A 102,937-nucleotide genomic window follows, 5' to 3' on the forward strand; every position below is an offset into this window, starting at 1 on the left:
AGCTTCGGGAAGGGCAGACAACCCACAGATTTACATATATGGATTTTCACAAAAGAGCAGATTTGTTCAGATTTAGGTTTCAACCAATTTCATGAAAGCAGACACAGGAGATGCAAACTGCTTTTGTGGATACCGTTCTAGGGGTGGAAGCAGCTCTCAAGGTGTGTTTAGGTGTGCATGCTTTGGCGTCCCTGTTCTTTTGCAGATATTAGGGGAAGGGAGGGTATGGTCTTTGGTCCTTCTGGTCACTTGGTTTCTGGGACTCTGAGCTCAGACTTCTTGCCCACTTGTCTCCTTCCTAGGCTTCTCTTCTGCCCTGGAAGTGATGCCTGCAGGGCTCCTTCCTTCCTGGTCCAGAGTTCCTCTCCCATCTCCTCTTAAGGCCAGATCTTTTTCCTGGTCCATATCATCCCTGTCTCTCAGACCCTGGGTCCAAAACTGAGCTCATCTTCCTCACGGAGTGTGCACTTAACACTCTCACCTTCACCAGCCAGCCAGGCCACCACACCCCTGGCTCTCACTTGCCTTTTGTGTCTCACACAAGCTCCTTGAAGGCCTGGGACTTGGTTTTGCTCACTCCTGCAGCACTAGTGCTAAAACAGTGCCTACTGTACTGCAGGTATTAGGAAATATTTGTGGGATGCCTGGGTAGGGGCTGTGAGTGTTCTGAAGTGTTCATTAGCAAGTACCCACATCCGTTTCTACGTTTCAGCCTCATCTTGCCAATTACACTTTTGTATTCTTCCCTCTCTTTGAGCAATCACTCATCCCCAGCAATACTTGCTAATAAAATAAGACAATTACTTTTCACATTGAAGTCTTCAGAAGTAGTAAGGAGCAGACGCTGAACCCAGTTTTTCACATTCTTAAATAATTTCCCACGATTCAATCAGCAGAAAAGGAACAGAAAGTCAGAATTGGATATAGAATTCAGATTCTTTTTCTTTCAAGGACGCGTTTTATACAATTTTCAACATTTATACTTTCAAACAAAATGAGCAAAAAATACACTGAGTGCTAAAAAAATCAAAACAGAAGTAATACAATTTTAATTTCAATATTTTAAAATACAGAAATTGGAAAGAATACTAAATACAACTTTAAACAAGTCACTTGTCCTCCCCTATAATAATCAATGTAAGCTACTTAAAGACTTACAAATTTAAAGTAAAACAGAAACAAAATAAATACTGTACACTTTCCCTGCCTGCAGGCAAAAGATGGGAAATACTGTTATGAATCAGCAAAGAAATGCTCTTCAAGCTTCAGCACCCCACCTCCCAGCCACACCCCACGCCATTGTCACACAGTGGGCTTCCGGACTGAAAGGACACACGTCACACACATCGACTGCCTATACAAACAAGACAAGACGCTATTCCACAGACACCCCAAACAAGAAGAACAGTCCCCTCGGACCGTAGGCATAAAAACCAGTAAGAAAAGTCAGTCAGGCTAGCAAAACGTTACTACAAAACTAGTAAATACCAGAGCCAACAACTGTCCCCTCTCCAAAGTTCACAGATTTGAAACCTCTAAAACCAATACTACCCTCCCCATCACCCCCCAAAAAAACTTGCTGAAGCACTGGCAAAGTTAGACATTTCACAGTAAATGTGAAAGTTCATATTATATAATCTCTTAAAATGAACCTTTTCACCCTCTTTCCACAGCATGAAACTGTTATGGCTTAATTTATATTAAAAGTAGAAAAGTCTTTTCTGAAGGAAATACCATCTGCGAAGATGCACTTCCTGATCAGTGCTATTTCATACCTAACAACTGTATGACTTGCTTTTGCAGTCAGAAGCTGTTTTTGGAAAAATTGAGGTTATAGCTTTTGATTCAGTCTAACCATAAACTGTAAGGCCCTTAGTTTGGTTTAGGTTTCTTTTGCAAGATAAAATAACCTTGGGATTCACTTAGCAAGTTACACCTCGGGTCCCTGACTATAATGTGGAAGTTATACGTAGCTTTGTAAAAATAAAAGGTTACTTATGAATCTTAAAAGGAAGAAATGGTTCTAGCTAAGGAATTAACTCCTCATTATATTTTACATTTAATGCTGGTAAGTTTTACCAACCAAAATACACCAAAGAAATATGAGAGTATGTCTGGGTTATTTTATGCCTGCAAAGTATTATATATTCCAGCACTTATGATCATTGTTTTGGTGAAAAAATCTTGAAGGAAAACAGCTGACATTTTGAAAAGGAAGTGGCCAAAATAAAACTGGTTGGAGACAAGTTTTACCTTTATAATTAAGCTCCATTTATGACTACTTTCTGAAAGAAAGAGAGGTGAATTCAGAGTGTCACAGGTCTTGCATAGGTAAACTACTTGGAGGTCAAGGGCTACGTGGTAGCCAGGGTTTATTAGTGAAATAGTGCAGAGCAGATAAACTTGGAAGAATCACTGAATACAGTTTCGAAAAGGTTTTAACAACAAAATGTAATGTTATACTTGTTAAGACAAAGTCTTAAGACACTAGAAGGGGCACCAGGGTGAGGGGGAGAATCTAAGGATATTGCAAAAGAGTATTATTTTCTCATCTCAATTAAAATGAGGAAAAAATACTATAGAAGAATAAAATCACAGTCACAACAAGCTCATTGCTTTGGAAATAGACATTTGCTTCCTAATGACATTAATTTTGAAAATTTATGTTAAGGATATCAAATATTTGACTTTACAGCATGAAAAAGAGGGAAGGGCTTCTAGGAAGGCTACAGTATTAAGATTACATTACGTTCAACAGCAACAGAATGAGAAAATTAATTCTTCCCCTTTCTTTCCACCTGGTTTCAAGGAAGCACATGAACATCATCTCATAGGGCAAGCCGAAAACTGGGGGCTGTTTCAGGAAGCAAACTATCAGAGGCCCCAGATCCACTGTGTCTCCCCACGCAAATCACTGCCCACTCTGGGTTACCTGTGTCTCGTTTATTTACCAGCAACACTCTGTCTAGGCTAAAGATCTGATGCTCAAGCTTCCCAAGACTGCTTTAGAGGAAGGTCTAGGACACCAGGAGAAGACTGGTGAGCTCCAGCTTCTCTTTATGTGGCGACCAATTAACTTAGTATTTAATGAGAAAAATGAATTTTTGATAATTACACCTAGCAGTAGCATACTGGGTCGCATGATTATTCCAATCAACTCTATAGTCTTACTGCTGCAGAGAGCATCTTTCGAAAAAGGCAGAAAGAATCTTGTCTGTTGAAGACGTCTGGTGGCGTCTCCTTTCCTACACTGGTTTCTTTCTACCAAGCAAGCTGTTGGTACCCAACCCAGAGCTGTCTTTGTGCATTCTCACCTTTCTAACCACCTCATTCTCCCCACAAGTTCCCTGGGGAGTTGCTAAGTCATTTTAATTCCATGACTTCCTTCACCTTTATCTAGTACCTGAAGAGTATGCTGAATCTGTGGGGATGGTACTTTCCTAATTCTTCAAGAAAAACCTAAAGCCATCTTTCAGCTAAATCATCTTAACGTACTTGAGGATACACATTCTCACCCTCTTATCCATAAACAACTTCATTTTTCTTCCACTTCAAGCACGAAATCTGATTTTAATCCAGCACCTTGTTGGGGATTCCTCGGATTTTTAAAGTAGCATGCCCTGGGCATATATTTGATATAAAATAAACATCATGAATAGTATTAGTTTTCATTTAAAAATATATATAAAGGTGCAGTAATTGCCAGTTTTAACTTAATGATAAGTTCTCTGTATGTATGAAGTATTAAGAGATTTTCTTGATTATCATAATAAACATTTTAATCCAAATTTACAAATGAGAAAACTAAGAGTCAGAAAGAGTTAAGTGACTTATTCAAGGTTACACAGCTGATACCTAAATGGCAGAACTTCAACAAAAGCCCAGGTCTTCTGCTTCCTTGCATGCTACACCAAGTCCCTGTATGACCATATTAATTACCAAGTTGAAGCATTTCTTAAATTGTGAAATTACTTTCACTTCTACAGTGGCATATCTCAGTTGAAACTAAAAAAGTCAGGATGTTTTTTAATGAATAGGTCCTCTTTTGCTCATGTCTGCTTAGAAGTGAAAATAATACTGCTAATTTCCTGGAGAAGATACCTTCAACGGCAGAGACCACAACTGCAAATTGATGTTCCCTAACAGTACTAGGTAGTGCTGGGCACACAGTAGATGTTTGATAAATACCTGTTGATCCCATATAAATAAATACAGTAGACTATATTGAAAAGGCAATAATTAGGATTATTTAAAAATAGAAAAGTATTCAAGCTAAGTAATTAGTGATAAAGATGGGCTTGTTTCCTCTGAGTTTATGATTTCAGTCAGAATCTTCAATTCTGTATGCTTAAAAATGAACTGATACTTATGAAGTTCAATGTATTTCTAGGATACTGAACTACTACAAACTGCCAACTTTATATTGTTTACATCACTCATCAATATTGAAAAGCATAATATTATGTGATATTGTGAATTATAATCCAATGGATCCCAGCTGAACAGTCACTTATTTGAAACAATACAGGAAAATTATCATCTATTACTATTATTAAAGTTGCTTATGTTAAATCATAATTCTCAATTTTACATATTTGTATTTGCTTACAACTAGCTAAATGCTATCAGTGCTGTCTTCCTAAGTTGCTATGTCTGTATGGTATAAATGAGGTTCTCTATTACTGTTAAGCCCAGGTACTGGCAGCAGCTACCACAAAGTTCAGCCATTTCCATGAGATAAAGGGATGCATTACGGCCAGTAATGTTATAAGAGGTTTGACCAGGAGTCACTGGATCAGTGGCTGAATTTTCACCAATTCAGAAAAACACATGGATTCTATTCGAGTGGTTCTATTACCTCACTGAAAGTTTTCTAACTTAGCCACTTATTAAGGGGCTAAAACTACTAAAAATGAATCCACAGTAACTTCACTTTAGAATTCCACACACGGGCTACTCCAAATTAGTACTTCTCAGCCTAAGGACACAGTGGATACTGGCCACAATTTTAATTCATAAAAATAAATTAAATTTCATTTTAATTCATAAAAATAAAGTTTAATTTTAATTTTTGTGGCTAAAGAAAAAAATAGAACATACTCAAGAGCTGTGAAAAACGTAAAGGAAAAAAGAAAACCCAGATCATGATATAACAGGAAAAGGAAATTATAGCTCTTACACCTCTTATTTCTTAACCCAAAATAAAAACATGACTATTGTAACACCAACTCAGGATCTACAGAAAAGCAACAATCACAAGAATATACTGTGTGGGAAGGTAGGGGAATCGGTCAAACCCAGATTTTTGGCATCCTGAGATAAGATGACTCTACCCATCTTTCCACTGGTTTTGGCATAGTGTAGACAGGGTTTACACGGGTTGTTTATAGACACTGAGGATTTCCATAAAAATTCTTTTTCCTGATGCCCAGATAAGATTCAGACTTTGGTCCAGTCACTCTGAACCAGAAAGGCTACTTCATAAACTATTTCATATTTACTCCATGACATTTTGGAATGGGGACACTAGGAAGTATTTCTCTTTGAAAATACACATTTGAATGCAACCATGAAAGATGGTGGTACAGACTTTTTTCTTTTTAGCAATTCAAGTGATACTTAATAGAGAAGGGTAAGTCCTGATACCTTGCTGAGTAAAAAAAAGACAAATCCATAATATGGCCATATTTCTTCTCCATAAAAATAAATTTTATCTATTTGCCTATATTTTCTTTGTAGGAATTTGTAAAATGCTCTATTGTCAGACTTGGGAACATTTCTGCCCCACCCCCAGAAATCACTTATTTTTATGCCATGGATGGAAAAAAGGGAAAATAGAAGCTACTATAAGCAACTGAAAACTGGCATTTAGTAAAAATCATACATAAAGGAGATAAATGAATACCTTAAAGTTTAACCAGATACTTAACCTCAATATGCACTGGTCAGGTTAGGATAGATGGAAGAAACTGCCAAAAGCACCCATTTTACTCCAAATCCATATCTTAAGTAATTCTTTAGAAAATTAAGAAATAAAAAAAGTAAATACACACAAAAGATCTATTCCAACATGCTTGCTTCTATACAACTTAATGTAGTATTAATCCTATTATATTACGGCTTATTACGCAGATTTGAATATCCTAAGTCAAATAACATTTTCCAACAAATCAGGTATGGAGAATAAAAGCATCATAAGGTATAACCTCCGCAGCAGGTGTCAGTCCTGTTGTCCAACACCAGCAGTACGAAGAAGGCCTGCTGTAGTTACAAATGTATTTGGAAAAACTATAAACATGACAATGTAACCAAACTTATAATACTTTTCCCACAAGTAGGAAAAATATATTAAAGCTGTTCTCTTTGGGACCCAGATATCATCAGCAGAAATGAAAATGCAAAAGCCTATTTTTTTTAATATTGAGAAGAAAATCACAATGTCAAACGAAATGAGAAATGAGGGATCTTTTATGGAGTTCTTACACACTGGCTACGAAAGTGTTTCCCTGCAAAGAGAAGAGTCTTACTGGGTCATCACAAAATGCTGGGGAGTGCAGAGGGAAGGTGGGATATAAGGTAATCAACCTGGATAACAGTATGCACCTTGGATGTTAGCAAAAGCGAAGCTAATAGCTTATAAAAAACACATGAAATATATAAAATAAAATGATTTTCATATACATCTTAATTTAAAATAATTAATGCATCAAATCCCTGTTTAAGACTTTAACCTGAATATCAAATTTAAGAGTCCAGACTAGTTACTGTTACTGTGGCCCTTCCCCACATGTAACACACACACTATCAAAAATAATTTAAAAACCTTCACATTCTTACATCTAAATTAGTGAGATATTTCTCCAGTAATCTTCCAAATAAATAGCTTTAAAAAAAGAATTTAAAAGCTGTTAACTTTAAAAAAAAATCTGTTAAATAAATTATTGATAATTCTTTACCCTACCACTGAAAATACATCAAGACACTACCAACAACAAAATAAAATTCAAGCCCTGACAAGAGACCCTTTCCAGTTCAAGGTCTCTTTTTAAGGTTCTACCCTCCTTCTTCCTCTCCCCCACCAGGTCCAAAATGGTTATTGCTGAGTGGGTGTGGCACAGTGAAAATGCAGCATCAGGTTCATTCTGTTCTTCGGGCAGTGTTCTTACTATACACACAAACTTCTCCAGGCAGGGGGACAGCAGAAGCTCCAGGCTCCTGCACCCCTAGACTGGTCTCCAAAGGGAAGAATGGCTGCAACAGCAGCTCTGTCACACAAAGAAACGTGCATGGCCATTTCTGTTCAACTTAAGGATCTTCCCAAGACGTTGTTTGGCTGTTGCCATTCCTTTTTTTGGACGTTTACCTATAAAACATCAGAAGGGAGTGTAAATAACGATGAAAAGTACACTTAAGAGAGCACCTGGAAGACTACGGGGAGAGCTTTCTTTATGGGAAGTAAGCCCTTAGGTGTTCTGCGTGGACAAAGTCATACTTCTGAACTTCCGCTGTTTAAAACCCCTCCACCTCATCACACTAGGCCCTCACAAGACTCACAAGGCTTCCCACAGCCTGGTCTGCCTACTCTTCAGCCTGGGCTCTTCCCTATCCTGCATTACACTATGCTTAGGCAACAAAGCCGACTACCACTTCACAAATACCCCATATCCTGTTTCTCCTCTTTGTGCCCTGCCTCAGGCTCAATCCTCTGCCTTCAAAGCTGCCTATTCTGTCACTTTCCCCAATTCAGCCTGGCTAACCCCTGAACATCTGATTTTAGGATCTGTCTCTTGCTCCTCAGAGCTGACTTGGGTATCCTTTTTCTTTGTTCCCGTAAGTAGTAGCCTGTGTATACTGCCATCACTATGCTGTCTACTATGCATGAGATGTTGAACAACTTGAGTGCAGAGACTACACACCTCAACTGCCATGATGACCATCACATACAGTCAGAAATATACTTCCTCTATACATGTGTGAAAGTTACCTTTTGTTGCCTGGTTGCTGATAGGTGGTGGATTTGATGCCGGTCTCTTGGTGGGGTGAAGGGGCACCGAGAAGGAAGTTTCACCAACTGGCCTTTCTGGGCTTAGACCATTACTTATCTGGCATGCCCCCGAAGTCAGGTTTGAATTCTGCATATACTTTCCATTCTGAAGGCTTGAGCCGCTGCTGTCCACATAATTCCTACTTGGTACCCTCTGACTAATTTCTGATGAACCTTCCTTTTTGATGCATTTCTGGCTTCTACTTAGATCCTGAAGGAGGAGGAAGGACATGAGGCTGAATTTTTAGGGTTTAAATGAGGTATTTAAGCTCTCTATGCATTGGCAAAGTCAAGTGAGAGAAGAAACAAACTACTGAATTCTGATTTTCTTAACATCTATTAGCCACAGATGACCACTCCTGCATGATGTCATCTCAGTAGCTCTGAAGGACTCGGGTCTTTAAGTTGCATCATAAGTTAAGAAGGCGAAAGAGAGAGTGAGAGAAAACAACGTAAACAGGCACCACGCCCTACTTGCTACTCAGCTCAGTGAGCACATGCCACGCAGGGACCCTGAGCTGGGGGAATGGATCAATCTCCCACTTCCCTGGCAAGTCACAGCTCCCTTGGACCTCTCATGTGTCATGTTCTTTTCTAGAACCTATCTTCTATCAGGTTCATCTCCACTGTATTTTTTTGCTAGGAAATCCTTAGATCCAGAGTCCCAAGCTTGGTGTTTTCCTTTTACTACAACTACTCTTTCAGTCTCTTAAGACTACTGAGTAAACTTTCTGGGGGCAAAAAAAACGCTACTGATTGGTGAGTCTTGAAATTAACTGAGAGGGTTATAACCAGCATTAAAAAGAGAAAGGAACAGACTAGATGTGAACAGAGTACACTATAGTGTGACTGTTTCATGAAACCAGTTTTCATTATGCTAATCATCCATCCTCTATGTCTTCATTTATTTTCAAAAACAATTATAAAAAGAACAGCCAGATTTAAATAATAGCTCACATTACATAATGAATCCTATAGTGCTAGTAAGTGATAAACTTTATGACCAGCTACAGTGAGGCACTATAAAATCATACACCGAAAAGTAAATTATAATGAGATTTCTTATGACCTTTGACTCTGGAATGTATCCTTCTAGTCAAAGAACGTATACTCACAAAGGCTTCCTTTAAAAAAAAAACTTGCTTCTTTTTCTTATGCAAGTAATTGCTTAAATATTTAGAAAATATAGATAAGCCAAATTTAAAAAATTAATAAAAACCACCCATAATTCCACTACTCAGAGATTAATGATGCTCCATATTTAGGGGTAGAGTCTTTTCTGTCTATATACACAGGTGTCTCCTCCTCCAGGGATTTTAGTCCATTCCTCCAGTCAACTCAGGGCTCTGCAAGATGGCAAAACCCAGGAGGCCTTTTTCACTTCTGCTGAGGTCTTTCGGTGCCATGTGAAAAGCTTTATTCACAAGAGATTTTTCCCTTCATTTCTTAAACAGTCGACTCATGTTCCCCTCTGTCTCCTCTTCCCTCCTTCCCTTCTCCCCCACAAATGTTTCTTCACTCAAAGGAGAATTAGAGGCAATATTTCTGCCTTTGCTGATTTACTTTCTTTCTTATGTGTGCTTGGGGTAGAGAGGTTTGGGTCCCCACAGTGCCACATGAGAACTTTGATTCTTTCTTTGGCTGCCATTTTCCAAGATTTGCAAAAAAAGCTTGTATCACTTTTCTTGTTTGGTGCTGCTGGTAAAGTTTTAGTTTTTTCAAAACTGCTATTTTGGGTTCATTTGATAATGTAAGCAAAAGTTGTGTTTATCATGAATGTATTTTCTAGAAAGATAATCTGTAACTTTCATCAAATGCTCCAAGAAATTCGGTTTTCAAAACCATTCAAGAAACAGCATCAAAGATTAAAAAGATATGATATTCATCTTTTCCTTGAATATTTCATTCTAACCAGATATAACCTACATGGGTTGGCAGCCAGTGGTTTAACTGCTTCCTTGAATAAATTATTCTTTTCCAGACTGCATTCTATCCATGAGCCTTAAGTTAGTTATCATTTCGGCATCTCTCAAAATGGACAGTTGTTCAAATGTGCATTTAACTGTAATTTTTTGGCTGCCTAGATCTAGCAGTTGATAACTGGTTGTTACAGTTTTAAAAAAGAAAGCAAAAACAAAGTTAATGACCATTTTAAATCTCCTTTTAACGTTTCAAACTTTGAATATACCTGAGGATTAAATCTGGAAGTATCAAACTGTTTAATCCAGGAGGAAGTCCTCAAGTCTGGATCTTCAGTCTTGACATGGTATCCTAAAGAGAAGTTTTAGTTTAATTAACTTTGCACAAACTTGATTTGAAATGACAAAATTAGCCTAATGCTTAAAAAGGAAAGCAGGCTGGGCGTGATGGCTCACGCCTGTAATCCCAACACTTTGGGAGGCCGAGGCAGGTCAATCACTTGAAGTCAGGAGTTCGAGACCAGCCTGGCCAACATGGTGAAAACCCGTCTCTATTAAAAATACAAAAATTAGTTGGATGTGGTGGCGGACGCCTGTAATCTCAGCTACTTGGGAGGCTGAGGCACGAGAATCACTTGAACCTGGGAGGTGGAGGTTGCAGTGAGCTGAGATCATGCCACTGCATTCCAGCCTAGGCAACAGAGTGAGACTCCATCTTGGGGGAAAAAAAAAAGAAAGCAAATTTATGTTGACATTTTATTTAAAAACACATTAACTCTTTAGATACTCATTTGCATACCTTTACCTTCACTATATGCCTTTCCCTCAAAAACAAAAAGTCACCAATTCATAACCTATTATGCTAATTCTTTCAATTCTCTCAAAGACTGTCTTCATTTATTCATTCATTCGCTAGTCAAGTGAAGCAGTGAGATGGAGAAGAAACAAATAAATCTGTAATTGTTTGTGATCAATTAAACACCATACTCACTCAGACCAGCCTCAAAGACTGTCTTTATATGATGGGTTTTGGGCTAGATGCTGGAAGATCTACAATCAAATTCTTTTTCTTTTGAGATGGAATTTCCCCCTTGTTGCCCAGGCTGGAGTGCAATGGCGTGATCTCAGCTCACCGCAACCTCCGCCTCCCAGGTTCAAGCGATTCTCCTGCCTCAGCCTCCCAAGTAGCTAGGATTACAGGCATGCGCCACCACGCCTGGCTAATTTTTGTATTTTTACTAGAGATGGGGAGATGGGGTTTCTCCATGTTGGTCAGGCTAGTCTTGAACTTCCAACCTCAGGTGATCCGCCCGCCTCAGCCTCCCACAGTGCTGGGATTACTGGCGTGAACCACTGCACCCAGTGAATCAAATTCTATGGCCGCCTATTGTATATGTAAAACCAATGCAATAATTCTCTCTAAAAATGGTATATTTTTCCACATAGAATAAAGGCAGGTATTTGCCTGAATTTTGCAGTATTTCCATAGAAGTGTTCTTTTCAAGGGACTAAAGGAAAACAAAATGGTGCAGTACAAAAAGAGACAAACCCAGATTTGAATTTGAGTTCTTCCATTACCAACCCAACTTTAGGCAACTTATTTATCCTCTCCAAACTTCAATTTCCTCTTATACAATAAGCAAAGACTTTGAGATCAGATGGTCTTGGCTTCAAATTCCAATACCACTGAATAATAGCTACGTTAAGTACAGACAAGTTAAATTAGTTTTACTAAGTCTTATTTCTTTTACCTGTAAAATGGGAGTGATTTTACCTATAAGTATTGTTTTAAGAATTAAGTGAAATAACCAGGCATGGTGGCTCACACCTGTAATCTCAGCACTTTGGGAAGCAGAGGCAGGAGGATCACTTGAGCTCAAGAGTTGGAGACCAGTCTGGGCAACATAGTTGAGACCTCGTCTCTACAAAAAATCAAAAAATTAGCCAGGTGTGGTGACATGCATCTACAGTTCCAGCTACTTGGGAGGCTGAGACAGGAAGATTGCTTGAGGCCTGGAGGTTGAGGTTACAGTGAGCCATATTTGTGCCACTACATTCCAGCCTGGGCAGCAGAGTGAGATAGTCTCAAAATAAATAAATAAATAAATAATAATAAAAAAAATTATTTCAGTGAAATGGATGTCAAGCTCCTGGTATACAACTGATAATTATGCAGGATCAAACACATTTATTATATAGGCATTCAATTTTAATATAGTACTATCTTCTCCCCAGTCCTCCTCAGGCTTTTTGGGATACAAACATTTTCTCTAAAGGCACAAAGAAGAAAACACTATGTGGCATGCCTAACACTGCCACTGAGTCTACTCTCTTTTCCTAATACTTCCTTTTCAAGTAGGAGAAAGAATAGCCTCAATCAGAAAGAAACAGCTTAAAACTTAGGGCTGATTGTTCAAGCTTAGCTGACCATTTAAGGCACCAAAAGACTCCTTCCACTCTGATCAACCTGTCTGTAAAAGGGAAATACTACTAACTGGCTTGCAATAACAATGGTAGAGTGATGCTAGTGAACACAATTGTCAATCCCAGGTAATTTACATTTTGAGTTCTTCTGCTTCCATCTTACGTGATATGTCAGCATTGCGCTTTTTTTTTTGGTCAACCTTCTTAACATATTTCCAATTAAAGATGCTTATTCATAATCTCTAACCTAAATGGGGATTACTGAGCCATTAAGTTGGGCAACATATGTTACTTTTTAGAGACTAATAATTTATGTTTCTTACCACATTCCACTGGTTTATCATAACGATACAACTGCCTAACCTCATGGTTACTGCTATGGCAGCTGCTGGGATCCTGGAGAGAGTTTCTTTCACCACTGCAGTCTGTGCTTTGTATTTGCCTTTGTAAACATGTGGAATAGTGCAACCCTGCCATAGACAGCATGCCCTGAATAGCTTCTTCCTCTGTGCTCGTCGAGGTAGGACATTCCCTAAAGAAGAGATGATCCAAAAACACAAGAGTCTATTTTTACTGATGACATTTTTGGTAAAATTTAAAACTAAAAAAAATTTTCACAGTATTTATCTTACAATATAATAAGACTTACTACTATCAGTAAGCCTACCTTTTAATTGGAATTTCACTTCTAGATGGCTTCTGGCTCTTTTGAAGGAAGTTCCTCATCACATTAGATTCCTCCTTAAAGTTGGATGTTATTTCTTGTTTCTTTTCATCACCTGAACTTTCAGACTCTTCAGTGGTAAAGATATTTTTCTGAGATAATAATTACACAGAAACAAAGCTACATAAGAAATTGACCAAGTCTGTACAAATGAATCCAAAAAGATTTTATACATCTAGAGAAAGTCAGAATCTTAATTATCATGGAATTATTTCTGTATTTCACATGAAAAAAATGATAATCTCTATTAACTACATGAACATACTACCTTGATTAAAAAAATACACAGTATAGGCTTTCTTTAAGGTAAAATAAAATATAATCCATGAGAAATATGAAACAAGAATAGTATAAGCAAAGGAGTCTCTCCCTCTACCCTTTCCAAAATCAGACAAAAGCTCTATGTCTCAAATGTGAATGGTCACATGATGGCATGTGTGTACACTGACTACCACAGAAGACCCTGTGCTACTTAAGTTAGACAGACAAGCTTTGAGAAAAGCTGTCATTTGCCTTCCTTCCAGGAGAAGTTACGTGGTGCTCATCTTTCCATCAAATAACGTACAAGCCACGGGGTCTCAGGCGTACCAGTGCAGTGCACTCGGGTCCGGAGTCTTCTGACTCAGAAATATCAGAATATCCTGATGATCTACTCCTGAGTTCTGATTTCACACGTGTAAAAAACCCTGAAAAAGAATGAAAGGATGAGAAAAAAAGAAAGTCATTTGACTATGATGAACAAGGTGACAAGGTAGTATCTAAAGTCCACCCAGCTTGTGATGTCTCTCAATCTCTCTTGCTCTACCCTCCTTTTCACTTTTATTTTCTTCATTTCTTTCTCACCTTAAGGTCTTTCTCCCTAATTGGCCAAGATACAGACTGAAGTATATTCTCAAATATTAAGTGTGGTATTTCCATAATTATATATTCCTTACTTGGATGGATTGACTTTTGTATTTCTTTCCAGAAGAAAAATGCTGAAACTAAAATTAGCTATCAGATGCTTTTCACACTTCTCCTTTTGCATTAGTTGTATCATTAGAAAACAAAAAGATAACTTTCCCAAACGTAAAAAGCATTCACGTAGATAGTGAATTCAACACGGCTCTTTCATGAGGCACTGACATATAGCAATGGTCTGATGGATTCCTGTTGATTAGCACCTGGCATGTGTGCAAAGGCAGAGTCACCAACTACAGCAGTGCCAATTTCACTCAGATTAGCAGGAACTGGGGTGTTCAACGTGGATTAAATAATGTTAGTTATCTGAAACATTTATTTGTCAAGTACCAAAGTATTTATTTAAACTACTTTTTAAAATGGAAAGGAATACAGAGATCCTGAAATATGTTGAGAAATTAAGGCTTAATTCAAAGAAGAAAGACCTTAAGGAGAAGGAGGTGTTACTATTTTGCCATACTGATGATAACCAATTAATAACCCAGTAGAGGCCTTCTTGTCAACAGGTAATCAATTAAAACCACAATACATGGATTACTAACAGCTTCAGATTAGCTAATCATATATACTTCCTAATTCTGAAAACCATATACATGGTAGCTGAACTTATATATAAAATTAAATGAAACTTGAAACTTTTACTTTGGGGAGTAGAGGCCTATAACATGCATGAGCTTTCGAGTTACTCTTTAAAAACTGACTAGATGAGTGCATCTCTAACCCACAAACATCCCCTCACTGAGAACACCACCCCTGGCCACTGGGCGTACACCTCACTGGGCATTCACCTTCAGCACTTCTCTCATACTTCAGATTTTTCAAGACAGTTTTAGGGACACAACAGTTTTCTGCTATTATAAACTTAAGAACTTCAAAATTAGTAAGTTACTTTACATATTATCACATTAGTAATCAAAAGATGTTTAAAATAACCATTAAAAAAAACATACTGTTCAGTGGTTTTTGAGATTCTTCATGTTCCACTCCCTCTATTCCTGAACTCTCTTCTATCTTCATTTTTGCCTTTTTTGTCCTTCTTTTATCCTCTTCATTTTCACTATCTGCTGTATAAAGACTTTGATCTGCAAAGGGCTGTCTTTCATCTCTGTATCAAGAAGAAAAAGTTATCAGAATACAGTGCAAGACTCTGTAGCCAAACAGTATTTATTCCCCTCTCCCTTAATTTACAAAGAGTAGAGAATTGAGACACTGTCCCCATATTTCAGTCAACTGTGCAATAGTATGCACTAGGGATCTGAGGTTTGTTTTTTGTTTTTGTTTTCTGAGACAGGGTCTTGCTCTGTTGCCCTGGCTGGAGTGCAGTGGCACAATCATAGCTCACTGTAACTTTGAACTGCTGGGCTCAAGTGATCCTCTCACCTCAGTTTCTCAAGTAGCCAGGACTACAGGCATGGCCACCACACCCAGCTAATTTATTTTTATTTTTTTGTAGAGATGGAGTCTTGCTAAGTTGCCCAGGCTAGTTTTAAACTCCTAGTCCCAAGAGATCCTCCCACCTCAGACTCTCAAATCAACTTGGGATTACAGGTGTGAGCCAACGAGCTCACTACAGATTAAACAGGGGTCCCCAACCCCTGGGCCATAGACTGGTACCAGTCCATGGCCTGTTAGGAACCAGACCACACAGCAGGAGGTGAGTAGTGGGTGAGTGAGCATTACCACCTGAGCTGTCTCCTATCACATCAGTGGCAGCATTAGATTGTCATAGGAGTGTGAACCATATTGTGAACTACACATGTCCAAGAGTTACACACTCCTTATGAGAATCTAATGCCTGATGATATGAGGTGCAACAGTTGAATCCCAAAACCATTCCCTGGCTGAGAAAAAATTGTCTTCCACAAAACCGGTCCCTGGTGCCAAAAAGGTTGAGGACCACTGGGTTAAATGAACAAAGGGAACCCAATGAAAATTAACCTATTTGATACTCTGATTTACTTTACATACTTAATTATTCTTCCATTTGTCAGCAGTAATCGTAGATCATTATCTTTTGCTCTCCATTCAGGTACCGTGGAGGATGGTTGGAGATGTTTGTTGAATTTTCCATTCAGTTTAGAGCTCAAGATGTCCTGAAGGTATAAATGCAGAACTTACTTACCATCCACCCTCAGGTAGCCCTGCTCGACTGACGGAATACAGTATACCACCACCTCCCCCATGGTCCTGCATCTCAAAGATGCAGGCAGCCACCTGAGCTTGGGGATATGCAGCAGTATGGCACTCCAGAGTTCTTAAAGCCAAAGTAAGAGTATGGCTCATCTTTCTGGAGGGCCATTAACCATGAAATGCATTCTAGAAAGTAAAACATAAAATATGCATAAAGTGAATTCAAAGAAATTTCATTCTTGCAGAAAGCTGAAAAACTGGAGAAGCAATGCCTCAGAGTATTTTAGCTCTCTTCCCCTTGCTTCTTCCTGCTAAAGTGCTAGCTACTGGGCCTTTCCATTCACCCATCCTTCATCTAATACCTAGTCAGCAACTTACAGGTCACCACACTGCTACCACTAGGAACAAGGGTCACCATGTGACATACAGGTAGTAGCTGGGTTTCAATGCATCAAAAAGACTTCATTTTCCTAGTGTTTTTCCCCTTAATAATAAATAGAACCTTTCATAATAAGCTTAATCTTCTCTGATGATTATAGTTTAGAACAGCATAATCTTAAAACATTATAATTACATACAATTTAAAATATTTAAGAAAGTTTTATATATATAAAATATATATAAATATATAATATATATAAATATATATAAAATATATAAATATATATAACATATATAACATATAAATATATATAAATATATATAACATAAATATATATAATATAATATATATAAAATATATAATATATAAATATATATAAAATATATAATATATATATAATATATATAATATATAAATATATATAAAAATATAAATATATAGTATAAATATATGTATATATATAAAATATATGTATAAATATATGTATAAAATATATAAATATATATAAATATATATAAATATATATAAATATATAATATATAAATATATATCAAATATATATAATATATAAATATATATCAAATATATATAATATATAATATATAAAAATAAAAAATATATAAATATATAAAAATATATAAAAAAAATATATATATATATATATATTTTTTTTTTTTTTTTTGAGATGGAGTCTCGCTCTGTCGCCCAGGCTGGAGTGCAATGGCATGATCTTGGCTCACTGCAAGCTCCGTCTCCCAGGTTCACACCATTCTCCTGCCTCAGCCTCCTGAGTAGCTGGGACTACAGGCACCTGCAACTGCTCCTGGCTAATTTTTTGTATTTTTAGTAGAGATGGGGTTTCACCGTGGTCTCGATCTCCTGACCTCGTGATCCGCCCGCCTCGGCCTCCCAATTTTTTTTTTTTTTAAGCCAGGATCTAGTTACGTTGCCCTTAAACTCCTGGGCTTAAATGATCCTCCTTAGTCTCCTAAGTAGCTGGGACTACAGGCCCACACCACAGCACCTGGTTCTTCGACCTTATTCATTTAAAATGGTTGCTTATCCTCTTCATGGGATGTAAAAGTATGGATGATGCAGAGCTCACTACAAAGTCACTACCATGTTCAGCAAAGGCGCTACACTGATCTCATTACTGCCGCCCACTCTCCCCTTTTTCCAGTAGGCCAGCACTTCACGAAGTTTAAGAGTTTCTTCTGACAGTCTCCCAGTCTTAACAGTCCTCCAGGCTGACTGCTGGCTCAAGTAGAGGCTTTCTGCATTTGCTCCTCCCTCTGCCTGTAATGCCATTCCTCCAATCACCATGTAACCATTTGACTTCTTCCTATTTGTTACTCAGCCGTCGGTTCAAACCTGAGAGGCTCTCTGACCACCTTAGCTAAAGCAGTCAGCTTTACCTCATCCCCCTTTATTCTGTTGTTCTATTGTTTTGGGTTTTTTTAAATAACACTTATCTGAAATTATATTATTTTAGTATATGTCTCTGTCTCCCCATCCTTCCAGCTTGAACTAGGATGGAAGCTTCATGAGGGGCAGGGACTTAAGTTTTGCTCACAATCTTCTCCAGAGCCTAGAAGAGGAAGTGGTACTTGCTAAAGACGCAATAAACATATCAGCAATCGAATGAGGTCTATTCATTCAAATTCTACACTAAAACTTAGAAAGATTAAGCACCACTCTCTGTCACAAGCATAACTACTGGTTGATCCCTACAATGCTGCAGCCAAGATTAGATATCAACAATCGTCAGACTATTCTCTTATTATCCCTTTAAAGACTTTAAGGAACAGCCAAGTTTCTTTTTGTTGTCATGAAACATAATACTTGCCTCTTCCCATGGACACATCTCTAATCTTTTGAGGACCTCCCTTGTGTGGAGCTCTAGGATGTCTAGGTTAGAAGGAGTTCGGACATTATGATCTCGAAGTTTCCTCATCTTTCTTCGGGAATGGTATGGGGAAGTTGCTTCATTTGAGGATCGTGAAACTGGACACACAATAGGAATTCCCTGAGATTTAACTGGTTTGCCGTTTTCCTCCTTTAAGAATTAAAATCAGAGTATTTTTATAAGAAGGCTACTACACACATACGTGACTAAATAATCATCCATAAAAATATTTTAGAAAACAAAAACCATTCAGTTTAACCACATAAACACAAAAAAGACTAAATCCTAAGCTTCAAACAGCTTTGCTGAGAACTTTATATCCCTTCTCTCTCCAATATAATATACTGTGAACATACTTCCTTGATTTTTTTTTTTTTTTTTTTTTTGACACAGAGTCTCGTTCTTGTCGCCCAGGCTGCAGTGTGTGGAGTGCAGTGGTGCAATCTTGCCTCACCGCAATCTCCGCCTCCTGAGCTCAAGCGATCCTCCTACCTTAGCCTCCCAAGTAGCTGGGACTACAGGCGCACGCCACTACACCCGGCTAATGTTTTACAGACAAGGATTTGCCATGTTACCCAGGCTGGTCTTGAACTCCTGAGCTCAGGGGATCCACCTGCTTCGGCCTCCCAAAGTGCTGGGATTACAGGTGTTAAATCAGCCACTGCACTGGGCCTTGATTTTCAATATCTTATTAGAGGCTGTGTTGCATTCCACTGTATGGCTATAGCTTAATTTTCTGACCTAATACTTACTGGAAGCCATTTAGGCTGCTGTTCTTTCCGACAATGAACATTCTTTTCACGTACATATTTGAATAAATTAATAATTACTTTTTAAACTAAAATTATACATCTATGTAGTTTTAAAAATTAAATATTCTATAAGCATATCATGAAAAATAGCAGTCTCCTCTTCCCCATTCCTCTCATTCTCCAGAGGCAACAACTTGCAAACATTTTTTTACTGTGGTAACATAAACATAAAATCTGCCATTTTAACAATTTTTAAGTGTACAGTTTAGTGGCATTAAGCACAGTCACAGTGTTGCACAACCATCACTGCCATCCATCTCGAGAACCTTCTCATCTGCACAAACTGAAACCTGAAACTGTACCCACTACACAATAATTCCCCATTCTCCCTTCCCGCCAACCCCTAGCAACTACCATTCTACTTGCATTCTCTGTGAATTTGACACCTCTAGGAACCTCATATAAGTGGAATTTTACAAAATTTGTCCTTTGGTGACTGGCTTATTTCACTTAGCAAAATATCTTCAAGGTTCATCCACACTATAGCATGTGTCAGCATTTCCTTTTTTAAATTTTAATTATTATACTGTAAGTTCTAGGGTACATGTGCACAACATGCAGATTTATTACATATGTATACGTGTGCCATGTTGGTGTGCTGCACCCATTAACTTGTCATTTACATTAGGTATTTCTCCTAATGTTATCCCCCGCCTCCCTCCAACCCACGACAGGTCCCGGTGTGTAATGTTCCCCACCCTGTGTCCATGTGTTCTCATTGTTCAATTCCCATCTATGATTGAGAACATGCGGTGTTTGGTTTTCTGTCCTTGCGATAGTTTGCTCAGAATGATGGTTTCCAGCTTCATCCATGTCCCTGCAAAGGACATGAACTCATCCTTTTTTTTTGGCTGCATAGTATTCTATAGTGTATACATGCCACAATTTCTTAATCCAGTCTATCACTGATGGACATTTGGGTTGGTTCCAGGTCTTTGCTATTATGAACAGTGCTGCAATAAACATACGTGTGCATGTGTCTTTATAGCACCATGACTTATAATCCTTTGGGTATATACCCAGTAATGGGATGGCTGGGTCAAATGGTATTTCTAGTTCTAGATCCTTGAGGAATCGCCACACTGTCTTCCACAATGGTTGAACTAGTTTACAGTCACAACAACAGTGTAAAAGCGTTCCTATTTCTCCACATCCTCTCCAGCACCTGATTGCCATTCTAACTGGTGTGAGATGGTATCTCATTGTGGTTTTGATTTGCATTTCTCTTATGGCCAGTGATGATGAGCATTTTTTCATGTGTCTGTTGGTTGCATAAATGTCTTCTTTTGAGAAGTGTCTGCTCATATCCTTCGCCCATTTGTTGATGGGGTTGTTTGATTTTTTCTTGTAAATCTGTTTGAGTTCTTTGTAGATGCTGGATATTAGCCCGTTGTCAGATGGGTAGATTGCAAAAATTTTCTCCCATTCTGTAGGTTGCCTGTTCACTCTGATGGTAGTTTCTTTTGCTGTGCAGAAGCTCTTTAGTTAAATTAGATCCCATTTGTCAATTTTGGCTTTTGTTGTCATTGCTTTTGGTGTTTTAGTCATGAAGTCGTAGCCCATGCCTATGTCCTGAATGGTACTGCCTAGGTTTTCTTCTAGGGTTTTTATGGTTTTAGGTCTACTATTTAAGTCTTTAATCCATCTTGAACTAATTTTTGTAAAAGGTGTAAGGAAGGGATCCAGTTTCAGCTTTCTACATATGGCTAGCCATTCCCAGCACCATTTATTAAATAAGGAATCGTTTCCCTATTGCAGATTTGTCAAAGATCAGATGGTTGTAGATGTCTGGTATTATTTCTGAGGGCTCTGTTCTGTTCCATTGGTCTGTATCTCTGTTTTGGTGCCAGTACCATGCTGTTTTGGTTACTGTAGCCTTGTAGTATAGTTTGAAGTCAGGTAGCGTGATGCCTCCAGCTTTGTTCTTTTGGCTTAGGATCGTCTTGGCAATGCAGGCTCTTTTTTAGTTCCACATGAACTTTAAAGTAGTTTTTTCCAATTCTGTGAAGAAAGTCATTGGTAGCTTGATGGGGATGGCATTGAATCTCTTAATTACTTTGGGCAGTATGGCCATTTTCATGATATTGATTCTTCCTATCCATGAGCATGGAATGTTCTTCCATTTGTTTGTGTCTTCTTTTATTTTGTTGAGCAGTGGTTTGTAGTTCTCCTTGAAGAGGTCCTTCACATCCCTTGTACATTGGATTCCTAGGTATTTTATTCTCCTTGAAGCAATTGTGAATGGGAGTGCACTCATGATTTGGCTCTGTTTGTCTGTTATTGGTATATAGGAATGCTTGTGATTTTTGCACATTGATTTTGTATCCTGAGACTTTGCTGAAGTTGCTTGTCAGCCTAAGAAGATTTTGGGCTGAGATTATGGGGTTTTCTAAATATACAATCATGTCATCTGCAAACAGGGACAATTTGACTTCCTCTCTTCCTAATTGAATACCCTTTATTTCTTTCTCCTGCCTGATTGCCCTGGCCAGAACTTCCAACACTATGTTGAATAGGAGCGGTAAGACAGGGCATCCCTATCTTGTGCCAGTTTTCAAAGGGAATGCTTCCAGTTTTTGCCCATTCAGTATGATATTGGCTGTGGGTTTGTCATAAATAGCTCTTATTATTTTGAGATGCACTCCATCAATACCTACTTTATTGAGAGTTTTTAGCATGAAGGGCTGTTGAATTTTGTCAAAGGCCTTTTCTGCATCTATTGAGATAATCATGTGGTTTTTGTCTTTGGTTCTGTTTACATGATGGATTACGTTTACTGATTTGCATATGTTGAACCAGCCTTGCATCCCAGGGATGAAGCCAACTTGATCGTGGTGGATAAGCTTTTTGATGTGCTGCTGGATTCGGTTTACCAGTATTTTATTGAGGATTTTTTGCATTGATGTTCATCAGGGATACTGGTCTAAAATTCTCTTTTTTTGTTGCGCCTCTGCCAGGCTTTGCTATCAGGATGATGCTGGTCTCGTAAAATGAGTTAGGGAGGATTCCCTCTGTTTCTATTGATTGGAATAGTTTCAGCAGGAATGGTACCAGCTGTTCTTTGTACCTCTGGTAGAATTCGGCTGTGAATCCGTCTGGTCCTGGACTTTTTTTGGTTGGTAGGCTCTTAATTATTGCCTCAATTTCAGAGCCTGTTATTGGTATATTCAGGGATTCAACTTCTTCCTGGTTTAGTCTTGGAAGGGTGTATGTGTCGAGGAATTTATCCATTTCTTCTAGATCTTCTAGTTTATTTGCATAGAGGTGTTTATAGTATTCTCTGATGGTAGTTTGTATTTCTGTGGGATTGGTGGTGATATCCCCTTTATCATTTTTTATTGCCTCTATTTGATTCTTCTCTCTTTTCTTATTAGTCTTGCTAGCAGTCTATCAATTTTGTTTATCTTTTCAAAAAACCAGCTCCTGGATTCATTGATTTTTTGAAGGGTTTTTTGTGTCTCTATCTCCTTCAGTTCTGCTCTGATCTTAGTTATTTCTTGCCTTCTGCTAGCTTTTGAATGTGTTTGCTCTTGCTTCTCTAGTTCTTTTAATTGTGATGTTAGGGTGTCAATTTTAGATCTTTCCTGCTTTCTCTTGTGGGCACAGGGTGTCAATTTTAGATCTTTCCTGCTTTCTCTTGTGGGCATTTAGTGCTATAAATTTCCCTCTACACACTGCTTTAAATGTGTCCCAGAGATTCTGGTATGCTGTGTCTTTGTTCTCATTGGTTTCAAAGAACATCCTTATTTCTGCCTTCATTTCGTTATGTACCCAGTAGTCATTCAGGAGCAGGTTGTTCAGCCTCCATGTAGTTGTGCAGTTTTGAGTGAGTTTCTTAATCCTGAGTTCTAGTTTGATTGCACTGTGGTCTGAGAGACAGTTTGTTATAGTTTCTGTTCTTTTACATTTGCTGAGGAGTGCTTTACTTCCAACTATGTGGTCAATTTTGGAATAACTGCGATGTAGTGCTGAGAAGAATGTATATTCTATTGATTTGGGGTGGAGAGTTCTGTAGATGTCTATCAGGTCCACTTGGTGCAAGCTGAGTTCAATTCCTGGATATCCTTGTTAACTTTCTGTCTCATTGATCTGTCTAATGTTGACAGTGGGGTGTTATAAGTCTCCCATTATTATTGCATGGGGGTCTAAGTCTTTTTGTAGGTCTCTAAGGGCTTGCTTTATGAATCTGGGTGCATATATATTTAGGATAGTTAGCTCTTCTTGTTGAATTGATCCCTTTAGCATTATGTAATGGCCTTCTTTGTCTATTTTGATCTTTATTGGTTTAAAGTCTGTTTTATCAGAGAGTAGGATTGCAACCCCTGCTTTTTTTTGTTTTCCATTTGCTTGGTAGATCTTCCTCCATCCCTTTATTTTGAGCCTATGTGTGTCTCTGCATGTGACATGGGTCTCCTGAATACAGCACACTGATGGGTCTTGACTCTTTATCCTATTTACCAGTCTGTGTCTTTTAATTGGAGCATTTAGCCCACCTACATTTAAGGTTAATATCGTTATGTGTGAATTTGATCCGGTCATTACGATGTTAGCTGCTTATTTTGCTCATTAGTTGGTGCAGTTTCTTCCTAGCCTTGATGGTCATTACAATTTGGCATGTTTTTGCAGTTGCTGGTCTCAGTTGTTCCTTTCCATGTTTAGTGCTTCCTCCAGGAGCTCTTGTAAGGCAGGCCTGGTGGTGACAAAATCTCTCAGCATGTGCTTGTCTGTAAAGGATTTTATTTCTCCTTCACTTATAAAGCTTAGTTTGGCTGGATATGAAATTCTGGGTTGAAAATTCTTTTCTTTAAGAATGTTGAATATTGGCCCCCACTCTCTTCTGGCTTGTAGAGTTTCTGCCGAGAGATCTGCTGTTAGCCTGATGGGCTTCCCTTTGTGGGTAACCCGACCTTTCTCTCTGGCTGCCCTTAACATTTTTTCCTTCATTTCAACTTTGGAGAATCTGACAATTATGTGTCTTGGAGTTGCTCTTCTCAAGAAGTATCTTTGTGGCGTTCTCTGTATTTCCTGAATTTGAATGTTGGCCCACCTTGCTAGGTTGGGGAAGTTCTCCTGGATAATATCCTGCAGAGTGTTTTCCAACTTGGTTCCATTCTCCCCATCACTTTCAGGTACACCTATCAGATGTAGATTTGGTCTTTTCACATAGTCCCATATTTCTTGGAGGCTTTGTTCGTTTCTTTTTACTCTTTTTTCTCTAAACTTCTCTTCTCGCTTCATGTCATTCATTTGATCTTCAATCACTGATACCCTTTCTTCCACTTGATCGAATCGGCTACTGAAGCTTGTGCATGCATCACATAGTTCTCGTGCCATGGTTTTCAGCTCCATCAGGTCATTTAAGGTTTTCTCTATGCTGCTTATTCTAGTTAGCCATTTGTCTTATCTTTTTTTCAAGGTTTTTAGCTTCTTTGCGATGGGTTCGAACATCCTCCTTTAGCTCAGAGAACTTTGTTATTACTGATCTTCTGAGGCCTACTTCTGTCAACTTGTCAAAGTCATTCTCCGTCCAGCTTCGTTCCATTGCTGGCGAGGAGCTGCGTTCCTCTGGAGGGAAAGAGGCGCTCTGATTTTTGGAATTTTCAGCTTTTCTGCTCTGTTTTTTCCCCATCTTTGTGGTTTTATCTACCTTTGGTCTTTGATGATGGTGCCCTAGAGATGGGGTTTTGGTGTGGATGTCCTTTCTGTTTGTTAGTTTTCCTTCTAACAGTCAGGACCCTCAGCTGCAGGTCTGTTGGAGTTTGCTGGAGGTCCACTCCAGATGCTGTTTGCCTGGGTATCACCAGCAGAGGCTGCAAATATTGCAGAACAGCAAAGGTTGCTGCCTGATCCTTCTTCTGGAAGCTTCGTCTCAGAGGGGCACCCGGCTGTATGAGGTGTCAGTTGGCCCTTACTGGGAGGTGTCTCCCATTTAGGCTACCCAGGGGTCAGGGACCCACTTGAGGAGGCAGTCTGTCCGTTCTCAGATCTCAAGCTGCATGCTGGGAGAACCACTACTCTCTTCAAAGCTGTCAGACAGGGACGTTTAAGTCTGCAGAAGTTTCTGCTGCCTTTTGTTCAGCTATGCCCTGCCCCCAGAGGTGGAGTCTACAGAGGCAGGCAGGCCTCCTTGAGCTGTGGTGGGCTCCACCCAGTTTGAGCTTCCTGGCTGCTCTGTTTACCTACTCAAGCCTCAGCAATGGCAGATGCCCCTCCCCCAGCCTCGCTGCCGCCTTGCAGTTTGATCTCAGACTGCTGTGCTAGCAGTGAGCAAGGCTCCATCAGTGTGGGACCCTCAGAGCCAGGCATGGGATATAATGTCCTGATGTGCCGTTTGCTAAGAACATTGGAAAAGTGCAGTATTAAGGTGGGAGTGTCCCAATTTTCCAGGTACCGTCTGTCACAGCTTCCCTTAGCTAGGAAAGGGAACTCCCCGACCCCTTGCACTTCCTGGGAGAGGTGATGCCTGGCCCTGCTTCAGCTCACGCTCCGTGGGCTGCACCCACTGTCCAACAAGCCCCAGTGAGATGAACCCAGTACCTCAGTTGGAAATGCAAAAATCACCCGTCTTCTGCGTCGCTCACGCTGGGAGCTGTAGACTGGAGCTGTTCTTATTTGGCCATCTTGGAACCCTCCCAGTCAGCATTTCCTTCTTTTATAAGGCTGAGTAGTATTCCACTGTATGTACCACACTTTATCTATTCACCTGCTGATGGACACCTGGGTTGCTTGGTCTTTTTGCTATTGTGGATAATGCTGCTATAAACATAGGTGTACAAATACCTGTTTGAGTCCCTGCTATCAATTCTTTCAGGTATATAGCCAGGACTTCCAACTCTTCTAAATGGTTTTCCCTCTGGTTATTTGCCTCCAAATTACAAAATGACATGTTTATACTGTTTTCAGCTTCAGGTATTACTGAATTCTTATCATGCAAGATGAAGTCTTAATCCTTACACACCTCTCTTAAACATGCACATACCTCCCTTTCCTTCAATACTCAGTAAATTGGACTCAGTAAAAATTATTGATAACCCAGCGCCACATAACATATTGTCATTACATTCCCTTATTCAATCACTAATTGATTCCCAAATTATCCACTAGAAGAATACAAACATTCAAACACATTTGGTAATCTAATAATTTTATATTTTTCTCTGGAGACATCCTTCCTGGATAGGGTTGCCAGATAAAGTATAAGACACCCAGTTAAACTTGAATTTCAGGTCATAACAAATATGGATCCTTTCATTCTTCTGATCCATCCTGAACTGGCTGCTCTCTGGACCAGTTTAATTACTCTTCCAAGTGTATTTTACCACTTTAAATTTGTAATACTAATTTAGAGTTGATTGACACTTTCAGAGATGACACTCCCATTTATTTAACTATTGTTTTACTTCCATAAGTAAAGATTTATAGTTTTTTTCATATAGAATCATACCTTTCACAGTAAGTTTATTCTTCATTTTGGTTATCATGCATGAGATTTATATATGTATAAACTTACATATATATTTAAGATTAGATATATGACTTTTGATACTAAATCAATTTAAATGTGATTACTGTAATACTTTAAAAACAGAACATATTTTTCTCCTATATCTAAACACATTGAGAATTATATAAACTATTCTATCCATTGATATTAAACCAAGCATTTTAATATTTTGTAAATGTATACCTCTTTCCATTCTCCAAACACGGCGCTAATGTAAGCTGTTAAATCATCAGCTGGCCTCCATTCTTCCACCTAATTTCCTCTCAATTTAAGCTAGACACTAACAGAACAACCTTCTTGAAGGATTACTTTAAAACGCCCTTTCTTAAACACCGAGAAGAGCTCTCAATTAATAAATTCAAACATCTAATCAGATTTTATGAGCTTTTATTAAAGGGCATTTACCTAAGCATCTCCTTGCCCCACTCTACTGCTTATCATCCCTCTCTCCATCCCAGCTTCCCTAGCTTGACTCACTCACCTTACATTTCTTCTCTTGTTCTAATTACAAAAACATGTATTCCTCTCTAGGTAGCTGAAATTAACTGGATCTGAAAGTTCTACTGTTTATACTCTGTATTTCTGATTTTCTTAAGTATCCTAAATTAAACTAGTAACTGTTTCCTTATTACTTCATTAGAATACAATATTATAAATTTCTCTTAAGGACTTCAGAAGCCTGAAAACCTGAGAAACCTCCAAAGACTCAGTTCATTATATTTCTCGTAAGTGTGTAAGAGTTTTTAAATATTTGTAGAGAGTGGAATAGATCCATTTGCTTCTCAAAGCAGATAATAATCAAGCATTTACATGACAGTTTCCACTCTTACCTCTATTGCTCGAATTACTTTAGAAAGTTCTTTAATAAGGTGTCCAGGTCTAACATTGTCTGGAATTTCAAAGGCATGTTCAGATACAAGCTGTATTTGGATTAACAAAAATAAGAAAACCAAAGTTATTTACACTTTAATATGTAAAAACAAATTTACTATACCAATTTTTGGATTCTCTAGACTGTTACAGACATCACCAAATACTAGTAAGCCAGGTTTCAGAGTTCGTGTAGCTAGTATAATGCCTTCTAAGGAGATTCTCATTAACATACAAAATCCTCTTCGACTGTGTTAAAAACAGACTTGTCTCACAGTGAATTTTGCTTTCTATTGAGTAGTAACCTTGTACTCTACTCCTCAAAGCCTACTGTAACCCTAACTACTACTACTAATTCACAAAGTGACAAATTAACATTGAATTCATAATACATAAGGATTTTTAAGGAGAACACAGACACTAACGTAATCCTAGTTTCTCTTGGGAAGTCTAATTTGAATAAATTTTTGTACTTTTTTTTCTTTTAATAGTCAAAAGCAAAATAGAAAACAGATCCCATCAATAGGAAAGGGGAAGGCCGGGCGCGGTGACTCACACCTGTAATCCCAACACTTTGGGAGGCCAAGGCTGGCGGATCACCTGAGGTCAGAAGTTCGAGCCCAGCCTGGCCAACATGGCAAAACCCCGTCTCTACTAAAAATACAAAACTAAGCCGGGCATGGAATCCCAGCTACTCGGGAGGGTGAGGCAGGAGAATCACTTGAATCCAGGAAGTGGAAGTTGCAGTGAGCCGAGATTGTGCCACTGCACTCTAGTCTGTACAACAGAGTGAGACTCCGTCTCAAAAAAAAAAAAAAAAAAAAGCTCTAAAGGGAATTCTGATAAAGTGATAAAGTCACAAATTTGAGAATCACATCTAAAGGCTTCAGTAGGAAACAAATTATACAGTTTCGGTAACATATGCTTTGTTTTGTTTTTATCTTGTTAAACAGTTTTAAATTTGCTTATGGCTTTCCTTGTCACCTAGACAATAAGGTCTTTCACAGTGGAGGACATGATTTTTATTTTCCTGAATGCTTCCACACTGTTGTGCTCTGGTAGATATGTAGCAATGATAATACAGTGAAAAAGGAGTATAAAATCATTGAGGCGGTAACCTATTAATTACTGTCTCCCAGTATTTCTTAAGAGCAAGATTTTTATTTCAAGGGGACATTCAAGAAATTAATATGGACACAGCCAGACACAGTGGCTCATGACTGTAATTCCAGGACTTTGGAAGGCCAAGACGGGTGGATCACCTGAGGTCAGGAGCTCAAGACCAGCCTGGCCAACATGGCGAAACCTCATTTCTACTAAAACATACAAAAATTAACTAGGCGTGGTGGTGCACGCCTGTAGTCCCAACTACTTGGGAGGCTGAGGCAGGAGAATCACTTGAACCCAGGAGGCGTAGGTTGCAGTGAGCCGAGATCGCGCCACTGCATTCCAGCCTGGGCAACAGATCGAGACTCTGTCTAAAAAAAAAAAAAAAAAAAAAAAGAAAGAAATTAATATGAACATGTATTTTCATCAGCTCACATATGTATGTATCACCTATTAAAGTATTATGTATTATGTGCAAAGTTCCATGGAGTTATAATAAAGATGAGAAAGACAGCCCCTGTTCAAGAGCTCACAGACACAGTTGAAGGAAACACAAATATATTACTTTATAAACATTTGTTTTAAGCCCATAGGCACAAGAAATATAGCATGGATGCATAAGGGAAGGAAACACTAATTCCAAATGGAGATCTGGAGGTGGTGGGATTCAAATGCAAACAACTAGCTCATATTTTCATGAAAATGGAAAGCTCATGCTTGAAATTTGGTCTCTCCTTTCCTTCACTTTTACATAAATCTAGCAGAGTGGTAAAGAGTATAGGCTTTGCAGTCCTAGAGATCTAAGTTTTAAGTCCTAACTTCACCAGTTCTCTTGGGCAAGTTACTTAACTCTTTGAACCTTGGCTTTCCCATATGTAGAATGGTGGTACCACTAGCACCTAGACCTCACACAGTTGGCTTTGAGGATTAAATGAGATTATGTGTATAAAGATTAAGCACAGTGCTCTCAGCACACTATAGCACAACTGTAAGAGCTCAATGTTATTTATTATTCTATATCTATATGTTCATTTCTTAGTCAATTTCCTAAATATACTTGAATTACTTTCTTTTCCAGATCGAAGATTAAAGAAATAAATACTTTATTCTCATAAAAGAAATCAGTACATTTGTATATACTGAATAATAAAATGCAGGTTGTATATAAAGCATGACTTCTATTCCCTCTACTACTGGCATTCACACGTGCTGCCAAAATAGCACAAGGACTCTGTTTTCCTAATCTTGCGACATAAAACACAGTGATTTCACTGTTGAAACAACTTACTTCTTTTTTCATCCATAATTTTAAAGCAGTATGCAGTGCTTTCACTCCCTGTACTAGGTAAGTTTGAGGCTGAAAACCATCTTCTCTCAGTTCTGTAGGAATGGAAATGGGTGAGAAAAAAAAAAAGTTAAAATGTTCTAAAGTTAAAGGGATTAACTTTAGATTTTGAGTAGCCACCAAATATAAAACTATATAACTTCCAAATTAATAAAAAGATAAAAAGTGAAATATGAAACAATCAATTCAAAAAGACAAGAAAGAAATAGAATTACATTCAATGTAATTTACTAAATACTCCAGTTAAAAGAAAGGCCATTTCATTGGATTTAATTTTTTTGTGTAGAGATGGGGTCTCAGTATGTTGCCCAGGTTGGTCTCAAACTCCTAGCTTCAAGCAGTCCTCCAGCCCTGGCCTTCCAAAGTGCTGGGATTATAGGCGTGAGCCACTGTATCTGGCCAGATATTAAAATAAGCTAAATATGCATACATACCATATTAAAAAATATAGAAAGGTTTCAAATAAAAGGATGGGAAAAAGATACCAAGCTTCCAAAAGAAAGGGGGTGTAACTGTCATTAATAAAGGGTTATTTCATAATGACCAAGGATTCAATTCACCAGAAAGACGTATGTAACCACTTAGAATTTGTACTCAACAACATAGTATTGAAAATATAGAAAACAATTAACTAGACAGAACTGCATGGAGAAATAAACAACTCCACAATCACAGTGGAAGATTTTCAAATATTTCTCTTGGTAAGAGACAGAGTAAGTGAACTAAAAACAAAAAAATCCCTAGGCATATATTCAATTTGAACAATATAAAGCTTGATTCAATGGCCATAAATAGAATATCGTACCCAGCAACTGCAGAATACACATTCTTTTCAAACACACACAGAACACTTACAAAACTCATCCATATTCCAGGACCATAAACAAGTCTCATCAAAGTCCAAGATCTAAAATATATGTTCATAATGCAGGTAAGCTAAAGAAAGCCCCTATGTTTAGAAATTAAGAAATGCAAGTATTAAAAAAATAGACTAACATTTGGATCAAAGAAAAACACTGGAAATCAGACAATATGTTGGTCAAATAATGAAAGCATATCAAAATGTGTTGTATACTATACATACAGGGAAATGTATAGCTTTAAATATTTATGTTAGAAGGCTGAAAATTAATGAGCTGAAGATGCACAAAAAAGTTTTAATACCAAAAAAACTGCTAAAAATCATAAGCCAAAAATTAACAAAACAGCAAACAGAGCCTCAAACAAGTTCTTAAAAAAAAAAAAAAACCACAAAATTAATGTAAAGAGAAAACAGGCACAAATATCCAGTATGGAGAATAGAAATAATGTCATTACAAATGCCACAGTAGGTAACAGGGTAACATGAAGAACTTTCTGCCAACAAATGTCAAATTTTAGATGTAATTTCTAGATACATTTTAAGAAAATAATTTATACAAACAACTCAATAATTAGTTAGTAAACCTTTATGGTCCTTTAATCACTAAAGATACTGACTCAGCAGTCAAAAATCTTCCCACAAAAAAAACTATAGACCCAGATCACCAGTGAGTTCTATTAGTCATTCAAGAAAATCATTCCAATCGTACACAAACTTCTCCAGAGACCAGAAACAGAAGGAACAATCCCAACTTTTTGTCTGAGGCTAGCATAACTTTCATACCAAAATCTAACAAGGACAGTATGAGAAAACAAAGCACAAGCCAATTTCACTCATGTGCCAAAATCAAAAAAATACACACATATGCACACACTCATATGTAATATGTAAATATATAGAATATATAAAATATAAACATATAGGTAGAATATAAACAATATACTAACCTAATGGTATATAAAAATCATAGGTTGGGTTAATATTAGAAGATCAATTAATATAACCACTAAATTAAAAGGTTAAAGAAGAAAAATCATGGAACTTTTCATATATGCAGGCAAAGCTTTTGATAAAAATTAAACTACCACTGATCATTTTTTAAAAGAAACGAAAGGCCGGGCACAGTGGCTCACGCCTGTAATCCCAGCACTTTTGGAGGCCGAGGCGGGCAGATCATGAAATCAGGAGTTTGAGACAGTCTGGCCAACATAGTGAAACCCTGTCTCTACTAAAAATACACAAAAAATTAGCTGGGTGTGGTGGTGTGTGTCTGTAATCCCAGCTACTCAGGAGGCTGAGGCAGGAGAATCGTGTGAACCTGGGAGGCGGAGGTTGCAGTGAGCCAAGATCGTGCCACTGAACTCCAGCCTGGGTGACAGAACGAGACTCCGTCCCCTCCCCCAAAAAAAGAAAGGAAAAAACAACCTCTTAGCTAGCTTAGAATAGACAAGCACTTCGTAAAGGTTATCAACAAAAAGCCTACAACAAAGGTAATAATGGCAAAAGATTGAAAGCTTTCCTTCTGAGACTGGGAACAAAGATAGAGCTGCCCACCTTTGCCATTTCTATTCACTATTTCCCTGGAGGTCCTAGACAACCCGGCAAAGCAATGAAAAAAAAAGATATAAATATTAGAAAAGAAGGAACAAGACTGTCATTATTCAATGAGGATGTATATGACTGTGTATTAGAGAATTTTAAAAAAGCCTCAGATAAAAGATTAAATAATAGATTTTAATGAGGTTGCTAAAATCAGTAAAAAAATTAACTGCTTCTATATTCCAGTATCACATGGTAAATTGAACCATATGAAATTGCTAATATTTGACTATTTTTGAAGTACAAAAACAGAAATTTCATGTGATTTCAACCATATGTATATACATAGTAATGACTGATACAGTTTAGATCTGCATCCCTACCTAAATCTCATGTTCAATTGTAATCTCCAACTGTTAGAGGGGCCTGGTGGGAGGTGATTTGATCATGGGGCTGGATCCTTCATGAACGGTTTTGCACCATCCTCTTGGTGCTGTTCTCGTGACAAGTGAGTTCTTGTGAGATCTGGTTGTTTTAAAGTGTGTAGCACCTCCCCCTTCACCCTATCTTGCTCCTGCTCCCTCTTTGCCTTCCACCATGGTTATGTCTCCTGAGGCCTCCCCCGAAGCTAAGCAGATGCCAGCATCGTGCTTCCTGTAGAGCCTGAGGAACTCTGAGCCAATCAAACTCCTTTTCTTTATAAATTACCCAGTCTCAGGTATTTCTTTATAGCAATGCAAGAACAGACTAATACAATGATATGTGTTTTTATAACAGCACTAAAAAAAGAAATACTTTGGAATAAATCTAGCAAGAGATATATATGCAAAATTTTTACCAAAAAAAATTAAGAAATGCCAAAAGACATTAAAGATCTAAATAAATAAAGATGTTCCATGTCATTTTTAGAAAATTCAACATTTATTGACATCAAATTTTGCCCAAATTGATCTCTAGAGTTAACATCTTCAAAATAAAAATCTCCATGTTTTTATTTACTTGTTTGGTTGCTTTTGGTAGGATGGTGTCAGCTTGTAATAGGGTAACTCAAAAATTTATATAAAAATGAAAGGGGAAAGAAAAGCAAAGACATACTTGAAGAAGGAGGACCTACCAGATATCAAGTCTTATCAAAGGTTAATAAGATAGTGTGCTTGGTGGAGAGACAGACTGCTAGCCCACTGGAAAGAAGGGTGGGTGAGTGTGTGTGTGCATATCCCAGGACCTACACAGATACCAACACACGATATAGGAGAGGAGCGGTGTTTATGAAGAACAGAAAAAGAATAGATTACTCAAAATATGGTGCTAGGACAAGTGGATATTTATATGAAAGCAAGTGAAAATACTCCCTTCCACCACTCACAAAAAAAAGAAAAAGAAAAAAATCAATTGCAAGTGAGTTAAAGGCCTAAATGCAAAACACAAAACAGTAAAAGCTTTTAGAAAACAAGGATCTCTGCAAGACCTTGGGATAAGAAAGAACTACTTAAACAAGGCACAGAAAGCACTAACCATAAAAGTTGAAAAAAATACTATTTTAAATTTAAGAAATTGTGTCCTTCAGTAAAGAGAAAATCCAAAAGGCCTATACACATATGAAAAAAACTACCTGATTCCATTAATAATCAGGGAAATGCACATTAAAAGCACAAAGAATACTACTTTATATCCATGAGATTTGCAAAAATTATAACCTAACAATACCAAGTGTTGGCCAGAGCGTAGAGCTTTGGGAACTCTCTTGCCCTGCCATGGAAATGGGAATTGGAAACAATTTGGCAGCAACTACTAAATTCTACCTATGACCTAGCAATTAGGCCTGTTTTCTGGAGTAATTCTTGTACTAGGTGACAAAGACAAGAACTTCTTAGCAGCATTTTCCATAATTGTCAAAAACCAAAAATAACTCCAAAATGTCAAACTTGCAGAATCTGTGTGTGTGTGTGTGTGTGTGTGTGTGTGTGTATATATATCTCATAGTATATTCATACAACAGAATAGCAATGAAAAAGAACTACAGCCACACACAAAAACATGGATGAATCTCACAAACAATGCTGAGTAAAAGGTTACAAGAGAATACCACTATGAATTTGTTTGTAGGAAGTTTACAAATGGAGAAAATTAAATTATTTTAGTTTATAACGTAGGTGATAAAACTGAAGAAAAGTATTATCACAAAAGTCAGGATAATGGTTATCTCTAGAAGGGAAGCGGAAAGGTGTAATGAGAAAGATAACAGAGCATTTCTAAGGTTTTGGCAAGGCTGTTTTTGCTTAATTTGGGTGGTGGTTACCTGAGTAAGAACAGCCTTTTTTTACACAGTATGAATGTGTGTGTGTGTATGCAGTGCGTGTGTGTGATCTATATAATCAACTATTTTAATAACATAATAAAGTAAATATAAACACACATAAACAAAAATGTCTTGAGTTTTTTAATCAAATTGTGATAATCTAAAACAAACAAAATATATTAGACGTGGTCCAAAATTCAGCTAAGTTGAAACAAAGGATTTCGCTTCTGCACAGTGGCTAATTTCCTTACACAAATCCAAACTGGTTCACTGTTTTACTATCACTGACATGAAACATAGTAAAGAGTTTCAGATGATTCAACCTCATTTAACCCACCATATAAGCCTTAGAACAGTCTGAGAGCTGGCAAATAGGCCACAATGTAAAGTAAAAAGGTTACGGATGAAAGAACAACATAATTTGGGGTCACAAGACCACTATTCCTGTTTTCAGGATGAATGCTTAAAATGATGGCAATTCCTATAATGATCATTTGGCTTTTGCCTTGATGAGATGGGACTGAATCACTATGATTGCCAGGTATTCTACACTGATCTGGCTAATAAAATGAAACATCTTAAAACAACCTACAAATATCCTTTTCTAATAATCCTTTAAAAAAAAGTCTTTAATGTATAGTCATACTTTCAATCAGACCTCCACGTTTCTGAACTTTTGATGGCCTAACCCAAAGACTAAATAGTTCTAAGACTAAGCAAATTGCTCCCGTGGCTTCACAAGCAATGGCAAGATTTTGTCTTTCAGATAAAGCTCTTAATTTGTTTTAAGAAGTTAAAGAATGAGCTTCTCTTAGACATTAGTAGAAAAAAAAAACCATTGTGCATCACCCCAAGGGTACAGGCGTGTGTATGTGTGTGTGTGTGTGTGTGTGTGTGTGTGTTCGTGGATAGTTTCTCCTAGCTAACCATAAGACAGGAACTTGGAGTCTTGGGACAGGAAGAGAGAAAAGAGGGGAGAAAGTATCCTGAACCAAGTATAGAGTTGTCAATCTCTTAACCAGAAGGTTCAATAGTTGGGATTTATTTCCACAAAACAAGGAAATCTGTGGTTTTATAAGTATATAAAAGTGTTCCTGTCTGTCTAGGCTTGTACTTAAATGGGAGACTATAAACTCTATTGTCCAGTATTTTACTGAAAACTATGTATGACACTCTACAGTCCATTGTGACATTCCCACAGCCAAGAAAAATAACTGAAAACACTGAACGTGTCAGGGATTCACGATAAGGATTCATTTCTGGAGCAAAGACTGGTCTTGTGAAGAAAGGCTCTGTCCCCTTCTCATGCATGGGATTTTACCCCCATCCCACACACCAGAAGCACTGCCAGGACATCTCTGCACTATGCTATGAGGTGGGGGATTTAGGGTACCATTGTTATATGAGTTTTATCATTTTAGTTCTGTACATCCTATCTTGGGAAGTAAATTTTTGGTTATTTCTTTTCATTTTACCTTTTCTTCAACTTTAAAATGGAAAAAGAAGCAAATGTTCACAATAAACTTTACTGTTTTATCTGTTTATGTCTATTCTGAGAGTTGTCAATTATAATAGTAGCACTATTTACAAACTGACTAGAAAAGTTAGACAACAAAAGCAGACAAACTACTCTCACTAGCACAAGAGGATGAAAAGCAGAAAATAGAAGCAAGTGACATCAGTCTCCAACTTGAGTGCTCCAAGATAATTAAACCAAAATATTAAAACAAAGTCTGAAATTCCACCTGTTATAAAGTAGCTTTTGGGTTCAACTATAAAGACAAGTTCAAAAAAGGTTTTTTTCTTCAACTACGGAATCATAACCTGATTTTTTTTTTTTTTTTTTTTTTTTTTTTTTTTTTTTTTTGGAGATGGAGTTTTGCTCTGTCGCCATTGCATGATCTCGGCTCAATGCAACTTCTGCCTCCTGGGTTCAAGCGATTCTTCCTGCCTCAGCCTCCCAAGTAGCTGGGATTATAGGCATGCACCACCATGCCTGGCTAATTTTTGTATTTTTTTTTTTTTTTTTTAGTAGAGACAGGATTTCACCATGTTGGCCAGGTTGGTCTTGAACTCCTGACCTCAGATGATCTGCCCGCCTCAGCCTCCCAAAGTGCTGGGATTACTGGCGTGAACCACTGTGCCCAGCCTAGTTTGCTTTTTTAAAAGCAAATTTTGGGAACATATATTAGGTAACAGTCTCTTGACATAAACTGCATTTTTGAGAGTCAGGCACTGTTATGTGCTTGATGATGTGTGCAGGCTTCTAGAGCACTAGATGGAATGAACATTTCTAATATTACCTACGTTGTTCTGATCCAGGTCTTTTATAACAAATTTTTAAGAACACAGATTGTCAGGTTATGGACTAGAGACTCTAACTTGCTAAAAAGGTTCCTGGATGGGGGAAAACCACTTATTTAAAAAACAAAATAGGAGTGACATCCATACACTACTAGAAAAGGGACTCTTTCTGTCAGGTGGCTATGAGTGAATTTACAAACAATATGAATCATATCATATACAAATATGCAAATTATTAATTACCTTTCAGGGTTTCCAGCAAGTTTTTGGCTACAAACCAACATATGGCTTCAAAGAAAGGGAATTTGAAAAGATCTGGTGTTTTTAGCCTTTTCTCCATCTCATAACACCTAAATGAATTTGAAGAAATTTTTAATATTAATATTAGCATTTCAAAGTTAGATGAAAGTAACCAACTGGAAAATAAAATAAGCAGGTCATGATATATAAGACCAATGAAGTATTTTACATTTCTTAGCAACATCACATTTGGACAAGACTGAATTGTGATCTTATCCAGGTTCTGACTTTAAGGAATTTGATGGTATACTTAAGAATTGTATTGGACTTCACAGAAGATCAGGATCACACCTTGGGATTTGTATCCTAGTTTTAACAAAAGATATTTTTACGAGGGTTCTACTACAATAAATAAAACTGTGTGTTTCAGAAAACACCTCCATGTGTTAGACAACAGTGCAATACCCACCCAAAAAAGTTTTATTTAGGCTCAACTAGGCATTCCAGCTCAAGACCACACTTGGCAAGAATTAAGCAGGAGCCATCCCTCCCTCAGGGACAGCTCAGGTACAAAAAGACAAGATCCACACTTGGTAGGTGTGGGAGCTCTTTAGGGCTGCTTAAAGCCTTATGCCCTGTAAGAGCCACTATCTCCTGTAGTAACACCACACACAGGGCATAGATTCTAGGGATCTCTATGAGTGTGCCAGGTTACAAGAGTTACCACATTCAGGCAAGTCCAGAGATATGGCTTCCTACTAGGTATTTCTAGTTCTCCCAGTCCTGATGCAGTTTATCAATCAGGAATCATTTTTACCATAAACAGTGTTACCTAGTAAAAGTCGACACTCATTAGACTACCAGGAGAAGAGAGTTATGCAAAGGTCAAATTCTCATACAGAGGAGAAACAGCTATTAATCCTTTACCTGCAGCAAAATTAAAGCAGGTGTTTTGATAGCAGTCTTGACTTAGGGTTGCTTTTTTCTAGCAACATATGTCACATCTGAGTCTGACTAGATTTTGTTCATCTCCCTCACTGCAAAAATAGCCAAAGGAGAACACATACATTTTCACAAAATTTTGAAATTTGGAATATTATCTGAATAAGTTCCCTTTTGTTGTTGTTGTTTTAGATTTGAAATGCAAATTATCCTCCTGGCAAAATTTTAAAATACTACTTTTGTTAAAAGCTCCTATCCCTAATAATATCTCAGGGACTATTTCCATGGAATCTCAAATAAAATAAGCTATTGATTTTTTTTAAGTTAAAAAAAAAAAGAGTATCCTATTTTTAAAAAGGACAAAAGGTCATTTAAATACTGATGACACAAACCTGAGCTGCATGCCAATGTTAAGGTTGTGCAGGAAGTTCCCCCCAAAAGCCATACAGTCCTGAGAAGTGAGCACAGCATGTATCCACCCTAAAATGGTTGAAAATATATAAAGCAGTCATTTTTCAATATGTAAACTAAACAAATAGGATATCTACCTGTGAAGTAACTCAAAATATCAATATCAGTTTACTTCATATTTCAGTGCTACAGAAGTTAATGTTTATTACAATCTATAGATTTAATTATTTATTAAATGCCTATTATATGGTAGGCTCTATGCTGAGTTTGAGAAATAAGGTGATGGTTTTTGTAGTTGTCACTGTATTTGTTTTTTTCTTTTTAAAAATAGAGATGGGGGTCTCACTTTGTTGCCCAGGCTGGTCTCAAACTCCTGGCCTCAAGTCATCCATCCTCTCACATTGGCCTCCCAAAGTGCTGAAATTAAGGCTGAGCCACTGTTTTTGTTTATTAGTTTAAAAACACAACCCAACTTTATATTAAAGATTTTACTCTTTGAGACCAGCCAAATCTGGTTTGAATTAGAAAAGCACATTTTCCATTAGAGAACACACTGAGATTGACGGGACACTCCATCGCCCTGGTGTCATCCTGAAAGGACTAAGCAGAGGAGGATCAGAGGAGTCAACCTGAGACCTGACTCTAGAAAGAAAAGGTAGATCACCCACATTTAATTATGAAGGGTTATGGGCCTACAAATATAGGTGTTGCCAAAAAATGGTATTTTGTATTCCCATACAAATGCTTACAAAGTGAAAACCATTTCTAAGACATGACATCTAACTTTTGAAAAAAATGTTGGCAGACTTAAAGACTTCACCAGAAATAAATACACACACATATTTGTATGCAAATTAGCTTTTAAAATACACAAATCCCGTTTTCTTTGTATTTTTCATCTTTTGACCCCTCACTGAACTGTAACACAAAACAAAAAACCCTCAAAGGACTCACTTTCAAATGTGCCCATTTCTGTGCTCAAAGGCACAAAGCCTTGAGCTTGACCTTGAAACCACAAATTAGCAGTCTGTGCCAACTCCAAATCCCACACATCAGTGGTTCTCAATAGCGGCAGTACTGCCTGTTCAGGATGTTTTGGAACGTTTAGGGGCTTTTCTGATTGTCACAATGATCTGGGAGCACTACTGGCATTTTGTGAGTGGGAGCCAGGAGTGCAACATGTGAGACAGTTCTACACAAAATGAAATTGTCCTGCACCACTCGGGACTGTCAAATTTTCCTGCGCGTTCATATAGGTACAAAGCCTGTCCTATTAACTATCTGAGCCTAGAAATTAGAACTCCATTATTATATATTATTATATATATCTGTATATACAGACACCCACACACAGTACATTTTCATGGTTTTGGCACAATTTCCTGAAATACAAAAACTGTACTGTAGTTTGAAAGCTTATCAGTTACTAACTACCTTGGGAAAAAAATCACATTGCCTACAGCAATAGTTCTCCAGATATGGTCCCCATACCAGCAGCACCTGAATCAGCCAATAACTTGTTAGAAATGCACATTCTCAGGCCCACTCCAGATCCACAGAATCCGAACCTTGGCCATGAGGTCCAGCAATCTGTGTTGTAACCAGCCCTCCAGGTGATTCTGATATTCCAAGAAGTACCAGTACCTACACCAGTGCTACGGATAGAATTTGTGTTGCCACTGACACACACCTAGATTGATTTCCTTCCTTATGCAATTACCATTTCATTCTGTTCTCTAATGCTGCTGTGCCTAGACAGGCACATACTGAAATAGCATTTCATTATAAATTACCTTTTTATTTCTTCTTTATATTCTAGTTAGGACATTAAATCAATTTAAAAAATTATTCTATGAATGTCAATTTATGATTTTGAAGAGGGTACAACAGAATACCTAATATAAAAGCAAGAAGTAGGAAGATTTAAGGGAGGGGTATTCACAATGTGAATGAGCCCATTCACAATGAAAATACTGTTACTTATCTAGGCAAATAATCTGGTAGTTCTAAGGCATGTCTTCATTTATTCAACATACATTTGTTATTATATACACCAGAGGCAAGGCTTTCAGCAGGACCTGCAGGGACAGATCCCTGTGAACTATACAGTCATTAGGGTCACCAAAACCAGCACACAGTTCTCAAAACCATTGGTCTGGACAGTCTATAGTCTACATTCATTTACATCTCAAAATGAGAGGCCTGATACCTATACTTGAGGCTACAGCTAAGACTGATACTCAATCCTTTCTTTGAGGGTCTCTCAAGACACACCCTTTGCTGTCCTAACTGTCCTGGGACAGCAGCCCAGATTCTTACAGGCTTGGTCTTTAACAGCAATGGAGAACTGACCATAGTTAAGACTATCAAAATTAAAAACTTTTGTGCATCAAAGGACATTATCAAGAAAGTGAGCAGATAACCCACAAAATGGGAGCAAATTATTTGCAAATCATACATACTGATATGGGTCTAGTACAGAGAATAAAGAATGCTTACAAACTCAACAATTAAAAAGGACAACCCAATTTTAAAATGAGCAAAGGGTTTGAATAGACATTTCTCCAAAGAAAATATGCAAATGCCCAACAAGAAAAATGCTCAGCATCATTACTCATTAAGGAAATGCAAATCCAAATCATGACACATCACACCCACTAGAATAGAACAGAAGGCAATTACAGCACTGGTGAGGGTGTGGAGAAACTGGAACCCAAATACGCTGCTGGTGGTAACGTAAAATGGTGCAGCCATTTGGAGAACGGGTCAGCAATTCCTCAAGAAGTTAAACGTAGTTAAACCATGTAATGCAGCAATTCTACTACAAGCTATATTTACCCAAGAGCAATGAAAACATACCTCCACATAAAAAATTGTATACAAATGTTCAAAGCAGCACCATTCAAACAGTCAAAATGTGGAAACAACCCAATGTCCACCAACTGGTGAATGGATAAACAAAATACGGTAAAGCTGAGTACCCCTTATCCAAAATGCCTGGAACCAGAAGTACTCAGATTTCACATTTTTTTTGGAACTTGGAATATTTGCATTATATACTTACCAGCTGAGCATCCCTAATCTGAAAATCCAAAATCCAAAATGCCTCAATAAGCATTTCCTCTTGAGGGTCATGCAGATGCTCAAAAGCTTTCAATTTTGGAGCATTTCAGATTTTGGACTTTTGCATTAGGGATGCTCAACCTGTATATCCCACAATGGAACATTACTAGGCCATGAAAAGATGAAGTAATGATACATGCTACAACATGGATAAGCCTAGAAAATAGTATGCTGGCCGGGCGTGGAGGCTCACCCCTGTAATCCCAGTACTTTGGTGGGCGGATCACGAGGTCAGGAGATTGAGACTATCCTGGCTAACACGTGAAACCCCGTCTCTACTAAAAATACAAAAAATTAGCCGGGCGTGGTGGTGGGCACCTGTAGTCCCAGCTACTTGGAAGGCTGAGGCAGGAGAATGGCATGAACCTGGGACGGGGAGCTTGCAGTGAGCCGAGATCATGCCACTGCACTCCAGCCTGGGCGACAGAGCGAGACTCTGTCTCAAAAAAAAAAAAAAAAAAGAAAAGAAAATAATATGCTAAGTGAAAGAAGCTAGATGCAAAAGCCCACATATTGTATGATTCCATCAACATAAAGTATCCAAAGAGGCAAATCCACAGAGACAGAAAGTACATTCGTGGTTGCCAGGGGCTCAGTGGAGGCGGGAATGGGAAGTGACTGCTAAAGAGTATGAGGTTTCTTTTTGAGACGATGAAAATGTTCTGGAATTAGATAGTGGTGATATTTGCCCAACTTTATTAATCTATTAAAAACCGCTGAGTTGTACACTTTAAAAGGGTGAAGGTGAATATTGTGGTATGTGAATTTTTTCTCAATAAAAATAAAAATGAAGACAAATGATATAAATACAATGCCAAAAGAAGTCCTAACTAGAAGAGAAACCCTCTAAGGAACAAAACGTAAAAGTCCAAGATCAGAATTATTTCTTAACAAATGTCATAAAAACTACTTTCCAAACATGTTAAAGCCAGAGGTTCTAGTTAAAAGCCAACTCCATGTGACTGAGTAGCAATCATGTTGAGTAGGGGATGGGATGAAAACCTTACCTGTAGGAACAAATAAGGTATGTCCCTGCTTTACCACACATTTGTAGCATTTATCCACCTCATCTCCAAAGAACACCTCACTCTGGGTCACAGATGAACTCCAAGATTCATAACGTGCCAAATTTTCATCTGTTGGCTTTATTAAATAAAAAATCTTCTCACCCTAAAAGGAAGTATCATACTATTTTTGAAAAAGCAAAAGCCATACTTAGGATAGCCTACATTGATGCAATTTCTCAATACAATGATACAAATTAAATTGGATAATTATCAGATTCTTTTAGGTTCAAAAGACATATTTCACACACCTAATCAGTAGCTATTGCCCTTAGTAAACGTTTTCATGTTTAAAGCTCCCCCTCCTCAACTGACAAGGAGTCAATAAAGCAGTGTTGAAGAACTAGCTGCAAGACAGGAGGGCAGAGAAGCACAAACATCCCACTGACCTCCTCTCATTGTCAAATAGAGAAGTAAATACGTGCTGACAGGCCTACAGTCATCTCTGCAAGCTTTGCCCTTTCTACTAAGATCCACAGCATAATGATTATTTTTAAAAACCTGTAAATAAGCTTCCTTTAATAAACTAATTCTTTGCTACTTCATGAAGAAAAAAAAAAAACAGGAACCCAAGGACCCAGCAACAAATATAGCCCAGAACATTGCTGAGGCACAAGCATTTGATATAGATGAAGACTGAGTTTCTACATCAGTACTCTCCAATGCAACTTTCTGTGCTGATGGAAATTTTTTGTATCTGTGCTAACCCATACAGTAGCCATTAGCCACATGTGGCTACTGAGCACTTGAAATGTGCCTAGTATAAACGAGGAACTGAATTTTTAATTACATTCCATTTTAATTATTTAAATTTAGTCACACATGGCTAGTGGCAACTGTTTTGAACAATGCAGTTCTAGATAAAGCAAGGTGAATATAAATTGCAAATAACTGGTTTTTTGTTTTGTTTGTTTTTTTGAGATAGGGTGTCACTCTGTTGCCCAGGCTGGAGTGCAATGGTGCAATCACAGCACACTGCGCCCTCAACTTCCTGGGCTCAAGTGATCCTCCTACCTCAGCCTCTTGAGTAGCTGTGACTACAGGCATAAGCCACCACACCTGGCTAATTTTTTAATTTTTATTTTTAGAGACAGGGTCTTGCTCTGTTGCCCAGGCTGGAGTGCAGTGGAGTGATCACAGCACACTGCAGCCTGAACTTCCCGGGCTCAAGTGATCTTCCTGCCTCAGCCTCTTGAGTAGCTGTGACTACAGGCATGAGCCATCATGCCTGGCTACTTTTTTTATTTTTATTTTGAGAGACAGGATCTCGCTCTGTTGCCCAGGCTGGAATGCAGTGGTGCAATCACAGCCCACTGCAGCCTCAACTTCCTGGGCTCAAGTGATCCTCCTGCCTGAGCCTCTTGAGTAGCTGTGACTACAGGAATGAGCCACCATGCCTGGCTAATGTTTTTATTTTTATTTTTAGAGACAGGGTCTCACTATGTTGCTCAGGCTGGTCTTGAACTCCTGGGCTCAAATAATTTTCCCAGCTTGGCCTCCTCTCAAAGCGCTGGGATTATAGGTGTAAGCCACTACACCCAGCCAAGAACTGGTATTTTTATAGGCATTCCTGACTTATCCAACAAGCTATCCTAGCCCAACATTAAGGCCAGAAGCAATTATTACTGTAATTTTGCTCCTTCATAGATATTTAATTCAGGGATTAAAGGATAATTAACTAGGGGAAAAAGAACCAAGAAGAGACAAAAGGCTAAAAGAAACCAACTTAAAAGATGAGGGCAGAAAGTAAATCTAATATAAATTTTAAAAGTCATGGCTCTTCCATTATTTGAGATTAAAAAAAAAAATCGTTAACATTTAAAGGCAAAGTGACAGTTCCTGGTTAAAAAGTAAAAAAAAAAAAAAAAAAAAAAAAAAAAAAAACTTTCCCGTTTACAAGTAACATTTACAAGAAATGAATATACCACTGAAAAACTAGGGCTATATGTTTTTGTCAGTGAGAGAACAAAAAATACCCCAATCTTACCCAGAGGACATGGTACCAGACTGAAGTTCCACCGAAGTCAATGTGGAAATCTGTATAGCTGTCTTGAACTCCCATTAAGCAATATTTCTGAACAAATGGCTTGGGAAAGACTGAATCATCTGGCCAATAATTTTCCACCCAGGAAAGTTTTTTGGCTATATCAGGGACCTCCACCAATTCAGACATCCTTTCAAAAAACAAACATACACACACACACACATCATGCAAATTAAAAATTCTTAAAAATTGCTTTTCTCATCTATTCCCAAACCAAATAATTAAATGGAACTTAAGGTTAACAACAACACTTAAAAGTTTAAAACACATGTTTTTTTTGTTTTTGAGACAGAGTCTTGCTCTGTCGCCTAGGCTGGAAGTGCAGTGGCGTGATCTTGGCTCACTGCAAACTCTGTCCTGCCAGGTTCAAGAGATTCTCATGCCTCAGCCTCTCTGAGTAGCTGGGATTACAGGCATGTGCCACCACGCCCAGCTGATTTTTGTATTTTTAGTAGAGAGGGGGTTACGCCATGTTGGCCAGGCTGGTTTTGAACTCCTGGCCTCAAGCGATCCACTCACCTTGGCCTCCCAAAATGCTGGGATTAAGGCATAAGCCACCGTGCCCAGCCAAAAGTTTAAAATACATCTTATTTCTAAATATCTCTGAGTGTCCCAATGCAAAATTTATAACATTGCTACCACTGGACAACTTTAGAAGTCACAACTATGTTTCTTCCTAAAATAAATACATCATTACACTACATCTAGCTAACACTCAGAATGCTAAACCAAAATACCCAGAACTACTCACTTTGTATCTGAAAATTCAAGGCTGATCACATTTAACACTTTTGGTCTGTTAGGATTCATGAAGTATTTAACATAATTGTGAAGTGTCATTTTGCTGTCTGCCTGCCTCGCCACATCAATGACATCTATCACTTTGTCACCACCTGCAGAGAAAAATTACAGTCTTATTATTGGACTTAAGAGTTACATCAGCAGATGCTCTAATCAAAAAATATTTTAACTTGGTATGACAATTAAACCAACTATAAAACTGTGTAGTCTAGACACGGATTTTCCCTATACTCTTAATTTCTCAAGTTCAACTGGACCTTTCAGGAAAAAAGGGACAATTTTTCAGAGGAAAAGGAAAGCAGTAAGACAGAGCTGCACAATTTACACTGAACATAAAAGTGTATATGGCTTACAAAGCTTTCTGTATACCAATGATATCTTGGTGTACAGCTCATAATGACAAAAAAATACATTATACTGACATGTAGAAATTGTGCAACATTGTCTGGATTTCAGTTTTCTCAGGCATAAAATGAGGAGATTGACTTTTCCCTTTCACTTTTGTAACACCTAAAATATTCTAAGGCTATCATTTCAAAAAAAAAAAACACATCACTCATTGGGGAATTAGCATGCAAGTTGACCAGGATAATTTCTGCCCTCCTGATATTGTCTTCTAATATTCTCCTTCAAGAAAAAATTAGTGATTGTGAAGCAAAAATCAGTTCACATTAGTACCAGTGTCCGAAGGCCTGAGTTCCAAATTGTGATTAATTTATAGTTTTCATATAAACCCATGAGGTGATGTTTACAGACCACTGCACTGCTACACTAGGAAGCATAATTTGTTTGACAGTGGACTATGGGATAAGGTAGAATTCAAAATATGGCAATACTGAACCAATCTGAAATAGAAAACAAATAAATGACATTTTCTTACTTTAATGCAACTTCATATAGGTTAAGAAAGTCTTGCCTTATAGACTTCTTTATCATCAGGAGGCAACACAGTTCTGCTCATAGTATTTAACTGAAGTGCTCTGCCGTACCAAAAAGTTAGCTATCAAGCAGTTTGAGCATTTTTTTCCTGCACATGTATTACACTAGCTATTTGTTTTGCAGATGCTATCTACGCAAATAGGTTCAGGTTAATCCTTAGCCCCATCCTCTCACTTGTCAAATATTCAAATTTAGCTGAATATGAAGTTACGATATTTAGTTAGATTTCCTCAGTGAAACAATAATCAATGAGAATTGTCAACCAATGGCTCGATAAAGGGACAAGTTCTCAGATATTCCATGCTGAGGAGATAATGTAGTAAATATACAATTTTGAGTCAAAATAGATTTGGAATCTAACCTCAAATATTCTCTATCTACTGCTGACAAGAAATGACATCTACATATAGTCAGCTTTATCTGTAAATATCACGAGAATGAATGAAATCACTGAAAATGTCAACAACATGGCAAGGGGTATAGGGGTTCCCCCCTTATTTCTCATGTCTTTCTGTTTCTTTGGGGAATTTTCAAAATCACAAATTAAGTCCAGACATCATTAAATGGCAATATTCACCAAGTCATTATTATAAAAACAGGTTTGAAAATGATCTGCTCTTTTTACTACCTTTCCTCTAAGCAGCAGCAAGTCACAAAGCAGACTCCAGAGGACTAACTGTGCAGCTGGTGTACTGGGATCTGGGAATTTTGCACCTGTATTCTACAGATGCCTACAACCAATCCAACTTTCCAATATCTTCTTCCTGGTATCTGTATCTATCCCTCAGTAATGATTTTCCCTAAGCAAGTATCAGAAAACTTAATGGCACAAAAGAAAGCAGCAGGATGAAGCTGAGTAAATAAGAACAAGTAAAATTGTCATTCTGTTTTTCTGACAGTTGTAGGTCTGCTGAGAAAAACTAGTTTTCAATATAGATGATACTAAGCCTCACTTTTCTGAGCAGAAAACTAAATTGACATTTCTTCATTTAACCGTTAATATTACCAGGACTATCATTTTTACTTTTACCATGTTTTCCCGGGTACTTAAAGAAATAAAGTTCGTACCTACATAACGTTCCACATCCATCACAGAAAATGTAGGTGGAGGGAGCCTGAGTCCTAGATCATCTAATTTAGGGACCATAATAGGGACATCAAATCCATGTTTCTCCAGATATCTTTGTGTCAGCTGGCTGCCATGCATCTTTATAATTATTTCATCGGCACTAAGGAAAAACATAAGAATAAAAATGTCATTTTTATTGGTAAGGTCAGTTTAAAAAAATTACTGTAGTGATGGGTTAATTCATATACTGGATTATCTATATCAGTGGTTCTTAACCTATCATATCTCATTCTTCTTTTAATGACAAATGTTTTGTAAATCTCCTTTTGCTAACCTAAACTAAAATTTATAGATAGTGTAATATACATAATTCAATACATACAATTAGAAATATATATAAAGTGGTCTAAATGCAAAAAGAAAAAACCAACCTAGTGTATAGTAAAATATGTACAAGTTGAGTATCCCTAATCCAAAAATACAAACTCTAAAATGCTCCAAAATCCAAAATGTTTTGAGCATTGAAGAGCTCACTGGAGCATTTCAGATTTTCCGATTAGGGATGCTCAGCTGCTAAGTATAATGCAAATATTCCAAAATCAAAAAAAAAAAAAAAAAATCTGAAATCGTTTCTGAAACACTTCTGTTCCTTAGCATTTTGGATAAGGGATACTCAACCTGTATTTTAGTATGTAAACTACACTAGAAGACATCATAAAATAATAAGATGCTTACAACTAGTTGTAATGAATGGTTAGATTTAAGTTAAGTAGAAACACCAGAAGCCACTTGATACAGGATACATAGAAATTTAGGAAAGCAAAAGGTAGAGTGTGCATTAGAATAAAAACTAGTCAGGCCAGGCACGGTGGCTCATGTCTGTAATTCCCAGCACTTTGGGAGGCTGAGGTGAGTGGATCACCTGAGGTCAGGAGTTTGAGACCAGCCTGACCAACATGGTGAAACCCCATCTCTACTAAAAATACAAAAATTAGCTGGGTGTGGTTGTGGGCATCTGTAATCCCAGCTACTTGGGAGGCTGAGGCAGGAGAATCGCTTGAACCTGGGAGACGGAGGTTGCAGTGAGCCGAGATCGTGCCATTGCACTCCAGCCTGAGCGACAAGAGCAAAACTCCATCTCAAAAATAAATAAATAAAAAATAAAAACGAGTCAGATTTTATCTGACTATAAAATTCTACACAACTATCTAAAGTCTAATGGAACATAGAACAATTAATTCTTGTTCTGCATATTGAAAGATGACTAGCATCCCTGGTCCCCGCCCACTGAGACAAGTGTCCAAAATGTTCCCATTGACAACTACTGATTTAAATGACCCGTTACAACCAGTATTTAGTAAGTCTTTTTTTTTTTTTTGAGACGGAGTCTCGCTCTGTCATCCAGGTTGGAGTGCAGTGGCGCGATCTCGGCTCACTGCAAGCTCCACCTCCCGGGTTCAGGCCATTCTCCTGCCTCAGCCTCCCAAGTAGCTGCGACTACAGGCACCCGCCACCACGCCTGGCTAATTTTTTTTTTTTTTTTTTTTTTTTTTTTTTTTAGTAGAGATGGGGTTTCACCATGTTAGCCAGGATGGTCTTGATCTCCGACCTCATGATCCGCCCACCTCGGCCTCCCAAAGTACGGGGATTACAGGCGTGAGCCACCGCGCCAGGCCTAGTAAGTCTTAACACTAGGTAGTAACTTTAAGCCAAGAATGGTTGGATCTCCAGTTGCCCTCTCTGATGATCAACACGTTACAAGCATTACATTAACATAAGTGTAATTTGTCCCTTTGCCCACCAGATCTCTTCCAATGGGGCATTCCAGTTTTTAATCTCCCAATTGCTCTACAGCTGCTATACATTCAAAATTAAGTGCGACACTTGCCTTAAAGGTTAAAACACAATAGTCTCCACTTATACAATCAGATCTTAACTATGTGATGTCATCTGCTGCCTAGGTAGCAAGAAGACAGGAGATGCTGGTTCTCTGAATTACTGGGCTCTGATCTTCCCATCCTCTCAGTAAGGCAAGGGCAAGGCTAAGGCCTAAGAAAACTGAGTCCTTTCCTAGATAATCTTGTTCTTCTTCATTTGACTCATCTACTGAACTGGAGCTCTGTATTACCTCTTAGTTTCCCCAGTAAGCACCCACAATTGTCCCTCCTTCCCCCCAGCCTCTGAGGATTAAATAAATCCTTCAACTTCACTCTAAGGAAGAATTTTAAATCACTTGTATTCCCTGATCTCACATGTTTGGTGTTTTACTTCCCATTTTGATCAAACATATATAATGACAAGTGTTTAAAATACAAGTACATTTTTTGCAAGAGGAAAACTTGGAGACAAACTAAACATATATGGGGATGGTTAAGCAAATTATGGTACCTATAGATTACTGCATACCTCACAGCATTTAGGGAGTGAGGCAAATCTATGCATACATATGGAAGGATATCTATGAAACATAATAGAGTAAAAAAGGCAAATTGTACAACACTATGCATAACATAACCCCATTTTAAGAATATTATATATATCCATACATCCATGTACATAAATGTTTTAATGTTTTTATGTAGAAAAGGGTCTCAAAAAACTTACACTAAGTCTTAAAATAGGGGAGGGGAAGATAACTCATTCACTTTATTTTATACACTTCTGTGTTAATCATATCAAGTATGTGTAATTTAATAATTACTGCTATTCTACTACGGTTTGAAATGATGTAAAGCTTTATGGCATTAAAACCCAAAGACCCTGAACTAATGGTAATTACATTTTGGACATTTGTGATCATCTCTATAACCCGTTCTCATTTGTGGTCACTGGCAGTAAAGTCACATAAATTATTAGGCCAGTGTTTTTAACACTACATTTTTGTGTCAGAAACCTATTTAGAAAAAGAAAGCTATAGCTCCTCTACCTGAGAAATGGACACTCCCCACTGACACTAAATTATACATACCATTTTAGAGAGCTCACAAACCTCTCTTAGGCCCACCAACAGAAACAGTCTGAAAACTTTGGGCCTAGGTGCCAAACCAATCAAGCATGAGCCAATAAAAAAGAAAACATGCAAACATTTCTCTTACAACTTGGAAACTGATAAAAAAGAATATTTGAGAATAGGGTATTTAACACCACAAAAATCATGTGGAAACACTACATTTTAAATATGTGTTCTTTCTGTCTCTCAACAGACCTGAGGGAGCCAACAGTAGATACTTATCATTATATGTTTCTGCGTAAGGATTAAGGGGCAGGGGGCTAGAGAGGAATTCTGAAGACTGAGGAGAAACAGAAGGGGTTTTATCGTTTCAGGATCTGAAATAATTCCATAATAAGCTGCATGTGATACTGTGATTTAAATTTAAATTGTGCTTCCCCTCTTTAACAAGCCTGACTATGATCTTGTGTAAAAGCCTATTAAGCATTATCACTTTAAATAGATGTCAGGCAGTGAGTAGGAAATGATCTAAATTAGCATGATTAAATGCTTTATAATGCTTTCCACTCTCTTTGAGCCAGACAACTCAAATACATTTCATTATTTTTTTAAAAATCAAAAAGCCCACCCCTGCAGTGGTTGTGTGTGCTTCTGGTGGACCTAGGGCAGAGATGCATATAAAAGCAATGGAGAAAAAGCAGAGTTGGGAAAACAAGAGAAGATGAGGCAAAAGAAAAAAAACAGGTAGCAGCTGCATATCGTAAGGAACGAAGTACTGGGAACAACTCCCTCAGATTAGCGTATTTCAAACTTTTTGGATGTGGCCTACGCTTAAATGTTTTTACAGGGTGACACAGTGTACATATACATGTAACAAAAGTTCCATGAAAATATGCTTACTTACTGCTATTATTTGGAATGTACTGATACGTTCCTATGTCATTAAGGAAGAAAAAAGGTGAAAAGCTGGCTGAGGACAACAATGGGTTGCAGCCTAAGTTTGAAAACATTGCCTTTATATAATGGCACTCTATGAGACAACATTCTTACATTCTTACATTTTCTTTTATCAGAGTAAGTTTCCATACCTTGGGAAGACTCGAGAGCGTAATTCCTTAATGAAAGTTCTAGTTCCAGCTTGCACTGGTTTGGAACCATCATCAATTTCTGTGTAGTCATGCCTGTGCCAGTTCCTCCTCTTTTTCACTGGATTTTTAAAAGATTAAAAAAAAATGATTTTGGTAACTGGTGATACTATGTGCTTTCTAATCATTATATCCAACATAATCAGAAATAACAATTGTAAGTACATTAAAAACACTCAAGTTTTTAATGCATTTCCAGGCCTGAGAATTTTGCTTAATGTAATGCTGCAATTACAGACAATTAACTGTGGATTTTTAAAACTTACTCTTTTTATTTCAAAACATATAAAATTAAAGCAAGGAATTCAAATCAGCAGATGGAGCCTTTTATAATGTCCACACTTATAGATACTATACAATTTCCAAACTATATACAATTATGATTTTCATCAGAACATTAGGTCCTAATACGATTATCCAGATAATCCAACTTGTCTTCTCAGGACAGGGCCTTTTATCTCACATTAGAAATCTATTCTAATAGCATCATTCCTTCCTCTTTCATGTGAAGACTTACTCCCTAAATAAGCACAGTTACACTGACATAAAGAAGAGCAGGTGACTGAGTCATAATTAAAGAAAGACGGGTAGGATGACAAAATAAATAACTTCATCATTCATTCCAATGCTAAGACCCTGTAATTCTACAGCTCTGGAAAGCTATGACCTTGAGTAGTCACAGCAATCGAAATCAGAAGATTTGGATTTGATTCCTACTTTAGCCAATAGCTTTCTTTGCAATCTTGGGCAGGTCACTTAACACCTATGGATCCAGATTCCTCAATGTAGGAATGAAGGGGTGGATTAAACTGCTAATTTTCAAAAGTGTGGAAGAACCCTTCACAAAGGGGAGATGGAGAAAAAGCCAAGGGATGATCTCTGGACCTCATTCCTCTTTCCAGCAGAGTGGCACCACCTACAGCTCTTGTGTGTTCTATCAATGTACAATTTCTGTTTTAAATCTGTTTTTTTTTTTTAAGCTTGAAAATTACTCTTAAGCCTAAAACCTCTACGATTCTGGAAAATGTACTGATGTCTGCAATTTATTTAGAAATGCATCCAAAAAAATAAGATGGGTAGACAGTAGAATAGTTACATGGATAGACATGTGTTAGGGAATGTAATGAAAATGTTAATATAGAATCTAGATGATAAGGCTTATAGGTGCTTGCTGTAAAATTCTTCCAATTTTTCCTATATGTTTGAACATTTTTACAATATGTTTTGGGGAAAACAACTTTATGATTCCAAGTTATTTTAAACCTTTCCCGCCTTACAAAGATCATAGTAATACAACAACATTGGGTCCTCATGTGGATAAGAAGTCACAATAATTAACAGAGGTGGAAATCAGGCTTATTCAACTATCTAAGAGTCTAAAACGAGATTCCCAAGTAACTTATGGCAGCCAGATCTTCAATATGGAAGAGGGTAAGTCCCATAAAAAAAAAAAAAAAAACTCACAAAAATTTAGAATCACAAAGCAAACTTCCTATGAAATTCCATTAAAACATCCTTTGCATGTTATTTTTTCTCATTTAAAATCACTTCTAAATTTGAGTGTATTTCATTCCAGATTTTTTCTACTATATGTAGATACATAACTCCATTTTTATTTATTTATTTATTTTTTTTGAGACAGAGTCTTGCCCTGTTGCCAGGCTGGAGTGCACTGGCATGATCTCGGCTCATTGCAACCTCCACCTTCCAGGTTCAAGCAATTCCCCTGCCTCAGCCTCCTGAGTAGCTGAGACTACAGGCGTGCGCCACCACATTTGGCTAATTTTCTGTATTTTAGTAGAGATGGGGTTTCACCATGTTGGCCAGGATGGTCTCGATCTCCTGACCTCGTGATCCGCCCACCTTGGCCTCCCAAAGTGCTGGGATTACAGGTGTGAGCCACTGTGCCCAGTCCATAACTCCATTTTATCTTCAACTGGGTTCACAATGTTTATCCTGCTTATCTTTCTTATTATATAATGAGCATTTTCTCCTTACTATTTAAAACAGACTACAATTTTAAGATGTAGATGTACCATATTATAATCATTTTTTGATTCTTAAGCACTTAGTTCATTCTGAATCTTTCTTCAAATCTGAGATTCATGTTTGTATATATTGTTTCCCTGATTAATTCCTCAGAATAAATTCTAAGAAATGCTAGAAGAAAGATCAACATTTTTAAGATAATTGCTACATATTACAAAACTACCTCCAAAAAAGTGGTACTAGTAACTTACTCTCCTTACTAGTATTATATAAGAAGCATATTTCATACCCCTGGGTTAACAATGGGCATCAGTACTTAAAAGAAAAAGAAAAAAAAAAAAAAGGCAGCCCATTTGATAGGTAAAGTATGATATTGCATTTTTAAGTTTTATTTCTTTTTTAAGACAGGGTCTCCCTCTGTCACCTAGGCTGGAGTACAGTGGCGCAATCACAGTTCACTGCAGCCTCGAGCTCCTGGGCTCAAGCAATCCTCCTACCTCAGCAACCCCAGTAGTTAATTTTCATTTTTGCAGAAGAGATTAATCAGTGAAGTGAATCAGCTTTGGAATTAGACTGTTAGGGGTTCAAACTCCAGCTCTGCCAAATAGCTACATAAAAGGGCTAGCTAGATCATTTTTCTCATTTCTCACATGGAGTTGTTATAAATATCAAAGAAGATAACATAGGTCAAGTACTTACTTACCTACTATAGTGCCCACCATGTAATAAGCTGCCAATCACTATCATTTCCTTTTAAATGTGCTGACTTGGAGGAGGTTAACAGAAGGATACAATTGTCCTGTTGGGCCAACATGCTAACCATAAAATCAGCCACTGTGTAACAGCTGACTGAATTTCTTAAAGGAAGGAGGTCAGTGAAGGAATATTTTAGTAATGGTTAAAGGGAAAGGAGAAAATTTTGTGTTTGGATTGCACGTGCCTAAAGAAGACAGAGAATATATATTTAAGTTATTTGTGGGCTGCTTTTTGATACCTGCCCTCAAATAGAGTTCTTAATTCCCATTAAGAGGGTAAAGTCTAAATTCACCATATTAAGTAGTAACTGGCTAAATGGTATCAATAATAAGGACTCCTGGGGAATCTCTGAAACCAACAGGAAACCCAGGTAGCAAGTAAGACAGGCTTAAGAGGCCAGGCGCAGTGGCTTACGCCTGTAATCTCAACACTTTGAGAGGCCGCGGCGAGACCAGCCTGGCCAACATGGTGAAACTCCGTCTCTACTAAAAATACAAAAATTAGCCAGGTGTGGTGGCACACACCCATAATCCCAGCTACTCGGGAGGCTGAGGCAGGAGAACTGCTTGAACCTGTGAGGCAGAGGTTGCAGTGAGCCAAGACTGTGCCACTGCACTCCAGCCTGGGCGACAGCACAAGACTCCGTCTCAAAAAATAAATTAAAAAAAAAAAAAAAAACAGAGAGAGAAGCTTAATAGCAGAGGGAAAGGGATCAAAAGGGATTAACCAAGTTGGGGATAGAAGGTGAGGAGTAGGGAAGCTGAGCCTTAAATCAAGACAGAATAGATGACTGGATCTTGGGCCTTTTCCCTGTAAGTACTCAGAGCTGGACGTCTGACCAGAAGATAGCCAATGCCTGGTCTTACATTCTTCAGGGATGAGAAGCATAGGCAAGCTTCTCTCTGAAGCATAATTATTCAAAGTGAAGTCGTGATCCATTATGGATTGTGTAATCAATTTAGTGAGTATAACATGTTTTTTAAAAAATTAAATCATATAGGAAAAAAAATGGAGTGTATCACATTATTCTTGCCTCATAGTTACTTACTATTTCATAGAAGTTAAATTCAAATTATTTCATTTTGCGACTATATAGTTAAATTCTAAACTAAAACTGCTATAAATTTTAGTTAAGTCTCCCTTGAGATAACATCATATTATTTATTTACTTTCTCCAAAAGTTACTCCCAGTCAACAATTATTTCAAGTTATATATCACATACTCAGTGCTAGCCAGAGAAAGATCATTTAAAAACATTTATGACAATAAACTAGTCAATTACACATGTAACAGTTCCACCAATTTGCTAACCTCAAGTTTTATGCTGTATACTTAACAAAAGGAATAGCCTCTATTTTAAAAGGAAATATTTTAATGTATTCAGGTAGCTTAAATTTTTAAGTATCGTACAAAGACATTAGAAAAATTACTAATATTTCTAACAAAACAAATGAGCAGTCAGTTGCCAGTAAGTCTCTTTTGAAAAAATATAACAGAACAAAATGTCTACTCTATTGGAAAAAAGTACTAGAAAAAAAGCTGCATGTAAAATAAAGAGGTCATGTAAGTTACCTAAAACCAACCCAAGTGTGTATATCAAGGTACATTCAGGCAAAGGTTTTAAAATGACAAAGCCTATAGTTTTCCCTTTAATTTTGTGAATATAAAAATGCTAGTTTGCAGCCTAAAATGTCAAAATAAATAGTTATTACAGGCCAGGTGTGGTGGTTCATGCCTGTAATCACAGCACTTTTGGGAGTCTGAGGCAGAGTTCGAGACCAGCCTGGGAAACAAAGTGAGACCTTGTCTTTACAAAATATCAAAAAATTAACTGGGCGTAGTGAAGCATGCCTGTGGTCCCAGCTACTCCAGGGGTTGAGGCAGGAGGATCACTTAAGCCCAGGAGGTCAAGGCTGCAGTGAGCTATGATAGCACCACTGCACTCCAGCACGGGTGACAGAGCAAGACCCAGTCTCAAATTAAAAAAAAAAAAAAAAAAATTTATAACACAATCCAAGCCTTTTTCTCTCACATTTGCACAATAACAACATTTCAATGTATTTTTCTGAAGCATCTGTAAAAGATTCTGAAGCATCTGTAAAAAGCTGAAAATAGATATCATTTTAGGTGTGATGTTGGTCCACTCCAAAAGATGCCTGAGGCTTCCCTGGCTTTGCTCTCCCTTCTTAGGAAGAAGAGTGTGGTCAGAAACCTGGTCTGGTGTGTCCTTGTATCTCTACTTCCTCAGATCTCAGGAAGGAGTTTCAGGCAGAGAGGATGGCTGGGCAGGACTCCAGGCCATACTCAATATAGCAACCAAATTCAGAAAATATAAGCAAAATTTTAGTTTATCAATGCTCTCATTTTCTCCTTAAAATATAAGGCATATGAGTGCATTAAAGTCTTATTCTGTATACTCTCCTAAAATACTATTAAAGATCTTCTATTTGTGAAGAGAGCAAAACAAGTGAAATCAGTTTCCAGAAACAGAAAAATTTTACTTTACCACACTTCTCAAATTGAAAGATATCAAACTATGTAGTTGAGTTTGGGGACTCTGCACTGGCAATTAAGACTGACAGTACATTTCCCCCCTTCATCTTTTGACTTAATGAAACAAAAACTACATTCTAAATACCTTGAGCAAAATCTTTCCCTACAGTTCTTGAAGGGTGTAACATAACTCCTCAGAGTATCATTAAAGTATTACCATGTACATGTAAGTTTAAAATGTCAGTTTTTCTGAAATGTCCATTTTTATTTAAGCATCTAGTACTTACTCAAGGAGGAACCGTGTAAAACTGCACAGTTGGGACAGTGATACAGGTCAATGTCAATAGCATGATGTTCTTCTACTCCAACACAGCTAAAACAAAGAAAACCAAAATCAGTATGTAAGTAAGTTGAAAATCTTCGCTTAACTATAATACAATGGTTGGAATTTAGCTGAGAAATGTACAACTACCTCACCAACACATTTTTGTAGAGCACAGAAACACATATAAAGACAATTTTATTCTGTTCTCTACAAACTTGCTAAGTGATTGTGAGGGAGAATATACTATACTCAAAGTAATTCTCTCCTAGCAGCAGTAGAGACATCAGAAATACTGCAATTATAAGCCATAAAATCCTCAACCATTATGTAAATGTCACCTGTTATTACATGTCAATAAAATGAATCAAAAGATAAATCATATTAAAATGTGAACAATGATAATACAATATTACAAAATTTGTGGGATGAAGCACTTGTAAACAGAAACATATAGCTTTAAATGCATCTGCTAGAAAAAAAGAGGCTGAAATTAATGAGCTACGTATCTACCTCAAGAAGTTACAAAAAGAATAGACAAAAAAACCTTAAAAACAGAGATAGAAGGAAAAATAAAGAGCAGAAATCAATGACATAGAAAACATGTAATACAGCATTGAAGACAAAAATTGATTCTTTGAAAAGATTAACAAAGCTGGCAAACCTCTAGCAAGGCCAAGATAAAAGACAAAAGGCATAACCCATTTTAGGAATGATCCTAAAGACATTAGATATAAATGAGGATATTATGAACAATTTTATGCTAAGAGATTTAAAATATTAGATATGGGCAAACCTGAGTCATGAGGAAATAGAGTGCCTGAATAGTCCTGAACGATCATTTAGTAATTTTAAAAATTGACCCACAAAGAAGACTCCAGGCCCAGATGACCTCACATGCAAGTTCTATCAAATATTCAAGGAATAAATAAATCTAATATTATACCAAATTTACTCCAGAGAGTAGGAAAAAAGGATTTGCTCCCTAACTCGTTTAATGACAGCATAACCTTGGTACCAAAACTTGGAAAGAATTATAGGTCACCCTCATTTATGAGTAAAGATGCAAATATCAGGTTGGGTCTATCCCAGGAATACAAGGTGGTTTTTAACACTAAAAATCTTAAATCAGTGAAACTTACCACATTATTAGATTAAAAGAAAAATATCATATAACCATTTAAAAAGATTCAGGACGAGTAATTGATAAAATTCAACATTTATGTATGATTAAAAAGTAAACAACAAAACCTCTTAGCAAGCTTAGAGGATACTTCCATAATCTGGAAAAGGGTACTTCTAAAACATCCTATACAAATAACATGAAAGCAGTCACTCTGAGATTAAGAACACAGCAGCCGGGTGTGGTGGTTCATGCCCGTAATCCCAGCACTTTGGGAGGCCGAGGCGGGTGGATCACGAGATCAGGAGTTCAAGATCAGTCTGGCCAACATGGTGAAACCCCGTCTCTACTAAAAATACAAAAATTAGCTGGGCATGATGGCAGGTGCCTGTAATCCCAGCTACTCGGGAGGCTGAGGCAGGAGAATCACTTGAACCCAGGCGGCAGAGGTTGCAGTAGGCAACAGAGTGAGACTTCATCTCAAAAAAAAAAAAAGAACACAGCAAGAATACCTGCTCTTACTACTGAATACTATTCAGTGTTCTGGTGAACACTGTGCTGGAGGATTGAACTGGTACAGTAAAATAAGGAAAAGAATTAAAAGGTATAGGAATTAGGAAAAAAAGCTGTCATCTGCAAATGCTATGGTTACACATGCAGAAAATGCAAAAGAATCTATAGAGAAATCATAAGAATCAAGAAAAAGATTGTTAAATATTAGTATATAAAAAAATCCTAGTTCCATAAACCAACAATATAAAGCTAAAAAGTGAAATAACATACCATGTACAACTGCATAAAAATGTCAAGTACACTGGAATAAATTTAACAAAAACTATGCAAGGCTTCTTTAAGGAAAAATATAAAATATTATTGAGAGACTTTAAAGAAAACCTAAATAAAGGGAGATATACATCATGACCATGGGTTTGAGGTTCAATAATGTAAATAAATTAATTCTCCTCAAAGTGATTTATAGATTCAATTTAATTCCAATCAAGATCGGTGGAACCTGACAAGCTGGTTCTAAAATTAATACGGAAATGTACAGGGCCAAGAATATGCAAAGCATTCACAGAAAACAAAAACAAAAACAAAACAAACCCCCCACCCTAAAACTCTACCAAGTATCAAGACTTATTTTAAAGCTCTAGGAATCAAGGCAATATGAAACAGATGCCAGTGCCCAAAACCAGATCCATGTATATGTGTGCACTCATGTGTAACAGGAGGCACAGAAGAGCACACGGCAAGAATAAACTTTTCAATACAAGGTCCTGGACACTTTTTATATAGCCTCTATATCAATATCTTCTATATATGTACCTTTTTATTTTAAAAAAAGGTATATTGGCCTGGCGGGGTGGCTTATGTCTGTAATCCCAGCACTCTGGGAGGCCGAGGTGGGCGGATCACTTGAGGTCAGGAGTTTGAGACCAGTCTGGCAAACACGGCAAAACCCCAACTCTACTAAAAATACAAAAATTAGCCAGGCATGCTGGTGAATGTCTGTAATCCCAGCTACTTGGGAGGCTGAGGCAGGAGAATTGCTTGAACCCAGGACGTGGAGGTTGCAGTGAACCCAGATCACGCCACTGCATTCCGGCCTGGGCAATACAGTGAGACTCTGTCTCAAAAAAAAAAAAAAAAAAAGATATATATCTTTGTTAAAATAAAAAGAAACACATACATAAGATATTTATGTAAAATATATTTATATAAAATAGGCTTGATATTTTATATATCCATAAATGATACATATATTATATATAATATATATTTATATATAAAAAGATATTTATATATCTTTTTAAAGGAAGCAAAATAAAATTATTTTGCTATCTCATAACATAAAAATTTATTCCAAAGTAGATGATAAACCTAAACACACATAAAACACAAAGTACAAAGGTTGTATAACATAATATAGAAAATATCTTTATGACTTTATGACAGGAAGGATTGTCTTAATCAAAACACAAAAAGCACTGTCCATAAGGGGGAAAACTGGTAACTTCAGCCATATTAAAATAAACTCCTATTCATTAATCTATAAAGAGTGAAATGATAAGCCAGAGTAGCAGAAGACATTACAATACAGGTGGCCACCAAAGGAATTATACCCAGAATATACTGAACTCTTACAATTCAATACAAAAAAAAAAAAAAAACCCAATAGAAAAATGAACAAAATACTTGGATAGGCACATCATAAAAGGAACTCTAAGTGGCTGAATCACACATAAAAAGGTGTACAACCTCATAAGTAACTGGGGGAAATATAAGTTAAAAGCACAATAAATACCACAACATACCCAACAGACAAGCTAAAACTAAAAAGCCTGATGATACCATATGTTGAAGATGATGTAGAGCAATAGGAACTTTAAACTGATAGTCTGATACAGCCATTGTGGAAAACAATTTTGCACTAAAACTGAAGAATCATATATTCCATGTTATTCAATGACCAAGCAAATCCTCTTTTAGGTAAACACACCTTAAAGCAACTCAGGCACATGTGCACCAGGATACCTACCTATACAGAACCGCTTATAGAATCATTATTTGTGAAGTCTATAAATAGTAAAATGGATACAGTATATTCTCATAACAGAACTCTATAAGGTAATGAAAATTTAAAAAAAAACTCATGCAATAAATGAATGAATTCTACAAGTTAATCGAGGCGGGCGGATCACAAGGTCAGGAGATCGAGACCATCCTGGTTAACACAGTGAAACTCCGTCTCTACTAAAAATACAAAAAAATTAGCCAGGCGTGGTGGCGGGCGCCTGTAGTTCCAGCTACTCGGAGGCTGAGGCAGGAGAATGGCATGAACTCGGGAGGCGGAGCTTGCAGTGAGCCGAGATGGTGCCACTGCACTCCAGCCTGGGTGACAGAGCAAGACCCCGTCTCAAAAAAAAAAAAAGACATAAAAGAGTACATATGATATTCTATGTATGCAGAAAATTCAAAACTAGGGAAAGCTGAAGTATACTGTTTAGGGATAATAAAACTATCTTAAAAAAACAAGGAAGAGATGGATCTTGAAAGGACAATGGATTCCTCTGAGGACTGTCATCTGAAAAGGATGGCAGGTGGTATCCTGGGGTTCTAGACGATTATTACATGGGTGTACATTTTATAATTATTGATTAAACTGTAGATTTATGTTTTAGACACATTTCCTCTATTATTCCACAATTAAAATACTAAATAAAAATACACAACACAACTAATACACAATTAAAATACTAAATTTCACAATTAAAATTCTACCCACAACCATGTAAAAAATTAGGTAAACAAAAATCCTGAAATGTATTAATCTAATAACTACAACAAAATATCAAAAGCAATAAATCAGAGACCTCCGGATATGCAAAAACAAGCCTACTCTCACCTGAGAGAACTCTAGTACACTTGCTACTGTAAAGTCTTTGAGAGTTTGAGTAGAGCTTGCTGCAATCCCAAAAGGTCAAAACCAAAAGATGTCAACAAATAACATGACATTGCTGCCTGAATACTGAATCCACGTAACTAAATCAAGCTATTACACTTTGCTTTTCAGTAGAACATAAGTTTACTTTAATTGTCCAATTTGGATTTACATCACTTTTCCCATAGAAAGCAAAAGGTGAATATGCTGATTGTTTAAAAACTTTTTAACTGAAAGACTATAAATTTCCAATTCAATAAATAAATGTTATACAAAATTGTATATATCTTGACATACAATTCCCTTGGTCCATAGTTTCTTATAAGAGACTCAAAAAGGTTCCTGTAACCCAAAGAAAAGGTTAAGAATCATTGGATGGAGAAGGCACACTTCCCGACTTCAAACTTACTTAACAAAGCTATGGTAATCAAGACTGTGGTACCGGCATAAGGATAGACACACCGAATAGAACTGAGAGTCCAGAAATAAACTCTTACATTTGTGGCCAATTGATTTTTGGCAAGAGTGCCAAGATCATTCAAGGGGGAAAGAAGAGTCTGTTCTACAAATGGTATGAGACAACATACATATGCAAAAGAATGTGTTTGGACCTCTACCACACACCATATACAAAAATTAACTCAGATGGATGATATACCTAAAGGTAAGAGCTAACTCTACAAAACTCTTGAGATAAAGCATGAGTAAGTCTTCAAGGGTTCGGATCAGAATATGTTTTTTTAGATCTGACACCAAAAGCACACGGGACAAAAGAAAAAGTAGATAAACTGGTCTTCATACTACAGTCTAAGGGCTTCTATTTTTCTCAGCTAAGTTTAGTGTGAGACACTCAGCTGAGTATGGAAAAAGGTAGAGAGGTATGAGGAAAGGAAGTATAAAAGGGGTGATCTGTAGAATGAAAGACTAAGAAACACAATAACATTGCTAGATAGTGTTGAGAGTCCAAATCCACCTGAGGTTCCAGAGTCCAAATCCACCTGAGGTTCCAGACAGACAATGAATTCCAAACAGGCACACACACACACACATACACACACACACTCTCCCCCTCATGCTGAAATATAATCCACAATGTTGGAGGTGGAGCCCAGTGTGAATTGTTTGGGTCTCAGGGGCAGAACCCTCAGGAATGTCTTGTGCTGTCCTAGGGATGGTCAGTGAGTTCTCATGAGATCTGGTTTAAAAAGGTATAGCACCTCCCTCCCACTCCCTTGCACCTCTTCTCACCATGAGCGCACCTACTCCCCCTTCGCCTTCTGCCATGATTGAAAGCTTCCTGAGGCCTCACCAGGAGTAGATGCCGGCACCACGCTTCCTGTACAGCCTATAGAACCATGAGTCAATTAAACCTCTTCTCTATAAGTGACTCAGCCTCAGGTATTTCTTTATAATGATGCAAAAACAGCCTAATACAAAACCATTTAAACTGCCTAATACAAAACCATTCCTATGTATTTATGTGATTTTTTTTTCAACAATATTCACCCATGTGGTGCAGACCCAGAGTAGGAAATTGGATTCATCCAGAATTGGGGTTTTTGTAGGTAAAGACCAGAAAAGGAGTTCCTGATATTTACAACGGAATTAAAGGATGACCTGTGAAATGTAAGTGGTCAAAAAAGATGTGAAGACAGAAGGTAGTGAGAAAATAGTGAGATGATCTGAGGGGTCTCAATGGCTCCCAGCACTGAGTCTGTGGAAGGCCTTGAGCAACTGACCTATAAGGAGGCGAGATTATGCCCAAAGAGTAGAATGTTCAGAATCTGACATTTCCGAGGTAGCATCATCTATAACAGTGATAAGATCCAAGTGTGGAAATAGTGTGTGGCTAAAGGGCAACAAAAAGATCACTGCAGATAAGTGAAAAGATGCATGAGAGCTATCTCTGCATTCAATAAAACAAGTTCAAAACCAAACCTCCCTGATTTTAAAGCAAAGTTCATTAAGTGTCAAAAGAAATAGGTGCTATACTCCCACCAAAACAGAAACTCAATGTTAATAGATGCCAAGTTGGCACTTTTTCAATAGAAACCCCTGGTTTGTCTTGTCTCACCTTGACCATGGCCACATTCCTCACTCCTAAGAAGTGACTGTGACACCAAAAGAATTAGAGAAAAAAATGTTAGATGTGTCCTGAAAAACCTAAACCAGCATATCATAAACTCTCCATGAACATCTAAGATACATAAATCAGAATGACTCCCATGAGGGCTAGGGAAAAAAGGAGAGAAACGGACATTTCAATTAGTTAAGAACACCTTGGGCTGAACATGACTATTAATCTTCAGTGATGTATGAGTTCCTCTCTCTAGTGTCTACTTGTCATCCCACCTCACCCCATTTAATCTGTTTTATGAAATGTCAGTGAAGGCTTCAGGTTTGGGCCAGTTCTAATCAACTGGTAAAACATTTATTTTGAAATTTCAACACAACTATAAATTTGATATATCAATAAAAACAGGAAATCTGGTAAACTAGTACATCTGAAAAACAGTCCATTTAAATTAACCATACAAAATACAATTTTAAAAAATAAAATTAAACACAAAAAGTTAACATTCCTAAACCAAGAATTATCTCAGGTCTTTGAAAGGAACCAAAAGGAACTACTGCCTACACTTCCGTTTCTCTCTCAGAGGGAGGCATAACTTCTCCCTACTCTCTTTATCACCCACTCCATCCTTCACTCACTGCCTCCCTACTAAAAAATTGCTAGAATCATGATAGCTATAACAGATATGTTAAGAGCAAATGCAGTAAGACACACAAAGCGCACAACTCTGAAAGCAAATTTTCTAAGGATCACTTTCAAACCTGACACATAACCTTCTTTAGTCTCTTCCACTCATTTCTCTTGTAAAACTTTCCTTCATATACAGACCGTGACACTTTTTCCTAACAGCAAAATGTTTAGCTTATTAGACCACTTTGTGTGTGAGGGCACAAGGGAGGTGTTTTCCTACAGGGTAACAATCTGACCTTTGCTGAATAGCTTCCATCTATGGACAGCCTCACTGCCACTTGGTGAGTGGGGCAGTGACAACTTTAGCACTTTCCATTGTCTTAATCTTCTGAAATTGTTGCTTAGCTGGCATTTTTTTCTGACACTTGATGAGAACTGAATTGAATTAATGACTAACCGAAATTCCCTAGGATCAGCCACACATTCTTTTTTCCTCTCGGATAATACTCTCATTTATATTCTCTACTCTTGGTGTTAGAAGAGTGGGTGGCCAAATTCTTTCAGATCTTACTGTCAGTGGACTTCATTAGATATTCCTCTTGCTTCAGATACTCTCCCCATTCTTCACTGAACAATCTTACACTACCTAGTCTTCAAAGCCCCAAATTCCTCCTCCTTGATGATACTTTACTTGATCACACCACAGAAAGTCCTTCGACATTTTACTGATACACATTTCCTATCAAAAGGGTAGCAAAAAAAAAAAAAAACACATTTCCACTGATTTATGGCCTAACATTGCTTAATATTGAGCAATTTTTATATCCTATTCCCTGAACTGAGCTCCTTAAGATTTCTCTTTCGATACCAAATACAAGATGATCACAGTAAATTTTTGTTGACTATTAACTGTGCTGCAAACTTACTTGAAAACCAATATATTGTGGCAAAGTTTCTTAAAATTCTATTCACTTTAAATTTTTTAAAGACTTTTCTTAAAATTCTTAACAGTTGGTAAAAAGGGAAAGATCTTTCAACATGTAAAGTACAATTTTCATCTTTCCTTAGACAGTAGAAGGCTGCGGTAATGAGATTTCTACATCAGAAATTTTGCTTCAAGTTTTCACCTGTGTATCAGAAATTCACCTTCTCATCCAAAGCACCTAACTATTCATTTTTTTCACTGTGACATGTGACATAATCAGAGGACTGAGTCACTGTGTACCCCTAAAGTCCCACACTAACAAAGGAGGATGGGGAGTGGCCTTTGAGGTGAATTAACTCCGGGAATACAGAGGATAGCTGACAGCTTGCTCTGCATGTTTCCTTTCCTATCTTGATTCTGGGGTCAGTTTAGGTCTAGAGAAGCTATAGGAGAGGCAAGGTCTCCTCAGCCTACTACTTCCATGACACCAGATAAACACATATCAACTGGCTTCAGTGGGATGCGTAGATTGCAGAATTAGAAAGACTTGATTTGATTTCCAGCTCTACTTGTTTTGACTTGGAGCAAGTTTCTCAATCTGCCTGAGGAGCAGGTGTTCCCCTGGGATTAAGCAGGACAATGTATGTCAGTATGTAAAGCATGGGACTAAGCCTATAGTAAGCAATGGCACAGTAAACATACTAAGTCATAAACAGCAGCTATTAAGATTATTATTATGGCTCTACCAGGTTCCAGTCAGCCAACACTGCCCTAATCAACGGCTTATTAGCTATGAAGTTTGAGCCCAAATAGGAAGTAGGCTTTTATGATTGGGCTTAATATTTTTTTCTTCAATAATGTCTCCTCAGAGCACACACCAGGTACTCAAATGGCTATTCTTCAAGAAAAAAAAAAAAAAAAGAGAATTTGTTTTCCATTTTTAACTAATTTTAGATGGCGGAGTTGAGAAAAATCTCTCTCTCTCTCGAGTCAGTGTGCCTGTGTTAGAATCCCAGCTACCCCACTTAGTAAGCTGTGTGACTTCGGGTAACTTACTTTACCTGGTTTTTTTTTTGTTTTTTGTGTGTTTTTTGTTTTTGTTTTTTGGTCTCATCTGTAAAGATGGGAAATAGTAACAATAACTCCCTCAAAGGATTTTTAAGAAAATTAATATACATAAAATGCTTAGAATGAAACTATAGAACAATGGTTTTGTTGTCCAAAAATCTTATGTTGCTAGCCAGTAAAAATAAGGCTTATTAATTGGCTTAATAAGTTGACATTCTGGCTAAAAATACTAAGATGCCAATAAGCATTTTCACTTTTAAATTGTTAATAGTTTTATACAATGTTTTAACCCTGAGATATATCACTTTATTACCAGATATCAGCTAAGGTAAAAATTTATAATTTGTATGAATTATTTCCAGTGAAAAATCAAACTGGTAATGTATGACTAAATTTGTGGCTCAGAAAAACCCAACTTCTATTATTTTCTGGCTGACATAAAACTGTTTTCACAAAATTAAACGATTTCTTCATAAATTGAATATGGCATGCTTCCACTTTTGTGAAGATTATATAATTGACACATTAAAGCTGTTTAGTGGCATACTATATGCTTAAGGGGTCTGAACTAAATGCATACTCTGAACCAAATTCCTTTGGTTCACAATCGTCTCTTAAGGTTCACTTATGGTTCACTTTTCCTACCTCCAACAGCAGGGCTCATGCTTCCAACTGTCCCAGGGCTTCCAGAGTTATTTCCAACCAGCTGATTAAAATAATCTATGATAATAAGGGTGAAGGGAGAAAGACAGTATAAAAAGGAACTGATCAAACAACATGAGAGGAAAATAAGGTTGAAGAGCCAAGATGTGCACTCAGTGGTACAAAACATATCCCCCAAAAAGCTAAAAATCCTGTTGACAAGCTTCTAATTAAATTTGTCCCACAATGAATATGTGAAATATACACATCAATATGATTTGTATGGTGATACATTATTTGCTTCAAGTACATAAATGCTTGTTATTTTGCTCTTTACTGCCTGACATCTTGGACACAGAGTAACTGGCAATGCAAATGGTGAATGCATCCTTACAAATAAGCACAAATCATTATGTCATGAAGGTAATAATTTTTATTAGAATGTTCTAAAGAAGGAGGAGGTGCTTTACATTTCTGAAGTATTCAAGAAGCTAACTATATTTACTTTTCACTGTCCTGTGGTGAAAAGGACAGTGAAATTCTCAAGTTAACACTCTCTTATTCCTCAGCCTACTTTCTGCCTACCTGGCTGGGTATGAGGAATGTCTACACAGACTAAAGAAATTAGGAAACAAACAGTGCCCAGTATGTCTGCTATTTTTGTGGAGATAAAGACTATTCTTTTATTTATAAACTGTGATACAGCAAATAAAAGTCATCCCAAAATGAATATGACGTGAGAATTTGATAAGAACTTTGTAAATCATCTTAGGGAAGAAAAAACTTGCCATGATGATAAATAGTATCAATTTCATAAAGGTTTGCTTGGCAATGTTTTTAAGTTAACGAAGGCAAGAAGTATGCTATCTGTAATATATATCTGAAGTGTGTATATACATAACAGTATGTATGTGAAGTTCTACAACAGATGTGAATATTTATATGCCTCTCTTAAATATAGGTATTAGAGTGAAAGGCACGTAGAGAAAAATGATTCTTTTGGCAGAGCAAGTTTTATGGTGTAATTTACTACCTGCTTTCTGTCTTCTTCTCTATCCATTCCCACCTCCCTTAACACTAAGGAAAGGTGAAACAGCACTAAGCACCTTGAGCCCAGAGATGGAAAATGAGAAAACCTTCCCGTTTCTAGCTGCTTTGACCACCACACACGGTCTCATCAATGAAGAAATAAATACACCCTACTACCGTCACTATTTTTGACTGACAAATTCTACAAGAAGGAACATTATACAAAAGCTTGTTAGTAACTAGAAGTACAATGAAATGTTTACTGAGTCCAGTTCCTCATGAAATGTAAGACATAAGGAATTAACACACTGAAAACTTTCTAAATCCCTTTAACACTCAATCTATCTGTGGCTCCCAAACCTGGCTATGCATTAGAATCCCCTATAGAGCTTCTATAAGCTTCTACAAGGCAGCCTTTCAAAAGAACGATGCAGCTCTGTAAGTAGGAATATGGAAAGATCTCCAAGATATGCTTGCTGTAAAGCAACAAAAGCCAGGTGCATAACAGTTTGTATGTGATCCCCCCCATCCCTATGTTTGTAAATGCAAGGTGTATGTCTGGAAGGGCATGTAAGAAATTGGTAACAGCAGTTGCCTCTGGGAAAAGAAAACTGAATGGATATAGAATGGAGAAGAGGAGAATTGCTTTTCACCATAGAACCTTCTCTATACCTTTTGAAATCAGCAGTGTACATTGTTTATTTTTAAAAAGAAAAACACATTCCTGAGCCCCACCTTTGATCTACAGGGAAAGTTAATGAGTGTGGCCCAATAATCTCTGTTCTTTTTTTTTTTTTTTGAGACGAGTTCCACTCTTGTTGCCCAGGCTGGAGTGCAATGGCACAATCTCAGCTCAATGCAACCGCCGCCTCCCAGGTTCAAGCAATTCTCCTGCCTCAGCCTCCCGAGTAGCTAGGATTACAGGCATGAGCCACCACATCCAGCTAATTTTTTGTATTTTTAGTACAGATGGGGTTTCACCATGTTGGCCAGGCTGGTTTCGAACTCTTGACCTCAGGTGATGCACCCACCTTGGCCTCCCAAAGTGCTGGGATTACAGGCGTGAGCCACCGTGCCCGGCCACGATAACCTCTGTTCTTAACAAGTTCCCCAGGTGATTCTCTTGCAGCAATCTCAGCAGAGAAATGGCACTGAGGAACTACTAATCTAAAACTCTAGCATAATGGCTAGTGCGACACCAAATTTTCATAGGAAGTGACTTCCTATGAAAGCTTCATTGGACTTTAAGCTCCTTAAAGACATGGGTAATATTTAATTCAGAATTTCCCATTGCCCACAGATCTACCTAAAGCTGACTACACAGTGGATTCTCACACAATATTTACTGATTGACACAAAGCAGGAACGCCAAGAACATCAGGGAGACATTCGCTTGGGCTACCACCTTGGAGCCCGTTTAAATATAAATTTTGCAAATATAAAGGGATAGAAAATGAATGTGAGGGGGAAAATATGGAACTGATTATTTTTTTCTTTCAAGAATTTATTCTGAAATGTCCATACCTTTTTTCAATGAAAAAGAACACAGTATTCCTGATTAGTTAGGTTCAGGCAAGTATAATCCTCTTGTACAGGAAAAAAGGTCTTCATTCATCACAAATGTATATATTATGCCCATTTACTTTTCCTTTCATGTAGTTCCTAAATGTCCCTATCTTAATCTGACATTTGGAATGTCAGTAAAAGAAGACAAATGGATTATAAACGAAATAAATAGGATCTTTAAAAGATGAATGGATAAGCATCTGAAACTCTCCAATCCAGCTGACAGTTTTATTTCCCATTGCAAGTACAGAAGGGAAAGCTATATTTTCTAGGGCCTAATGAAACCTACAAAAGATTGAATATATACAGGAATAAAAGATCATACCCTGGGATAAAAGATAATAGCAAAAACATATATCTAGGACACTTAGTGATGAATCAACTACAATGGACAAGAGTCGACTAAGGCAAATCAAGTAGATCTAGTTTTCCTACTAACTTTTCTCATCTCATAGTCTTCAGTGCCTGCATCTAAGGGGAATAAACACATTCCAAACCAAGCCAAGCCACGAGAAAGCATTCATATTAAAGGCCTCTCTGCTGGAACAGAAACTAAGGTAACATTCTAAGGAGAACTTAATATCATTAGTATGCTTTTTCATTCTTGATGAAAGATGAGTTAGAGTAGGGGTCTGCACCACAAAAATCTTGACATAACTGGTAACAATATCCTACGTGGAAATTTATGTATGACCCAGAGACCTCAAAGAATTTTAATACATGGCCAGAAGTGGTGGCCCACACCTGGAATCCTAGCACTCTGGGAGGCCAAGGAGGATGGATTGCTTGAGGCCAGCAGTTCAAGACCAGCCTGGGCAACAAGGCAAAACCCCAACTCTACTAAAAATACAAAAGTTAGCTGGCCGTGGTGGCACACACTTTTAATCCCAGCTACTTCGGAGGCTGAGGTGTGAGAATCACTTGATCCCGGGAGGCGGAGGTTACAGTGTGAGCTGAGATCATCCCACTGCACTCCAGCCTGGGCAAGAGTGAGATTCTGTTTCAAAAAAAAAAAAAAAGAAATCGAACACAATTACAAATCAGAAGTATCCATCAATAGCAAAATAGGTGACACTGAGTTGCCAGGAAAGGTCAACAGCAAGCACTGGACCATTCTATTTTGAAACATGCAAGTCAGGGCAATATGTAAAGCACATGAAGTGTAAGAAGGATTTTTAACCTATTCACATGTTGGATCCCTTCAAAAGATAATCTGTCATTATAGGTTCCTCAAAGTCCATTTTGTAATTCCTTTGTTTTGAGACAGGGTCTCGCTCTGTCACCAGGCTGGAGTACAATGGCACCATCTCAGCTCACTGCCAACCTCTGCCTCCTGGGTTCAAGCGATTCTTGTACCTCAGCCTCCCGAGTAGCTGGGAATATAGGCACGCGCCACCACACCCAGCTAATTTTTGTATTTTTAGTAGAGACAGGGTTTCATCATATTGGCTAGGAAGGTCTCCATCTCTTGACCTCATGATCCTCCCGCCTCGGCCTCCCAAAGTGCTGGCCATTTTGTAATTCTTAATTTCCACTAAAGGTCACATGATCGATGACAGGCAAATGTAAGAAAAATATAGGTGGTCCTTGCTTTGCATGGTAGTGCAGGACCATAAAAGTAACCATGCAGGAGGCCGAGGCGGGTGGATCACAAGGTCAGGAGATTGAGACCATCCTGGCTAACACAGTGAAACCCATCTCTACTGAAAATACAAAAAATTAGCTGGGCGTGGTGGCGGGCACCTGTAGTCCCAGCTACTTGGGAGGCTGAGGCAGGAGAATGGCGTGAACCCAGGAGGCGGAGCTTGCAGTGAGCTGAGATTGCGCCACTGCACTCCAGCCTGGGCGAAAGAGCATGACTCTGTCTCAGGAAAAAAAAAAAAAAAGTAACCACACAAGCTGAAATCATGCCAAGTGATTTTAATAATCAATGGGGGAAATTACAACTGTTCTGGTGAGCTTTAAAAATGTTTGTCAAAGCATTAAGAACTCTCTTACTGTTGGTTATAATGTATAGAGAAATGAAAAAACAGTAAAACTAATACTTCTTTAGTACACTATAATTTAAAACATTATGCCATTTAGCATGCCTTCACTAAGTGCCTCTGGCTGCCTGTCTAGAGTTCCGCAAATGGTGGCAGTGGCAGCGTTCCCACTGTCACTTATTTTATTACTCCATTTATGCTCAATTGGATTTTACTTCCAGAGTTATCATTTTTTGTTTCTTTGTTGCTCTTTCATTTTTACTGGCCACTTCCCACTTCCGATTATCTATTTTGCTAATACGTCATGTAAGTTTATTACTGAGAAGCAAGGAGGCAGCAAAACATGCTCTCCTGTCTGTGTGTAAACTGAAGAACAGATGCGTGCCTGTTATTTTTGCAGTGATTTCTGATCTGCATACTGAAGAGTTTGTACTTATGCATTCATAGGTAACACACCATGGTGACTGAAATTTGAATCCTGGGTGACTAGTGTTGTTATCTAATGGTAACTGATATCAGTGCACACCAGAACCCTGCAAAGCAAGGACTGGCTCTACAGCATTCTCTTAAAAAGCATTTTTTTTTAAAGTGTCCTGGACAGGCACAGTAGCTCATGTCTAAAATCCCAGCACTTTGGGAGGCTAAGGCGGGAGGACTTCTTGAAGCCAGAAGTTCAAGACCAGCCTGGGCATAACGAGACCCCCGTCTCTACAAAAAAAAAAAAAGTTTTTAAAAATTAGCCAGGTATGGTGGCATGTACCTGTAGCCCCAGCTACTCAGGACGCTAAGGTGGGAAGATTGCTTGAGACTGGGAGTTTGAGGCTCCAGTGAGCTGACTGCACCACTGCACTCCAGCCTGGGAGACAAAGTAAGACTGTCTCTTAAAATTAAAAAAAAGACAAAAAAAGACAAAAAACAGTGTCCTGCAGGAGTCAAAGTTATTCACAAAAAGATTCCACAGTTCATAAGAGAAACATAAGGGAGACACTGGGCTGAGATCGAATCACCTTTATTTACCAGCAATACTTCTCAGTGAATTCAACAAGTTAACGAGCACTTTGAATTTCCATGATGGGGATCAAGCCTAAGTGATAAATACTGTACCCAACCTCGGGTCTTTCTCTCTCTCTCTCCCTTTTTTTTTCCGCACAAAACACTTCATGGGTTATTATTTTCCACCTTGGAAAATTGCCTTAGAAGCTAATTTTCAGACTCTTCAGCTATGAAGAGTTTATTATAAATTTGTTTTTATAATTATAACTATTACAACTTTACGATTTAAATTTACAAAATTAAACATTTTTAATGTTTTGCAATTCTACAATTGGTACAAAGTACCAATAAACCAAGTGTATAGTAAAACCACCCCTTTATCAACACAGGAGACTAAAATGGTGACAGCATTACCAAGCATTTACTGAATACTAACAAAGCACGTTAATGAATGCATATGAACCAAAGAAGTCAATAACTGATCATACACTAAAACTTTCTAAAACTATCTTTTTAACCTCAAAAGAAACAAACAAATTGTTTGTCTCCAATTACCCTTATTACAACATAATTAACAAGTATTTGTAAGGCACTTTCTAGGCTGAAGCCTAATGACTGAGTCAAATCTTCTTATGTAGATCAAAATATAAGACCTACATAAGAAGCAAGATATAACATATCTCTAAGCCAGCCATATGATTTTCTTCTAGATAAGATTACCTGGAAGCCAGGGCTACCCTTACCCACCAGGCATAGCTTCTATCCTAGGGTAAGAATTCAAAGCTATAATCTAGCACCACAAGCACTCTGATTTCAAAAATTCCAACCTTGCCTGCCAGGTTTATTTAAGTGATATTTGCCAAATCCCTTTTGCACAGCTTGACTCCATTCCTGGCTAGGGTCATCCTTTTGTCACCAGTATATCAGAATACAGAGTGGGCAATTTAAGAAGACCTGTTGCCTAATCCCACGTGGACATCTTGTTTTGCTCTAGTTAAGAAAACAAAATTAGAAGGAGACAGTGGGAGCTGGTCAAAGCAGACTAACAGGCAACAGGAAAAAAGAATCGCAAGGAAGGAGATAAAACACCATCGATAAATGGCCACTTGTGTGGGGTAATTTAGTGCACAAACAGTCCAGCAGCCCACACGGCACAGAAGATAACTAAGGTCCATGATACTTAGTCAACAAAATTATATGCCAACTATTTTTAGAAGGATTTTGACAGACATGCTCTTCTTAAAAGAATACTACACTATCTAAAGCAGTTTAATCTCCTGAGTAACTTTTCTGAGGACAGTTACATTTCACAAGTAGAACTTTCAGTTATAGGAAAATCTTATGTATGTAGACCATATCATTCCCCAATGATGGTAAAGTGGTTGCTAGTTTTCTTATATGCCAATTAATCTGAAATGTTAACACTTCATTGCAACAGTTTTCATGCTAAAGGTTACTTATCGTAATGGGAGGTTTCTAGTGTTTTGAAAAAGAAGGGATTCTAAAGGAAGGGAGAAATAAAACAGCAACAAACAGCTTCAAATTAAAATCATATCATAAATAACCTTCAAGGCAGTGTATTTTCTTGAAGGTAGCAGGACCAGAGAACTATTCAATAAGGTAAGAAAGCAGCTTTCATATTCTACTTTGACAGCCATGTTCACAATACATTTTTGCACACAGACAGGTAAATGAAATCACATAATTAGACAGGTGTTAATACACAAACACGATCATCATGTGAAAAATCTGTTATCAATGAAATCCAAACTCTATTTTCAAATCCCCTATCTCTTGCTTATGATCTTTCTTTTCATTAACAATTTACCTACTGGTTTAAGGTTGGAGTCCCCCATAAGCAGAACCTGAGACAGGACTGCAGGCATTCACATGGGAAGTGATCCCTGGAAGCACTGGTAAGTGAATGGAAAAGTGAGACACAGAAAGGGAGGCAGCCCTGGGGACATTTGGAAGACTAAGTATAAGGGGCTTCAGAAAGGTCCCACCCAAAGGGAGAGGAAGCTAGGTATTTATCTACTATCTCCCATTAGATAATGGTTGACGGCTATCCCACAGGCATAATGCCCCAGCATTTCAGACCTGCTTCAAGTACAAGCTGCTGAGCTCCTGCAGCTAGAGAATGCCCTCAGGCCAAGTATCAGGTGCTTTCAGCAAGAAGTATTCCACAGACAGAGACAGAGACAGAGATGGAAATAGAGAAAGCCAGGGGATCCGGGTGGGGCTCCCACAGAGCCTGCTGCATATGTACAAGCCTAGTCTCGCAAACCTTTAATGCACACACCCTTAACTTGCACATTTCTTGCACAGATATGCTCATCTTCATACTCACCGTCTGCTCTATTCTCTTATCTCAGCATCCTCTCAGGGATAAACACTGAATAGGAATATACACAAAATGGCATAATAAATAGTTACAGGTAAATAGGTACAGGTTCAGTAAATAATACTTGGGTAATATTTGATAATTACTGAACAAAGATCAAGGACAAAATTGTTCAACTTGATGAGGAAATCCACAATTGATCTGTATAGGAGGAAAAGAACCATCTTCGGATCTTAGGAATTCTCCAGAGGGAAAAATAATTATTTCTAGCAACTCACTATGTGACAGTTCTAAAGACATGAATAAAATCGATGGATTTTTTTTGTCCCACCACTGAGGGTAGCCTCAGCTTTAGGCTGAACTATGGTAGGCTCAGCTACCACGAATCTCTTATGAGACTACATCATTATGTAAAAACACTGAGGCCAGGCACGGTGGCCCATGCTTGTAACCCTGGCCTTGGGAGGCCGAGGTGGGAGGGTCGCCTGAGCCCAGGAGTTCAAGACCAGCCTGGGCAACATAGTGAGACTCAGACTCTACAAAAACATTTAAAAATTAGCTGGGTGTGTTGGTGCGTGCCTGTAGTCCCAGCTACTTGGGAGGCTGAAGTGTGAGGATCGCTTGAGTCTGGGAGGTCAAGGCTGCAGTGAGCTGTGATCATGCAACAGCACTCCAGCCTGGTCGACAGAGTAAGACTCTAATTAATTAATTAATTAAGAAACAAAGAAATAATTGAGACAGGGCATAGTGGCTCATGCCTGTAATCCCAGCACTTTGGGAGGCAGAGGTGGGTGGATCACTTGAGGTCAGGAGTTCCAGACCAGCCTGGCCAACATGGCGAAACTCTGTCTCTACCAAAAATACAAAAAAAAAAAAATAGGTGTGGTGGCGCACGCCTGTAATCTCAGCTACTCGAGAGGCCAAGACAGGAGAATTGCTTGAACCCAGGAGGCGGAGGTTGCAGTGAACCGAGATCACACCACTGCACTCCAGCCTGGGCCACAGAGCAAGACTCCGTCTCAAAAAAAATAAATAAAATAATAATAATAATAATATTAATAATCGAAATGTTGAAGCAGGTGGGAAAAGGGCAATAGTCTTTTCTGCAAAAGGGATTAAAATATCTTAGCTATCTTAAGAGACGTTCCCCAGAGAAAGAAGTACTTCAGGAACTATTTAAAAAGAAAGGAAGAAATTGTGGCAACGAGCAGGGAATTTTCAGAGAAGTTTTCCTTAAGAGGACAAATGTTCCACTGAAGTTCATTTAAGTATTGACTTACAACTTACATGTTAAAAGCACCACTCTGGCTTCTGGAGGGCAGACAGAGGGGGACCAGTTAGGAGGCTACTTCAATAAGCCCATCTTACACAAGGATAGTGATGAAGGCAACCAGTAGTAGTGAGATTCTGAAGGTAAGCGAACAGGATTTGGCCAAATAATTTAGTGCAGATTATGAGAGAAGCATCAAGGATGACTCTAAAGATTCTGCTCTGAACAACATGAAGGACTGCCATTAAGTAAAATGAAGAGGACTACAGGAGGAGCAGTTCTGATCAAGAAGGGAGGGAGTTGTGGGGTTTCATTCTGCATACACTCAAGGTTGGCCTACCTACTATTCATCCAAGTGGAGATGTAAAGTTGGCAATTTATATTCAAGACTTGAGCTCAGGGGAGAGAGCTACGAAAGAAAACAGATGAGCCCTGGAAAAACTACTGAGTTACCGTGGGGTACCCAGCCGTAAAAGATCAGGGAGACGAGAAGGAACTGCAGTAAGAACTGAGAAGGAGGGGTAGCAAAGCAGAAGGAAAATCAGCACAGGGGTTCCCCAGATGCCAAGTTAGGTGATGCTCACTGATAACTTTGAAAAGAACTGTTTCAATAGAGTGTTAACAATGAAAGCCTGATTGGATTGAGTATAAGAGAAAATGGGACCTCTCATTTCCTAGGAAAGGAAAAAAACCAAAAAACTGCAAACAGCAAGTAGGAACAACCTGGTGAATTTTGCTACAAAGGTAGCAAAGAAACAGGGCTGCAGCTGAAAAGGGATGTCAGTCAAGAAAAGGGGTTTGTTTTGTTTTTTTAAATAAAGGATACAGGCCGGGCTTGGTGACTCATACCTGTAATCCCACACTTGGGGAGGCCAAGGTGGGAGGATCACTTGAGGTCGGGAGTTTAAGACCAGCCTGGCCAACATGGTGAAACCTTGTCTCTACTAAAAATACAAAAAAATACAAAAATACAAAAATACAAAAATACAAAAAATACAAAAAAAATACAAAAAAATTAGCCAGGCGTGGTGATTTATTAGCCAGGGATTACACACCTGTAATCCCAACTACTCGGGAGGCTGAGGCAGGAGAATCACTTGAACCAGGAGGTGGAGACTGCAGCGAGCCAAGTTCATGCCACTGCACTCCAGCCTGGGCAACAGAGCAAAACTCCATCTTGGAAAAAAAAAATAAAAATTAAAAATTAAAATAAAGGATATATGCATAAAATTGGCATGCTAACAACAAAAAAAAAATGATGAGGTAGGGATACAACTGTTGAAGCCAGGTCCTTGAATGGATGAGTAGATGGGATCTAATACACCTAAAGATAATTTCCAGCTACAGCAAAGACCACAATCTATATGACTTAGCAGTTGCCTTTTCTTTTTGAAATTGTTTCCAGAAATTTCCTAAATCTGAACACACGTTTCAACATTAAGGTAAACTTTGGCCCAAAGTATAGCGTTATGCATATGTGGAGGAATAGACTTCAAGCAGGCTTGAGGCCTCCTAGGAAGATGAGATTCCTGAGAAGTTGATCATCAATTCACCCAATCTTGCCATTCATACTGAGGACCGTCCTGAGGCTGTGGGCAGTTTCTCATATCCCTGGAACAGGCAATGTCACCAGTAAAATAGGGAGGAATCAAGAGGACCTCAGGACCTGTATAACCACAAGAATGGCTGGACTTGATGGGATCCAGATGCAATCAGCATATCACTGGCAACAGGGCAGCTTTATGGGAAATTGAAGGCCAGGGAAGTTTGTCCTGCCAGTGGGACAAATTCTACTAAGCCTCCTGCTTTGTACAGCCATTCTCATTTGCTTAAGTTCTTCAATCCTTGACTTCCATTAAAAAAAAAAAACCTGTACCCTTTCTCTGTGTCTACTAGCCTATCAATCATCATTACCCTTCTGACAATCTTATAGGTACACATTTTAGATAATATTTTTTATTTCAATAAATATATATTTTCTTATATCTATTAAAATGTAGCGTGAGCATCACTAACACGATTTAGCAGACACTTCTGTTTAAGGCAAGTAAATTTTTAAAAATAAAATCCATTTAAAGCAGTTTTAAAGAAAAATATTAAATAAGCATCAAAAGTGTTACATTGATATGGCAGAAACTGTGATAGTGGCCAATGAAAGCCTGAAATGTGATGGTGGTAAATGAAACTAAAAAATCACTGATGCAGTGGAGAGGAAGGGAAGGAAAGGGAAGAAAAGTCATTCATATCCTAACATTACTTGAAGTCCTAAGAAGCTTGTATCAGGGTCTTTCTTTGTTCTGTCCTCTTAGAATGTCTGAGGTGGTGACTGAATCAGCAGCCGCCCTGGGGTGAGGGGTAGGGCTGCAAAACAAAACACTCTGCAGACCTGCAAGAGATAAGCACAGGACAGACAGTCTCCAATTTACAATGGTTCGATTTAGGATTTTTCAGCTTTACGATGGGCTTATCAGGATGCAATACCAAGGTAAATCAAGTAGCGGTTACCCTAGGGCTGAGGTGGTAACACTCCTGAAGAGATGGGTGGCCCCAACAAGTGATCCTGAGGGAGAGTGGTGTGAGACTTTGGAGCTTTAAGAGAATAATCAATTGCTTACGGGGTAAAGAATGAGAAAACTGAAAAATCAAGTTCAGATTGGGGATATGACCTCTTCTACTACAGGCTGGATGCCCACAAAGGCAAAGATAAGAAGAGAAAAATTAAGGGAGTAGACTCCAGCGCTGACTACTTGGCATTTGGATGGCTGGAAAAGCAGGTAAGAGGAAAGATGTCCCTGAACCAAACACAAGGGACTGCGTTCATCCAGTCACCATGGGCTCCAAAGAAAACTTTGATCCTTTGATATAAAGAAAATAAAGACAGGCTAGCACAAAAAAGAAAGTGACTCAAAACACCAGGCACACAAAGTTAGCCTTCAAAAAAGTACCGAAATAGGAAGAATGTAAGAGAGGAATATGAATCAGACCTGTGACAAGTTAAATTACGTAAAAAGACTAAAATTCCTATAATCTGCATATAGTTTACAACCCATGATTCCTTCAAAAAGTAATAAAGTAAAAAAGACTAACCACATGTCTACATTGTAGCATATGTGACAGGTGAGGCACTCTGGCAGTTCACACAGAAGAGGAAAAACCCATGAACCCACAAACCCAGTCCTTGGATAGGAACACTCCCATGTGGTCCCCACAGAAAGTTTCCAAAACCATTGATGGAAACTGGCCAGAAAGCCCCTGTTTCAAGGATACCAGTGGTCCCATACCATCACTGACCAGCTCAGTTAAAATGCTATCAAAACTGTTTCATGTTCTGACCTTTGTTCTTTTTTTAAAACTACTCTGTAGGGTTCTAGACAATGGAAATATATCCAGGTCACATCTCCATGACCATTTTATTTTCTTTTTCAGTTTTGTTTTTTCATTTTTTTGGGGGGGCGGGGGGTGGGGGGACGGAGTCTCGCTCTGTCACCCAGGCTGGAGTGCAATGGCGCGATCTCGGCTCACTGCAACCTCCGCCTCCCGGGTTCCAGCGATTCTCCTGTCTCAGCCTCCCGAGCAGCTGGGACTACAGGCGTGTGCCACCACGCACAGCTAATTTTTTGTATTTTTAGTAGAGACGGGGTTTCACTGTGTTGGCCAGGATGGTCTCGATCTCCTGACCTCGTGATCCGCCTGCCTCAGCCTCCCAAAGTGCTAGGATTACAGGCGTGAGCCATTTGATATTTATTAATATTAAAGTATTCAAGGGATACTGTATATATCAAAAGGTCTACACTGGACCACATTCCAGTTTCTTTGTGAAACAGCGAATACTCACCTGACAACAGTTTTTGCACATTAAAAATACCAAATTATCTACCATGGATGGTATAAGTTCCCCCAGCTTTCCCAACTTCATGACTTTAGTGCACACGTCAAACTGTTACAATTACTAACTGATAGGCCAGGCGCGGTGGCTCATGCCTGTAATCCTGGCACTTTGGGAGGCCGAGGCAGACGGATCACCTGAGGTTGGGAGTTTGCGACCAGCCTGACCAACATGGAGAAATCCCGTCTCTACTAAAAATACAAATTTAGCCAGGCATGGTGGCGCATGCCTGTAATCCCAGCTACTCGGGAGGCTGAGGCAAAAGAATCGCTTAAACCCAGGAGGCGGAGGTTGTGGTGAGCCAAGATCGCGCCATTGCACTCCAGCCTGGGCAAAAAGAGTGAAATTCAGTCTCAAAAAAAAGATTACTAACAGATAAACAGGAGTCCATATTAGATGTTTGAAATTCCTATGTTTTGTGCTCAAGGAAAAATGGCATTTCTAAATTATAAAGGAAGAGGATGTTAACAAAACATTCTGAGACTGTTTTATCCCTCTTCCCAATAATAAAATATAAACTGGACATAAGATCACTGTATTTTCTCTGACACTGATTTTTGTGTTAAGATGAATGCAACTTATAGCTCCAGTAAATAAGAATCTTAAATTTGTATAATATATTTAAGCTCAAACTTCTATTTCATTATCAGTGTTCTTTACACTTGTCTTTGATCAACAGAACATGAATTTTGAAATACGACTACAGATAAAAACAATTTCAAAATGGATAATGCTAGAAACTTACCATAAGGATACCCAAATGCTCGCCAAGAATAAAGATAAACATACACACAAAAATATATATCCTGCAGCACTGTTAAGTAGTAAGAACAAAAGAGAAACCAACTCAAGAATCCATCAAGAGAGGACCAGTTAAATTGTGGTAAATCCACGGAATGGAATTCTATGCAGCTATTAAAAAGAATGAGATATCTGTACATGCTGATATGAGAAGCTCTCTGAGATATCCAGGATATTTTAATAAATAAAAAGTAAGATTTTTGCTTTTCTTTTTTTTTTTTTTTTTTAAACCTTTCTATATTGCTTGAATTTCTCGCAGGTCTTTTTCTTTTTTTTGAGACAATGTCTCACTCTGTCACCCAGGCTGGAGTGCAGTGGCACTATCTCGGCTCACTGCAAGCTCCTCCTCCCCAGTTCACGCAATTCTCCTGCCTCAGCCTCCCAAGTAGCTGGGACTACAGGCGCCCGCCATCACGCCTGACTAATTTTTTGTATTTTTAGTAGAGAAGGGGTTTCACCGTGTTAGTCAGAACGGTCTCAATCTCCTGACTTCGTGATCCACCCGCCTCAGCCTCCCAAAGTGCTAGGATTACAGGTGTGAGCCACCATGCCTGGCGCCAGGTCTTTTTAACAGACAGTCTTGCTCTATCACCCAGGCTGGAGTACGGTGGCAAGATCACACAATCTTAGCTCACTGAAGCCTCAAATTCCTGCACTCAAGCCTCAGCTTCCCAAGTAGCTAGGACTACAGGCACATGCCACCACACCCAGCTAATTTATTTTTTGTAGGGATAGGGGTCTTGCTGCATTTCCCAGACTAGTCTCAAACTCCTGTCCTCAGGTGATCCTCCTGCCTCGGTCTCCCAAAGCACTGGGATTACAGGTATGAGCCACAGTGCCTGGACCTCTTACTGGATTGTTTTTGTTTTGTTCTATTTTTCTGTTTGTTTTTTTAATGACAGTTTATATGGTCAAAGGAGACACGGACCTTCTATATATTTGTCTTTCAACTTCTCTATATTGCTCAATATTACATATTAAATTATATTCCTTTAAATAGTTCTCATCCTTTAATAATGAGGATGTTAATCAATTAACTGAAAAAATCAGTGATAATTGAAAAGAATCAAGCATTTAATTTTGCCTCTCCTACACTGTACAACCAGGTAACCAAAGACTAGATAAAAGAAAATTTTCTCTTTATAGAAGTACTACAAGTAACAAATCAAAAAGAAATTTCCTTATTATCAGTTATAACATTTTATAATTATAATGATAAAGGTATCATTCTGCAACTGCCATGAATGGATATTGGCATTGATCAATGGCAGCCAGCATGACAACAAGAGAAACAACCAGACATTTTATGCCTTCTGCTTAGGTTCCTGATAGAAACCTGCACCACTCTCCTGTGAAATTTTCGGGGATTTAGGGGGACCTGAATCTCATCAAGCTTCTCTAAAGCCAACTACCAATTTATAGGAAAGCGAGGAGCAAAAAGACTCTGCAGGGATGTAATCAGCAAAATCCAGAAAGTAGAAATTTTTAGGATAAACAACCACTTTGTGCAACAAAGAGTTTGCAAGGGCGGGGGGAGGGTTAAAGACCTGAAAGAAAAACCTATAGATCTGGGTTTCTCAACAACAGCACTATGGAGATTTTAGACTAGATCATTCTTTCTTGTGGGGGCTAACCAGTGCAGAATGTTTAGTAGCATCCCTGCCCTCTACCTACTAGCTGCCAGTAGCAACCACTCTGCCACTCCCAAATCAAAAATGTCTCTAGACACTGACTAGTGGTCCCTGGGAGACAAAATCTCACCTAGTTGAGAATCACTGCTATTTATTAAGAAACTTACAAGATGTAGCAACTAATCACATGTGTGAACCTTATTTAGATCCTGATTCAAACAAATAGTGAAAAAAATTATGACATTTTTGAGACAACTAGAAATTTGGACAGTAGATATTGATGTTATTAAGAAACTGTTAACTATTTTTAATTATAATAAAGGTATTGTAGGTTTTTAAAATTGAGGCCTTATCTTTTAGATTTACATGCTGAAATACTCATAGATATAATGATACGGTATCAGGAATTTGCTTCAAAGTAGCCAGGTAAGGGGGTAGTAATGAAACTGGCAGTGAATTGATACTCACTGAAGCAGGCTTATGGAACCCGGAAGCACAGGATACTATTCGGTCTACTTCTGCATATGTTTGGTATCTTCTCTTTAAGAAAAATTAAAAGTCAAGAAGACCATGGTGCCTGGCAACATTCGGCTGAATGATAGATCAATCAGGTGACTGATTTCCACCAACAATGCCATGTATGCTTGCTCATATACCCTCAGAAGTTCTCAAACTAATCGATTTTAAAAGGAAAATACTCACCATCTTTTTAAAAGACAAATTAAAATAAGTGAACCTCAAGATACTTCATATCCCTGGGGTTCACAAAAGACAGGTTAGAAAATGCTGCTTTGGGGAAATTCCTGGATCATTAATGCTCTAGAGACTCCTATTATATACATTTACCTGCTCAGTGTTTGTTATTCTATGTCACTTATATTTGCCGATTTTCTTTTATTCTAAAAACTACCAGAGCCAGTGGTGTTTTTTAAAAATTTAGAAACAATAATATTTTAAACTTTAGCTACAAAGCATCCTTAATTATCCAACAGTAAACCAAGTAGTTAGGGCTATTTTCCCACCAGGTTGTTCTTCACAGTAGCTAATGATAAGCTACACTTAAAAGTATGTTACAGTAGTCCCCTCCTTATTTGTGGTTTCACTTTCCAAGGTTTCAGGTACCAGTGGTCAGCCAAGGTCCAAAAATATTAAATGAAATATTCCAGAAACAGACAATTCTTAAGTTTTAAACTGCCTGCCATCCTGAGCATCATGATGAAATCTTGCACCATCCCATGATACACTAACAGAGGAATCATCCCTCTGTTAGTGTATCCAGACTGTTTTACTACCTGCCCACAAGTCTCTGAGTTATGAGATCAACTGTTGGGGTATCAATGCTTGTGTTCAGGTAACCGTTATTTTACTTAATAATGGCCCCAAAGCGCAAGAGCAGTGAGGCTGGTGTGATGCTGTCAATGCAGATATGCCAAAGAGAAACCATAAAGTGCTTCCTTTAAGTGAAAAGTAAAAGTTCTTGATTTAAGGAAAGAAAAAAAAAACAGTATGTTGAGTTCCTAAGATCTATGGTAAGAACAATTCTATCTATAAAATTGTGAAGGAGGCAAAAGAAATTCATGCTAGTTTTGCCGCTGCACCTTAAACTGCAAAAGTTACAGCCACACTGTATAACTTTTACTACAGTACATTGTTGTAATGTTCTATTTTATTCAGTTACTGTTGTTAATCTCTTACTGGGTGCCTCATTAATAAGTTAAACTTTGTCATGGGTATGTATGTATAGGCAAAAACATGGTATATTCAGAGTTCAGTACTATGTGTAGTTGCCGGCATCCACTGGGGGTCTTGGAACATATACCTCCCTCAGATAAGCGGGGACACACTGCTGTATATGCATATTAATAGATCTAAGGAAGAAAACTATACGATTCTCTCCACAGATGCTGAAGGAGCCTTTGATAAAACTCAACATCCATTCATGATAAAACTACTTAAATAAAATTGAGGAATACTTTTTTTTCTTTTTTGAGGCAGGGTCTCACTGTGTCACCTAGGCTGGAGTGCACTGGTGGGATCATGGCTCACTGCAGCCTCAACCTCCCAAGCTCAAGCAATCCTCCCACCTCAGCCTTCCAAGTAGCTGGGACTACAGGCACTCCCCACCATGCCCAGCTAATTTTTGTATTTTTTGTAGACGGGGGCTCGTCATGTTGCCCAGGCTAGTCTCAAACTCCTGGACTCATGCCATCCACCCACCTTGGCCTCCCAAAGTGCTGGGATTATAGGCATAAGCCACTGCACCTGGCAGAATACTGTCTTAACATGACAAATTAGTCCTAAAGCTAGTATCTTCCTTAATAACGAAATATTAGAGGCATTTCTACTAAGATCAGGAACAAAGCAAGCATACCCACTATCTACCACTATTTAACACTATACGAGAGGTATAAGCCTGCGCAATTATATAAGTGAAATCAAATAGAGGCATAAGAATGGGCAAAGAAGTACTAAAACTCTCTAGTTGCATATTATATATCAGTTCCCTAAGTGATAATACAACTCAGATAATTTTTTCAGCAAAGTAGTAGGACATAAAAGTAACATTTAAAAAACACAAACAATAACCAATAGCAAACAATAACCAACAGCAAACAAATGGTAAAGAAAATCTCATTTATAATACTAACAAAGAAAATTACTTAGGAATAATCTTAAAAATGTGTAAAATCTATATAAAGAAAAATTCAAAACACACCTGAAAGACACAAAAGTACATATAAATAAAATAAATAAAAGAGGTAATACTATTCTCAGAGAGAAGAACTCAATATTATAAATATATCAGCTCTCATAAGTTTAACATAACCCTAATAAAAATCCCAACAACACTTTTGAATAAAATTAGACAGGTTGATACTAAAGTTCATATTAAAAAATAAATCTGCAAGAATAACCAGAAAAACACTGAAAACAAATACAATAAACTAAGAGGATGGGACAGGCCTTACCAGACTTACACCATACTATAAAAGCCTCTGTAATTAAAACACTGTGGTGCTGACACATGAATGGACAAATCAACCAGTGGAATAAAACAGAAAGTGCAGAAACAGACCCAAGTATATATACAATCTTTGACATATGACTATTATATATACATATGTTTTGGCATCTGAAGTCACTGGGACAAATATGGACATTTCAATAAATAGTACTGGGACAACTGGACAATTTCTTTTTATTTAGAAAAAATTCTATTTCTATTTCATATTATATACAAAAATAAAATCCAAATGGATTAGTGATCCATTTAGAAACTTAAAAAATAAAACCACACAAGTATTAAAAAAAAAAACACAGGAAAAAATTCTCTTTACCTTGAGGTAGAGAAGGGATTGCTAATTATGACTCAAAATCCAGAACCAATAAAAGAGTAATAAATATGACTACATATTTCTTAAAAAAAATTTTGCATGGCAAAAAAATTACCATAAACAAAACCAAAAGACAACTGAAAGCTGGAAGAGAATACTTAGAACATTTACCACAAATGGCTAGTACCCCTAATATGTAAAAAGTCCTTTAATATTGAGGGACAAAGGACTAAAAGCTTGACAGAATCAGAAAAAAAATGTAACCAGATGATTCTTGAAACAGTATGCTCCTAAAACTAAGAAAAAAAAATGTTCAAACTCATTTATAATTAGACAAATGCAGATTAAAACAGATACCATTTTCCATCTACTGGATTGACAAAGATTAAAAACATGACAACACATCCTGATGACAAGGATCTAGACAAAAAGGCACTCTCACACTGTTGTTGGGAATGCAAACTGGTCCAACCATTCTAGAGAGAAATCTAGCAATTCTAATAAAACAACATATACATTTATCTTTTGACTAAGCAATCCCACTTTTAGCAATCTAACCTGAAGCTGTATCTCAATACAAGGTCAGGCGTGGTGGCTCATGCCTATAATCCCAGCACTTTAGAAGGCCAAGGAGGGCAGATCACCTGAGGTCAGGAGTTCAAGACCAGCCTGGCCAACATGGTTGAAACTCTGTTTCTACAAAAAAATACAAAAATTAGCCGGGCACAGTGGCACATGCCTATCCCAGCTACTCAGGAGGCTGAGATGGAAGGATCACCTGAGCCTGAGAGGCCGAGGCTGCAGTGAGCCAAGATCGCACCACTGCACTCCAGCCTGGGCAACAGAGCAAGACTCTATCGCAAAAAAAAAAAAAAAAAAAAAAAAAAAAACCACAAAAAAACTGGATGTAGGAGGCATCAAAATGTAATACAAGCAGTAACAAATGAACCTGTCAGTAAATGACATACATTAAAGTCGTGTGAAAAGAATTGACCTAAGTAACTTTGGAAAACAATATTCTGATTAGATACTGTAAGGCCAAAGGCAAAAAAGAAGTACTATATACACGAATACCGTAATCTAGCTAGCAAATTTGTTTCTCACAAAAATATAGGTAAGCAAATTCTTGGACTACTTTACAGGATTGAACAAATACGCTGTAGATAATGACAGCTAGGTTTCTCACTGTTGTACAAAGAAAGTTACAAGTAAAGAAAGGGGAAAGCTAAAATGAATCCTGTGGTGTTATATTAGAATCAAAGATATCATTATGAAACTTACAGTTTGTAATATATACAGACAGAAACAAAGACAAATGTGTGTACATGTGTGCAATTAGTGTATTTCCTAGCTCTGCCCTCTGAGAAGGTCTAGAAACAATGAGCCCACTAATACCAGACCTTGGTTTCTAACACTATTCTCCAATAAAAAGGAAACAGGGCTCACACATATAGACACGAAAATCATACAAGTTACCATTAACTCAACCTACAATTAATGGGAAAAATAACCTTTTCCTTAATGGAAAAAATAAATAATCACTACAATAATAAAATGTAATTTTCAAAAAAGACCAGAAACTTGGTGATAGTTGTTAAGATTAGCACTGGCTGTTCAAAGGCTGCACAAATTATCTCAAAATTTAAATTGCTCAAATCAACCAACGCTCACTTTTATAACCAAATTCTTCTATACCTGTTCTATTCTTACTCATAAGCCTCCACTTCAAATCTTCAAAAATAAAAGCATTCCTCCCCTTGGATGATCAGAAAACTCAATTTCATACCTAAAAATACAGAACTGGAGAGCATTCCAAGCAGAAATATACCCCAAACTAATGGTTTTTGTTTTGTTTTGTTTTGTTTTTTGAGACGAAGTCTCGCTCTGTCGCCCACTCTGGAGTGCAGTGGCGTGATCTCGGCTCACTGCAACCTCCGCCTCCCGGTTTCAAGCAATTCTCCTGCCTCAGCCTCCCGGGTAGCTGAGATTACAGGTGCACGCCACTACGCCCAGCTAATTTTTGTATTTTTAGTAGAGATAGGGTTTCACCATGTTGGTCAGGCTGGTGTTGAACTTCTGACCTTGTGATCCACCTGCCTCAGCCTCCCAAAGTGCTGGGATTAGCGTGAGCCACTGCGTCCAGCCTAATGGTTTTTAAAAAGCTTATGAGAGAACTATGTCCCATGCCTCCAAGTAGCCTGAGATAAGCCTCCCATAATCACAACATATTTTGTTCAAAGAGCAAAACTGTGTATAAATTATAAAACTCTTATAAGTGAAACACACAAATACTCATTATTCTATAATAAACTGTCATATCAAAACAATGAAATTGAGAAGTTCAATAAATGAGCTTTTTGTTTTCTTATAGGAAGATACATATTCACCTAATAAGTTTATGACACTAATCATGAAGGTGAAATGTATGTTAAACAAATTTGTAAAATATTTCCTATCCCTAACCAATTTTAAGAAGTCAAAATACACTCTAATAAAAAAAAATCCATTTATATAACAAGGATAAAAGCAGAGTTAAATTATAAAACTTTTCAAATAAATATTTTATACATACTGTGTCCCCAAGACAGTTATAATATTTTACATATTTACATTAAAGAAAATAATTTTGATTTAAAAAAAGGAAGATGTTTACAGGCATGTCTCTTCAGAGCCCTGCCACAACTGTCTCACCTATGCACCCCTGAGATAGAGACAGACCAGTCACATCTAATCCTCCTCCTGAAGCTGGCTGCAGCCAAGGAGGAAGAGGAGACTCAGTACCACCTACCCCCTTGACAGCATGAGCTCTGGAGTCAGCCTGCCTGAGCTCAGATGCTAGCTCTCTCACCTTCTAGCCTTTCCATCCTGGGAAAGTGACTGAACTCCCTAACTCTCAGATTCCTCATCTGTAAACTGGGGATGATAATAATAGCAATTACTCAACAAGGTGACTGTGAGACTTCAATGAGTTAACCAAACATCGAATTAATTACAACAGTGCCTAGCACTTTGTAAAACATTCGATAAGTGAGATTCGATATTTATCTCTCTTTCCCTTCGAGAATGTAAGTCACAAGAGAGCAAGGACTTTGTTTTATTCATTGCTGTATTTCTAGCACAAATACACTATATTCCTAGCACCTGGTACACTACAAACTCTTGGCCTAAGTCAACATCATACTCAATGACAAAACACAAGAGGCAATCTCATTCAAGACAGAAACAAGAAACAAATTTTAAAATATCTGTCAGTTAACAAATTGGCAAATTTTTAGGGTGCATGGCACATCTGTAATCCCAGCTACTTGAGAGGCTGAGACAGGAGGATTGCTTGCACTCAGGAGTTCAAGATCAGCCTGGGTTGGTAACATACTGAGACCCCCATCCCCCAACAACAACAACAAAAGACTTCAGTGCACATGCAGCTCAGTAAATCTTTACATCTGTACACATTCATACAACCACCACCCAAGATCAAGATAAAGACTATGGCCGGGCGTGGTGGCTCATGCCTATTACAGGCACTTTGGGAGGCCAAGGTGGGTGGATCACGGGGTCAGGAGATCGAGACCATCCTGGCTAACACAGTGAAACCCCGTCTCTACTAAAAATACAAAAAAAAAAAAAAATTAGCTGGGCGTGGTGGCAAGCGCCTGTAATCCCAGCTACTCAGGAGGCTGAGGCAGGAGAATCATTTGAACCCGGGAGGCAGAGGTTGCAGTGAGCCGAGATTGCGCCACTGCACTCTAGCCTGGAGACAGAGCAAGACTCGGTCTCAAAAAAATATATATATGTCCTGCATCTCAGAAACTCCCTCTCAGTCAATTCCCACCCAAAAGGTAAACCCTATTCTGACTCTTAGCCCCAATTATGCCTGTACTTGAACTCTACATAAACAGAGCCAAACAGTATGCTCTTTTGTACTGGGCTTCTGTGTTCAACTTTATTATGTGTGAGATCCATTCATGTTGTGGGCATCTGTAGTGTATTCTTTTTTATAGCTTGGTATTCCATTTTATGACTATACTATAATGTATCCAATCTACTGTTGATGACATTTAGGTTGTTACAGTTTGGGGACAACATGAAAAATGCTGCCATGAACAGGCTTGGGTATGTCTTTTGGTGGTAATACTGACTTATCTGCAGATTAACAGTTTTTGTTTGTTTTGGTAGGGGCTGGTTAATAATACCTTAGATTGGGAGGATGCAGGGAACTAGAAAGTGGACACTGTAGGTGAGAGTAGAAATTGGCATAACCTTTCTGGAGGACAGTTTGGCAATAGGCACAAGAAGCCTACAAGCATCTATACCCTTTGACCAATAATACTAGTTCAAGGAAATGTCTTACTGAGAAATTGTACATGCCAGGTCTTCTTCTAGTGTTTTATATGTATTAACTCATTTTATTTATTCTAAGGAAATAATTAAATGACCACAATAATTTGTTTAGTATGTCAATCATATCATCATTAGTAAACATAAGAAAAAGTAGTAAACAGGCCGGGCGCCGTGGCTCACACCTGTAATCCCAGCACTTTGGGAGGCTGAGGCGGGTGGATCACGAGATCAGGAGATGGAGACCATCCTGGCTAACACGGTGAAACCCCATCTCTACTAAAAATACAAAAAATTAGCTGGGCGTGGTGGCAGGTGCCTGTAGTCCCAGCTACTCAGGAGGCTGAGGCAGGAGAATGGTGAGAACCCAGGAGGCGGAGCTTGCAGTGAGCTGAGATCGCGCCACTGCACTCCAGCCTGGGCGACAGAGCAAAACTCCATCTCAAAAAAAAAAAAGTAGTAAACAAAGTAAATAACAACAGGGGAATTATTTTCAAATATATTGTACTTCTGTGAAATTAAACACAATGTAGCCACTAAAAATGTTTTCAAAGAACATTAAAGATACAGGAAAAAGTATACATCAATGAAAAAAGGTAACATGGAATGCATAGAAAGAATTCGATTTTTTTTTAAAAAGAATATACATAGACACATACTACATTATTAATAAAATAGTGGTAATCACTGGAAGACATGCGTACTTTCATATTCTTTATACTTTTCTGTACTTTCCAATTTTTCCTTAATATATTGCTTTTATCAACTAAAAAATGTGATTAAAGACGAATAAACAATGGTGTTTACATTCTAACAAGAAGAAAACACAAACTCTAATACAATTCAATTAGGGCAGTGAGACAGTTTTGCATATGATGACATAAAAGTATTACAGAAAGACATCTAGCCTGGAGATAAGGAAGCGGGGCCTTATCAGGAAAGATGTTTACGGTGGTACTTCCACCAAGAACTCAGGGAGAAAGAACTGTATCTCCAGGTTAGACAGAACATTCCCGGCAAAATCCTGTTAATTCCTCAACTCATTGCCCCTAGAGTTCAATTATACACTGTACCCTGCCTGGCAAGTGTTCTTTTCTCACTTGCAAAAAGGCTTAGGCAGATGGACAGATGGGAATTGGTATGCAGCTAAAGTTTGACAGCATCAGACCTGGAAGACGCTGGTTCCATCCACCCTGCAGCCTGACAGAAAAACATCAAGGACAGGCCTTCCTTCACTGTCACAAGAAATTAGGGCAACAACTTTTCAGACTTCCTTATGTCAGAAACGCCAGGCAGAATAAACTAAAATTTACATATATCAAAATTCACTGATTCCTCAAGTTTAAAAAGTCCTTCTACTTGAAGAAATAAAGTTAACAAGAAATTACCCAGGCAATGGCAATTCTCTGTATCCAACCTCCTACTCCTCCTTGCTCCTCTACAGATGGACCACCTCTGGTCCAATGAAATCTAAGCATGGTAAAGATACATCTTAGTCCTTTAGGGGTCAATTCTCATGGAAGCAAATGATATTTGTTTAATAGTTAATATAAAGGAACATTTTGCTCTGTTCCGAAAAACGATCACTCATTTCATGGTACAGTAAACATCAGAGTAAATACCACGGGAAAAACATACAGAGTCCAAATTACCAATACTTAAGAATTAAACTTACTAGGCCGGGCAGGGTGGCTCACACCTGTAATCCCAGCACTTTGGGAGGCCGAGGTGGGCGGATGACCTGAGGTCAAGAGTTCGAAACCAGTGTGGTCAACACGGTGAAATCCCGTTCCTACTAAAAATACAAAAATTAGCCAGGCGTGGTGACAGGCACCTGCAATCCCAGCTACTCGGGAGGCTGAGGCAGAAGAATCACTTGAACCCGGGAGGCGGAGTTTGCAGTGAGCAGAGATCGCGCCACTGCACTCCAGCCTGGGTGACAGAGCGAGACTCCGTCTCAAAATAAAAAAAAAGAATTAAACTTAATAAAAAGATACTGCTTTTGTAGGGCAGGACAATATAGCTAAATTTTCTAACTTTTGACATCTGAACCACATAAAAGTTTCAAGGATTGGTGGTCAAAAAGACCCTGGGCTCAAAAAAACCTATTTTAGACTCACTTCCACAGATATGAAGTTACACAAATTTATGTGTCAAAGCAGAGAGGGCGTATTTGTTTTGGCCTTGCTCTCCCTCCTTCCCGTAAGCCCTCTGTATTTCCTGTTTCCCTATTTACAAGTGTATACTTAAATGTATTACAAAATTCTCCATCAAATACCTGGGGCTTTTCATGGTTATAGTGTTAAGTGACCTAAATTAAGATAAATACAATTCTAGTCTAAAATTTGGTAGCCTATCAAATCCACATTGCATAATGAGACAAGTTTTTTTTCTTTTTTTTGAGACGCAGTCTCACTCTGTCGCCAGGCTGGAGTGCAGTGGCGCGATCTCAGCTCACTGCAACCTCCGCTTCCCGGGTTCAAAAGATTCTCCTGCCTCAGCCTCCCAAGTAGCTAGGATTACAGACACGCACCACCACGCCCAGCTAATTTTTGTATTTTTAGTAGAGACGGGGTTTCACCATGTTGGCCAGGATGGTCTCGATCTCTTTACCTCGTGATCCACCCGCCTCAGCCTCCCAAAGTGCTGGGATTACAGGCGTGAGCCACCAAGCCTGGCGAGACAAATTTTTTATGCAGTTTAAACCGCCTCAAATTTCAAAAAATAGTTCTTTGAAAAAAAAATAAGCATTTACATAATCACCAGGGATTCTGATTTTATTCTATATAGAACCTAAATGTTCGCATAATCTTTATTCTAGTTGCGTAGAATATGTTATGGAAACAGGATGTGGAAATAGAATTGGATATACAAGACTGCTAAAGATTATTCGAAACGAGGACGCTGCCTTTCTTTTAAAGTGATAATTTGCTGTGTCTTGTTTTCTGTTGTGAGAATCGGCTAGCCTGAAAACTGCTTAAGTAAAACTGTACTTGAAAATTAAGTAAAACTTAACTACACCTAGCACTAAACACTGCAAAGAACATTGTGATTTACATGGTTTTCTCTCCCTGGACCAGTAGAGGGAGACTAAGACATCTGGCCTGGTCGTGTAGTGTTTCTGTAAAATTGGGGAGGGGGAGCGGAGGCTGTATTTAAATGTCCTGCTGTCAATCAAAAGACACTTCCTACAATCACAGTCACCATATCTGCTATTACTCGTGAGCGTGCTCTCGCCAAGAGACAACACCAAACGGCGCCCGGGAAACCGGCTTCAACTAAAGGTGACCGCAGGCTTTGCCACAACACCCAAATAAGGACTTTGGGAGCCCAACCCCAACTAGTTTCTTTGTTTAAATGCCTGTGAATCCCTCCCACGCCGGAGTCAAGAGGCTGTGGCGCCGCCCTTTATTAGCCTCACACTTTGATTACAAAACACACGAGTCGGCGGCCTGGCTGCGGAGGCGGCCCGAGCTCTCAAACGTCAAACCCGGAGCGCGGCGGCAGCTGAATCAGAGGGCAGCGTCCGCCGCCGCCGCCAGCCGGCCCCGCAGCGTCCGCCCGGCCGACTCAAGTTCGCCGACACCGGCGCCCGGGGCACAGCCGCAGGCGGTCCCGGTGTCGCCGGCTTCGAGCGATGGCAACTGCACTCTTTGTAAAGTTTAAGCCGCGGCGCGAGGGCGACGCAGGGGGTCCGGAGAAGCGTACCCTTCGGTCCCCCGCCGCCCACTCCATCTGCCCCAGTCCCGGCGACCCGGGTGTGTGCCGGGGCCCAGGGCCGCGACCCGGGTCAACCTGCCGCCCGCCGGGGGCCCGGCCCCAACTTCCCTGGCACCTTTCAAGTCCCCGAGAGCGAGTGCCTCATCTGTTGCTCTGTTTACTCCGCGGAGCCCCGCCGAGCTGGCTGGCGCGGTCGCCTCTCGGGCCGGCCGCTGCCCCCGTCCCACCGGCCCAGGAAGTTTCATAAAGACGGGGAAGGGGGCGCGACAGGGACCCGCGGCGCAGAGGAGACGCGGGGCCGGGGCGACCCCATCGCCGCCCGGAAGGAAGGCAGGCGCGTCGGCCGGCCGGGCAGAGCGGCGCGGCGGCCGGCGACTCCGGGCCGGAGCCCCGGGCGCGGCGGGTCGGGGCGGGGCGGCGGCGGCCCGGGCTGGCGAGGGGCTGCGGGCCCGGCCGGCGCTCCGCCCGACGCCCCCGCCGCGCCCGCCCGGCCGCGTCCCCTCGCCCCAAGCTCCCCCTGCCAACTTCTCCGCCGGCCCTCTTTGTTCGTGTTTGTTGTGGCGACTCTTCGCCCGGGCCAGGCGAGCCCACCGGCTCCCCTCTGGAGCCCGCCCGGCGCCCGGCGAACCCGGGGCCCCGCGCGCCCCGCTGCCCGGCCGGGGGGCTAGGCACCGGGGCCCCCTGAAAGCTGGGCGCGGCGCGACGGCCCGGCCCGAGGGAGGCGCGGGCGGCCGGCGGCGGCGGCGGTTGGTCGGTGGCCGGCGGTGGCGGCTGCGGGGCTGGAGAGGGTTTATTTACCTGCCGTGGAACCAGTCCTTGCAGATATCGCACTCGATCATGAAGCGGTTCACGTCGTACGGCTGCCGGCACACACAGTACACGGGCGGGGGCGGCGGAGGCGCCGAGGCCCGGCCGGGAGCCGCCACCGACACGGCTGCCGCGGCGGCTCCAGCTGCTGCTCCCGCGGCCACCGCCGCCGCCGCTCCGGCCATCTTTAAAAAACACACACACGCTCGCTCGCTGCTCCGCTCGCCGACTGGAGCGAGCGCAGCCGCCAGCCAGCGCCGCCTCCTGCAGCAGCCGCGGCGGCGGCGGCGGCGGCGGCGCCTCAGTGCGCGCGCGCGAGGCCGCGGCGGCTGGCGGAGGGGGAGGAGGCGCGCGCGACGCGCGAGGCCCAGACCCGGCTGCTTCCGGCGCTCGGCGCGGGGCCGTGCGTCTCGCGCACGTCTCTGGCGCCGGCGCGCGCTCCCTGCTCCTCTCCGCGACGGCCGGGCGGAGGGAGCTGTTGAAGGGCACGCAGGCGGTTGCGGAGGCGGACGGAACCGAGGCCCCGTGAGGACACGCGCGGTGGTGGCGGTGGCGGCGGGCGCGCGGCCGCAGCCGGAGGAGGACGGCGGGAGCGTGCGAGGAGCCGGCTTGGTTATTTCGGAGCGAGAGCCGAGGCCGGGGGAAGTTCCTGCGGAGTGCACAAGGGCAGAAGAGGTGCCGCGTCCCGAAGAAGGGAAGTGGAGAAGTTTTCTCCTGCTCGGGTCGCCTCGCGACGCTGGGAGAATCGCCCAGCCTTCTGCAACCGCCCAGCGAGAACCGGAGCTGCGGCCCCGCACCGGCGTGGGTCCAGCTGAGCTGACACGCCGAGCCGGTTGTGCCTTTCCGAGGGAGGAACGTGCCGTGGAATCCACTCAAACTTTGGAAAACGCCCCACCCGAATTCCCACCGAGCAGCAAGGAGACCAGAGCGTTGATGGAGCCACTGTTAGTTGCGGGAGGGCTGTCCCCAAGAGGAATTCATCACTGTCGTCCGCTGGGAGGGACCAACCTTGAAATGGGGTTGGTGGAGAGAGGGATGGAGAAGAGCCGGCCTGCTTGTAAATAACAAGACTTAGCTATGAACCCTTCCGATTCCCAAGTGGGGAAGATGGGGTAAAATTCTAAGTGACTTCTCGCTCCGAAGAGGGATACCACAAAAAGCGGAGCGCAGGGCACTTGGCTTATAATAAGCCATCAGTAATTTTTGGGTGAAATTGAGAGCCAAATATAAGATGATAAACTGAAGAATAAAAACAGCTGACAAATACTGAATAGAAAAGATTGCGTTGGAATCATAACTGTGGATTGGAAGTGATGTTAAGGATTATTGAATTGAGTATTTGTAGCTGAATTTCTGCTGGCATTTCTACCAGTGGGGAAAGCCCTCACAGCTCCCTAGGTAATTTTTGTTAGGGGAGGAAGAGGTGTTGTTCTGTCACCCACCCCCGGGCAAAGAGTCGCTGATCTAATTCCCCATTTCTTTCTTTTTTTTCTTTTCTTTCTTTCTTTCTTTTTTTTTTTTTTTTGGAGGCGGAGTTTCGCTCTTGTTGCCCGGGCTGGAGTGCAGTGCAGTGCTGCGATCTCGGCTCACTGCAGCCTCCACCTCCCGGGTTCAAGGGATCCTCCTGCCTCAGCCTCCCAAGTAGCTGGGATTACAGGCGCACGCCACCGCGCCCGGGTAATTTTTGTATTTTTAGTAGAGACGGGGTTTCACCCTGTTGGCCAGGATGTTCTTGAACTCCTGACCTCAAGTGATCCGCCCGCCTTGGCCTCCAAAAGTGCTGGGATTACAGGCGTGAGCCACCAAGTCCTGCCTAATTTCCTTTTTATAGTTGAGGAAAGCTAGTAACTTGCCTGAAGTCTCATATATTAGAGCTGTGATGGAAGTTTTTAAGTGTCTCAATTCTGCAGCTATTCGTTTTTCTATCATATCACTGTTTGGCATATATATAGCATAGCAGGAAAAGGAAAGGCTGGAAATTAGTTGACCACACACTGATTAAGCTTGAAACATTTCTACTGGAGAAAAAAAGTTACTGTAATTTTGGCATAGGCATCACATATTGCTGGAGTGGAGAGACCCATGCACTCAGGTCCTGCTTTCTATAAGCTGTGACCTGGGGCCAGTCACTCCATTTCTCCTGAACTAGATCACTGATGAGCTGTTGAAAGAAAAATTATGGATAGTAATGCCTTAATTACCTCACAGAGGTTTTACAAGGAGCAAAAAGACGATATATTTTTAAATGTACTTTGTAGAAGGTGTGTGTTGTCGAGACAATACAGCAGTGAAGAGAAGGCACGCAAAGCTATCTTGTTGGAGTCTGGCTAGAGAGCACCAAAGCAGCCTGGTGTGGGATGTCTTCTGGGGGCCACCTGGCCTTGCTATGTTAACATGGAGGGACTAGGCAGGGGTATGAAGAAGGCGCAGAGCAGAGGAGGAGGCAGCAGCAACAATGAGAGATTGGTTATCCATATGACTTGGATCTGTGTCCCCATCCAAATCTCATGCTGAATTGTAATCCCCAATGTTGGAGGTGGGGACTGGTGGGAGGTGACTGTATCATGGGGGTGGATTTCTTATGAATGGTTTAGTGCCATCCATTTGGTATTGTCCCCGTGGTAATGAGTGAGTTCTCAAGAAATCTGGTCATTGAAAAATATGTGGCACCTCCTCCCTCTCTCTTTTGCTCCTGCCCCGGCCATGTGATGCAGTTTGTCTTCAGCCATGATTATAAGTTTCCTGAGGCCTCCCCAGAAGCTGAGCAGATGCCAGCATCATGCTTTCTGTACAGCCTGCCTTCCATGAGCCAATTAAACTTCTTTCCTTTACAAATTACACAGTCTCAGATATTTTTCTCTTTTTTTTTTTTTTTTTTTGAGATGGAGTCTGGGTCTGTCGCTCAGGCTGGAGTGCAGTAGTGCGATCTCAACTCACTGCAACCTCCACCTCCTGGGTTCAAGCAATTCTTATGCCTCAGCCTCCTGAGTAGCTGGGATTACAGGCACCTGCCACCATGCCCGGCTAATTTTTGTAATTGTAGTACAGAAGGGTTTCACCATGTTTCTCAGGCTGGTCTTGAACTCCTGACCTCAGGTGATCCACCTGCCTCAGCCTCCCAAAGTGCTGGGATTACAGTTGTGTGCCTCAGATATTTCTTTCTTTTTTTTTTTTTTGAGACACAGTCTCACTCTGTTGCCCAGGCTGGAGTATAGTGGCATGATCTTGGCTCACTGCAACCCCCGCCTTCTGGGTTCAAGGAATTCTTTTGCCTCAGCCTCCCAAGTATCTGGGATGTACAGACGTGCACCACCACACCCAGCAAATTTTTGCATTTTTAGTAGGGGCAGAGTTTCACCATGTTGGCCAGGCTGGTCTCAATTTCCTGACCTCAGGTGATCCACCTGCCTCAGCCTCCCAAAGTGTTGAGATTGCAGGTGTGAGCCACCGCACCTGGCCCAGATATTTCTTTGTAGCAACGAAAGAACAAACTGATACAGTTGTGTTGGCCAGGTGCGGTGGCTCATGCCTGTAATCCCAGCACTTTGGGAGGCCCAGGCAGGTGGATCATGAAGTCAGGAGATTGAGACCATCCTGGCTAACACGGTGAAACCCTGTCCCTTCTAAAAATACAAAAAATTAGCTGGTTGTGGTGGCACGCGCCTGTATTCCCAGCTACTCGGGAGGCTGAGGCAGGAGAATCGCTCAAACCCGGGAGGCAGAGGTTGCAGTGAGCCAAGATCGCGCCACTGCACTCCAGCCTGGGCTACGGAGCAAGATTCCCATCTCAAAAAATATATATATGTACAGTCGTGTTGCTTGACAACAGAGGTAAGTCTGAGAAATGCATCATTAGGCAATTTCATCGTTGTGTGAACACCATAGAGTGTACTTACAACCCTGTTTGGTATAGCTAACTACACACGTAGGCTACATGAACACAATGGTAAGAAATTGTGTTTCTAAACATAGAAAAGGGAGAGTAAAAATATCACATCATAATCTTACGGGGCACCATCATAATATGCAGTCCATCATTGACGGAAATGTCATTATTCGACACATGACTGGCAATATATTAAGGAAAATGGCAGCCAGGTTTCTCAATGTTCAGGAAGAGAATTACAAATAAGAAAAGAAGAAACTTTGGTGGTGCACTAGTAATGGAGGTATCAATCTATCACTATTTGTAGAAATCGATATAGGTGTATATGTACATACCCTGTCCATTGAGAAGATCTGGGAGTAGTGACACTAGAAAACAATTAGAACAGCTAGCCCAGGTCTTGGCTTCTAAATACCATTCTCCACTTCATTTTTCTTCTTGGCAAAATAGTTGATTCCAGGACTGGAGAAGAGAGTACAGGATGAGCCTGGAGCTTCTTGTAGTACCAGAATATAAGGACATGCTCAAAGAATAATGAGGCATGTCTAAAGGACACCAGCCAAATCAGGGACAAATTGTACTTCAACATTTAAAAAAAAAATCATGTATTATAACCCACTGAATAATATAGGAAGCTATACCAGTGTAAAGAAGTACATAAATTGAAAGTTTGATAAGCATTGGAATATTTTCATAGTTTCGAAGTATCTCCCAACAAAATTCTTACTAATTACAAAAGGAACTAGAGTAACTTTTCAGTGTTAAGAAGCTTGGCAGACACCATCTTAATCAAATGATCAAGTGCCATCAATAATGGGACAAATCAAGATCACATGCCACCTGATAGGATTTGGTGAGAATACTAGCATCACTTCCGTGCATTTCTGCTCAGTCTATTTAATTAATCTCCAGTTTGGAGATGCAGCTAGTTTTAAAAGTACATGAAGAGATCAGTAAAGAACAAAAACACTGTAAGGCATACAAATCTGTAAGGAAAGGTTAGAGAAATTGTAAACACAAAGATTTGATCGTGGGAAGAAAGGGATTAAGGCTAGAACTCTGGATGATGCCAACATTTTAGTGGCAAGCCCCATACATCGTAATTAAGCTCATGGTTTTGGATTCACAACCTACTACCTCTGTGACAACTTATTAACACTTGGATTTTAGTTTTCTCATTTTAATGGGAATGGTAAGCACATCTGCTTCACAGGGCTGGGTACATTAAAATAACATACTTTGCACAATTCTTAGCACATGATAAGCCATATAGCTACTAACTGTAATTATGAATAATTATTTTGCTACTTGTTCATTAATAATAATAGAGAGGACAGCTCTTATGAAGAGCAGCTGAAGAGTTAGGACAGAAGACTAGGAGAATATTGTCTCAAAAACAAGTGGGGGATAGAATTTCAAAAGGAAAAATATCTTGAAGAAAGACACCCAGCTCCATGCCAGCGTCAGTTGGCAATGACTGTGGGACTCCCTCTCCCTGTCTCCTTTGTGGTTTCTCCAATACTCGCAGATCTCTCTTAATTTTCACATCAAATCTAGGCTGTTTTGTTTGTTTTTAACACTTCACTTGTTCATTTAACCTCATTTCTCTGACAAGGAATGTTTGCTCCAGACTAACAATTCTCCTTCCTACTACTAATGATACTCCTCTATCTCCACAACCGCGTCTGCTATTCTCTTCCTTAGAAAACAAACATACTGGCCAGGCGCGGTGGCTCACACCTTAATCCCAGCACTTTGGGAGGCCAAGGTGAACGGATCACCTGAGGTCAGGAGTTCAAGACCAGCCTGGCCAACATGGTGAAACCCCATCTCTAAAAAAATAGAAAAATTAGCCGGGCACGATGGCAGGTGCCTGCAATCCCAGCTACTCGGGAGTCTGAGGCGGAAGAATCGCCTGAACCTGGGAAGCAGAGGTTGCAGTGAGCCGAGATCGTGCCATTGCACTCCAGCCTGGGCGACAGAGCGAGACTCCGTCTCAAAAAAAAAAAAAAAAAGAAAGAAAGAAAACAAACATATTTTGGGAATATATTTTGGGAATGCTACATCAAACCATTGACATGCATTAAATGAGAGTGATTTGTTCTTACATAGCACTTGATCCTCCCCGTAACCTGTTCATCAGATTAACGAAACAGGGATTAACTACACAAATTAACTACCCTGGCTAAAGTTGTGGTAGGAGGACGAGAAATTTTAATTTTACTGAGCTGGAGGGAAAAGGATAATGTCTGAGTGGAAAAGATTGCCTATGGAGAGTAGATCTTCAAAGAGTACATCATGGTGCTGGGAGGAAGAAGAGTGGAGTCTAGTCGGGGAAGCAGGACCCAACACACAGAGCTCAGCAGCTTTGTTCACAGCCTGATTATCTTTGCTTCTACCCCAGGAGCTGGGAAAATTCTAAACTGACAGCCCGAGGTTAAGATGTTATTAAAGGAGGACTGACATGTTGAACACATTCAAAGCGCAAATGTTAATAAAAGTGGTGAAAAAGTATAAAGGAAAGCAAAGCAGATAAATGACATTAGTAAGGACAGTGAATCACAATGTAGCCAGGCATTACAAAGGATACAGTATAAACTACATAGTATCACTTAGGAAGTATCCTTGCCAAAAATGTTTAACCTGAATATAATTAAACCTTAAGACTTAATTTCCCGCTGACAGGAAATTCAGGAGATAGAGCAGCAACAAGTTGTATGATACCACAAGGAAATAAGACTAATCCAAAATTGAAACGTTTCACAAAACCACTAGCTTAGTTTATTTTAAAAGTTGTCATTTTTAAAACAAAGAGTGTAGCCTGGGCAACATGGCGAAACCCCCTCTCTACAAAAAATAAAAATTAGCCAGGCATGGTGGCACGCACCTGTCGTCCCAGCTACTCAGGAGGCAGAGGCAGGCGGATCAAGCCTGGGAGGTCAAAGCTGGAATGAGATGGCCAGCGTGGTGGCTCACGCCTGTAATCCCAGCACTTTGGGAGGCCAAGGCAGGTGGATCACAAGGTCAGGAGATCGAGACCAGCCTGGCTAACATGCTGAAACCCAGTCTCTACTAAAAATACAAAAATTAGCCAGGTGTGGTGGTGCATGCCTGTAGTCCCAGCAACTCGGGAGGCTGAGGCAGGAGAGTCACTTGAACCGGGGAGGAGGAGGTTGCAGTGAGCCAAGATCACATGCGACTGCACTCCAGCCTGGGCAACAGAGCAAGACCCTGTCTCAAACAAACAAACAAAAAAAACACAGAAGGAAGAAAGAGAGAAGGCAAGAGAGGGGAGGAACATTTTTCTAGATCAAAGTCTTAAGAAACATAACTAAATAATACAATTCATGAAGGTTGATGGATCCTGATTCTAAAATATCAGCTATAAAAGACAGTTTGAGGGATAATTTTGAAATTTTAATATAATCTGGATGTTAGGTGAAATTAAGGAAACACTAATTTTCTTTGGCATGATACATTATCATGGTTTGTAGAAGAATGTCATTTTTAGAAGACTCGTGCTGAAGCTTTTAAATGATGTCAGCACTTGCTTTAAAAGATTCAGCAAAAAAAAAGAAGAGAGTGAGGAAAAAGAGATGAATGAAGCAAACACAATAATATTCACAATTGTTAAATCTAGATAATTATATGTCTGTGGATGTTTATTGTACTATTTGACATTTTTCATAATAAAAAGTTTAAGAATATAGACTTTTTCTTGAGTCTGGCCGGAAGTTTAATAAATCCTATTTTCATAATTGATTATTTCCTATTTCGAATACCTCAATAGTTTATTTTCTTGTTATAACATCTTCTAAAGTTGCACATCTTCCAGAGATCAAAATGTTATGGGGCCACTATTTTGTTAAGTTTTATAACCCAAATGGATCACGAAATAAGGATGTAATTTTTTTTTTTTTTTTTGAAACAGATTCTCTGTCGCCCACGCTGTAGTGCAGTGGCTCAATCTCGGCTCACTGCAACATTCACCTCCCAGATTCAAGCGATTGTCCTGCCTCGGC

General features: G+C 39.1%; 1 protein-coding gene across 1 annotated transcript; it reads right to left on the minus strand.

The window, feature by feature from the left end:
* Window positions 1-917: 917 nt before the first annotated feature.
* On the minus strand, window positions 918-95,354 carry KDM7A (lysine demethylase 7A). Its single transcript, XM_024250339.3, has 20 exons — window positions 95,021-95,354; window positions 57,386-57,471; window positions 51,803-51,920; window positions 47,764-47,924; window positions 45,707-45,848; window positions 44,899-45,085; window positions 42,855-43,017; window positions 38,706-38,793; window positions 37,375-37,481; window positions 30,071-30,162; window positions 27,636-27,725; window positions 18,430-18,639; window positions 16,040-16,164; window positions 15,022-15,176; window positions 13,700-13,797; window positions 13,055-13,203; window positions 12,711-12,919; window positions 10,233-10,315; window positions 7,985-8,255; window positions 918-7,363 (listed from the first exon to the last, which is right to left on the minus strand). The coding sequence occupies exons 1-20, from the start codon at window positions 95,212-95,214 to the stop codon at window positions 7,269-7,271; spliced, it is 2,823 nt and encodes a 940-aa protein (XP_024106107.1). The 5' UTR covers window positions 95,215-95,354; the 3' UTR covers window positions 918-7,268.
* Window positions 95,355-102,937: the final 7,583 nt, after the last annotated feature.

This window comes from Pongo abelii, chromosome 6 (assembly GCF_028885655.2).
Source record: "Pongo abelii isolate AG06213 chromosome 6, NHGRI_mPonAbe1-v2.0_pri, whole genome shotgun sequence".
Classification (NCBI taxonomy): domain Eukaryota; kingdom Metazoa; phylum Chordata; class Mammalia; order Primates; family Hominidae; genus Pongo; species Pongo abelii.

Coding starts and splice junctions, on each gene's coding strand:
- KDM7A (XM_024250339.3), bottom strand. CDS start 95,214: ATGGCCGGAGCGGCGGCGGCGGTGGCCGCGGGAGCAGCAGCTGGAGCC. Junction 13,204..13,699: donor GACCCGAGTGCACTGCACTG/GTACGCCTGAGA, acceptor TTATTATCTCAG/AAAAATATCTTTACCACTGA. Junction 8,256..10,232: donor CTTCCAGATTTAATCCTCAG/GTATATTCAAAG, acceptor CTCCTCCTTCAG/GATCTAAGTAGAAGCCAGAA.